At 34.0% G+C, this 125,015-nt stretch overlaps 9 protein-coding genes, 1 non-coding gene and 2 pseudogenes across 10 annotated transcripts; 6 read left to right on the top strand and 6 right to left on the bottom strand.

Moving 5' to 3' along the window:
* The first annotated feature begins 5,241 nt into the window (after positions 1–5,241).
* LOC145570176 (tyrosine-sulfated glycopeptide receptor 1 pseudogene) lies at positions 5,242–9,096 on the top strand (annotated as a pseudogene).
* A 13,412-nt stretch (positions 9,097–22,508) lies between these two features.
* LOC145570175 (mitochondrial import receptor subunit TOM40-1-like) lies at positions 22,509–28,853 on the top strand. Its single transcript, XM_081629193.1, has 11 exons — positions 22,509–22,807; positions 23,331–23,412; positions 23,535–23,634; positions 23,743–23,838; positions 23,947–23,997; positions 24,712–24,777; positions 25,004–25,105; positions 26,323–26,391; positions 26,477–26,560; positions 27,805–27,900; positions 28,386–28,853. The coding sequence occupies exons 1-11, from the start codon at positions 22,675–22,677 to the stop codon at positions 28,440–28,442; spliced, it is 936 nt and encodes a 311-aa protein (XP_081485319.1). The 5' UTR covers positions 22,509–22,674; the 3' UTR covers positions 28,443–28,853.
* Positions 28,854–29,877: 1,024 nt separating this feature from the next.
* On the bottom strand, positions 29,878–38,232 carry LOC145571815 (exocyst complex component EXO84B-like). Its single transcript, XM_081630850.1, has 7 exons — positions 37,837–38,232; positions 36,134–36,231; positions 34,221–35,271; positions 32,166–32,654; positions 30,951–31,139; positions 30,513–30,649; positions 29,878–30,294 (listed from the first exon to the last, which is right to left on the bottom strand). The coding sequence occupies exons 1-7, from the start codon at positions 37,987–37,989 to the stop codon at positions 30,132–30,134; spliced, it is 2,280 nt and encodes a 759-aa protein (XP_081486976.1). The 5' UTR covers positions 37,990–38,232; the 3' UTR covers positions 29,878–30,131.
* Positions 38,233–38,991: 759 nt separating this feature from the next.
* Positions 38,992–43,174, bottom strand: LOC145571814 (pentatricopeptide repeat-containing protein At3g24000, mitochondrial-like). The gene is made up of 3 exons (XM_081630849.1): positions 43,027–43,174; positions 39,901–42,493; positions 38,992–39,811 (listed from the first exon to the last, which is right to left on the bottom strand). The coding sequence occupies exon 2, from the start codon at positions 42,385–42,387 to the stop codon at positions 40,387–40,389; it is 2,001 nt and encodes a 666-aa protein (XP_081486975.1). The 5' UTR covers positions 42,388–42,493; positions 43,027–43,174; the 3' UTR covers positions 38,992–39,811; positions 39,901–40,386.
* Positions 43,171–43,242, bottom strand: TRNAG-UCC (transfer RNA glycine (anticodon UCC)). The gene has a single exon. It is a non-coding gene; the product is annotated as a tRNA-Gly (tRNA).
* Positions 43,243–54,527: 11,285 nt separating this feature from the next.
* LOC145570749 (amino acid transporter AVT1A-like) lies at positions 54,528–57,534 on the top strand. The gene is made up of 12 exons (XM_081629895.1): positions 54,528–54,700; positions 55,198–55,487; positions 55,604–55,782; positions 55,886–55,909; positions 55,982–56,162; positions 56,262–56,481; positions 56,578–56,713; positions 56,805–56,824; positions 56,920–57,065; positions 57,147–57,190; positions 57,272–57,331; positions 57,442–57,534. Exons 1-12 carry the CDS (start codon positions 54,528–54,530, stop codon positions 57,532–57,534), a joined length of 1,566 nt encoding a protein of 521 aa, XP_081486021.1.
* An 836-nt stretch (positions 57,535–58,370) lies between these two features.
* Positions 58,371–64,087, bottom strand: LOC145570174 (calcium uniporter protein 1, mitochondrial-like). Its single transcript, XM_081629192.1, has 3 exons — positions 63,498–64,087; positions 58,800–59,251; positions 58,371–58,704 (listed from the first exon to the last, which is right to left on the bottom strand). Exons 1-2 carry the CDS (start codon positions 63,900–63,902, stop codon positions 58,802–58,804), a joined length of 855 nt encoding a protein of 284 aa, XP_081485318.1. The 5' UTR covers positions 63,903–64,087; the 3' UTR covers positions 58,371–58,704; positions 58,800–58,801.
* Positions 64,088–79,495: 15,408 nt separating this feature from the next.
* Positions 79,496–83,070, top strand: LOC145570173 (putative xyloglucan glycosyltransferase 5). The gene is made up of 5 exons (XM_081629191.1): positions 79,496–80,693; positions 80,836–81,144; positions 81,245–81,535; positions 81,700–81,813; positions 81,921–83,070. Exons 1-5 carry the CDS (start codon positions 79,959–79,961, stop codon positions 82,566–82,568), a joined length of 2,097 nt encoding a protein of 698 aa, XP_081485317.1. The 5' UTR covers positions 79,496–79,958; the 3' UTR covers positions 82,569–83,070.
* An 11,640-nt stretch (positions 83,071–94,710) lies between these two features.
* Positions 94,711–99,338, bottom strand: LOC145571813 (methylthioribose kinase-like). The gene is made up of 6 exons (XM_081630848.1): positions 99,018–99,338; positions 97,735–98,044; positions 97,014–97,188; positions 96,712–96,913; positions 95,189–95,403; positions 94,711–95,053 (listed from the first exon to the last, which is right to left on the bottom strand). The coding sequence occupies exons 1-6, from the start codon at positions 99,201–99,203 to the stop codon at positions 94,849–94,851; spliced, it is 1,293 nt and encodes a 430-aa protein (XP_081486974.1). The 5' UTR covers positions 99,204–99,338; the 3' UTR covers positions 94,711–94,848.
* Positions 99,339–110,880: 11,542 nt separating this feature from the next.
* LOC145570748 (uncharacterized) lies at positions 110,881–111,885 on the bottom strand. The gene is made up of 2 exons (XM_081629894.1): positions 111,368–111,885; positions 110,881–111,253 (listed from the first exon to the last, which is right to left on the bottom strand). The coding sequence occupies exons 1-2, from the start codon at positions 111,883–111,885 to the stop codon at positions 110,881–110,883; spliced, it is 891 nt and encodes a 296-aa protein (XP_081486020.1).
* A 3,960-nt stretch (positions 111,886–115,845) lies between these two features.
* LOC145571810 (uncharacterized) lies at positions 115,846–120,028 on the top strand. The gene is made up of 8 exons (XM_081630847.1): positions 115,846–116,019; positions 116,090–116,315; positions 116,633–116,695; positions 116,902–117,038; positions 117,142–117,179; positions 117,287–117,329; positions 118,770–118,934; positions 119,527–120,028. Exons 1-8 carry the CDS (start codon positions 115,893–115,895, stop codon positions 119,703–119,705), a joined length of 978 nt encoding a protein of 325 aa, XP_081486973.1. The 5' UTR covers positions 115,846–115,892; the 3' UTR covers positions 119,706–120,028.
* A 1,775-nt stretch (positions 120,029–121,803) lies between these two features.
* On the top strand, positions 121,804–122,958 carry LOC145571809 (uncharacterized; annotated as a pseudogene).
* The last annotated feature ends 2,057 nt before the right edge of the window (positions 122,959–125,015 follow it).

Below are 125,015 nucleotides of genomic sequence, written 5' to 3'. Positions count from 1 at the left end.
TATTAACTTTCTATACATTAAAAAAATATAACTTTAAAAGGAAAAAGTTATTAGACTCATTCCTGTACGTGCTCAATTATTACGTGGCCAAAATTTTCAACAGGCATATCAAATAAATGTCTAACAAAGTGGTGCCAAAAGAAAGACCAACTATCTAAACTAACTAATATAGGCCAGGAAAAAGTTTTGTAATTAAATAAATAAAAATAAAACACCACTAGAGGACTAAAATAAACTAAACACATTCTAATTTATGATAAGGATTTCAATAGTGAACCACAACCAAAGGTAGGGTTGGCCATAAAAGGCAAACTTATTAATTTTTTTATTTTAGATAATTCAAGTAAACAATGACCTACTTATTTGGTGACATTTCTTTTCAAACTAGTTTTCTATGTAAAAATTTAACGGTTTTTTCACCATATACCACTGAGTTTTAACTTAATTCACCATATACCACCCAAAACTTTCTAATTCACCATATACCATCGAGTTCCTGTGCAATACCACAAAATACCTTTTTTGATAACTACCGTTAGCCTGCCGTTAGCTTGTCGTTTGGGGTATTTTACTAATTCATCATGTACCCATGTTTATAAAGTTATTTCACCATATACCATTAAATTAAAAGATATTTCACTATATACCCAGAAATTACAACGGTTATTTTTTAAAAAAAATTAATCGTTGACTGTTATAACGGATAGTTTATGTATATAAACATAATACTTGAGGGATTGATGCAGCACTTCACCCTTCTAAAAGTATTTGCAAAGATGTCAACACACTCGAAATCATCATCGTCATCTTACGAATATGCATACATAAGAATGTCAAACAAAGCTTGTACATGTGGGAAGAAATTTGCAATAAGGAGCTATGATTCGGCAAAATATCCATAAAAGTTGTACTATAAGTGTGATATATGAGAGAAATTTCAATGTGTAGGGAATATTTCAAGCATCCCACACTTGAACCCCACTGTGATCATACACTTAATCATGGTGGAGTCCAAAGGGAAGAAAGCTAGAGTAAAAGAGTTGCCAACAAGTTTAGGAACTTATAAACCGTTCACAGGGTGAAGGTTATATCCCTTCACGATCCATGAGATCGCTAACTCCATAGTGGTCTGGAACCATGACTGGATATTCGGGGATGAAGGTACAAATCCAACCTAAAAGAGATTGAACCTGCCCTAATAATAGGCCTCTATTTTATTCTTCTCATATTCATGTGCGCTTTCTGACTAACATACAATCAATAGATTAACCTTAAACCTGTTTAATTTACGTTGGTTGAAGATTAATGCACAAACAAAACTATTATTGGCTATCACTTGAATTATAATCATATTAGCCTAAACAAGATTATTAATTATCTTATTAAGTATGATTACAAGTACAAATTCCCTTTAATCCTGCAAGAGAGAGCGTGATCAAGCAATAACAATAATAATATCAAGCAACATAATAATCACAATTATCATCATAATATTAGCAAGATCCAAGGCATGATACTAACAAGAATAATAATAAATCCTAACATGTCACTAAGCAATAAAGATCAAAGCTTTATCCCTAATATGATACTAACATGATATAAAGAAAGAATAGGAAGCATCATAGAAACATGCATGATATTAAAAATCTTAGTTATTACCCTAAATATGATACTAGGAATCATAAAGACATCCTAACATTATACTAGGAATCAAAATAATCAAAGCATGATTTCTATATCAAAATAATAACAATTAAATTACTTACTTGGATGCCTCGTATCTCTTTCTAATAACAAAATACACGCGTTAGTAACTTCAAGGAAAATAAATCAAACAATTAAATTAAAGAATTGAAATAAAGATTTGAAACCAAACCCTCGGAAATTATCAACCTTTCACGTCGAGGACGAAGGCAACTTCGAACTTGGCTAGGTGTGTCTAGAACTTGTGAATGTGGAATTTTGTATGAGGGAAGGTTTAGAAAAAGAATAGAGAGAGAGAATAGAATGATTGTTGTGAATGAATAAACACGAGGAGATACGACCCCTATTTATAGAAAAATAGTCCGGAATTTGATAAAAAATAAATCAAATCCTATTCGGAATAAAATACCTCCTGTCGCGAACGACAGGAGTTAGCGCCAGACGACAGGCATTAGCGCCAGGCGACAGGCTTGTCGTCTTGCGCTGAGTTAGAAATAAGACGCGCTTTGCACGTGGAATCCTCTTCTTAATATGATTAAGCAGCAAATTCCGAGTTCATCAAATTAAAATCGAGTTTATCATAAAACACTTATTTTATTCCAAATAAAACTCTTTAAAATAATAATTATCAATCCTAATTCCATTAGAATTTAAAAGTAACCTTCTAGATATTCCAGAAGATTAAAATCAATCCTAACAACTTTAGGAATAATAATTAATAGGCCCTACTCTAGATCATTGGTCCACATATAAAATTCATTTCGAACCCAATTTAGTATTTTGACCATAACTTCCTCATTATTCATCGGAATTGGGCTCATAATATATCGTTGGAAAGCTCTTTTCGGGCCCGATCCAACTACACTATTATTGGACCCTTATCATGGACCAAACTAAATTGGACTAGCTATTTTCATAAATAGAGAAACATAAAAAGAAATATTTTAATAAAAACAACCGCATCACTAGACTTTTCACACTTTCACTTCGTTCGATAATCAAATGACGTGAAAAGTATTCATCACTGGGTTTGGTTTTGGGGAGACACATTTGGGTGTCTACACAATGGTGCAAGGGTAATGCCGAGCAAAAGGTCCTTTCGAGTTATGAATTTCAAAGTAGGGGAAGTATAGACACACAATGTCATGGAAATGAGATCATGTTGAAGGAGCTCAAGAGAAGAGTAGTGCAGCAGCAAAAAATAGTAGATGCAAATTCTAGGTATATGGTGTAATATCTTTTAATTTAATGGTATCTGGTGAAATAACTTTATAAACATGGGTATATGGTGAATTAATAAAATACCCCAAACGGCAGACTAACAATAGTTATCAAAAAATGTATTTTGTGGTATTGCATAGGAACTCAGTGGTACATGGTGAATTAGAAAGTTTTTGGTGGTATATGGTGAATTAAGTTAAAACTCAGTGGTATATGGTGAAAATTCCGATAATTTAAAGGGATCGAAATAAATAATTTAACTAATTTGGGGAATTAACAAAGTACAAATGTTAAAACAAACTAATAGATGATAAATAAAATATCCATAATGGTTTTTCTTTGGGAAATTGCTTCGTGTAACCTTAAGATTTCGAAAAATACACCGTGTATCCCTAAAAACTTTCGTATGCACATTATACCCCCGATGTTTGAAAAAAAATACACCAAATACCCCTAAACTCGTAACAAATGTAAATTTTGTTAAATTGAGACCCCCTAAGCATCAAATTATATTAAATTATAACAATGTAATTCTACTATAATGCTAAAACATTTAATTATCAAACAAACTTAATTTATAAATCAAATTCTAACACCTAAAAGTTTAGAATTTAGAATTATAGATGGAGTTCAATTTTTAATGTAATTCATGCTTTTAGGCGAATTTACTACATAAATGTAAAGTACCAAAAGAGAGTTATGGTATGTTCTCTTCAGCTTATTTTTTCCTTCTCTCATAAAATATTCAATTCAGCTCCAATCAGTTCAGTTCAGCTTGGTAAATCAGAACAGGCCCTTAGTGTGTGGGCATGATTTTAGTTTGATAAGTCAATGATATGTGTTTTTGTTAGATGATAAGGATATTTGGTGCATTTTTCACAAACCTCAAGGGCACACGGTGCATTTGAAACTTTTCAGGGGTACGTGGTGTATTTTTCAAATCCTCGAGATATACAGAACAATTTTCCTTTTTTTTTTTTTTTTTTGTTGAGCTAAATCTTAGTATTTTTGCAATTCACAGGATCTATGTTATGAACACTATAAGTCAAACTGTATTGTATAATCAACTTAAATAATCTAATACAGACTATACAATACATGTATATTTCAACAAAAAGAACTTATTTCTATTAAAAAATCCTTGGGAAAAAACAAGCCTAACACTAATTATAAACATAATCAAGTACAAACTATTGTATAGCTTACATGACACAACCAATTTTACCTTTCAACCAATCACCAAAATTTAAAACCTATTTTATACTGATTCATCTATCAAACTCCTCAATTTTTTCTCAACATATGTGAAAGGAGTACTCAACATAATATTAAGCGTGTGAGAAAACATGGTGTATTATGATGATTAATTTGCATGATTATAAAGAAAGGGGTTGCTAGAAGCAATTATATTTATAATTGACTTCATAAATCTTTAAAGACTCTTCTAGTAAGAGTCAAACAAATATGGAAAATATGCGTAATTAAGAATAAAATATTTATATACCAAATAACTCCTGATTCTGTCGTAAATTCTCAATTTCATGAAATTAACACCCTCGTTATTCATCGATGATATGATTGATACCAAATAAAAATCCGGATAAAAAAAAAGGTGACTAGGGAAGGGGGAGAGCATACATATATATAGGAATATAGGATACTCTCAGGCTTTCACAAAACAATATGAGAGTCAATATTGGTTATGATGCCCACAAGCTACCAAAAACGTGTGTATGATGCTATTGAAGGTGGGGGTGAAAAAAAAAAAAAAAAAAAAAGGAAGTGGGGGGTCCAAAATGGGAAACAAACAAAGATGGTAGACTTCAAAAAGAATATTATTAACAAGAGCACTCTCTCCTCAAAGTATTATGTCATTGCCAATACCCCAAATATCATTTTCATCATCAATAATAATTATACTATATAGTGTGACATTTGTTATCATAACCATCATTATCATTATTATTATTATTATTATTATTATTATTATTATTACCATATACAAGTATTAAATAATTCCAAATTGATGCCCACTATCCATAATCTAATCAATTTTTATCACTACTAATTCTATATCATTACTCATCATATTAACTCTCTATTTCTCTCTCCTAAATCCTCCCTACTTTTATTTTATACACCCTAATCTTAACCCCAAAAAAAAAATTAAAATAAAATCCCATCTTTTTTAATCAAAGTCCACTCTCCTCCACATAGCCGCCCTAAAAGTAAACGCTTTCTTGTAACCTTTTTTCTTTTTGGCAAATACAAAAATATTAATCTTTTCAATTTTTTTTTTATTTAAAATGTAAAAATAAAAAGAAATCCACATCAAGATCAAATTATTTTAATTGATTTTATTTCCATATTATATTATAAAAATTTTATAATATGATTAAAATTCTCTGACCTTAGAGCAAAGAGTTGAAGATGGGTAAGCATACAAACATGGGAAGTGGAAGCCCACATGACTGGACCAAGCACCCATCTTCACGTCCTCTTCTTCTTCTGGTTTTTCTGATCAATCACAGCTGAATTAAACCACACCAAAATAAACTGTCCCCTACAACCAACAATAACATTCATTAATCACACTTACAACAAACTTACATACATACTTACCAAAAATTTAATTTCATTCTTTAAGCCATGCTTGTTGAGTTTCTTCATCACCCTTCATTTTCTCAAACCAGTACTTGTTCTTGTTACCATCTTATCTTCATCTTACTGTTATATTCCTTCACATTCTCCCATCAGCAGCAGCAGCAGCTTTGTCATCGAAACGATCAACAAACACTGCTTAGATTCTCTCATTCGGTATCCTCTTCTTTTGGTCCACTTAATTGGAGTTCTGTCTCTGATTGCTGCTCCTCCTGGGAAGGAATACGTTGCGATGATAAGGGCCGGGTTGTATGGCTGTCGTTACCTAGGAGAGGATTGACAGGCAATATATCGGTTTCGTTTGAGAGCCTTACAAGTCTTTCTTACCTTAATGTTTCTCATAATTCTCTTTCTGGGTTCCTCCCTAGAGGGATTTTTAGTTCGTTGAATAGACTTGAGATCATTGATGTTAGCTCGAATCGTTTTGATGGCAACTTGTCAGCATCTTTTTTGCTGAATGGTAGTTTCCCTTCTGCCATTCAAGTTGTTGATATTTCAAGTAATCAATTTCATGGAAAGATTGAGCCTGCTTGGTTTTTTTCGAGATCGAATTTGACCAGTTTTAATGCCAGCAATAATGGATTATCTGGTCAGATTCCTTCTTCCGTATGTACCACTTCTCCTATGATTATAACCCTTGATTTCTCCAACAACCATTTTGATGGAGATATTCCTAGTGGACTAGGCAGATGCACCAGACTCCAAGTTTTCCGAGCCGGTTTTAATTCTCTGACCGGATTACTTCCTGATGACATTTACAACTTGCAGTCGCTGCTTGAATTGTCCGTGCCTGCGAATAGCATACGCGGAACCATCGGAGAAGGCATGCTTAACCTTACCAACCTCAAGGTCGTCGAGTTGTTCTCAAACCAATTTTCTGGAATGATCCCTCTGGATGTTGGGAAGCTCTCGAACTTGGAGGAATTGCACCTTCACATAAACAATTTTAGTGGTTCAATACCAGCATCCTTGATGAACTGCACAAAACTCGTAAAGCTTATCTTACGAGTCAATTCCCTGCAAGGTAACATCTCTACACTTGATTTTTCAAGCCTAGTCCAACTCCAAATACTTGACCTTGGTAACAATAAGTTCACCGGAAATTTGCCAGAGAGCTTATTCTCATGCAAATCACTGATGGCAGTCAGAGTAGCCACCAACCACTTAACAGGACCGATTTCACCTAATGTTGTGACTTTACCATCTTTAACTTTCCTTTCACTCTCTAACAATACCTTCACCAATGTGTCGAATGCAATCAAGATTTTTGGGGGTTGCAGGAGCCTCACCACCCTTATGCTGTCCAAAAACTTTTATAACGAAGTTATGCCTAGTGATAAGAGCTTCATAGGGGCAGACGAATTCAAAAACCTGCAAGTTCTCGCTTTTGGAGGATGTGAGCTGAAGGGGAAAATTCCAGAGTGGCTTGTACATATAAAGAGTCTGGAGGTTCTGGACTTGTCATTCAATAAAGTCACAGGCACAATTCCGGACTGGATTGGAACTCTGCCAAACTTTTTCTACCTGGATTTGTCAAACAATCTTCTAACAGGAGGATATCCAAAGCAACTCAACAGACTGCCAGCACTGTTATCAGAGAAGGTAGCTGAAAAGTTGAATCGAAGTTACCTTGAGCTCCCAGTCTTTGTCGCCCCCAATAATGCAAGTACACAGCAATACAACCAGCTTGCAAACCTGCCTCCAGCAATATACCTCAAGGGCAACAAAATCAGTGGTAAAATACCAGTTGAAATAAGTCAGCTACAGAATCTTCATGTACTGGATCTCAGTGAAAACCAATTCATAGGCAGCATCCCACCAGAGTTTTCAAATCTTACAAACCTGGAACAGCTAGACCTCTCTCAGAAAAATTTGACTGGAGAAATCCCAGCATCATTGCAAAGCCTGAATTTCTTATCAAAGTTCAATGTCTCCAACAACAACCTAGAGGGCTCAATACCGACAGGAGGTCAGTTTGACACTTTCACAGAATCTAGCTTTCTAGGGAATCCAGGGTTATGTGGTCGAGTCTTGCAGCATCATCCTTGTTCAGACCCATCAATCCCAGGAACTGCACGTCAGTCTCTTCGTGGCAAAGGCCTAAACAAGAAACTGTTGTTGGGGGTTGCCCTTGGTGTCTGCTTAGGATTTTCATGCATGTTCATGATTCTAGTATATTGGATAATGTCCAAGAGAAGGATCCTTCCAGGGGGTGACAATGACAAGTTTGAAACAGAAATGAATTCTGGTTACTCCAGTTCCCGAGACGTAGGCAAAGATACCAGTCTAGTAATGGTCTTCCCAAGCTATACCACTGAGATCAAGGATCTGACAATACTGGACATACTGAAAGCCACTAACAATTTCAACCAGGAAAACATCATTGGCTGTGGAGGATTCGGTTTGGTTTATAAAGCAACCTTAAACAATGGAGCTAAGCTTGCTATCAAAAAGCTTTCAGGAGATATGTGTCTCATTGAACGAGAATTCAAAGCAGAGGTGGAAGCTCTATCAATGGCCCAACACGAAAACCTGGTTTCTCTGCTAGGATATTGTGTCCATGATGGTCTTCGGCTACTGATGTACTCCTACATGCAAAACGGAAGCCTTGACTACTGGTTGCATGAGAACCCTAATGGCCCATCCCAACTTGATTGGCCATTGCGGTTGAAAATAGCTCTTGGAGCAGGTAAGGGGCTGGCTTACATGCACCAAATCTGTGAACCACACATTGTGCACCGTGATATAAAGTCAAGTAACATTCTCCTTGATGAGAACTTTGAAGCACATGTTGCTGATTTTGGATTATCCAGGCTCATTCTCCCTTATGCAACTCATGTTACAACCGAGCTCGTTGGAACCCTTGGGTACATTCCACCAGAGTATGGACAGGCTTGGGTAGCCACATTAAGAGGCGACATATACAGTTTTGGTGTTGTAATGCTTGAACTGCTCACGGGGAAGAGGCCTGTAGAGGTATCCAAATCAAAGGCATCAAGAGAAATAGTTGTATGGGTGCAACAATTGAAAAATGAAGGAAAACATGAAGAAATATATGATTCTGTCCTGAGAGGCAAAGGATATGAGCAAGAAATGCTACAGGTGCTTGAAGTGGCCTGTAAGTGTGTTAACCAGAACCCTCAGGTACGGCCAACTATCAACGAAGTTGTCGATCAGCTCAAGAATGTAAGGTCCTATCCACAGACACCCAGGTCTGAGCAAGATTGTCCAGTAGAAATGAGGTGACAATTCTCAGTGCATTGCAGCGGACCATCTGGTTTTATATTACTTTAAAATTTTATGCAAGATTTTTGCTACGCTTGATAGGGAAGCATACTGGCTGATTGTGCCAGAAGCCAGAAATCTCTTTGTACAAACTACAAAGTCTATTTCTTGTGAGTAAAAATTGTATACAATCAGAAACTCTCAAACACATTGTTCAAATGCAGAGATGCACATTATGTAGAAAAATAAATCACAGAGTTTTGCAAGTATCCTCTAGAAAAGTTTTACATGTCGTATATACATATACATTTAATAATTCACAATATAAGCTACTCCAGGACAATATAAGCCACTTCACAATATAAGCCACTCCAGGACAAATATCTCTTCACAGGCAAACAAAATGCAAGTATTCCCATATCTAAGGCTAAGACAGTTTTGAGCAGATTATAAGGATGCATAACTAAATGTTTCATGTTTGAGTACAGTCGTCGTACTGATTACTGGACCAAAGGGGAGGATCTTAAACAATCAATAGGGCCTCCTACCTTTCACCTCTATAAACAACTAATATATCTTCCATCAACTATAAAATTAGCACAAACAAAATTTAGAGTCTATGAAGCTCTAATAGTTTCAGCAATAAGTTTCAGCAATTGAAAGCAGCAAAGCCAATAATCTATCCTACATGAAATTATCCCGAAAGAATCAAGCTGACCATGAATAGATTCAAAGTGAGGTCAGAGACAGAGACTAACAGAAAGCTATTTAGACTTTGACTCTCCAAACTTGAAGTTGTAAGTTCAATATTTTAACCCAAAGTCAAAGATACTGGATACCTCATACAAAAACTTACAACCATCAAGTGTCCTACCATGCAAGACCCATCAAAGCGGATAACTAGAACTTTGTTGAAAAGTCAAAAAATTTCCATTTGAGAAGAGCTAAAAGAGTACTTGAAGTGTAAATTCAGGAAAAAGGTGAGATACCATGGAACTTCAGATTAAGATTGAAAGAGATGCTACACCAAAAGAATAGAATTTCAGATATTTAGGGCCAATCATTCAAGGTAACGACAAGACTGATAAAGGCATTGCTTGCAATGTCCATGTTGATTTGATTAAATAATGGTCTTAGGAACTATGTCAGCTAAGAATATTCCATTAAAATTTAAGGGGAAATCATATTGTGTAGAAACGAGGTCAGCTATCCTTCAAAGTGTTAGTCAATTAAGTGGCCTAAAGCCCGTAATATTATGCTAGGTAAATGAGAATGCTCAGTTGGGTGTTCAACCATACAAGAAGACATAATATTAACAAGTACAGAGATAAGGTGGGAGCAATGCTCTTTAAAAAGATCTGAGAAGCATTTAAATGCCTAGGTTAAGAGGTGTGAGTATTAAGAAAGAAGTATCAGGAAAGATTAAGCCTAAGAAAACTTTGAACAAAACTTTTAACTTGTAACGCACAATACAGCCTCTTAAAAACTTGTCAAATCCTTATTAGAATTCGGTTGTTGGTTAGGATTCAAACAGTTCACCATAAATATGAGAATCCCTCTTATCTCTTTCCCGTCTTACTTTGTACTTATGTGTATGTTACTCTAGTAAACATAGTTACTGTTCTCATTCGTATATTTGTATCCGATGTTTTATGTTCATTATCACATGATTTAAAGGTCTGGTTTCACAATGATATTCTTTTCACAAAATGTACCATGAGAAAAATAGTTTGCATATATTCTTTATCACATGATTTAAAGGTATGATTGCACACATTTTACAATTATAAGGCCAATATAATCTGAAAGAATTGCAATTCTAAGGTACTATAACAGTATAACCTACTAAGTGTTAAAACTAGTAAGTACAAGTACGAGCCCTAAATTTGAAGAACAAATTAATTATATTCAATCAAATTTACGGAATTTCAAAATCAAGCTTTAAATTCCAAGGAAAACAAAAAAAACAGCAAAAATTTAGATCAAAAACTAGCAAATTAAACCCTATCAAACTTATTTGACTATCAAATAGAATGCGTCAAAACTCAGAAGATTAAACTAACAAATAAATTGAAAATTTGAAGTAAAATTCTCGAAAACCAGCAGCAGAAAGCGATGTTAAAAGTGATGAAGTGCAATCATAGATTGAATGCAGCCATAATTAAGCATGAATGAAGCAGAAATAGTATGAATTTGAAATGCGTTTGAAAGAGAGACAACATACTGGCATTCAGAAGAAAAGGCGCGAGCATCGACCGACATGAGAAAGAGTTGCAAATTTGCAATTATCTGGGCCTCTGATGAAGAGTTGGAAATGGATCGCCAATTAGGCAATTACCCAAAGGGTATTAAAAACGAAAAAACCGCAATAAAAATAAAACTGTCCACATTTTGTGTGAATGGACAATCATACCCTTATTATTTCACCACTATCTTCCCTCTTGATACTAATCACTAACACCTTGACACCACCCCCACCCTAACCGGCGACCCACCCCATCCCCCTCAAGACAACCCACCACCTTTTCTCAGCGCAGGAAGGTGGTGGTTTTTTATATTTCCAGCAATTTTGGTAATCGGAGCCCAAACCCTAACCGAGCTCGGTAATCGGTTTTGGGCTCCGGTTACCCCGGTTGCCGGAAATAAATAAATAAAAAAAACCACCACCTTCCCGCGCGGCGAGGGAAGGTGGTGGGTTGTCATTGAGGGGGATGTGGTGGTTCGTCGGTTAGGGTGGAGGTGGTCATCACCTGTCGGAAGCTGTAGGGAATATTTCAAGCATTACCCCAAACTTGAACCCCACTGTGATCATACACTTAAACATGGTGGCGTCCAAAGGGAAGGAAGCTAGAGCAAAAGAGTCGCCGACAAGTTTTAGGAACTTGTAAACCGTTCACGGGGTGAAGGTTACACCCCTTAACGATCTAGGTGATCGTTAACTCCAATAGGTCTGGAACCATGACTGGTGTTCGGGGATGAAAGTACAAATCCAACCTAAAAGAGATTGAACTTGCCCTAAAAATAGGCCTCTTCTTTATTCTTCTTGTATTCATGTGCGCTTTCTGACTAACATGCAATCAATAGATTAACCCTAAACCTGTTTATCTATGTTGGTTGAATTTAATGCACAAGCAAAACTATTATTGGCGATCACTTGAATTATAACCAAATTAACCTAAACAAGATTATTAAGTATCTTATTAAGCGTAATTACAAGTACAAATTCCTATAAACCTACAAGAGAAGGCGTGATCAAGCAATAACAATAATAATAAATATCAAGCAACATAATAACAATAAAAATAATAATCATCATAATAATAATCATTATAACAATCATAATAACAATCATAATTATCATAATCATGTTAAAGCATAATATTAATAGCAAGATCCTAGGCATGATACTAACAAGATTAATAACAAACCCTAGCATGTCACTAAACAATAAAAATCAAAACTTTAACCCTAACATGATACTAACATGCTATTAGGAAAGAAAATAGGAAGCATCCTAGAAATCATAATTGATATAAGCAAATCACCCTAAATATCATACTAAGGAAAGCATCCTAACATGATACTAGGAACCAAAATAACAATCTTAACATGATTTCTATATCATAAGACCAATTAAACAATTAAAGTACTTACTTGGATGCCTCGTATCTCTTTCTAATAACAAAATACACATGTTAGTAACTTCAAGGAAAATAATAAACAAAACAATTAAACTAAATAATTGAAATAGAGATTTGGGACCAAACCCTCAAAAATTATAACCTTTCACGTCTAGGGTGAAGGCAACTTCGAACTTGGCTAGGTGTGTCTAGAGCTAATATATGAGGAATTTTGTAAGAGAGAAGGTTTAGAAAAAGAATAGAGAGAAGGAAAGCTTCTAGCTTTAGAGAGAGAAAGAGAGAGATAATGATTGTTGATTGTAGATCAGAGTTGATTGAAAAAAAGGGAGATATGACCTCTATTTATAATAAAATAGTCCAGAATTGATAATACGAATCAGAGTTCGAAAAGGAATAAAACACGCCTCTGTCGCCATCATCAGGATCTGTCGCCAGGCGACAAACCTGTCGTCTGGCGCTGCAAGATAATTTTTGCAGATTTTGTTTTTATCATATCTTTTGATTCAGAAGTCCAAATAAGTCATATAATATGTCGTTGGAAACCTCTTGAATTCTACTTTCCAACCCAATTGGAATCAGATTAAAATCTTTTGTAGATAAAAAGATATGACCGAAATAGTGGGACGGTATCAGTTTTGAATAGAGTTTCGTATTTCTTTCATATCTTTTTCGTTATAGCTCGGAATTAATATTATAATATATCATTGGAAAGATAATTTCAAGATCTATCCAACCATATAAGATTTGGATAAAGATTATGAGGCACAAAAATAATATCTGACTCTCTTTGAACATATTTAAATTCGAATAGAATTAGGACTTAAAAAAGGAAAATTTTTAAAAAAGGAAAGTTTTTATTTAATTTCAAATTCTATGATTTTATTTTTTCAAAAAGGATAATTAAGATCTTTTAGAAACTTATAGAAGCTTCTAATTAATCCTAATCAGTTTAGGAATGGGCTTAAACCTTTGGACCCTCCACATGATCATTGGGTCGTAGGTAAAATCCGGTTTGGGCCCAATTTAGTATTTTGGCCATAACTTCCTCATTATTCATCAAAATTGGGCTTATAATATATCGTTGGAAAGGTCTTTTCAAGCCTCATCTAACTACACCATTATTGGACCCTTATCATGGACCAAACTAAACTAGACTGGACGTTTTCATAAATAGAGTAAGAAAAGAAATATTTTCAAAAACAGAAAGAAGAGATATTTTAATAAAAATACTCTCATCACTAGACTTTTCACACTTTCACCTCGTTCAACAATCAAATGACACTACTAAAATTCGGCCGAATTGCGACCGTTTTTCTACGACCGTCATGAAAACGGTAAAAAAAAATGACATTTGCGACCGTTTTTACAGCGGTCGCGCATTTGCGACCGTTTTTACAGCGGTCGCAAATTTGCGACCATTTTTGGGTTATAAAACTGTCGCAAAGGTACTTTAATATATTTTAAAAATAAAATGCATGTGAAAATTTATTCAAAATTAAATTAATTCGGTTACGACCGTTAGTAGCGGTCGCAAAATACGTTAATTACGACCGTTTGAGAAACGGTCGCAAAATTATGACCGCCATACCGGTCGCAAAATGCGTTAATTACGACCGTTTGAGAAACGGTCGCAAAATTACGACCGTCATTCCGGTCGCAGAAGTGCTTTTTTTAATTAAAAAAAAGGGTACAAAAGGAGATCACCCAAACCTTAGTATTAGAAGCAGTCGTCTGCATCTACTCTATATCCTCTCTCTCTCCTCACGCATCCTCTTCTCCTCTCTCTTTTCTCACACCCTTCTTTCTCTCTCTTCTCTTTCCTCTTTCCACCTCCCAGTGAACGACCCTCATCTTTTTCTCTTTCTCTCGCATCTCCTCCCTTCACCAACCCGAAATAGAGCAGCCACCGTCACAAACAAAGCCCACCATTAAAAGCAACACACGAAGTTCGGTGTTTATGGTCAAATTCGACCTTAAAAATTCCACATCTGGAGTTTTCTTGGTCGAATTTGACCATATTAACCTAAAGAGGAAGATATATTATGAAAGGTATGTTTATTTTTCTGAAAATTTTGTTTATTTTCGAATTTTGTGGTTGAATTTTGTTTTCCGTTCGAATTTCCATGTTTGTTTGATTTTGTTATCGATTTTTGTTTGCGTTTCTGTTCGAATTCCTTTGATTTTGGTTTTATTTCAAGATTTTGTTAATTGTGTTCGAATTTGTTCTTTATTTGTTCGAATTTCATAGATTTTTGGTTTGATTTTGAGCTCGAACTTGTCAAATTTAGGTTCGAATTTGTGGGTTTAATTGTCGAATTTAGGTTCGATTTATGAAGGTTTAATTTTTTTTTGTTTGATTTTTTTGTCGAATTTTTTGTTCTAATTTGTGGGTTTAATTGTTGTGGGTTTATTTTTTTTGGGTATTATTATTGGGTTGAATTTTTGGGCGATTTTTTTATTTAATTTTTGTTCGTTTTTTGGTTTAATTTTTGTGCATTTTATTTGTGGGTTAAATTGTTTTGATAAATTTGTTCGAATTATGTCGTTTTTTGATTTTTGTTCGAAATTGTTTGATTGTTTGATGTTGTTTTATTTCGTTTTTGTTTGCTTTTTGTTCGAGTTTATGTAGGTGATTTTTTTTTTTACTGTTTTTCTAGGTTAAGGGTGGGTGGGTGGTGGTGGGTATTGGTGGTTGAAGGTGGGCGAAGGTGATGGTGGGTAGAGGGCGGCGGAGGCGGCCAGTGGTTGTTTAGGGTGGGCAATGGTGGTGGTTTGGGTGGGATCTGGGTTAAGGGTGGGTAGGTGGGTCTTTTTCTTTTTTTTTTTGTTTTTTTTAATACTTTTAGCGACCGCTTATGACGATCGCTAATTTCAGTATTTGCGACCGTTTCATAAGGCAGTCGCAATTTTTAATATTTGCGACCGTTATTTTAACGGTCATTGAAAATAGTTAAAACGGTCCTTAAAAATCTACGACCGTTAAACGGTTGTAATTTTTTTTTTGCGACCAAGATAATAACGACCGCCATGTTACGACCGTTGACGGTCACAATTAGGTTTTGCGACCGTTTTCACTATTTTTTGCGACTGTTTGCGGCGGTCGCAATTTGGCCAATTTTTAGTAGTGTGACGTGAAAGGTATTCATCACTGGGTTTGGTTTTGGGGAGACACATTTGGGTGTCTACAGAAGGGGAGGTGGGTCGTCGGGGAGGATAAGGGATAATATCATTCCATGAGGTTAAGAGTTACAACATCTTTCTATGTGTTTTTTAGTTAACATTGTCATGGATTATTGAGCGGTAATGTAGCACGATGTCATGGGTTATTGAATGGTGACGTGGCAAAAGTGACACATAAACGTTTTTAAAATTGTTTTTTAATACGGAGTATATATATATATATATATATATATATATATATATATATATATATATATATATATATATATATATATATATATATATATATATATATGTGAGTGGGGTTTTAAATTTGGTGATGGGACACTTGATAAAAAATGGTGATTCTAGGGAAGTGGGACACTTAAAAAACAAAGAGAGTAATACACTTGTATTTTCTCCTCCTACACTATTCCTTTCGTCCCTTATTACTTTAACCGTTCTCTTATATTTCATTTAAGGTCGTTCTTTTAAAAATAACTTTTTTTAAAAAAAAAATTTTAATGCAATAAAAAAAATACGAAAATGTTTTTTTAACATTACCAAAAAAAAAAAAAAAAACTTTTACTTTTTTTATACAACAAAATAATAAATGTTTAGATGGAAATTGTTATGTAATGGTAAAATCAATTTTTTGAACTATTTGGTAGTGTTAAAGTAAAAGTTTTTTTTTAACACTTTTACTTTTTTTTAACAACAAAAAGAATACTTTTTTTTTTGTAGTGTTAAAAAACTTATACTTTAACACCACAAAATAGCTTAAAAAATTGATTTTACCATCACATAACAATTTCCATATAAAAATTCATAAAATAGGGTTCATAGTGCCATATTTTGTCATATAATTGGTTAAAAAAATAAAATAAAAATAAAAATAAACCCTAAAACTAACCCAACTTCCCCCACCAACACCCCTTCCCCACTTCACCCGCATAGCTCGCCCTCGCCGCACCCCTGGCCCAGCCCGACCACCCGGCCACCAAAACTCGACCCCTCTCTTTCCCCAACCCTAAAGCGACCACTATTCATCCCCCCCCCCCCAAACACGACCACAACATTAGCCACTAATGGTCGAAATTGACCACTCAACCCCAATACCGGCCAAATTTACTGGTAGTGGGCAATTTTGATGGTTGTTTTTCAGAGAAGGTGATACATTGTCGTAAACCTGTCAAAAATAAATTCCTAACAAAACCAACTAACAATGTAGTAGGGTAAGTAGGGTCAAATCCACAGATAAATGGCTATTCAATCTAGCTTTTAAGGTATGGAGAAACTAAACTATGTCACGAAATTGGGATAGAAATATAGTCTAATTGAAATAGGAAATAAAACAATAATTAATAAAAAGACCTAGGGTTATGATTCACCATGTTTAAAGTTATAAATCTATCAAATATCAATAACAATTCAACCAATCAATTATCTAGAGCAATTACTAAGCCTACGGTCGGGTCTTAACACTCTCAATTCAACATATATAGTTCGGTCGCTAACATAATCAAAATTGCTACTTGTAGGTAAGCCTCTAAAAGTAAGATCTTTCGATTCAAACTCTTATTAACAATAATTAATCAAACAATTGATCAGGTTGCAAGATTAACAATAAAACACTATCAATTAGAGAAATCAATAATCAAAATATTAAAATTATAAATCAAGATTCATCATATAAACATGGATTCCCAAACCCTAGTAATAAACTACTCTAGCATGAAATAAATAATAAAAACTAAATTTAATAAAGAAAACATAATTAAAGTAAAGAAATAAAATTACCTCTATAAATTAAAGTAACAAACTCAAGAACAAAACCATGGAGGAATCCATGGAATTGTCTATGAGAAACTAGGGCTAGAGAGATAACTCAAAAGAACGTAAAAATAATAAAAGATATAAAAAGCATGAGGGAAAAATAATATCCCTTGAGTAATTATATTATCCTAAAACTAAACTTAAGATAAATAAATAAAATAAAATCAGAAAAATAGTAATTACATAAGTCGTGATATGATTGGTTGATTGAAAGAGTTATAATCAATGTAGGATTCCTCATCGTTTGCGCGAACACCCCACCCATCGGGCGATGGGTGGCCGATGGTCGGAACGACGCTCAACCATCAGGCAATGGAAAATCTGCACCCCAAGCAGCAGCTCACGCTTGCTCGCACAGCACGGCCATCGCCCGATGGTTGGGTGATGGATTGGCAACTTCGCAGGGTCAACTTCAAAGGCTTGTATCTCAAGATCCAGGAAGCATATTGGGGTGTGATACCTATCAATGGAAATCTCGTTAAGTCTAGTTTCCAATGCAATTTGAATCGCTTCAATCCGATAATTAGAACTCAAGTTATGATCAAAATAGTGACCAAAGGTCTGTTTTGACACTTTGTAAAACATCGTTTAACTTCATTTCTAACTCAAATTCAATTCCAAAAAGTGCATAGCGATCATTGTTGTAACACCCCAATAATTCTCTCTTTAAACCTGTGAGGACCCTGAACAATATTCAAGACAAATAACTGGTGTGCTACCGCCACGTGTTCAAACGTTAAGGGTATTTCAGAAATTAGCAACGGAAAAAAACTAAAACAGTTTTAAATAAGTTTCAAAACCAATAGCCAAATTAAATCTTACAACTTGGAACCATTAAGACACTTATTCAAAACTCGAATCAATAGAGGTAGTGTGAAAGAAAAAATTGAGTTTAGATGACTTCAAAAGTAAATAACAATAAAAATAAGAAAAGCAACCAACACTCCACTCAAGATCCCACCACCTAGATACGGATGCTGCATGTGTAAGATTCTGTGGTTATTCTGCTCCCCAATATTACAAGTGTAAAAATTAGATCGTCACAGGGTCATTGAAAGGCGAAGGCCATGACCAAAGAAAGACACACAAAGCACGCAATCAGCAAAGCTGAGTACATACAAGCTGCGAAACATAATGAGAAAACCCTAGCATGCTACTAACAATCAATCATCACACACCATTAATTTGTAGACTCGACACATGACTCAACTATCAATTTACTAAGACTTCACTAGTTAAAAGTAGTTAACTCATCATTATTATTCATTGGATTAAGCAATAGACAAGGTTGTCCAACCCATGCTCCATTTGGAACATCAATAAAAGAAAACCCCATGCCTCCTTTCGGAAACATCAATAAAACATCCAACGACCACGGGCGCGACTCCGTGACCGTAGCTAGTATGAGATCTCATCTAACTCCTAGTTTTGAAAGGTATTTAAAACAAGAGACTCGTAGATCAGACGACCTCGAGAAAAGTGCATGGCTAATACCCCGTGTACCCCAACCCCTGATTGTCATTACTCTAGATGTGCACCAATCCAGAGTTTCATTGCTCATCCATCTTGCACTTTACGTGATTTACAAATTTAGACTTGGTGATTACTCGTATGCAAGCAATACAATCAATCCAATATCCATTCAATCAAGTACACCAAATTTCCAATTCAATTCTTGATTAATTAGTTACAAGCAGTGTTCATTATTGGTTCCTTTAACTACCTCGGTGTATAAACACCTTGAGTGCATAAGGCACCCCCAAAACCTTAACCTCGTCTCATAAGACTTGAATTCTTCCTTTACTCATTCTATTTCAATAATCATGAATGAGTAATAAATAAGTCATTCCACATATTCACATACCTTTGCCTCTAAGCGCATCTTGAAAAGTTAATGCATAAATAATATTTGCAAAGTAAAATAGTGCACATCATATGGAAATCACAATGTATAACCAAACAATCATTCGCAGTCTTCTCTATACATGATACTAAGTTCGCGATACATCCCTAAACATGCTTCTAAAGGCAAGGTTTCGTAACTTGTACGTACCTTGAATATACGAGTTGGTATGCCACTTTACTCACTAGAAATCATCTTCTATAAACTCCTCTCCTAAACCAAACAACGAGAATTAAATTAATACCCAAGCAAATAAATTTACAGCAATACTATCTTACTTAAAAACCTTCAAAATCCAATTAAACAACACTTTAAAACCTTCCCTTTAGTTAAAATTAAAGGCTTATATATAGTTCTTTAAATTTTCTTCATAAAAACCTTAAAATATACTCTTATACATGAAATTACAGCAAGTTTAAAGTTTAATAAAAATCTGAAAATTATTTAAAAACCCCTAATAATCTCCCTTTTTAATGGGTGATTAAACCCTCTTTATAAAACATCAAAAGTAGTACTTAAAAACTATTTCCAGCACTTTAGATTAATTAAAAACCCTTCAAAACTTTATCAACCCATCACTTTTATACTCAATTAAAAGTCTCCTAGGAAATAATCACTTCCTAAAAAAAACAACCAACAATTAATATTACTAACCCAAGTAATTTTCAACAATATAAAATGATGAAAAACCTCTTAAAACTTCAATAAAAACATATATTTATGCTTAATTAACTTTATATATAATTAATTTTATTAATCAAACTCAAGGATAAAATTTTAAGCATAAAAAAACTTCGTTAAAAATCAAAAACTGCCCGAAAATCATATTTAGGGGCTGAATGTGCTCGAAAATCACATGGAAAACACTACTTTTTAATCAAAATCGGATGAGTTCAGAACCTGATCGGGATTAAAACGGGATTAATATTAACGAGCGGAAATCTAAAAATTAAAACACGAATTTACGTGTTCAAAATAATCTGGAATTAAGTTAAACTAATCATTAGTTATAATCACCAAAATTTCAAAATATCATTACTATAAAAGCCCTAAATCAATTGTTCATAAAAACCCTAAAATCATGATTTTCAATAATTAAAAACCCTAGGTTATAAAATTTACAAAATCTGAAAATTATGACATTTATAAAATCTGAAATTATAAAGTTTAATCATCAAAATACAATTTGATACTAATTAAATTAATTTCAAACAATAAAATCAAAACCCATAAAACAATAATTATAATTACACAAATTAATAAAATAAAGGAGAAAATAAGACTAACCTTTTTGTGTGGGAAATTTTTGGGGATTCATGGGGTATTTATAGGAGAGAATTGTAGGGTAGAATTAGGCCTAATGAAAATAATGGCCCAATTAAATAAACAAATGGGTTAGGCTTTGTTTTTATGATCATGGATTGTAGGATATAGGTTCATAAAATAATTTGAGCTAAAATGATTATTATTATTATTTTTGACCCAAATTAATAATTTGAAACTTTTAAAATTAACTTACGGAAAAATACAAATAAATATTATAAATAAAATAAAATTTCATTTATAAAATATTTAAAAATACGGGGGATTACAATTGTGGATGCTATTATCATTTCTCATGCATAAAATCCTCAGAGTCAACATCCACGAACATGAGATCTTCGATTAATAAGCCCAATTCATTGACTTCCATCCAAATATCATCCAAATCAACTCCAAACACTACGAAAGCGTCCAAATGACTATGAAATCACCTGAAACATTAAGAAAAACACAAACGGAGCGTAATAGAGCAAAAAACAAATAACTTATGCATTTACGACCTAAAAAGCGACTAAAATACCTAAAAAGCAACTATAAACTTAGCATAAACGTGCCTATAAATCCTATGTAAATGTGATTCATCAGAAGGGCAACTATTTTGAGTGGGGAAACAGGTGGTGATTGGTTTCAAGGTGGGGGGGGGGGGGAGGGAGGGAAGTGGGTTTTAATAGGAGGGGGGTGTGCCAAAGGTGAGACAGGCGGCGGCGGGCCGGCGGTCACCCAAGTTAGGTGGGGAATGGGTGGCGGTGATGGTGGGGTGGTTGGGTTGGTTTTACGGTCTTTATTTTTTTCTTAATTTTATTTAACCAATAACATGGTAACACGTGACACTGTGGTATATGCCTATATGGACCCCATTTCACGGAATTTTACATGAAAACGGTTAAATTGTGGTAAAATCAATTTTTAAAATATTTTATAGTGCTAATTTAAAAGATTTATTTTTTAAATGTTAAAAAAACATTTTCGTGCCTATTTATTCACATCACTATTTGTGTGTGGTTGACCACATTGTGTGACCACTTGTAAAAGAACAAAGGAACCTCTAAAACACGGATCGAATAACCCCTATAACACTGATCGAGTAACCTATATAACACTAACGAAGTAATCACCTAACACTGACCGGGTAACCCTTATAAGCTATAACACTAACAAAGTAGTTGAGTAATCCGACACTGTTTTGTGGTAGCGGTTAGCGTTTTGACCAGTCAAAACACTACTAGAAAAAATTTAAGAGTGTTTGGCAAGGTAGAAATTCTAGTAGCGGTTGGCGATAGAGGTAGCGTTTTGGTAGCTTTTCTCAAACGTTAAAATAAGTAGCGTTTAGAAGTAGCGGGTAGCGTATGACAATTTTTTTTTACTTTTAAAACAATTTTTATATGAATTTTGGTATATTTTGTTATTGCAAACGCTACTTTTGCCAAACACTCATACTATCAACCGTTACTTTGACAGATAACCTCTACCCACTACTAATTGACCGCTACTCATTACCTTAACAACTATCCGCTACTTAACCGCTAAAAGCTACCCGCTACCGCTACTTTTGCCAAATAGGACCTATGACTGGCCACACAATATGACCAACCACATATCATAATTTGTATTTTATTTATGGAGTTAAAATCAAAATTTCCTTGCTTTCATGGGAAAAAAAAATATAAAAAAAAAAAACCGTTAAATTTTATACAGTATATGCAAAAATGGTAATTCGACCCACAAAATGAATAACCCGAATCATTGGATCAACCCGAACCCTGAAAAATGAGACCCAAAACCCTCCTAAAGCCCTTCTTCGTCTCCATAACCCTTTTTCTTTCTTCCCAATCTTCTCTCTCTCTTTCTCTCTTTTCCCTAAACCCTCTTCTACGACCCATGTTTTGATCTCTATTTCATAGAGAAGAGAGAGAAGTTTTTGATTGCTAATTTGTTGATTCAACAATAATTTTGAATTAATCAGGAATAATATTGTGAAGATTTGATTTCATTATAATAGAAATGGCAGGAGTTCCTCCAACAGGTCCAGCAATGGCGGCCAATCCTACTGAACTTCCTAAGACTGAAGAAGTTGTTGATTATGGCAATCTCCCTTGTCCTCTGCCTTATGAAGAAATTCATCGTGAATCTTTGAGTTTGTATTCTCGACTTACCCATTTCAATGCGCCCTAGTTTTGTTTTTTAATTTCATTATTAGGTTAATTTTACTGGGTAATTATGTTTTTCGTTTTTTTGATGATGTATTATTTCTGGGTTTTTCTGGGATTTTTCTGGGTGTTTTAGAATACATTAACTAATGAAGTATTGTATTATGAATGTTAAAAGTCAGGATTTTGAATCTTGTTTTGACATTGCTGTTCAATTTTAGTAGGAGTGTGGTTGTTTGTTTGATTTCACTGTATGTTGTGCTCATTGGAATTTGATACTTGTTCTTCAGCTGAATTGGGTGTTTATTATATGATTATCTTCTAATTTTGAATGCGGGTTGAATCTTATTGCTGATCTCCCATATTGGCGAATCGAGTTAATGATGATTGATTGAGACAGTGTAGTTGCTTAATGTTCAATGTGTTTAGAGATTCAGTGTTGTAATTGATATGCGGTGAAGGAGCTAGTTGGCTAACAGTCATAAATTTGTGTTCTTTGGTTGTTTACAGTGTCTCTGAAGCCAGAAGTCTTTGAAGGGATGCGCTTTGACTTTACTAAAGCCCTTAGCCCAAAATTTTTCCTTAGTCACTGGTACTTCAAGCTACTTTTCTGTTATGCTTACTTTTATCAATGCCCCTCTGCTAGTGCTGATAGGTTTCTTAGGTTGTTGCAACTCCGGCGGTCTAATGTCTTGCTTGTTACTTTTTTTGCAGTGTGACGATGGGGCCGATAGAAGTTCCCTCTCAAAACCCAGAGCCTATTAAAATCCCGACTGCCAACTACGAGTTTGGTGCTAACTTTCTAGACCCAAAGGTTAGCTAAAATCAATCATAAAGGTTTAAGAGGATGGAAAATATGATTTAGCACCAATGTCTTCTTTTATGCCTTGCAATAACTTGTTTAATTGATGGTTTCTTACAGTTGATGCTTATTGGAAGGGTTTCACACGACGGTAGACTAAATGCAAGGCTTAAGTGTGATTTGACAGATAATTTAACTTTGAAGGGAAATGCTATGGTAATTTTCCATATTATGTTATTCTAGTATATGGTTCCCATAAACCTTCATATGGACAGCTGATAAGTTATTGAGATTGATGAATAAGGTTTGGTAATCTTTTTCCAGCTGTCAAGTGAGCCTCACCAGTCTCAAGGGATGGGTACTTTTGATTACAAGGTAAGGCCTATATACTTTCCAAATTTATTTTACTACGTAGTAATAAATATATCAACCTAGCCTCTATAGGAAAAAGGTTTGCCCTACAATATACCATCTGGATCTTCTTTGGAAAAGCAATTTGATACTATGAAGTCTATTTGTGCATGCTATTTTTCAGAGAGATTGTCTGTCTGGGGTATTTACAACCAGGATATGAGGTTCATATTAGGATTGCTCTTATTTTGCATCGATTTCAGTGTGATTGGAAACGAAAATGTCTTGACAAATATGAAGTTTGTTGTTAGCCTCAGATACCTAGTGTTCTGAGTTGCATATTGTTTTAGTGTCTCTATGACTATTCCACACATTTTACAATAAAATGCTTGTGCAAAAAACCAGCTCTTTTAGGCAAGTATCTTTTGTTAACAGTGTATTTGTGCTTGATTGCATTTCCATGAAGCCCTCATATTGATCCACAATTTTCTTTTTCCTCCTACGTTACACATAATAGGTCATTTGTCTTCTGTGGCAGTAACTTCCTCCATTTGAATCATATTCTGTCCTATATTCATGTGAAATTGAAGCTAAATGTGCAGGATATTGATTCTTCTCTCCTTTTGGTTTTCAATTCTTATTGCTAACTTTGAGCTAAGCAATTTGAGGAAGTTTCTATCATTTATGCCATGAGTAATGCCCATTTCTTTGTTTTCTGGACACGATTTTCAATGGCAGGGAAATGATTACAGGGCTCAGCTTCAACTAGGCAGTGGTACACTTATTGGGGCAAATTACATACAGGTAAATAGGTTGAGCTGTAATAAATATATTTGCAATATTCTTTGTCCTCTGTACTGAATTGATATCATGTTTCAATATTGGATTTATCTGTTGTATCAAAGTGTTTGCTGCTTGAGTCGTGCATTTACCTTCACTTTGCTTAACATTTTTTTTCCTCTTTTTAAATTATTTATATGGGCAAAGTGGTATTTTGATAATTTCTTTTCCTTTGACTGGTGGGATGCAGAGTGTGACCCCAAATATCTCTCTAGGTGGTGAAATTTTCTGGACTGGTCAGCATAGAAAATCTGGTGTTGGTTATGCTGCTCGATACAATAATGACAAGACGGTAATTTGACTTTGATTTTCATAAATTTTTACATGTTCAGTTTTGTATCCTGGTCTTAAAACTTTTGGGTCTATGTTATGATTTTATGTTTTGGTACTCCACCTTGCCTTCATACCTCTTCAGTTATGTTCAAATCCACATAGATTTCTCATAACTTAAGTCGGGATTCAGGAAGTATGTTACTCTCATATTCAGGAGTCTGCATATGATGAATTTTTCCATAAACTTGTATTGTCTAAGAGGTCCAACTTCCAAGTTTACGTAATCTGCTGTTCCGTTTGAATTTTTTTTTTTTTGGTTAAATTGGCAAGCGTGTTTACTAAGATAGAGCTAGAACTTCCAAGGTTGAAGGGCTATAAAAACTCACCTAAAAATTTACTTCTTCACTGATATGCCCCTCCCCCCCTTTCCCCTCAAAATTGTTGCTTATAGTCTTACAATTGAAGGAGCTTCCAAATATAACGTTAACCGTAGATTGTCCAAACCTAGAGATGAGCATAAGATTTTGCATCAGATACTACATTTTTTTTTTTATTTTATTTATTTTTTTTTTTTGTAAGAAAAATTGCTTATGACAAATCATGTTACTAGGAGTTTGCATTTCCACTTCAGTTATCATGACATATACTCCAATCCTCAAAACTTGGATGTTTCTGTAGCCGTATTACACATGACACTTCATTTTGGACCAAATAGCATGAATTTTCTATTTTTGATTATCGTTTTAGGTGTAAACATAGTCAAGTTTTGACACTTGCATTTTACCCATGTCTGATGGGTACTCTTAATGTTAGGTTAACATAGGTAACAAACATGTAATTGTGAACGCTCTTTAATACGTAGTAATAATAATTGATTGGAAAAAAATTGCACTAAATAGTAGGATAGCCAGGGCCTCAGCCCTGGGGGGGGGGGGGGGGAGGGGGGGAAGGATTGTGGGGCAGTTTCAGGTTTTCCATCTATTAATGGACCTTTTGTTGGTGCACACATTTTAATACAACATATTAAAATTAAGGTGGCTGTAAAAAATTGGGTGTAAAATTTGCCTGATGAGTCTGCAGTATAAGAAGAGAGTTTGCTTGTTTATGTTCTCGGTGGGCCTTTTCTGTTCCTATCTTTATTCCTGTCAATTTGCAGACACAGTATACCTATCACCTTCATTAAGAATCGACTGTACATGATGTATTAGAGCTAATGTTTTTTTTGCTACCATTCAGGTTGCTACTGGACAAGTGGCTAGCACAGGAATGGTTGCGCTTAGTTATGTCCAGAAGGTATCCGAAAAGGTAAGAAATTTGGTCCAGCTGTTGTATCATCTTTAGAGAGACTTATAACAAGTTTTTGAAGCCTGACGTCATTTGTATGATACAGCTTTCTTTCGCAACTGAATTTTCATACAACCATATGTCAAAGGATGTTACAGCTACAGTAGGTTATGATGCAGTGCTACGCCAGGTAATATTTTAATCTCAGTGTCTTGATCTAGTGCTTCTCCAATAGCATTATCTGAACAAAAATGCGTTACATACGTTTTCATCAACACATAAAGTTCTCGTTTCTTTCCTGTCATTGGACTTTGTCATTGATCTAATTATAGATTGTTTTGTTTCATTAATGAAATTAGTGGGAATCTGTATAAACATTTATAGTTAACTATCATCAAACTTCTGTCGTACAGAGTAGAAGCTAGAGCCTTGTGGTTTTAGTTGTTGTCACTGTTCTTTTGGTGTCTTTGTTCTTGTGACCACTAATTGAATGTCATTTCATTATAGAAGAGCTACACATTGTATTGATGAAGCAGCTAATCACTGTGTAAGATCAGAGTAGGATCGAATCACCATTAACATTCTTCATGCATGCCATAGTTTAATTTAATACATTGATTCTTGTTTATAGATATCGGAAATAGTACGTAGTGATAAGTTTTATTATCTCCTCTAATACCCTTATTAAATGAGGTATTGAAGGATTTTTTGTTGATACATATTAGTATAAATCAAGATAGAAGATTGCCATCAGGTATGGCTAAGGAGAAAAGATGTGTCTTAGGAGATACTGGCAGACTATAATACAAAAACAGAAGGTAAAAAAACAAATGGCACAGAATAAATAGATATTCCCTTAATAATAAGCATCAAGAATTCGAGAAGCAGTCAAGCCATCAAGCTGACTGTGAATATAATAGAGGATTTTGACTCATTTTATCTTTGACTAAAAGTATGATGTGTGTAAACACTTATATGGATTAGTGACAAAATCAATGGGAAGCTTCTTTAGACAAAAAAAATTCTGAGTGAGAAATTTGAAGACAAGTGTACTCTTCCTTCGCTATAACTAAATTTATGGATGTAAGCTAAAATAAAATGTGTTTGCATTGCCCCTTTATTAGGTGTGTGTTTTAGAAAGGTTTCATAGAAAAGATTTCAAATTAGCTATTTAGTGCCATTAGCGTATAATAGCAAAAATCAAACAACTAGCTGAACTGTAAATTATAATGGCAAAAAACTCTTTGATCGCACTGTAAATGCTTTTGTATGTTCGAATCCTCTCAGCTCATTGTCCTAGGTTTGATCCTTGTTAAAGACATTTGAGATTATGATAATAATAACTACAAGGAATGTAATTTATCTTGTTGATCCGTGTTAATTCTGAACTGGAAGGTATAACTTACTACACATTTTGCTATATTTCCTCTGCAGGCACGTGTTAGAGGGAAGATAGACTCCAACGGTTGTGTTACTGGTTTTCTTGAGGAGAGACTCAATCTGGGTCTAACCTTTTTACTTTCTGCAGAGGTGAGATCTTAAATTTAAATGCCAGATTATCACATGTTAGGTCTGCATCCTTGGTAAATCTGTTTTTGGTTGAAACCTCCTCTTTGATGTCCTTCAGAATGGTTTGGAAAACTTAGTGTCATTGTTATCTGTGTGGTCTTGAATTACAAGGAAATACTGCCACTTTCTTTTCTACTTTTTCTTACATAAACACTACTTACAAGTTACAATACTCTGTTGCCTACTTATTTCTTACACTACCCACACACTCTTCTATTCTCCTAATTATGTGTATCTACACCATAGATGAGAAAAAAGGAACGGTTTTAGCATGTGACTACATATTTGTATGAAGCACTAGATTTTCTGTGATCGGGTGCTTTCTATTGAAGTGCATTTGGATTTACAACTCCATTTCATCTATTTAGTCGCACTAGAATTCATGAGATGCATTTTTTAGCTTGACCCTCTTGCAAGGTTTTTGACTGTGACCTACTTTCTTGCAGCTCGATCACAAGAAGAAAGATTACAAATTTGGTTTTGGTTTTACTGTTGGGGAGTAAAACATGGAGGTCCAATTCCAACTTTCAAAGTTTACTACTAGGAGCAATATCCGGTATTGGAGGATGGATTTTTTTGTTCTGTTTTCTTGGTCGAAATCAGTTCTGTACTCTTATATTCAAAGATACTGATTCATAGGGCATTATATTCGTCTCATTTTACACCTTTTGGGGTCGAGAATACTGTTTCATAAGTACTCTTCTAGTTTTTCCAGTAGAGTTGTCTTAGAATTCCATATAGTCAAAGATTCTCTCTCCCATGGCCTTCATCATCATTGCAAACAATTGAAGTTCCAGTGATGTTGGCTAATAAACCACTTGCGGAGTCGAGACTAGCTTTTTCATCAACCTGTACAATTTCATAATTTATTCTTTCTTTCCCTTTTAAAGAAATGCAGATGCATTTATTATTAACATTGTGCTCATCCCTTACCCCAAGTTTCTTCCACCAAAACCTGGTTGGTAGCGTTTTTTCAACAGCATTTGTAAAATTACAATAAATCAGATTAAGGTAATAAATTAACAATTTAGGGAGTATTTTTTGAATAACTTTTAAATCATAGTCGGACTAGGATTGGTACATTAACCTTTGACAGTTTTAACACAATTTGGCACTATGTATTTGGTATGGGTTTGGACTAGCCTAATCCCTAATAGGCTAATACCATAGTTGGCTAAAAAAAATAAAAACAGGGTTGGATATAATGTTACGTATAACGGTTTATAACCCTACCTCATATCAAAGATGAATCAAATGCTACCACGCCTACCAGTAAGCAGTAACACAATGACACAAGTCATCTAATGTCATCCAAAAGCCAAGTTTGGTTGGACTGGTTTTCAAGGCTAAAGAGGTAATGAAAATTATAATACCTAGCTACAGATTGGCCTGCCAGAGCGTATATGCACGGCCCTGTGTTGGCTGGGATCAAAATGACTACCCCCCCACTCCCTAATCTGTAGTGTCTTTCGGATTTCTTGCATATAATCCTAGAATAGGAGCTGTTACATATAAAGACAAGTTCTTTAAAAGAAAATTAGTGTCAAAGTTCAATTCATATGCCCAGTTATTACTCTAAACCTAAAGAGTAGACAATTTGCACTTTTTGACTAATTAGTGAATTAAGATATGATACCAGCCTTGTGCTAACCACCTAGTGAAGCAAGATTGAGCTTTCAAATATAAATAGATGAAAGAGTTTTAAAATAATGGAACAAATGGGATGAATATCTACAAAAGACGATTGGATGATTGTAAAAAGATTTGCCGAGGATGAGAACAATTGGCTGACTATTATGGCAAATTGCGTGGATTGTGTTCGTTTTTGGAGTCAGCCTTACAAGGTGCCAAGGTGTCGTGCAACTTGAATAAGTACACTAAAGATTATAAACATATTGTTGGAAACAGACGAAGTGTACCTTTCAATCAAAAAATGCATTCAAAGAATAGGACTAGATTTATAATCAAATTGCATGTAATTACATGTTTCCAGAAGACAGAATTTCTAACCTGAAGGCTACTGTGGGTATTGATCTACAAAATTACGAGTCATCATGCCAAAATAATAAGAAGGTCGAAAAAATGAGAAGGGGGGACACAAGATTTTCAACCATACTATGAACAAATATTTGCTGGTAAAGTTTGGAAGCTCCCATTTCAAGTCTAATGTACAAATGAGCAACATTCTGCTGCTAAGAACTCCCATGAGATCTGAACGATGAAACAGACTGAGCAGAGACAGAAGCAGTTGGGCTATTCAGATCGCGTTCTCCATTGATTTCTCGTGGCTTCCCACTCAGTAGCTCAATTGCATCTTGACAGATGTCATTAAACCAATTGTCTTCAGGCAGTACACTGAACATAATAATTAAGAGGAATAGAAATAAATCAATGATACTGAATATGTCTTAACAAATAAAGCAATTGGGACTCAAGAGGTAGATGCACAAGCTAGTGGTTTAGAAAGTAAAATTCTATCTGCCTATTTCTTTTAGCATGAGGGACAGGAGACATAGGTAGGTAAAGAGACTGAAAACACCAAAACATAAAAAAGTCATCACAAAGAACTTTACCTATATGGATCTCTGCCAGTTGCTTGAAAGGCTGCTATAGCTTTGGATATTATCTCATTGATAACACGGACTAAATTACGTGACAAGTAACGACCTTGGGAAGCAAAGCAGATGACAAATTTCATATCCAAGTAGAGCTGCAATGTTCAAAGAGAAAAATGTCACATTTATCTTCTGAAAACAAAGGGAATAAAAGTTGCAGAAGGCATCAGACAACTAAATTAAAAACTCTACAAAGAAAATAAAACAAGCGAGAAGCAACTCTCCTTGTCCCAGAACAAACATCATATTACAGTTTTAGCAAGATCTTTCAAAAGGCAGCAAAAGGATACCAAGCCTACTGTGGTAATATTTCAGGATATAATTCGATTTGAGATATTAGAAAAACGAGAACACAAGATCTTAAAGGGAAGAAGCTTCAGAATTGAGCTTCTGTACCTGTTGAAGGGCAAGAGGGCCTAAAGGCTTAGGACCATCCTCAATATCATCCCAGAAGCTCTGGTCTTGAGAAAACCATAAGATGACAGTCTCAGTTAGTTTCATCATCAGCAAAGTAGCAAATCTTTCTTTGCCCGCAAACATCTCTGCTGCAATACTAGCCATAGTATTGAGTTTGAAGAAAAGTTCCTATAAAACATTTAAATCAGGGTAAGTAAAATTAATACATCTCTTGTTTAAAATTTTCCACGGAAAAGCTAATTAAATGCAAACGAACTTTGCCAAATCATTCTTTAAAGTTCCTTTTGGCTTGTGGCCCCAAAGCAATAAAATAGCAAGCGATATCACAATCATTCAAAACCATTCGTACAACTCAACAGATAAAACCTAGACTCCTGTACTAGATTAGAAGCTAAAGGGCAACATCAATTGACAACTTACAAGATGCAAATGCAGATAATCATATTCATCTGGAAATGTAGAATGTATGTTCAAACAAACAACATCAACTTCCTAAAAAGCTGCTTCTGAATGAATCATATTAGATGCATCGAGAGAAACAGGTGCCAAGATGGAAGACTCTGGACTACTTTACAAATAAGAAAATGTTCCACATTATATGCATACAAATTTTGCAATGAAAAGGTTTTGTGTAAAAAGTGACGAGCTACTGATATTAATACTTTTTAGTAATATATTTGGGGCAGATAAAATATATTGAACCTTGTAGGTCAATCGGCATATTCAGGTACAGGAGGTATATACATCACGATTGCATTTGTACAATTGTAGCACCAAAACACGCAGATAATTGAATCCAGTCATGTTCTCTACTTTCGTTATCACCAATAAATGTTGACCACACCAGGTTATCGGCAATCTTATTCCACAAACACAATTATCACTAGTATAATAAGAGGAATCCTAAGAGAAGGGGTGGGAGAGGTTATGTTGCTTTAGCGAAACTAATACAAAATATGAATAAAAGAATCTTTAAGCATTTCATAACATGTAGCAACCAAAATGCTTATGACATGTGGCCACTAAAATACTGGTCAAAAACCTAAGAACACAGTCCCCAATCACTAACAGACGAATGGAGAAATGAGAAGATAAAGTGGCACATTGAATTGGCGTTGTGTCTGTAACATCAGATATTATGAAACATAAACAGGAGCCACAAGACAGCTGCAATTGAAAGAAAAAAAAAATTACCCGGAATATTGGAGATGGAAACCATTCTATATCTTCTGCACTTCCATCCATACTTAAGTACATATCAGCAGTAAGATTGCTGTCACCCTCTTCTGTAAAAATAAGATCCAGAGCATGGAACTGACAGAAACTATTTTTTAGCCTATCAACTAAACTTACAAGTCTTCTCTTCCATTCTCTGAGCTCAGGATGGCGATTTTGCTTATCATAATCAGATTGATTATTTTGAGAAAATTTCATGGCAGCACGAGGAAGTAGCTCATCAGCTAATAGTGATGCATTTGCAAGTAATGCAATTTGCTGGGCTTCATTCTCAGCCATTCTAACAATTTTACTTCCAGATCCTTCAAAATTTGCTTCTTCTTCTAGGGAGTTTGGCAATGCTTTTATGAGCATATGTACATACGAGTTAAATACCTGATAAACACCTTCTAATGTTTTACTTCCCAACTGCATGCTCTGAAGTGGTCCCACATCCTCAAAGAAGTCCTGCAAGTTGTAGCAATCAGAGTTGTCAGAAGCTAAATTACTTGTTGTAAACAGCAGAAACATCTTAGATAGAGACAAGAGAAGGATTCAGCAAGATTACAACACAATACAGATCCAGTCCATGGTAACAGTAAAAACAATACAAACTTTAAAGCAGATGTTGAGAAGACACATTGGTTAAACCTTTCATAGAGAAGGAACCACAATACACATCTTTTAATTTCTAGTTTTCAGGGCACTGGGATTCAGGTAAATCAAATTCTTTCATAATCAATTTTAGTACCAAGCTTAAGGAAAAGATTGAGAAACAATTATCGCCTCTATCTGTAATTTTTTTGGATTATCCCATAAGGATAAAAAAGTTAGGTGTAGACAAGTTTCCACTTTACAAGTCATTCTAGATACAATTTTCACATATAATCCCGAGAGTTCACGTCAACACAAAGGTTTGACACCTCAATCTTAATTCACTGCTACCACAATCTGAACCACATGCAAACATTTACTCCAGTTAAAGAAGACTTTCTCTTTTTTTTTTCTTAGCTAGAGAAATAAGTTAGATGACTCGCTGGATGGTAGATAACACAAACTACGTAGTAAAATTTCAAGCATCCAGTCTTAATAACTAATACAGTATGCTTCAATTCATTATATCTTGTCAATTCAAACAACTACCGAACAACATGGAAAACAGGATATAAGACCTCCATTATCATCCAGAAAAAGTTAATATGTAACGGAAACACTTTTTCACTGATGGAGAGTGGTATGGTAAGCAAATACCAAAGACCCCAAGGAGGTGGAGAGAGTAAATACTAGAAGTCTGGCACGGAAGTTCTTTGCATAATAATTCCTCCATTTCTTATAAGTTCACACTACATTTAGGTAAACATTTTAAGGAGCTGTGTCAAAAGATGCTACAATACAATAATTCCCTTTACCCACAAAACTATACACCAATCTAAAGTTGTTTAAGGGTAAAATAGGAATTATACAATTTGAAACTTACTAAAAAGAGAAACATGTCAACTAAAAAGAACTTTCCCAAAAAGGAATACATGTCAACTACACAAAAACGAAGCAAGTATAAATTAATGTTGTTCAAGATTGAATCATCAACATCATCCTTTTCTTTCTGCTTTTAATATTCTAAGTTAAATCTAGACAACAATTACGGCCTCCAATATTCCTAAAAGGAAAACCGACAAATTCTTGTAATTAAAATTAATATTCCCCCTTTTCCTATTAATAGGAATATTTACTTTTCTACATACATTTCCGTGTTTCTACATAGAGTTACACAAAATGACCCCTAATAGAATGTTGCCACTCTTAAACATGAACACTGAAGTTAAGATATGATCCTAATGTCACAAACTTTTTGTCAAGATCACTCCCTAAAGTTCCTTCAATCATACATTGACGAATGAAAAATCAAGGGGCGCTAAATTCCACATGAGAGGCTCCAACAAACACAGCCGGCTATTGCTGAGGTAGTGAAATAGAAGAACTATAATATTCATTAGGCTAATTTCAAATAAAATTAAAGAACCAGAAATCACTCACCTGGACCATCGAGATGAACCGATGAGCACTACTTGTAAGCTTGTACTGGTATCCTGCCATGTTAGCTGTGCTCAAAGGCCTTCCAGACTGACGTGCAACGGTTGGTGGATATGTCAAAATCCAATCATCAGCCGCAGCTAAGGCAGCAGTACTCTCCTCTATCCTTTTAAAATTAGCATCCACTGCTTGTTCAACACTAGGCCTGAAGAGTTTCACCAGTGTTGGACATAGTGAAAGACCACGGCCTTCCAATAGTGAACAATGGCCTAAAGCTATCTGAACACACTCAGCAGCTGCTCTTAGACCTCCTGCAGCTGCTGATGAAGCTAATGCATGCCTTTTCACAAGGTGAGCAAATGCTTCTATTTGCTGGGTAGCCCATGTTACCAACTCAGAAGTGTAGGCAGGTTCGCTGCCAAAGATGGTCAAAGAATCACTGGCTGCCTGAGCAATGGCAGAAAAGACCAGCTGGGAAAGAGCAGCTGTGTAGGCTCCTCCATACGAGCTACTTGAGGGACGTATACTTTGCATGTTATACTGGTATCGTTGTAAATGTGCACTGAGAAGTAATGTATGAGCACGAGGACCATCGCCAAGTTTTTTAAGAGCCGATACAGAAGCACGTAGCTCAGTACCACGAGTAGTAGGTTGGCAAGCAGCTTCAACTAGCTGATCAGCAAATTTCTGCCTACGTTCTTTAATAGCATATTCAAGGGAAGTGATCACGTCTGGGCTGAGTGTTTTAGTTTCCTTGGCTTCAGAGGCAACACGCTCTCCTTCATTGAGGGCCGTCAAAGCTTCATTGACTCTTCTTTCAGCTAATAATACGTCAAGGTGATCAGGGAATTCAACCAGCCATTTTTCCAAATCTGAAGGTTCCCTTTCTTCACTGCTACTGATACCATTCATTACATGTCCTTCAGAACTAGATAATGCTGATGATTCCATGTGGACTCCTTCAGCTAGCCCATGTATAAGAGTTGCTTGAGTGGTTAGAAGGTTTCTGATAGAAAGAAGCTCCCCTTCTAGATCTGAAATTTCTTTTGATGTACTGCATTATAAACCCTGACCGTTAAATTTACCAGGACAAACTGGAGAATTAAATTTACAGAACTTCTCTCATCAGATATTACAAGCCACAAGGGTTAAAGCTGTGCTAGTATGCATGTCATGCTAAAAAATAATGCCAGAAGATTTTTCAGGAAGCTCTCCATCCAAGAAAAACAGCAATTTATATAAAGAAAACATAGAAAAGAGATAATTAATAGAGAAAGAGGCCTTCCTTGCTTGTGTCTCAGAACCTATGTTGCACTAACTACACATTGTGAGATTCCTTGAACTAAATAAAATCTTTAAAAATAAAAAAATAAGCCTCAGGACAATCACAATTAGTCCAACAGCAACAGCCAACAATTTTTTGTCGTGATAGGAATTGTAGCATTCAGAAACCAGTTCCCTGTACCAAAGAATTATCTAATGAAGAAAGAGGGTGATACAGAAAATTTAAGACCACCAAAATGAAAAACACATCAGCATGCTCTTCCCACTTTTCTGTTCCTCTTTCTTCTCCTTCATTTGGGAAGGAGTGCAGGGTGAACATGTTCGTCCACCAAAAGTACAACCCAGAAGAGCTTGTGGATGGTTAGGGGTCAAAAATGGTTATACAAGCACAGAACCATAGACACACTATCAAATTCTGGTTTCTAAAATTCAATTGTAAAAGTGAAAATATTCTAGCAGTTGTACAAATGGAAAGTCAACTGTCAACTTCATTGGTAATTAGACAACTAATTTTTAAAATCACATCGCTCAGATGATTGAAATGAGACAAGCTAACAGACAATGCCAGAGAATGGTGTAAAATAAAAGTTAAAGCAGACAGCAGTTCAATATTCAGTAGATAGAGTCTTCACCGAATAAAAGCTGTATAGTTTGCATAAACGCTTCTTCGCATTTCCTCAGCAGATGCCTTTTTTAGATCCATCAGATATGAGCACAAGTGCTTTATTTCCTGTATTAAAAGCACAGAATAAGGTCTGTCACATCATGATGATATTATGTTGTAGTGACTAGAAAGGCAACATGCTAACACAAACTTCAAGTCTAATAACTAACAGTATAGTCTAAGTGTCTAAACAATCTACTTTTCATATAACATTTCCAATGACCTATGATTATGTAACTTATATTATACTGGTAAGTGCTACCAATCAAAAGCCAATTTTAGAAAATTTCTTTCTTCACAATGGAAAATTTACTTCTAGCTAAAAGAAACCCAGCAAAGAGATCCTTAAAAACATAGCCTAGCTCCATCTCGAGAAGTTCATAAAAGGAAAAGTTTGACTCGTTCTTAATGGGGTTCGAGAACAAATTTTCTTTCATATTTCTAACTTAACTTGACACGCTTTCCTTTGAATAAGCCCCAAGAATATTTAGCAACGTTACCTTATTTGCATCTCTTTCTCTCTCTCTCTCACACACACACACACACAAACACACAGAGGTCCCTAGTTTTATTTTTCTCCTAGTCTTAGGAGCCTTACAAATTGTCTCTCAGTGTTGCACTTATAAAAGAACAAAGGAAGTGTTTCAATTGGAGTGTGGAGGATACAAACCCCTCCCTTGCTCTCTTTTTCTATTGCTGTCAGTAACTTATCAATGACCAAACCTAGCTGTTGAAGTTGTTTAACTTTAGTGATCAAAGCCCCAATAACTAACTCATTCTTTATGGGGGTACAAGAACAATTTTTTATCATATTCCTCAGTTAACTTGATGAGGAATGACATCCTACAAGAATGAAACTAATGATAAATTTGGGTGAGATAACATGCCACCTAGTAAGGTTTTACCAAGAAACTACAGTACACTCACAAATTTGACATCATCCTTAGTAACCAGCTTACTGTTTCATGGAATCGAAATGATTGTTTGTATCAATCCCCAAAATAGACAATTAGCACCTTCATATATATCCTAAAATGAATTACACATCCCATCAGTTTACTTCCATCCCCAAATGTCTTTCTACATACAGCAAAAAGACCATAACCATACATGCCGAAATAAGAAAGGAATCCTCACCTAGCTGTCTATTAAAATTTCAAATATAAAACTACCTTGGGTTATTGTACAGTCCTTAAAATTTATCATGATTGTCCCTCAAATTTATACACCCTCCCTTTCCCTTAAGAGGAATCGTCACCTTTGCTGTGTATTAGAATTCCTAAATTAGAACTACCTTGGTTTCTTGTACAGCCCTTTAGAATCATCTCATCATGTTTGTCCCTCAAATGCAGACACGCCCTCCCCTTCCCTTCCAATAACCTCAGCAATAACCCTACTAAAATCGGCAATTCGGCACGCCTCCTATATTTAGCCTATCCATCAATCATCATTCTATAATTTGTTCATTCTTCATTATCAACTAAAAATTAATTGAAAATAAATTAAAATTCCTCTCTTTCTCTAATTTCAAATAATCAACAATCAATAAAAACAAGAAAAGCACAATTTCTGACAAACTCGAAATTTTAATTTTAATTTCAACAGAAATAACACAAATTAAGAAAAAAATTAAAGAATTGAAAAACAAATTAAGCTCAAACATCAAATTACCTTCTCGTTAAGAGAGCATTTGGACTGAACATACGACTGAGGATCAAACCTATCATTTCGAAACGCGTTTAAACTCTCTTCAAGTTTGGGCAAATTCTCTTTCGCCGGAGCACCGGAGTGGCCTCGAGACCTCGGAACCTTCACTGCCGCCATTGAAATTGAAGCTTCCTTCAGATCGGATCCCCCGAATTAAGGTGAAATTCGTCGGAAATTAGGGTTTTGAGTAGATGATGATGATCGGATTGAAAGAGAGAGAAAAAGTAGTAGAGAAATGGAGGAAAGAGGAGAGAGAAAGTAGCAGAGAAATGGAGGAGAGAGAACCGGCGGCGATTTTCTCTCTCTAAAAGGAGGTGGTGGAGTTAGTTGGTTTGGTGGAGAAAGACAGGTCAGTCAGGCAGGAAGAGTATGATTTCATTCATTTATTCATCAATTATTTCAGACATTCTTTTATTTTTTATCTGATTTTTTAAAAAATAAATCTATTTATTGTTACTCCGTATTATTTTGAATTAAGAAATACGGATTATAAGATTGTGCAATTAGTTATGAACATTTTTTGAAATTATTTTTGTGTTGAATGGTTTTGTATTTATGGTTTATAAAATAATAGTCATGTTTAATCTCGTTTTTTGACATAAATGAATAAAATTTATCGATATATAAACTTTATTGAGGTGCTTGTAATAGTTAACTTGAGGTATGGGAAATGGGAATTTGAAGATTAAGAAAAGTCCTCTCAAATTATGTTCGATGAGGAATTGTGGATCATACTCAAGGCTCCTACATGAAATTCAAAAGAGTAAAAGAAAATTAACTTTCCCTCTTCAAGTCTTCAATTTTCGACATCCAAGAATGTGGAAAGGGTTTCTTGTGGGAGGTAAATTGACGATCATAAATGCATGTAAGGGGACAATGGGAGGGAGAAGGATTTGAATTATTTTTTCCCCCTATCCTTTTGATTTTCTTGTGTCATTTAGGTGTTCTAATATGAAGAAGGAAAAACATGAATTTGCAACAATCACATGAGATATAAAGTAATAAACCAACATCATTCACCTTTATTAAACTGGTGAATCTATGCACAATTGCACACCAAGTATCATCTAAACAAGGCATTATACGTAGTATTAAATCATCATGATAGATTTTTTGGTCCAAATATTACAAATTACAAATAGGAGAGAGGATTTGAACATGTGACCTATCGTACACAAATGACAAGTTTATCGGTTTATAGACAATATATATGAACATGCCACAAAGACAACTAGTACTCCATAAATCATAATAGGCTGTCTAAGTGACATTATTATAAGTGCAAAACCTATAGAGTATAGACAATAGATTTGGCATCTACATAGGATATTATTCTATCATGCTCCACATGTCAGGCAATGGGCTCAACATTCTTCTATATCATAAAACAGTAACTTCACAACTCAAATCTCTCAGATAACAAAGTAGAGCATGATCTGAGCCTTGCTGTACAGGTGCTGGGAAACAAACTATTCATCAGCTCATAAAACAGATCAGCAACTTTGGAACAGCATAAGTTGAGACAGATTATTCATTGGGAAACAAAGCTGTTGGCAGGAAGACCGAAAACAATCAGAAAATTTAAAGAAGATTCAAGCATAATTCATCAAGGCAATACCAACATAGTTTCTTTATTCTTTTTTCACTCTTCCCCCATCAACAATAGAAGGAATAATAAGGATAAAGGAAGCAGATAGATGAATGCATGACGGCATGAGAAGTTCCAAAATGACAAGTGCTGAGGAAGCTTGACCTTATTCTCTAGTTCAGAGTGACTCTATCCCTTAATCATCTTAAAGAAAGCACTTATGCAGCTATTGTTTAATAAAACAAGAGCAAGCCTTCAGGTGTTTCCTAACAGCTGCAACTATTGACAAAATTACGTGATCCCTTGATTTCTTGAACAAACATACAGAACATGAAAACGACCAGGACAGACCTGAAGCACAAAAAATAAAAACATGAATATCAAAGATGTCCGAGGATGATTGCTGGTACATAATATAAAGAAGATAGATTCGAATATACCTGGCACGTACAGTTTCAGCTTTCTGCAAAGAACAGCTATATCTCCAATAAAACAAAAGCGTCTTAAGAAGGTCTTCAAAAAAATCAAGCAGTCATTTTTTAGCAGATTCTTGCACCCAATGACATAATTTCAGCTTCTTCATAAAAATCGTAAAGCTAGAATCTGTGTTACTAAAGTTCTTTACAGTATACATTGGCTCAGTTACAACACTGCAAGTTCCAACTGGCAGAGACTTTACCGAGATTACAATTTTAACCCTATCTTCGCTTTCTCCCATGTGTTCAGTGAGAATGCCCTTTCATCTGTTTAAGACTTCACATTGTAACTGTAGAAAACCAAAGGAGTGTCTTTAATTGGTAGCCCTATGCACGGTATTTTACCCACAGGCCACAGCAATCCTGAAATTGGCGAGTACATGATTCTTAGCAATCTAAAAATCTGAAATAGTCCCTAAGAAATTCAGTACTGTTGTGTGAGCTTCAGTACTACCAGTAATCCCCACAAGAACAAGAACCATTTCGAAAATGATGGAAACGATTAGTATCCCTCACAATAATTTCTCTTTCAATTACAGTTGATGCGAACTTAAATGCTAAATGACAATCAGCACAAACTCGTATGTTCTTTTTAATTCGGATGGTGGATTTAGGTGGTGTATTCAGACAAGCAAATGCCAAGGCAATCTTTTCACTGTGGTGCTGCAATTTTGCTTCTCTTTCATGCTCCTCCACAAACAAGAGAACCTGACTTGTGTCTGGTACATATCCAATTCCTTTGATCTTTGCACTTATGCTCTCCCACATGTCATAAATCTCTTTGCTCTGAGGATGAGTATCATCATCAGCAACAAACACATGGACTACATTCTCAATCTCCACCCAGCTACAAGCAGGTTCCTTCCTTACCCTACTATCCTTCATCATTTTTCTCACCTTAGCAACATCGTTTCTTCTACCAGCCAAAGCATACATATTGGCAAGTATCACATAAGGGCCAGAATCATAAGGGTCAAGCTCAAAAGTTTGTTCAGCTGCATAAACACCTAGCTCCATGTTCTTATGCATCCTACATGCACCCAGAAGACATTTCCATATCTCTGCAACAGGTTTAATAGGCATATCCCTAATAAATCTCAGTGCCTGATCAAGTTTGCCTGCACGGCCTAGTAAATCAACAATTGTGACATAATGCTCAATTTTCGGCTCTAAACCATATGTTTTCATCATCTCAAAGTAATACTGTCCTTGTTCCACAAATCCAGCATGGCTACAAGAAGTGAGCAAGCAAAGAAATGTTATTGCATTTGGTCGCATTCCAGCCTTTAGCATAATGTTAAATTGCTCCAATGACTTGTGCCCCAGACCATGTTGGGCATATCCAGTTAGGATTGAGTTCCATGAAACAACATCTCGCTCCACCAATCTAGTGAAGACCTTTTCCGCATCTTCAATGCTCCCACACTTTGCATACATATGAAGAAGAGTGTGCCCAACAAAATCAGTAAGCTTCACCCCACATTTTATCACATGAGCATGTATCCACTTACCTTGCTCCAAAACTCCAGTGCTGGCACATGCATTGAGTACAGTAGAATATGTGAAATCACTAGGATCAAAATCTTCCCTTTTCATTCTTTGGAACAAATTAAGAGCTTCTTCTCCTCTGTCCTTTCTAGCATGGCCAGCAATTAAAGCATTCCAAGAGACCTCATTTTTGCTCACAAGTCCATCAAATATCAATTGTGCTTCATCCATAAGGCCACACCTTGCATACATATCCACCAGAGAAGTTCCAACATAGACATTTGAATCACAACCATATTTGACACAAAGGGTGTGTATATGCATGCCATGCTTAGCACTAGATATTGCCCCAGAGGCCTTTAGGAGGATAGAAAATGTAAAATTGTTTGGTTTCAAGCCAAGATGAAGCATCTTGGGAATCAAAGAAAGGCCTGCCTCGGGCCTACCATTTTGCGTATAAGCAACCATCATAGTAGTCCAAGTGAAAGTGTCCTTAGCTGGCATCTCATCAAAACATTTTCTAGCCTCCCCTAAATTGCCACACTTAGAATACATGTTGATAATGTTATTAAGGATAAACATATCATCCTTAAACTCAGAAGCAAGGACATGGGCATGAATAATTCTGCCTTCTCTTAGGTCACCCAACTCCACACATTTCTTCAGCAATCTGTTATAGAACAGGGGGTCGGGTTTAAGACAACCTCGTTCAACAAGCTCAAGTGCTTGTCGGCTTGTCCTAACATCACTACTCTTAAGGAGAAGGTCTCTATGATGGGTTCTTTGAAACACATCAGCATGTCTTCCTTCTTCACATCCCAAAACATTGGACTCAGTTGACAGGCACACGGCCTGAGCTCCAAAGGAACCCGAAAATTGCTCATGGCACTCCCTCACGGGAACAAATCCTCTTAGATCGTTATACGATAATCTCCCCAAACAAAATGGTGCACATCTTCTCATGTATCAAAAGGACGGTAATATTAAAGGAAAGAAAAACCAGTAAACAGCTAGATACTACACACTACATCATACAGACACCAAGCTAGCTCTGACATCCTCATTCACCCTGCAAGCATAATTGATGCAGGAAATCAGGGATTAAAAAATCCAGTGTTACTACTACAAAACCCAAAACCCTAAACCTCCACAAACTGCGATTCGAAACATTCAAATTGTTAAGTGCAACCGGCGCAATATAGGACCATTTTAACAAAATTATGTGCGATTTTACGCAGCATTTGCATTTTGCACAACATTTTCTAAGCTAAAACTATCACTGGGAAAATTGAGCAATTCCAAACCAATTTTTCAGCAAGTATAATCAATCAAATTGAGCAAAATCGAAGTTTTAAGAGTGAACAGCAACAACCCCAGAAAATTTTCCAGATATATGAACAAATTAGCTATAAATACATTAAATAAGCACCAAATGAACTAGATTTCAGACACCCACAACTGAAAAGATAAATTGAAAGAACAATAATTTCAGTGAAATCCAATATTGGTAAATTAAAAGTTTTAAGTATGGAAAGCAAGGATATATAAAGAACCTAAATTTATTTTAAAAAAAAAAAAAAATAACAAAAAAAAAGAACTTACTTTTCATGATTAGCTGCTGAGTGTCCCCTTGCTGAGCAATTAGGCAAATCATTTGGATCTAAAGCAGATAGAACTCAGAGAAGTATAGAACAAGGATGGTTTATTTGGATCATAATTTAAAAAAATAAAAAATAAAAAAAAAAATGCGTTTGCCGGGAGTCGAACCCGGGTCTATTGCTTGGAAGGCAATTATCCTAACCGTTGGACTACAAACGCATATTGATAAATTATTACCACTTTCAGTATATATACCCATTGTTAATAGACTACAATGCCTCCAACAACGCTTGTATGGACCTTATTTTCACTTATTTCAATTTAATAACTTCAGTTTAAGAAAAATAAATTTACATACTAAGGATTACTCAAGTTCAATTTACAACTAAAATAAATTTTAATAAAGTCTAATAAGTTTAGCTAAGTGAATATTAGGTGAATACAACACACTATAAGTTATTAACCTTGGGGAACTATCCATATACTAATATACGACTATACGAGTATTCCAATACTAAGGCAGTAGTTTCTATTCATTTAAACCGATGATCTAACAAGATAAATCTAATTATTAAGTAGGGTACGGTAGACCAATGATAACAGGGGCAAGAACAAGATAATATGATCTTTAATGGACAAGATCAGCCGAGTAGGGTTAATATAGGTGGAAATATTTGCCCAATTTAAAAGAAGATTTAATGGCTCACCTATTATAAATTCACAACATGCATTGGTCTAACCCGCTTTTAGACCTTAATGACACTAATGGTAGAGATGTCAGTGGAGCGGGTCAAGTAGGAGATTCGCCACTAGGGTAGGGATGGGTCTTGGTTTGATGGGTGGTGGGGCGGGGATGGGATAAAAATCATACTCGCCATGGGTGATGGGGCGGGGGTGGATTTTACATTGTACCCGCCCAATCCCCGCCCCGCTCCACCTATCCCACTTTGTACCCGTCTCATCCCTACCTCACACTCACAGTTATATATTTTTAAAAACAAAATATATACTTTTATACTATTTTATAAAAAAATTATGCAAAATAAAATAGTAGATATAATAATTTGTAATACACTAATATATTATATAACTGAAAAAAGTGTGTAATATTAAAAATACCCCCCCTACTTAAAAAACTATTTTTTTTATAATCTATATTAATTATGTTGGATTGTGTATTGGGAGACGGGAATTAAGCGGGTCTTAGGTGGGGATTAAGTGGGGATGGATATCCAAATGGGAGGTGGGGCGGAGATGGTTTTGGAATTGTACCCGCTGGAACGGGGATGGGGATGGATTTTGGACCCGCCGCGGGGATGGGCATGAAAATTTTAGGCGGGGATGGGATGGAAAAGCCAACATTCGCCCCGCCGCTTTGACATCCCTAACTGATGTTGATTTATAATTCTACTTATTTACAAATAACACCCACATTAATCATTTTGATGACCCTCTAAATATCAAAACAATATACTCCCTCTGTCCCTTATTGATAGTCCCTTATTGACAATTTTAACGGGAATTAATAAACATAAATAAGAAGTAGTAAAGTGTAACACCCCAATAATTCTCTCTTTAAACCTGTAAATACCTTTAATAAAATCCAAGAGAATTACTGATGTGCTACCGCCACGTGTTCAAACGTTAAGGCTAATTCAGAATTTAGCAGCGGAAAAACTAACTCAGTTAAAAATAAGTTTCAAAACCAACGATCAAAACCAATTAAGTCTTACAACTTAGAACCATTAAGGCCCTTATTCAAAACCCAAAATAATAAAAGTGATAGGTAAATGAAACCGAGTCTAAATAAATTCAAAAGTAAGAAATAAAGTAAACTGTGAATGGTAACCAACACTCCACTCAAGATCCCACCACCTTGATGTAATTTCTAAACATGTAAAAACCTGTGGTTAATCTGCTCCCCAATATTACAAGTGTAAAAATTGGATCGTCACAGGGTCATTGAAAGGCAAAGGCCATGACCAAAGAAAGACTCACAAAAGCACGCAATCAGCAAAACTGAGTACATACAAGCTACGAAATATAATAAGAATTCCCTAGCATACTACTAATATTCAATCATCAAATACAACTTAATTATAGACTCGAACACATGACTCAATTGTTTACATTATTAAGACCTCACTAATTAATAATAGATAAATCATTTCATTTTATTCATTGGATTAAGCAATAGACAAGGTTGTCCATCCCATGCTCCATTTGGAACATCAATAAAAGAAAAACCCCATGCCTCCTTTCGAAAACATCAATAAAACATCCAACGACCACGGGCGCGACTTCGTGACCGTAGCTAATATGCGATCTCATCTAACTCCTAGTTTTTGAAAAGTATTTGAAATAAAAGACTCGTAGATCAGACGGCCTCTAGAAAAGTGCACGGCTAATACCCCGTGTACCCCAACCCCTGATTGTCAATATTCTAGATGTGCACAAATCCAAAGTTTTATTGCTCATCCATCTTGCACTTTACGTGATTTACAAGTTTAGAATTGGTGATAACTCATATGCAAAACAATATAATCAATCAAATATCACTTCATTCCAAGCAATCCAAATTTCCAATTCAATTCTTGATTTATTAGTGGCAAACAATATTTAGTATTGAATCCTTTAATTACCTCGGTGTATAAACATCTTAAGTGCATAGGGCACTTCAAATCTTAAACCTCGTCTTAAAAGACTTTAATAAACTCCCTCTACTCAAATCATAATCAATTCATGAAAGAGTATTAAAAATTAACCTCATGGAACCATTATCAAAATTAATTCCACTTATATACAACCAAGAATCCATAACCTTTAATTAATCATAACATATCCAATTGATAAGACAATCACTTATACATTACCCACAACCGTAGTCATATACTTATATCTCAAACATGCCTCATACACAATATACGGAAATCACAATGTATAACCAAACAATTTAGCCCAGTCTTCTCTATACATGATACTAGGTTCTCGATACATCCCTAAACATGCATCTAACGACAAGGTTTCGTAACTCGTACGTACCTTGTATAAACGAGTTGGTTAGCCACTTAACCAACTAGAAATCACCTTCTATAAAGTCCTCTCCTAAACCAAACAATAACATCTCAATCAATACCCAATCAATCAAATTTATAGCAATATTAACTTACTTTAAAACCTTCAAAATCCAAATCAAACAACACTTTAAAACCTTCCCTTTAATTAAAATCAAAAGCTTATATATAATTCTTTAAATTTTCTTCAAAATACCTTAAAATACACTCTTATACATGAAATTACAGCAAGTTTAAAGTTTAATAAAAATCTGAAAATTTATTTTATACATGAAACCTCAAAATTATAGTAATCTTTGAAATTACTTACATTATATGTTAAGTTAGTAGGCTTTAAACCCAAAAATTCACCAATTCAATGCATTTAGAGGCTTCAAAAACAATATCCTAAAATCTGAAAATTTGATTAAGTAATAGAATGTATAAATACAACAATTTAAACTTGAAATATATAATTGGAATTCAATTAATTTCATAAGAACTTAGTCAAACCTTCAAACTTCACAATTTAAACCCTAAAATATACACAATTAAAATCTGAAAATTTATAACATAAATAAAATATGAAATTATAAGTTTAAGCTATCAAAAACATGAATTTGATACTAAAAATATAATCTTTATACCACAAAATCAAAACCCAAAACTAATACATTAAAATTCATACAAGGTAAATAAAACAAAGGGGGAAGGAGAAGATATAGCCACGGTGGCTGGGCTGGTGGTCCGCCGGCGAGCAGGGGGCGGCAGCACCGGAATCCGGCGGGCAGGGGTGGCAGTTCGAGCAGGGAAGCAGTGAGTGAAAACTCACGTAAAGAGGAAAAAGAAAGAAAGAAAAAGAAAAGAAAGAAAAAGGAAAAAGAAAAGAAAAATAAAGGAAAAAGAAAAATAACGGAAAAATAAAGAAATAAAATAAAGAGAAGAGAATTTACTAACCTTTTTGTGTGGGGAAAATTTTGGGGATGTATGGGATATTTATAGGAGAGAGAGAGTTGTAGGGTAAGTAGGAATATTGGGCCTTATTAAAATAATGGGTCAATTAAGAAATAAAAATGAACTAGGCTTTGTTTGTTTGGACATATATTGTAGAATTGACAATTAAAAAAAAATCCTTTTGTAACAAAATCGTTTATCAACCTAAAATAATTTGAAACCTAAAGAATAAATTCCAGAAAAAAATACAAATAAATATTATAAATAAAATAAAATTTCATTTATAAAATATTTAAAAATACGGAGGATTACATAAAGTACATTGAAAAGGTAAATTTACATTGGGTATGCAAAAAAAGTGGAGAGAGGAAGTAATAAAAAGTATATGGAAAAGCAAAATTTACATGAAAAAGTTAAATTTAAGAAAAATTGACATTTATTACCAGCGAAAGAATCTTGTGTCACATTTGCTACCTGTTTAATTTTTATTTTATTTTGCTACCACCTAAAATCACATAATTAAAATTTCACTACCACTTAACGGAATCCGTTAAGGTTATTCAAAAAAAAAATTAAAATTAAAAAAAATAAAATAAAGTAACCCAGCCACCCTTCCATCTCACTGCTACCCCCTCCCCCTCCCATCCCCCCTGCCGGTGCCCACAGCTTCGGCCGGCGCCAGCGCAAACCCAACCCCATCCTTTTCCCTCACCCTACGCAGCCAACCTCCCCTCCCTTTATTTTCCCCTTCTTGCTACCTAGACCCCCACCCCAAATCGGAAACCACCTTTTTTCCCCTCCCCCACCGGAATCGACCCCCTTCCCCGTTCTCTCCACCGAAATCGACCCCCTACCCTTTTCGGCCATCCCTAACCTTAAACCACCACCTCAAAACCACCATAAGCGAAACCCTAAAATTCGTTTAGGGTGGTTTGGGGCTAGTGGTTTAGGATTAGAGATGGCCGAAAGGGTTTGGGAAAGGGAGGGGGGTCGATTTCGGTGGAGGGAACAAGGAGGGGCCGAATTCCTGTGGGGGGAAGGGAAAGGGGGTGGTTTCCAATTCGGGGTGGGGGTCGGGGCAGCAAGAAAGGGAAAAGGGAGGGGGGTTGGCTGCGCAGGTGGAGGAAAGGGAGGGGGTGGGGTCGCGCCGGCAGGGGGGAGGGGGTGGCAGTTGAGGGGAGGGGTGGCAGTGAGGTGGAAAGGTGGCTGCAAGGTGGTTGAACGGTGGCTAAACCCAACTAACGTAAACAGTTACGGCATAAGTTATTTGGTAGTGAAATATATATTTTAGGGATTTGGGTGGTAGCAAAATAAAATTAAAAAATTAAACGGAAATTTTAGAAAATAACACCTGAAAAAAGACAGAATTTTGATTTTAACACCACAAAATTTCAAAGTTTTATTATAACACCTCAAAAAAAAATTAAATTTTGGTTTCAACACCAGTTAACAGATTCTGTGACGGAAAATTTCAGTGGGTCCCAGAAGTTAGTTTACCCTCCAAATTTCCTCATATTCTATACGATTATCTCTCATGCCATTGAATGCTCAACTACTATTCCTTCATTGAATTCGAATCCTTAATTCATCAACAACCAAAATTCTGAGACAATTCAAACCCTAAGTTCAATTGTGTGGTTGAGAAATTGAATTGCGAAAGGGAGGTGTCAGTATTGAAGCGAAAACCTCAGCGCGAAGTCGTCAGCCATTTCCAACCAAAAAAAGCTTGGATCTTTCGTGGATTCTGACAAGAACATCAGCAAGATTCCAAAACAGGTACTTTTCGAACCCTTTTTTAGTAGTTTTCAACAAGTATTGAAGTTAAGTATGCCATTTTGTTGAGGATTGTAGGGTATTTTGGGGAAAAAAAATAGGAACCCTAAAAAAAAGTAAAATTGGGTATGAATTACTGTGCAAACATGTAATTAAAGTTGTTTGTGATTATTTTATGGTTCAATTAGTGTAATTGATAAGCTTTTTGGTTTAATTATTGAGTTGATTATTATGCCTTGTTGACTGGTTTGTACATATGTTGGGTTAAGCTTCTTGATTATACCATTTATTTGACTGTGTAATTGTGTTGATAAATGTTGCTTGTGTTGACTTGCATTGTACCTATTTATTGGATAGATAAATGGCCAACAACCAAGATGGATTAATTGATATACTATTCAAAGTGGGGGGTGCTTTTGTTCCCAAAAGAGTGTCTAAAACAAAACATTTGCTTTGCTGGTGTGGTGGGTTATGTTATTGGAGAAGAGATGTGGTAGTGGACAAGTTAGATGTGCCTTTTTTAAGGGAAGGTGCAGTGCATGGGTTTGTTAAGTATAATGTCCATGTCCCACCAAATTTCAGATTGTGGTATAAACAAAGAGGGAGGACCTTTAACACAGGTAGAAGGGAGTTAGAAGGGACTTTAGATGTTGGATGGCTAGATGCAGAGCTAAGCTCATTATTTTTGGTTCAGCAAGGGAGCAATATGCAAGGGTCTGGGATTATGGTAAGGCTGTACTGAAATACAACCCAGGGTCTGGTTGTAACATAGTTATAGATGGATTTGACAGGCCTGAGCCTCCCTTGTTTTTGAGGATGTTTGTTTGTTTAAGGCCTTTGAAGGATGGATTCTTGAGGGGTTGTAGGCCAATTATTGGGGTGGATGGATGTCACTTGAAAGGAGCTTACCCAGGACAGATTTTGGTAGCAGTATCTAAAGATGGGAACAACAGCATTTACCCTATAGCTTGGGCAACTTGTGAGGCAGAAAACAAGGAGACATGGGTGTGGTTCTTGGATTCATTGATGAGCATGCTTGGGAGTTCAGATGGTGCAGGTTTCACCTTCATGTCAGACAGGCAGAAGGTACAGTTGTTTTCCTCTGTTTTGTGATTAATTTGTAATGCATTTCACTTTATTTGAATATTGATTGGTGTATTTGGATGCTTTAACACAGGGACTGGTTGAAGCTTTTGCTCAAGTAGTGCCAAATGCAGAAACAAGGTTCTGTGTTAGGCATATTTGGGAAAATTTCAAGCTGAAGTTCACTGGGTCAGTGTTCAAGGAACTTTTTTAGAGTGCTGCAAGGGCAACAACACAGGTAATGGATCACACTCTTGCCTCTGTCATTTATCTATTCATATTTTTGGTTTATTGACTATATTCTTACCCTTATGTCCATAGCTTGACTATGAAACATCAATGAATGAAATTAAGGAGCTTGATGGGGATGCTTATGCTTACTTGTCCAATATCCCCACTAAACACTGGTGCAGACATGCATTCAGTGGTAACTGCAGGTCCAACATGTTACTAAACAACATGTGTGAGACCTTCAATGCAGTTATCAAAGATGCTAGAGACAAACCAATCCTCACCCAAATGGAATGGATGAGGAGGTACATGATGAGGAGAAACAATGAGAAGTGGGAGGACTCTAAGGATTTCAAAAGCAACTTGACTCCATATGTGCATAAGTTGTTTCAAAGAATGAGTTATGTGGCTAGGAATTGCATTATCCAAGCTGCAAGAGATGACACTTATGAAGTGCAGCTCAAGGATGACCAAGTTCTAGTTGACTTAAGAAACTTCACATGTTCTTGCAATCACTGGCAGTTGACAGGCCTGCCATGTGTGCATGCCTTTGCCTGTATTATGGATCAAAGAAGTGATGCTGAGCAATATGTGAGCCCCTATTACAGTTTGGAAACCTACAGAGCAGCATATGAGCCTGTGATTCAACCAATGCCAGGCCCAAAGCACTGGGAAAGGGTTAACATGAGAGAGCCTCAACCACCAGCCTTTAAGGTGCAACCTGGAAGGCCCAAATCCAAGAAAAGGAAGTTGGAGCCTGGTGAGGGAAGTTCTGCAGCAGGAGGGCAAAAAGAAGGAAAGAAGAGGAAGAATCAATGCAAGAATTGTGGTGGATTAGGCCACTATGACAAGACTTGCAAGCAACCTAGTGTTCCTGAACCTAGTGAGCAAAGGTCTGCAGGGAGACCCCCTTTAGATTCACCATGGGTAGTTGAGCAGAGGAAGAAGAGTGAGATCAGGGCTGCTAAAAAGGTATCCTTTTGAAATTGTGCAATTTTTTATTTATTTATTTTTTTTTTAAGTTGCATGAAGCTGATTATTTTTTGTTGCTTATGGTTCCCATAGAGTGCAGTTGGGGCTGCTGAACCAATGACCAAGAACAAAGGTTCAAGTAGTCAACCAACCAAACAAAGGTCAAGCCAACATACCACCCCTTCTTCAAGTCAACCTGAATCAAGAGGAAAAGAAACAGTGAGGCAAACTGGGGTTCAGACCAGAAGATCCAAGCTGCAAACTTTCAAGGATGTAAATTTGACTCAATGAACAAAGTGTTGTAACCAGTTTCACATCTCCACTTTTTGGTTGTTGTTTTGAACATTTTCATGCAGTAGACAAAATTTAACAATTTGGTTATGTATTTTGAACAGGTACTGTTGGTATAAGCTTTGTAAGCTTATTTTGTTCAATTACAACTATGGTTTTATGTTTGGAAAAGGCTTTTTTTTGTAAGCAATACTACTAATTTGGTTTAAATGCTTCACATATATGGGTACATAGTTGCATATATAATCATTCCTCCAAAAGTTATTCAGTACATTAGATTGCAAATGTGGTTCAATGCCACTACTAAACCATTACAATAAGAGTGCTATTATTATTATTGCATTACAGTAAATTACATTTTAAGCATTATAAACCCCCCAATAGAAAGCATCACCATCATCACAAGACTAATCCCAACTACAACACAAAGAACAGAGTGCTCTGATCTTCCATTCCTTCCATTCATCTCTCTATTCATTTTCTTCCTGTCTGAGTTTAATGCCTTGCATTTCATCTTCAGGTTGTCCACTTCATTGAGCAAACACCTCATCTGTCCACCAAGGTCATCAACTTCCCTTTTGTAGTCAGAAATTTCTCCCTTCAGCAGCTTCTTGTTCAACAATAAATTGTTGATGACATCTGTTTGCCAGGCTGTCCCATCAGGTTCATCAACCCATTCAAAAGCTTTGCAGCCCCTGCTCTCAGTTACAGGATCATAAAACTTGCATGTTCTGAACTTCCTTCCTGGGTTCTCCCTTGTCCAACTCGTGAGCCTCGCCAAGGGTACACCACACTTGCACTTCCTCTCTCTTGATGGAGAGGAACTTATGAAAGACATCTGCATCAATACGCAGTCCACAATAACCAAAAACCATTCAAAGTAGCTTCAAAGTATGAAAAAACAGACAAATGCACCAAAGAAATCAAAACCCCCAATTCAATTTTGCGATGAACCCTAAATTAATTTTGACCCAAATATTATGACAATTAACACACTTACTCTATGAAATAAGTACGAATTACATTATTAATTACACAAGCGAAATCAATTGGGGGTTAATCCAACAACATGGACTGATTCTCATAAAATTTAACACTTATTCATAAAATTAGGGTTTTCTGCAGTCATATTGACGAAATTACCTTAATTCAATTCTTGCTTCCCTGAAGAATGATGCTTATAGCTGCAAGTTTTGCCAATTTGATTGTTGATTCGCAATATTTGAGCCCTAATTTTGTGAACAAATTTCATCAATTGGATGCGTTTGTAGCAAATCGCAAATATATAGAAGACTTTGAAAAAAATAGCCGTTAACGTGGGGCCACCTAACAGTATCTCTAACGTCTTAACCATTTAGGTGGTGAAACCAAAATTTATTTTTTTTTTGAGGTGTTATAATAAAACTTTGAAATTTTGTGGTGTTAAAAACAAAATTCTGTCTTTTTTCAGGTGTTATTTTCTAAAATTTCCAAATTAAACAGGTAGCAAATGTCAATTTTTCCTTAAATTTACACAAATATTGTTGCAAATTGGAGAGAATTTTGTGTAAAATTAATATTAATGGTACTTGAAAAAAGCAAATGAAACTATCATTTTGGGACTTAAATTTGGCCATAAGGGACTATCAATAAGGGACGGAGGGAGTATGTCTTTTGTTCTTTTGGTAAGGTAAGATATACACAACAATAAGAATAAGTCGAGAATGAACTGTGACACATCTATGATTAGTATTCTAAATTTGACGAAAATAAGAAAAAAAAATTTGTTCATGATAGATGACGCAATATTGATGAATAAAAACACAAGGGTTTGAGTCAGATATTTGGAAATCAACATTAAGGATTAATAATTAATATGTATACATTTTCTTCATATTTTGGTTCATTTTCTTGTATTTGACTTACGTAGTAGAATAAAAGACTTTATAATTATACAAATTATAGATAAGTTTAATTAGTGTACCTTTTACCAAGCTACTACAACAATGGCTACCCACTAATATATAAAAGGCGGAGTTAAGCTGGGAATTAGCTGTTTCTCCAAATTTCATTTTGAGCTAACCATCAAGATTAATATTTAGCCAATCAAAATCACGGCTTAAGCAAAAAACCACACATTTTGTTAAAAAAAAGATAAAAATTGTTATAAAAGATAGTAGTCACATACTCAAATTAATATCGTAAATTTGACGTAGACAATCAAATATGAGTATGATAATGAAAATGAGTATTTTTCGCATATGCTCTAGTTTCAAATGCTCGTGTGTTATCGGATGTGTTACTAATGAGATTTTGTGTCCAATATTTAATTTTCTACTCCGTACTTCTTATATAGGTAGGTTTATTGTTAGAGTACAAATAGAAGAGTACTTTTATTGAGAGATAAAATAAAAGCCCTCAAAGCTGACTCTCACGAGTCATGAGGAGCAATATACTTACGCACCTAGAATTTGATTTATACACTCATGAATTATTGTGGTAGTCATGAATTCTTGAAATTCTTTGATTTAATACCAAAAATTATACGGGATATTGTTTATGTTCGTTGTGTAAAATATTTATACACTTGGGTGCACCTAGTATTTTGTATTCACTTTTAAAAGTTTATTTTCCGAATTAGAAATAAAAATTCTTATATGGTTAATCCGGATTTGGAAATCAGTTTTGGGTGGTTAGGTCTAGTTCCCTCTCATTTATTGTTATGGGGGATCAAATATGAGTCACCCTACAATGTATAATCACAATCAACACTACACCAACATTCAATTGGTAGATGGAAAATGATATACTTCGTTAAAAACAAAATATGAAACAGGTTTATACTTATCCAATGCAAATATTTTCTGTAAAAAAAAAAAAAAAAAAATGCATACATCTAAACCTCGTTAAACCCTACCGTCATACGTCAGCAAAATTAAAGGTAGAGCCACAACAAACGTAAGAGGTCAAATAGAATATTTCACAATGCATAATTATATTTATTTTATTGATCTTGAATGTTTCTTTTTGTTGAAACAATCCTACATTCTTGTACCCCATTAACAATATTAGTTGACAATATATACATTTTTTCCGTTTTTGCAGATTGTGTGCTAGACTTCTAGTCCAATTAAGTAATCAAAATAAATTTACATCATTTTGGAAATAATGAGTGAATTTATTTTCAAAGTAGATGATAACGAAGAATTTGATAATAATGATGAAATGAGTGATTTAAATGATGATCATGATTTTTCCTCGAGCATCAACGATGGAGATAATACAAACTATTATGCAGGAGGTGATCATTCTTATTTGGATCAATGGCCTCGGAGTTATAGGTACATTGTGCAATTTTTTCTCAATGTGTTTTTGGATTTTACATATTTATTATATATAAATGTTGTTCATTTTTTACTTTTTTTTTTTTTTTTTGTACAACAGCAAAAATGTCGTTCATTATTGATGATTGTATCATGTGTTGAGATTTTACATATTGGAACTTGGAACAATATAATTGTAGAAAATGTTATGATGATATCTAGTTATAAGCTGATTAAATATGATTACAAGGTGTGTACATTATGCAAATCGATACCATACATGTAGTTTTTCCGTCTTAGAGATGAACAAAAGTATCCAATATCAAGTTATTTTTCCTCGAAAATGTCCCCTGGTTGTGCAAACCTTGAAATGTCCCTGTGTGTTAGGGTTGAATTTATCCTGATATTGATACTTGAATAAATGTAATTTATCAAAAGGATGGTAAATTTCTAAGGCTTGTTGATTGTAATTCTCTTATATTTGGCAAATCTGTTGTTTTGTTGATATGATGCAGAGAAACCACAGACTCGCTCTCCATTGCTGCATCGCCTAATGGCCTTAGCATTCTTAGACAAGCACAAGACATAACTCAAAGTATAACACAAAGCATAACCAATATAAGTCAAAGCCAACAAGATCTTGGTGTTAAGGCGCCTTTTCTTACCCCTAATGATACGTCGAAAGAGCAGTTTGACAAATACTCCAGTACCTTAACATGGTCATCCGTAGGCAAATCATCCTTCTTTCATCCTTCTGGGGAGCAGATTACTTACGGCTGCAATGTCACACAAACTGTCTTCAATGGTAATTACCAAAAAATTTGTTCCTTTCATCTGTTTGATTGAACTTGGTCAAATGAAGAGATGTGTTCATATATTTATCAGGGTTCAGTGTATTTGTTGGCATTGGACTTCTGTCAGTGCCATCAACGATACAAGAAGGAGGTTGGGCGAGTGTAGGATTATTACTTCTGTATGCAGGACTTAGCTATTTCACAGGTTATCTCTTGAGGAGATGCATGGAGATCAACAAAGAAATCATCACTTTTCCTGACCTTGGAGCAGCAGCATTTGGAAACTTTGGCCGTGTATTTGTATCAGTGAGTTTCACAATCATCTATCTAGATGTTTCTGTTTTAAAATCTATTATGTTTCTCATGCTCTTCTGATCTGACTAACTTTTTTTATGAATGCAATTTGCAGATCATCTTCTATATCGAGTTATATGTAAGTATGAATTTTGCATTCTTACAAGGTTTTCTGGGATGTTCTGCTTAACTGATTATTTTGTGGATGCAGTTCAGTTGTGTAGAATTCATAATGTTGGAAGCAGCTAATCTTGCTAAATTATTCCCAAATGTTTCCTTGCATTGGGGTGATCTTTACCTTGACCCGGTTCACTCTCTTGGAATAATTTCTGCTCTTATTGTTCTCCCAATTTGCTATCTCAGGGATTTTCGAAAAATTTCCTTTGTTTCTGGTACACTGACATAAAAAAATCTTTAACAAAATTTTATTTCTCTTGAAAAAATCAAAGTATATTCTCATCCATAAGAAATGTACTATCAACATTTTGCAGTTGGTGGCGTCTTTGGAGTAGTATGCATAGCACTTTCATTGCTTTTAGTTGGTACTACAGAAGATATTGGATTTCATCAAACTGGGCCTTTAGTGAAGTGGAATGGCATTCCTTATGCTTTTGGTGTGTTCGGGTTTTGCTACTCTGGGCATTCTGTCCTTCCAAACCTGTATCATTCAATGACAGACAAGAAGAAATTTCAAAAGGCACTGACAATAATGTATGGTTGGTTTGTATATATATTCTGAATGTGTTGGTACTTTCTGCACTTCACTTCTTAATAAGTCTAAATTATTTCTATGATTTTCCAATGCAGTTTTGCATTGTCTATCTCAGTATATCTTCTTGTGGCTGTATCGGGGTTTCTCATGTTTGGCGAGGACACTGACTCTCAAGTCACCCTTAACCTACCAGCAAACTCTGCTGCCACCACAATTGCCCTGTGGACTACTGTATGATTCGACTTATGATCACATTAATGTGTAGAAATGCTTGATAATATTTGTTTTTCTCACAACTTATTACTTGTTTTCCTTTTTTCAGGTTCTGAGCCCCTTCTTCAAATATCCTTTCGAGTTTTGACTAGCTTATAAATTTATGAATTGTGATGTTCCTCTCTTGAGAAATGTAAAATTGTTTTCCCTTAACAATTGCGTACGTATCCTTTGTTGCTAAATCCATTGGCCAGGAGTCTAGAAGAGTTGCTGCCACCAAATTTATCCAACAGTTGCTGGTGCATAATTCCTCTGAGAACTACTCTTGTTGTTTCAAGTGTTTGTGTCGCATTCCTGGTTCCCTTTTTCGGTATGTTATTGGAAAGCCATAATGATTTTAGCAACTAACCAACACATATAAATATACCTTTACTAACAACATGAATTTCAGGTTATGTGATGGCCTTTACTGGATCACTACTGTGCTTACTAACGGTAGGGTGATGATTATACCTTTAAAAATTACTTAATATCTTAATAAATTTCCGATCTTATACTATTTGATTGTAAATGCAGTCTATTGTAGTTCCAGCTCTCGGCTACATAAAAGTTGCCAGGAACCTATCATCTATACAGGTATATAACTACTATTTCTGATGTACAAAATGTTTTCTGATTATCTGATACAAGTACAATTTACGTAAAAAAAGAGTGAAAATCTTGACTATAATTTTTGTGTTTTCCAGATTATTATGTGTTATGCAGTCGTGGTGATGGGACTCGCCGTGGCAGTACTTGGAACATATTCTTCAATCTACAACATTATCAACAGCTATTGATAGACCAATGAATATTCACCTGAGATTCCCATAATTTAACCAGAACAAATGTAATTATCAAGTGTGTATATTTTTCCAATTAATTCTGTCAACGAAATGAATGACTTAGGACTAGAATTCAAGGAGAGTTTTTTTCGTCAACAGCCACGACAGGGCTGCAAGGCTGAAGCACCCTGTTGCAAAGGAAAACAATATCCATGTAAAGTTCGCAACTACAACTTTCATTCCAAATTTGGAGACTAGCATCTCAGGGCCTTTTTTTGGTGGTTGTATTAGAGAGCGAGTTTTGAACATTGCTCCCTTTGTTGAACATCTTTGAATCTCCTGAGTACGAATTTTGGAAGTAGTATCGGTAGCCTACAGGCTGCTGTAGTGATGAACGAGAAGTTGAATAACTTCAAATGTTTTTTTTTTTTTTAAATGAAGGCAAAAAATGTGTTCTTTCACTCTCAAGATCTATGAAGTGGCACTTTGATACTTTCTAATTTCAACAGACATTACAATTTGTATCAAGAGTTGATTTTATTTTTTTTTATTTTTTTTATTTTTTTTATTTTTTAATGAGCAAATAAACAGAATCCTTTGATTTATCGAATCAAATTGGGAATCATTAGTTCATTACATCTTTGAAATTCCAGATTAGATAGTAGTAGAATTCACAATACTATCAATAGCCTGAAAATTGGGACAAAACTGAAACGGAAAAGGTAGAATTTCATTGTCTTTCAGAATTTAGCTGTTTTAGATAACAAAAGTTACTCATGGGTATTTGGGATAAACCAGATCATACCACACAAATCGTTGGTGCGATTGGTCATATGAAAAACAGCCAGGCATCATATCAAAATGGAGCTTTCATTGAAGATAAATCTGTTAATGTTAGCAAGTGTACACCACTACAGGAAAGATACTAGACTCCTCTATCAATAGGAACAACGGGGTGAGCCATTACAAATTTTTTGAGGCTCAGTCCTTTGCCTAAGGGAAAAAAAAGGACAGAAGAGCAAAAGCTTTCTTGCTGATGGCGCAATATGATTAGCCGCTATCAAGGATGATAGACAGGTCAAATAAGAATTGCAATATTAGTTACGGGCTTCTTTACTTGGCAAAAAAGTATCTTGGCATCAATATGTCCACAATCCTCTTCTGCCGTAGAAGATATTGATCAATCTGAGAATTCAGCAAAAAATTAATTGATGAGACAGACAAAATCAGGTTTTGAAAGTACTTCTGGCTACATAGACAGGTTAAGAGAAACTGAATACCTTTACAGTACTAACTTCTCGTTGATCTGCTTTTTGTCGAGAGGATTTTTGCACTTATCTCTCAGCTCTATAAATCTGTCAATATCAAATTGGTACTTCTTGAACAGTTTCCGCTGCCTTGAAAGGAAGAGTGTCTTCATCAGGTCTTGGTACGTGGGATCTTTTGAGGTGATCATAAAGTAGCCATAACCGATCACTAAGCCGGTTGCTGTTGTAAAGAATGCGATTGGCTCCATCACATCCCACGAGAATTCCCAGAAAGTAAGACGAAAGAAAAGCCCAACCTGCAATATAGCAACACCAAGGCCTGACCACAGCATTAAACGAACCTGCCTGTGAGCCTTCCTGTCAATCTCTTCCTTCCTTTCTTGCAACCTCTGCAGCTCCTCCCTCCTAGGATCATCTTCCGGAGTTAAGGCAAGTGGGACCGATCTCCTAACTAGTTCAACCACCTGGGTTCAAGAAAAAAGAGCGGGGAGGGGGGGGGGGGGGGGGGGCAGGGATGCAGTAAAAGCAAGCAGATGAGAATCAAATTTGCTGCTTGACAAATTAGTCTTTTTCTTGTAGACCACAAATCATATATCTATAAAACTATAACACTGCCAAAACATCAGAGTGGATTAGTACTTTAAAAGCACCAAACAACACTGTTTATGGAATACAAAGGAAATAATTGAAATAAGTAACACCCACAAACCTAAGAATTATAGTATAGCAACTATCAATACGGTTACATTGGAAGGGTGAGACAAAGTTGAAATACAAAAATGCATCTTCTTAAATCTCAAGACTCCATCTCATCTCCCAATTAAGTTCTACACAGGAATGAATACTCAGAGGGAATATTATAAAAGCAGAAGGGACAGGATTAACAAATTCGTTTGTAATTTTAGGTCCATCAAATGCAAAGGAGAATCTGTGATCAAGGAAAAGTGAGAGTTGTTTGTTAAAGAAAACTGTATGAAACAACAAGAACACTAGTATCATAGCTTCTGCTGATCAGCCTATAAAATTTGTTGAAAGCATCATCTCTAAAGCACTAATATGACATGGTAAATTAAAAATAATCTTGACATTGGTGAATTAATAATAATCTTTGGGGCCCTATTTTCTAAGCCATATAATCCAGAATTCCAGATATCCCAATCCTAATTTAGAATATATTTCCATCAATTACTTTAAGTTTCAAACCATATGGGTCCAACTTCCAGCTCAGATAATTAATTATATGAACACAGATGGCATATTTGATTTCCCATAACCACTCTGAAATACGCAAAAGTTTGCAGCTTAGAAGTTAGAACCTTAGGCCCCTAGGTACAGATAATTCGAAGAGAACAGCTTCAATGTTATTAAGCTTCACATTCTTGTAACGTAACAAGAGTGCATTTTGGTCCTAATTTACTCACTGATGGGACTCAATGGACATAGAAATAAAATCCCCAAAAACACAAGCTAAAGGTACAAAATTGCCATCAGTGATTATTAGGGGCCTTAAGGATTTTGCGAGTTTACAGAATAGTATGAGCTTAATTGTTAATAACCCTTTTAGCACGGCGAAAGAAACAATATGGGTAGTAGAAATACTATTTAGCAAAGATAGTAGGCTAGTTAAGTAAATGCCAAGAGAGAGGGCATATGATAATTTTACATTTTCAGGGAGAGAGGTAGAGAACAAGCCTCTAAAATGCTAGTATCATCTTGTTATAATCTGTAATTCTCAATTATACACAAAAACAACCATCTTCTTCCTTTTAGTTCAGTCCAAGCCATGTCAGAATTTAGCAGTACGAGCCATTCAGACATACATCCCTTTTAGTGACAATGCCTCGTATTAGAATATTCATAAACTGATCTCTCTTTGAGTCAAGTGAAATTTTGTTAACATGGAGTCATGGATACATCCAAGTTCAAGAAACTACATAAAAATTACATATACTTTACTGGAGTATAGCGTCATAAAATTGCCTATGTAGCAATATATGCCCCTTTAGCAACTTCACTTAAGATGTGATTCTAAACGAGAAAATTATTTTATAAGAGGAAAACAAAGGGATTTGTATGTATATAGTCTCAGCCTTTTTGCACACCATTGATGTTTTTACGCAGTCATAAACGGACAAAATAAATCATATAAACGCGTAGGTGAGAAGAAATTCTTAGGAGTGAGAAAAATTTCTAGAAGGGAAGAGTATGGAATCTCTAAGGCAGGCAACTCCTGCTGACACTGCTTGGCATCCTGGTTGTGTTTCACTTTCAGCTTCTGGTGTCAACCAAAGGTAAGGCAGTGATAAAGAAGGCTGTTTACATCTTGGTATACAATACCGGACAATAGGAGGATCAGATCCATCAAGAAAGAAATGACATTTAGGGAAAGCTGTCAAATCTTGGTATATAAATCTCTCCCTACCTATATAAATAACAAAAATCTCATGATCACAAACATTAAATAAAATAGGATTTGAAAAGGCAAAAGATAAACCAAATGCTTTATTTGATTCACTATATCTAAGAATATATACCTCTCTAGCTCCACATCCTACCCTTTACTAAAGTGAACACATTGACTGAAATATACGAATTAAAAAGACAGGAAGAATTTGTATGCACTCATCATTGTCAGATATCCCCTCAAATAAGCAAACAACTCCAATACCCGAAGTGCTGCATTTTCTTTATGACCCTATCACTATATTAAACATTTCAAAAAGAAAACCCTGTATAAATTACGAAGCAAAGATTATTTAATGAATATTTGTTAGGAAGAAGCTAAACATACTAACCACGAAATAAAAATCTAAATTACACAGCTGAATCAGATTCCTCTTCAGAAGGATCCAAACCAAAAGTTTTCACGTGTTGCTGCTCAAAAGTGATGACTTAAAGTCACCTTTATAACTTCTGCCGCCACCCCCCCCCCCCCCCCCAAAAAAAAAAAAAAAAGAAAAAAAGCCCACCTACCTTATTTAACAGCTCTAAGTTATAACACCTAAGAATGACCTAGTAAAATCCAAGATTCTTAATTAGAAATGGGAATCCGATACCTCTTCAAAAAGATTTTAAGAAAGAGTATACCCATCTGATTTAGCTCAAAAGTGCTTCAGTAAAGTCAACTTTAGACTCCCTTTTTCATTCCCCCTTTAATTAGCGGTAGCATATAAAACCTTAACAAGATCATGTGAAAAGGCTGCATTCCATATTCCTTTATACCGCTCTGACTTATCTCCATAATATTCGAAAGGATGAAGACCCAGTATACAGCATAAAAGAAAATCGCCTCAAATTATTAAAATGCTACACAAGAATCGGGACTAATCATCAAAAAAAATTACAAAACAACTTCATAAGGATTCTACTCAAACAGTATCTAGATATTCACCTAGATTTTCAGTCTTACTTGAAACCCTCCCACGGGCTTGCTACTTAGCACATAGATAGAGAAGCTCTAAATTCATTTCCTCATGCCTAAGATATATTCATATGTACACCTCGCTATGACCACTTTCAAGTTGACAAAGTTTTAAGCACGGAGTACATATTAGGCTTTAGATTGCTTATTGGTCCCAAAATATTTCGTAATACAGGGATAACATCAATTGTGGCCTACTGGCTCCTATGTCCTAAGGTTCAGTATGTCAAGTTGGAAAATTTTCAATCAAGATGAGGTACGCTCTAAACTCAACTTAAGTCTTTCAAAAGGTTCTGAGAAAGAGGTTCGAAAAAGCATTGCTCCTGAAAACCTTTTCATCCTGTGGTAAGCAATACAGACTAATAACTGGATCTTTGAAATGGTGACTTCAGATACACAAAGATGAATACTGCATTTTACAACACACTCTAACCTCCTTTCCTAGGGTGCAATTGTGTAATCCTGCAGGCTATGTGTGAAAGAAGATGCCAACATAGGTAGGCTACAAAAAGAACCCCTAATATGAGGCATATGAATGGGCTAAATTAGCATTATCAAGCAGGGTTACTTTTATTCAAGCTTGGGAGTTGAAATTTTTTTAGACAGAATTGGCTATGTCAATTCGATAGGGAAATATATTGAAATTTCTAAACATGAAAGCACCCTCACGACCTCGCAGTATATTAGATTGCGCAGCCGATCATATATTTGGCATGCCTTGCATCCTCAATTGAGTTGTATTGGTTCCTTATATTTCATTACCATCATTTGGACATTCTTTTCTCTTCTTTTCCCCAACTTAGCTTGCCATCATGTACTCACATGACTTTGGTATCAATCAAATTCTCAATTGCCAACATCTTCACCATTTTTGTACCTAAGCAATGGTAATTTCAACTCTAGAAATCAAAGACAAGACTCTTATTATGCCAACCCTTTAATTCACACCCATAATTAACCCTCAGACCTCTAACCAAATCTTCCGAAATCGACAACAATCTTCCGTATGCTTCAAATCATCACAAACTCAATCATACCTATCCAATTTCTCCATATCCATTCAAAATTAATATTTACACATAATTCCAAAAAACAAGATTCCTCTCCACACACAAAACAAATAAACAATACAACATCACAAATCAACACACCAATACACTCATTTCTTCAATATATAATCATCAACCACAAACAATCACTCAAATTTCCAGCAAAATTCCAAATAAACACAAATTAAAGAACAAATCAAAATTTCAAAACAATATAGAAATCGATTTCAAAATTTATACCTTATCAGGATGAAGATAAACTTTATCACGAAAGAGCAGGACAACACCAGCTTCATCAAGAACTTTCGCGAAAGCAGCAGCTTCATCAACAGATCTCGTAACTCCCATACTTTCACAAGTTTTCAAAAGCTCTGAATATCCAATCACTTCTTTACCATTTTCTCCAAGCTTTGTTTTCAACGCTTCAACATTCACTAATCTCATCAATTTCTTCACTTCTCCCAACGAAACCGCCGCTTCTCTCTCTGCTCCGCCACTCGCCGTCGCCATAAACCGCTTTTCTTCTCGATTATCGTCTCTCGACGCCGGAAAAACCGCCGGAAAACGCGCCGGAGAGTACAGCGTTTGATGACTCCGATGAGTCGCCGCCATTGTTAAACTTGTTCGAAAATACGACCTCCACATTGTAATCACTTTCTCTCTCCTCTTCTCTTTTACTTTCTCTCTCCTATGTTTAGGTTATCTTCAATCTGCCATTGAAGGTAGCTTGGTATTGGTAATGGTGGTTGGATGATTATTATTGAAGTTGATGAGGAAGATGTGGAGAAGTTGGGAGAATGTATGTTTTAATGAGTGGGGTTATATTTTTTTTTGATTATTTCTTTATAAGGAAAGTAAAGCTTTTTATTTTTTTTTATTTTTTTTATTTTTTTTTTTGACAAATTTTTTTATTATTATTATATTTTTATGATTGATTGATTTGTTTATTAATTTAATTTAGCTAAATTTTATGGAAATTTAGTTTAGTTTGGAAAGTTAAGAGTAAAATAAGGCAAGGTCTCCGGGTTGAAAAAGACTAAAGGGAAAAAATATGCAGTATATATATTTTTTTTATGGTTTTATGTAAAGAAAATGCATCTATGCCAAATCTTGGGACATAACAAATTTACAAAAGAAATAACTATGTGAAGTTATGGAAAATTACAGTTTTTTAAAAAATTAAAAGATGTGTTTTCTTCCCCTGAATTTATTAAATCTAATCTTATATTATACGAAATATATGTATATGTACACCTGATTGGACATACATGGTCAACTCTCATTAGCCGTAAAGTTTTTTTACCAGATTAGACATGGTAAACTCCGATTAGCCATAAAAAAATAGTGAATGGAAACACACCCCTTATGATGCGAATCAAAAGCGTCAAGTTTGGAATTTAATTGCTTTATTTTAATTTTTGCTCGAGTCGTCCATTAATCGTGAGATTGAGTTTCGTCAATCCAAAAGTTACGCATGGTTAATGGAATTAGTGTTTGTTTTCATAATTAGTTTAAGGAAAATCTAATTATTATCTTTTAATAAGATATAATTAAGGTTTTCACTTTCCTAGGGTTAATTTTTATCTTTTAGAGTTCTAGTTAATATGGGATGTATGTCCTATAAATATGCTTTTGATTTTCATAAATAAACTTAGAGTGTTATGATTATTTAAATTGATTAAATCATTGATTTAATTGTGAGCTTGCGATTGCTTTAGTTTTTGCGATTAAACTAACAATTTTGATCTAGATTTCAAAATTGAACCCTCAAGTCTTGCGATTGATTTGAATCTATCCCAAACCCTATAATCCACCACGATAATCCACATCACCTTAATAAAAAAGATTTGGGTTATATTGGTTCAAAGTTGGATTAATGAAATTCTTTTTTATAAAACAATTATATATTTTTTTTATAAAACAACTATATTTTCATTATAAAACAACTATATATTCATTAGCATTATATATAAGCGTGCATGAAGAAAATTTCATTTGATTATATTGTTGTGTTTCCTTTATGAACTTTATTGAAAATATATATATATATATATATATATATATATATATATATATATATATATATATATCACTACAAGGTCCACAACACAACCAACTTTGAAAACAAGAAAAAGAAATGGAAGTTTCTATAGTCAAAGAACTCAGCCCAACTAGTGTACAAAATAACAAAAGTCAAAGGAAGGAATGAAGGATAGCAGAATAGCACATGAAGAAGTGGCCTAGTGGGTGAGAGGGTCATTAGTCTGAAAACTAAGTACTCTGGTTACTCGTAATCATTATTGTTTAAAGGAGTGGTGGGCCAATAATTTTGTTAATTAAGTTGTTTAATGATCAAATGCTTGGTTTTCAATCTTTTCATATAGATTGCCTTTTGAATCGATGTACAGATTGTAAACGTGTTTCGTCAATCGTCTGTTGTTAATTAAATATAATTGAATATTGTAGATGAATAATAAGAGTAATATATTTTGGAAGCTATGATTATAAATGAGTTGAATTTGGACACCATAATAGTGAATTTGTAGATAGTTCAAAAATAACTCGATCATATAGTTTATAATTGTATTTTATATGGATTATGTAATAAATGAAATCTTCATCAATAATGTGTCAAACTAAGCTTTTAATATTTTACTCTTAAACATTTCCTTAATAATAAAGATGAGCACAATTTGGCTATGTCGATGACTCAATGTACCTCATGTTCAAATGGATCATGTAAAAAAATGAGCCTATAGAAAATTAGAAATTGTGTCAATTATTTTAAAACAGCACAAGTGCCAATGTAATGGGCACCGTAGTAATTACTAGGAAATTGGTTTCAAAAAGTGGGTTAACTTATGGGCCAGACTATCATGTTCATGTCAAGCTCGTGTCAAATTTTGAAAATAATGTTGATGCATGGTTCATGGGCCACTAACATAGCTATGATGAACTTTAGGCAGGCATTTATCGGGTTGGGTCATTTTTATAAAAGCCCGACCCATGTTCACCTCTAAATAAAATACATTACGGAGTGTTTTGCTCAAGATAAAAAATTCACTTTGAAGAGTTCAAAGTAAAAGACTTTTAAAATTTACTAGAGACATAAGATCAAGATCAAGCTAGTTCAATTGTATTTAACACAAACCATGGGGATGTCATGGCTTAACCCAACCCCATAATTTTGCCTTGAAAAAACTCAGGAGATGTTAAGAGTAGCAATTTGGATCCATGTGTTGGGCTTGAATTTGGTTCAACATAGTACTGGTGTTTTTATTTATTTATTTTTTATTTTTTTTTTTGAAACAACATAGTTTTGGTTTCTCCTAAATAAATTCAATATGTAATTAACATTTCTAAATAATATGAAGTTCAATTAGTGAATTCGAGGTGTTCAAATTTCCCTTATTAATTCAAGTCGTATTGGATCGGATAAAAGTTTGTCAACTGCTTGTATATTAATGCCACCTTTGAATAAAAATGTGAAATTCATGGCTATTTATTTAGATTTCTATGAGTAATATTTTATGATTTTATCAACTAATTATAAAATGCAAGCATATTAGATTACCAACAACAATTTCTTGTGTCAAAAAAACAACAATTTCCACTTTTTTTTTTTTCTTCTGTTTAAAGCTAATGTTTTACTACTCGTACTTGACTTGTTTAAACGCCCTTCACAGGCCCAATTCATGTTGCCCCCAATCCACCAAAAGAACTGACCCAAATGAGATCAGACCTTTACACAACAGATCAAGCGTAAGATTTTATGGACATAAAAACATTCAGGAAATTCAATGCTTGTGACTTAATGAAGCCCAATTACAACTTTCCTAAACAGAGCCCAACTTTCCTTCCATTTTGGACTTTATCTCACTACTTTCACCGGATTATTCAAAGTATAAAAGCATGAATTTTGTACTTTGTAACTTTTAGCCATGATCCTTCAAACACCCAATACTCAAATTTACGTGATTCACATAAAGTTTTTACCTCACTAATTTTTCCAATAACTATCGAAGATTGTTTCCATGGAGTATATATTGTCTTTTACTTGAAAAATTAAAATCGCGACAAGAAAAGTTCCAGTGATAATTGATAGAAAATAGATTCTTTCTTTCTTTCAAAAAAAAAAAAAGAAAAAAAAGAAAAAAATGATAAAAAATAGATAAGGACACCATACCCATTGGGAAGTATGGCCATTGCTTAGTTCCAAAATACGTAGTAATTGTAATGTACTAATGTAGACGTTAGACAAATTTGACGTTAGGACTTGAAAGCAGTGCCAATACTATCCAATTTTTTGCTCTAATTCATTTCCAACTAATATTCATATGTACTTGCTTCTAAACATACTCTATAATTCTTATCCTACAAAAAATCTTATCCAATGATGCTGTTAATTGAAGGTATACCTATCTGTCCTCCCATGCTCGGATGCTCCCCCAAACACACCCAAATATGTTTGATCAATTGGGCTGAGCCGGCGGGGCCAATTCGATCCTTCAAGTTAGATGGACTATTTGAGGTCCAAATTCAATAAAAATAAGGCCTAACGATAAAGGAAAAGGGGTTGTTATTTCCATCTAATGCAATTTCCATGTAATGCCCCCTTCATCCATCATCCGTTCTTTTAAGTTTGCCCTGATCGATATATAATTAAATTTCATTTATACAAATTATGGTTGGATTCGTTGCATGTGAGGCCGCTCCTTTGTCATGTGCTTACTTCTATCATGATGAGGCAAATACAACAGGATTTATCTAAACATAAAAGTGGGACAAACATAACGGGACAGAGAAAGTATGAATCATAACCCGAACTCAATGGAGATAGCTCGATAGCGAAGGTTCAACCGAATTGGTGATGGATGGGGCTATCTATGCGACTATATTGCTATAAAAATTGCCACTTGCCAGGGCAAATGTAACTGTATATGCACAGCAACATGCTACATGTTGCAATATATTGCCGCATATGTTTTTTCTTTGATTTTGACACATCTAATTTTTCATAGACCCCATTGTACGTACAATCTTTTAGTGCCATTAGTCTACTGATTTGTAAAATCAACCCCTAGTTTTTTCTTGTTACACTAACTGCTAAATACAATCATGCCAAATATAGGAAACTGTCTTATATATTTCTATTACAATGTAATAATGCATATATGTAATGTATAGTCCAAAATAAAATAATTTGATTTTGTGCATGCTTGCTAATTTTGTCTTCCTCACAAATAGGGACCTTCTATTTCCCAATTTTAGGTTGAAATGACAAAATTCAATCAAGTTCCGTCACCTGTCACTCTGTATTTTTATTTTTTTTCATGTAATTAAATATGAGGAAAATATACATGATACAAATTTTCATGCATTAATCACTTGATAAATATTCTTATACCATAATTTAAATACAAAAAAATTTAAGTGAATCGAATTTATAGTCTGAAACTGAAAAGGACACCCAATCTCGATCACAACTATAAAGTGTAATGCATGCAATCCTCAACATCCTCGTCCTCCCCATTCAAGATTTTAGCTCAAAAATCTAAGTATGTTATTTATTTACTCTGTAATTAGGAATATTAAAGTGAGTAATTAAGGAAATCTAAAGATCCAAATTAAGTAATGACCACTAGCAAAAATGGCCTTGTTATTGGGATACACTATTCCAATTCCCAGCAAGGTATGTAATTGATGTCAGGGAATCAGGTGTTAAAAAGAATGATGCACAAACATCAAAACATGTACTGATAACTGATGTGCTGAGAAAAGTCAACGCCTTTGTTGAGTAGCTAACTAATCAATTTTTAACCATGATCGAAGATCCAATCCACGTACATACCTATACAAATTTAATAACCAATCTCTTTTTTTTTTTTTTTTTTTTTTTTTTTTTTTTAATTTAATTGATTTGGAAGTTTAGTACTTGTACTAGTTCTACTTTCTATGACAAGTAAAAGTTGTGTTTTGGTTGGAGTGAAAGAAGCATTTCTCTCACCATATGTACGTCTATTGGGGATTTTAAAAATCTAAACATCAATGTTAGACATTATTTATGCAGAGTAAGTGAGTAACACATTCGTACCACAAATTAAGTTTCTATATACATATCTATCATGAGTTACGAGTTTCTTTATGGCATGTATCGAGATAAAAGAGTGTGAATCTGACTTTTATAGTGACGAAAAAAGTGTGATTGAAATTTTCGGAAAATTATTTGTTCTTTCAAACTGTTTGATTTGATAATTTCTACTCCGTATCTATTAAAAAATATAGAATGGTTGCTAATAATATAAAATCAATTGCAAACTTTTAATTGAATGATGTTTCAAGGTTAAACAAGGTAGCTTAATTAGATATATAACTTTTGTGACGTACTACTTGATTGACTTGTCAGAACTATATGATCAATTCAGTTTTTTGATTTGATAGGAATTAAAAACCAACAAAATTTGTTTTGCATTAAGAAAGGGCCGCTTGAACTAATACATTAACATTTGTTTTGATATTTGGTTATAATATAAATCAACTAGATTTTTATTTAGACCTACGGAAATTTGTTTTGATTTAAGAAAGGACAGTTTAAACTAACGCACTATCATCAAATGTTATGTATAGCATAAAATAAACTAGATTAAAAATATCAGCTCGGACATTTTATAAGAATCAAAATGTATTCTTCGTGATACTTAAAAATAGAAAATCATGAAACGGTGGAAGTGCCCCCAGATGGACTATGGAGAGGGTGATGCCTAAGTGCAATTAACTCTAAAACATGCAAAAGACAAACTCTTACACAATTTTATAGTTCATGTATTATAAGAGAGTCCATACCAGCAAATCATTTGATGAGATTTTTCAAATTATGATACTGAGAGAATCAATTTTTTCTTTAATTTTTATATATTTATTCATATTTATTTATATATTCAATTTTATTTTATTTTTATTATTTTGAGGGAAGGGAACTACAGTATTTAAGAAGGGCATGTGTGTATATATTTAACAAAAAGCTCTTAATTAATTAAGTCTGACTAAACCATAAATTAATTCTTTGTAGTATGTTGTACTTCGTATAAGCTAAAAAAAAAAGAGCAAACAAAATGTGGATCCAACTGTAAAACCAAAAAGAGAGCAAAGAGTTCACTATAATCATGGGTGTCACTCTTTATTCTTTTCACTTTTTCTACAAAACTCTTTTGTTGCCAATTTTTTATATTTTAAATTTTTTAGCATTAACTTATTTGACTAGTTTAGCAAGCCCACCTTTACTAATTAATGTTTGTAATTATAATTTTCATTGATTAGCTTATGTAATTAACCTTGTCGCCTTGCATTAGTTGCATTGCATGTATTATATGATCGACTACAATTGAATATTGTTAGGGGAGTAGTATAAAGATGCAGACACACTAACAATGTACTTCGATCATTGACTTGGGTTTAAGGGAGTTGATTGCATAAATTGAAAAAGATGTTCTAACTAAAGGTCTGTTCTCTTCAACTTATTTTCAGTTCAGTTTAATTCAGCTCCAATAAGTTCAGTTCAGTCCAATTCAGTTCAATTCATTTCTTAATTTCCTTATCTCATAAAATATTCAGTTCATTTCAGTTTAGTTTTTTTCAGTTTAGTTCAGTTGAGTTCAGTTCAGTTATCAGAATATGCCCTAAATATTTTGATTTTCGAGTAGTAACTTCTTCTATTGCGTGAGAAGTGACTACCGCTTTTAGAACTAAATTTACTTTTACTAGGTTTTGTCAACCAAACAACACCTTAATCTTTCACTTTTGAGAAAGTTTTCTTTTTCCTATTCATTTATGCCAAACCAAAAACGCATTTAAAATTTTTTTGAAAAAGGAAAAGACACAAAATTTAGAAAGAGCTTGTTTTACTCATTTAAATTAAGATATGTAAGTTTGATCTGACCTGAATATATTTGGTTCGATTTGATGTACTCATCATTACCAGTTAAACCTCATTACACAGTGTTCATTACAATAAATGTGCTATATGTATGTATCTGTATACATGTAAAACGTGACTACTTTTTAGGATATTATTTGGTGTATAATTTGTATATTATACAAGTGTATGTGGCAATATGGCAAACACACGAATAAATGATGGACAAAATGAGGCAAAAGAAGAATGGCCTAGTATACTGATGATCAAGTTCAACCTCCATGTTTAACGTAACTCTAGGTTGTCACACATATTCATTCTAACATCATGCATGCAAAAACATCCTATTAAGGTCATTTTCGCAATTATCTTTATACAATCGAGTTAAATGCTACTTCCTCTGTTTTTTTATACTTGCAACATATCTTTTATCACGCTTTTTAAGGAGGTGATTAAACTAGATAAACAAATGAATTAAGCTATGAAATTTAAACTGTAGCAACTTATCTCTTTCTTCTTATAGGTGGTAAAATTTTGTAAATTAATTTATCAATTTACCTAGTCTAATATCTTCCTTAAAATACGTGCCAAAGGGGTGTGTTGCAACTAAATAAAAACAGAGGAAGTATATGTGACCACGTACTCCGCCCATTTAATTCTTTTTAAGACCAACTTCCTTTTATTTACCTTCACTAGAGGAGTATAATACATCTGTTTTATATTATTTGTAACGATTTAACATAAAGTAGAGAGGAAAAATGTCTAATCGTTGTAAATAATATAAAACGGATGTAGTTTAATATAACGAGTCACAAAAAAATAGGTATGCAAGCTACATGCAAAGCTATAAACGTAATTCAATTCTCTATACGATTTTACGTATCAGCTAAAATAGTTGAGTCATGCAGAGGCGGACCTTTGTTAGGGCTGACAAGGGCCAGTCCCCCCTAAGTATTTATGAGTTGTTCTCTACTTCTGTATAAGTATTTTGATGTCTATTACTTGTATATAAAAAGTTATGGCATAGCTAGTGGTTAAGTATTTTTATTATTGAACAAAAGATTAGGGGATCAAACCTTGATTGATCTCCCTAACTTTTTGGCCCAAGATCCGCCACTGGAGTCATGCCCATATAGATAGTGTAAGATGTAATCACTACATACGGAGTACTTCTAAACAATTAATTACGGATTTACGAGGTAAATAATAAAATATAGAAGTATAAATAATAGGGAAAGAGAAAAGTGAATAGATGAAGAAGGATGGATCCACCCACATGGAATTGAATGAATAGGGAGAAAAGATATGAATGAAAGGTTTTTAGTTAGCAAAGCCCCCACCACACTCACTACTCACATTCACATAAGATAGAGAGAGCAACTAACTACCGTTTGCTGGGGTTGCCGCCTTCTTATCAAATTTCAGAACGTGATATTGTGGTGTCGGTGGGAAACTCCTTCATTTAATTTTCCAATCCCCAATACTTTATATTATAATTTTACAATATAGTTTTTATATACAAATATATAACTAACGTTACTCCTAGAATATGACCATATCAACGTGTCTAATATCATAAAATATAGCGAGTATTATTGGTTATAGTATGGTCTGTTTTTGTGATTTGATTTTGTGGTCTATACTCCTAACAATTTGCTTCGTTGGCTAACCCAAATCTCTATCATATTCATATTCATATGGGTTGTTGGTGGGTCCACTTTGTTACCAGATCCTCATTGCTCGGGGAGACGGCTAGTGTATGTGATTGTTTGGTATACAACACTATACTATTATAAGATACTTTGTTCTACACCATAATTTTATTTACATTTATTAGTAGGTTTTCAATTTGTACTTTGCATTTTCTTAATTTTCTACTCTTCTATCTATCTATAAATAAATGTAGCAAACATGTCATTTCATACGGACATAGCATGTTATTCAATTCCGTATAGTGGTTTGAGTTGGATCAACATTATTTTGTTTCTCATATATTTGTTGAGTTAAAGTTTCAGTTTGGCTTGAAACCTGTTTGGTGATAATATTACAAATAGCTAGTTGCCCATTATAAGCTAGAATTTGATGAGTTTAAGTAGATTATTGTACGTGTTAGATGCTTTGACTTGGTGATTATTTTGTTATATGAATATGTGAAATCACATATAATTAAGTAATAAAACAAGTTCTCTTCTCCCCCCATCCAACCCCAAGAAAAAAAAAAATAATAATAAAACAAGTTATAGCTTAGACTAATACGAACATAAGGTTTAAGACAAGTTTGAAAGGTTAAGCACAACGAACTCGATCAGCTTTTTTTTTTTAACTAAATTAAACAACCAAAGCATCAAATTATATAAAGTCAACTCTATAATTTGGTCAAATAAATCATTTTTGGTCAAGATTCTCTCAACAAACAAAGGCCTTAGTTTTAGGCCATTGTAAATAATCCTTTTAGTGAATATTTTTTACAAAATTGAAGTATAATTTGTCTGTATTATTATCATTGTTCAACGACAACAAAAAAAAATAGTGAAAAAAAATAAAATAAAAAAATTAGCCACACTAACCCTTTGCCTTTTAAAGTCTTGTTTAGTTCACCTTATTTTACTTATTTCAGAAAAAATAAGTTTAGATCAGATCAGATTAGAAAAAATAAGTTCAGGTCATATTATCGTTTTATGTGCAATTTTTTATCACTAAATATCTTTAATTTCGTAATGAAAAAAATTATAAAAATCACATATTAATAAAATACACATTATTACAAATCTAACAAGTCCTCACTTGATATACAAAGCATATTTTCCATATAGATTATTGTATATTTAAGGTTAAAGTTTGGTCAAATCTGACATTCAGATCAGATTAGATAAGATAATACCAGACCAGATCAGATCAAATCAGATCAGACCAGACCACATAAGTTCAGATAAGCTAAAATAAAGTAAACCAAACAAACCCTAACTCGAGCCGGGTTGATCGGTAAGAGATTCCGATATGAGAAAAGAATTTTTTATTTACCTACAAAACATAAAGGTATGATATCCATCTTATATACCCGAGGTAAAAGTACGTTCAAGTGTAGGATGAATTGAACACTGCTTAAACTTTATTCCAGAGTTATAAAAAAAATAAAATACACAATCCGTGTTCTACACATTGGCAAACTCACCTAATGTTGAAAGTCAAAAAGTTGACACTAGACATATATATTCCCACGAGGTAATAACCCAAATCGCAAGAGATTGTGCTATAAATCATGATGACGTTTGTGAACAAGCAATCAGTTAAAGAGGTTGGCAAGTCATCAAGCTGGTTTATAGGTTTATCCAAGTGTTTAAACAATCTTAAACAATATATTTAGATAAATTAAAGTTGGATACACTTTGATGTGGTTTTCTAAAGTAGTGTTTAATTAAAGAAAAAGTACCCCTTCACAAACAAAAATTAAAGTTGTTTAAAAATTCAATTAAAGAAAAACTTTTAAAAAACTAAAGTAGTTAGCTTGCTAATATGGCATTATAGAATTCTTCTTCTATTCCAATTTCTCTTTTTGAATTGAATGAATTGTCTAGATTATAGTGGTACACTTTGACAATTTTTTATGCCTTTACATAATGAAAAATTGATCATACGGAATTCTATTAAATTGATTTTAATTAATATGCATGCATTTTTAAAGTAGAAACTTTTCTAAATAAGAATATATATAATTATTTTAAAATATATATTTGGTTAAATGTGTATCAGAAACTATATGTGAAAATACTTTGACATGGGGATTGGCTGCCTAATTAACTTTGCTCCGCTTTCAAATGATTTATCCTGCTAAATCAAGTTGGATTGAACCGGGGAAGATTTCGGTTTATTAAAGTATATTTTTCACTTTTTGTTAGACTTTGGAGTACATAAATGTTTCTTATTCTACTAAAATTTGGAGTATTGTAAATGAAACATGTATATTTAGTTCTCTCCTATTGTCCTCTTTACCAAATATAAGTTAAATACAATAAAAATTAATGTAAATTAGTAAAAATTACAGAGTGGTATGTAGCTTCAAATAATAAGTTAAATGTAATATAACAACATAAGTAAAAGCAAATAATGTTTCTGATCAATAAAAATAATTTAAGTTAACAAAAACAATTTAACTTCAATAATATAATTTCTATTCAATAAAAATAATTTCACGGAGTAGTTTAAGATAGGTAAAATGAATATGACCTAGTCACTATGTAATATTCTTTTTCAATAGTATACTCTGTGTAACCTTTTTTTATCCTTAATTTGTCTAATATATATCCAATTTTCCAATATTAGCTAGCTACGGTGACAAGGAATCGAATGTTAATTCATTGGTATCTAAATCCGACCCGAAAAGTTTTGGATTATCGGTTATCCAATTTCTAAAATAGTGTACAGTATAATATAATAATGTCTTCTTTCGAAAAATAAAATAAAAAAAATAACAAAAAAAAAAAACCTAATAATGTCTTATTTTGACTTTTTTTTTTTTTTTTTTTAAGAAAATGCAGATAATGCCCAAATTTTTGGATAGGATCCGATATCCATTCATTATCTGATATTTGAAATTTGGATTGGATATCCGTTATCAGATATTTAAAATATTTCGAATATTAAATACTAGCTTAGGCCCCGTGCCGTAAGTCTAAAGTTTTTTAAAAATTAATTATATCTAACAAATAAAATTTGACAAAACATACCTATTAGATTATTTATATATATAGAAATTATATTGTCATAATAATCTATATTATTAAAAAGTCGTTTAAAAGTAATTTCATATATGAATCAATTTTATTTTTTTTTTAGCAAAATCTAATAATAATCCGTTTAAAAGATATTTAAATAAGAGTTAGAATAATATTTTAGGTAAATGTGCATGTAAGAGAATTAAGAACACCAAATAAATAGAAATATATTTATTATGAAGATATAAAAGATTTGGAATATTATTATTATTATACTTGTATTATACAAATATATTCTAAAAAAAATTGTTTAAAAAGGATGGGTGAGTTTTGGAGGGAAAAAACAGCACTAAGACGTGACACGTGTTAAGTCTGATGTCTGTTTTAATATTAAGTTATTGATTTGAAAATTCAAAAATTGATATTCGAATATATATGTATCCGATATCAATATTTTCTAATAAGATATCCGATCTGAAATTAGTATCAGATTAAATATTGTAAGATACGAAACAAGATGAATACACGATTTCATATCACGAGTAAAAGCAAATATTTGTAATTAACAAAATAAATTAGAGTTAACGAAAATAATTAATTTTCAATATAATAATTCCAGTTCAACTAAATTATTTTTACGGAATAGTTTAATTCTGGTAAAGAGAACATGACCTAGGTTACTCTGTACTTCCTCCGTATTTTAATAAGTATTAAACTTTAATCAAACACGCATGCCGAGACAAAACTTTGACTATTAATTTATCTAATTATATGTTTGTAAATTATAAGAAAATTAATACTTCCTCAGTCCCCTTTTGTTTGCACCATAGACCCAACTTTTGTGAGACTTTTTTTGGTTAAATGGTGCACACAATAAGCGATGAAGGGAGTACCATGAAAGTATACACTATAATGAATCCAATAATGTATTTTACAATAACACTCCGTGATAAATTAATTAAGTCAAAATCATTATATAAATAGTAAAAAGAAAAAAAATCAAAGTGTAACACTTATTAAAACAAGAAAGGAGTAATAATTTCCTTTTTAATATATATATACTCCGTATATCCTTTCCAATTTCCCCAAGCGTATATAATGTAGAGAGGTACGTATGAAAGTGTATACAGTCTGTGTACACATGCATGCATGTGAAAAAGACACCCCAAAATTTGGACAATTTCAAGGCCCAGTTGTATCAGTATTGTCTCTGCTGTCTTCCAAATCCTCTATAATCTACCTTCTTTTTGTCCTTTCACAATCTTCTACCTTAATCATTTTCGATAATTAATTTTTTACTGCGACTTTTTTGTATTATTCACAAATATGATTATACAAAGTACTAGGTTTAGACATTAAAGTAGGTAGGAGTATTAAATAATATATTGTATATATAGGTAATTAAAGCACAACTTCAGTACTCCATATCTAGTAAAATCGTTTGTTAAGATTATATACAAGTTTTTAAAATGTACGAGTAACAATTTAAATGAGATAAAAGTAGTATAGTAAGTTGTAACACTATAATGAGAAATGTTTGATGGCCAATTACTACAAAATAAATGTCAAGATGAATTTCATTATTTAACCTTTTTTCAACCATTGCTTTTATTTGCTAACATCACCCATTTGACAAAATAACTTACAAATTACTCATCCATACCAAGAAATTAAAAAAAGTGCTAAGAGTAACAAATAATTGAACGAATTATAGCAATTAGCAATAGTGTATTGGTACTCTAAATAACGGATCACTTTTATTTATTAATAAGAAATGTACGAATTATTAGATAATACAAAATGAATAACGGGATGAATTAATTTTTTTCCTTCTATCTCCAACTACTTTTGCTAACATCACGTCATCACCCATTCGACCATTAACTTATGAAACACTCATCTGATCATCCTTACCGCCCTATCGAGTAAAAAATGGTACAAATAATTAAAATTTTAGATCAAATATGTAAACACAATAACAGTGTAAACGAGAAATTTACGAGTGATTAGATAATACAAAATAGGCAACGAGGAGGGTTAAGATTTTCCTCACACCAACTACTTTTGCTAGCATCACCCATTTGACCAAATGTATTTTCAATAAATCAATCATCCCTATCAAAAATCGGATGATTTACGAAATTATAGCTAATTTGAAACTTATTCACATTTTTGCATCGGTATAAAACTTATTTACAAGATTGTTGTCCACGTAGGCTTGGGTCACATTTTAATAAATAAATAAATAAAATAAACAAAAAAAAACAAACCCACGACACATTCCGGCAGCCACCCCCTCTATGTTTCCAGTGACGCCCTTCTCTCCGCTCCCCATTTCCAACGACGCCATCACCTCCCCTCCCCGTTTCCGGCGACGCCATCGCCCCCTCCCCGTTTCCGGCAACACCATCTTCTCCCCTCCCCGTTTTCGTCGACCCTCTCCTTTCCCCTCCCCATTTTCGGCCACCCTTCCCCATCCCCTCTATGATTCCGGGCATCCCTCCCTTCCCTTGATCGATTCCAGCCACCAATTCTAGAAATGGGGGGTTTGTTTCGTGGTGGTGGGAAGGGAGGGGAGGGTTTTGAGGGTTAGGGTTTATGTGGGTGGGTGGCGGTCGCGAAAAAAAGGAAAGCAATGAGGGCGGGAAGGGGCTGGGTCATCGTCGGCAGTAGGAAGGGGGAGTTTCTGGGTTATTGTCGCCGCCACTGGGGAGGGGGAAGAGTTAGGTTGTCGACGCTGGGGGGGAAGGGGGTGGTTAGCTAGTTTCTTAATTTTTTTTTCTTAAAAATTATATAAATTCACCAAAATCTATTTCCAAGCATATGTGGACAGCAATTATGTAAATAAGTTTTAAACCAATGCAAAAATGTAATTAAGTTTCAAATGAGCTATAAATTTGTAAATAATTCTCAAAAACCCAGGTAAAGTAAAAACTTCATTAATTTATGAAACTACAAAGGAAATCCAGAAATTCACAAATTCCCTTCTTACATTACCTAGCTTATTTTGTACTTTACCATATCATCCATTCAAATACAAAGAATATAAAATTGTTTGTTACCTCTAGTATAAATACTACAGCAATATTTATTGTTATCTCTTCTTTTCTCTCTCCTCTTTCTTCACCCATTTACAGAAAACCAAAACCTTCCTTCTCTTCTTCAATGGTTAAATAAAAAAAAAATCTCTTTTTTTTTTTGGGAATTTGTTTCTGGTAAGAATAAGTTTGTAAAGTTTATTAAATACTCCTTTTTACTTTTTAAGGATAATCCATAATTAATTTCTTAATTACCCCACTAAGAGCAACTCCAATGACAAGCTAATTTGAAAATTAGCTTGCCATGCCACATAAGCTTTTAAGCTAATTATTATTTTAGCTACATTTTGCTCCAATGGCTAGCTATTAGCTTAGTAGTAGGTGCTGGATAGAAAATACATGAAAATAGCTTAATTGGTGCAATGAACATTTTATTTTGGAAAGTTTAATTCTGCAAAGCTAATTTGCTTAGCCAAACTAATTGAATTTTCTAGCTCCAATGGTCAAGCTAGTAGCTAGGGAATTATTGAAATTGCAAGCAAGTCCCTAGCTACAACCATTGGAGTTGCTCTAATACGCTAGAAGAGAATCAGTGCTTCAAAGAACTTTCCTTCTATTTTAGTAATTTTCATGTTAGGGGCCCTTCATCTTCTCTCTTATACCCCCTTCTTCAAGCTTTTTATTCCAGTAGCTCTGTTTTTCTCTCTCTATCTCTCTGTTTTCTCTCTCCTATCTTCCCTCTCTCTAAAAACTTCTGGTTTTTTTTTTTTGGTTTTGCTTCATTTTCTCTCTCTAAATTCAATTGGCTGTTCTGCCTCTTTTTGTGTCTGCAACATTATATTGCTTCTGTTTGTTGTGGATCTACTAGTGTAATCTTCTGGGTATTTGTGCAAATTTAAAGATATACTTACTTGCACATAATACATACATTAATGGCTGAAATTGGTGTTAATTTGTGAGAATTTCCTGATTTTAAGATCTGGGTTTTTTCTGAATTGTAGGAAACATCAAAACTTTTAGCCAAAAATCCAAAAAAATTATGGTTCCTGGTATTGATATGAGTAAATGGTGGGGCAAAGATGGAGGAGAGAGAAAGGGAACTCCAGTAATAGTAAAAATGGAGAATCCAAATTACTCATTACTTGAAATAGAAAGCCCAGATACAGCATTTAGGGCAGTTGAAAAAGATAGAGGTAAAAATGCAAAACAAATGACATGGGTTTTACTTCTTAGGGCTCATAAAGCTGCTGGTTGTGTTGCTTGGGTTGGAAATGGTGTTTTATCATTATTAAGTACAATTAAAAAGAGGTTGATTTTAGGTGAAGGTGTAAAAATGGAGAATGATAAATCTAGTAAAGGGAAATTATTGTACAGGATAATTCTGGGTTTTCTGATTACTGCACTTGCATTCTTGGCATTTGAGATGTTTGCACATTTCAATGGCTGGCAGTATTACCTTCAAACAAGTAATTTGAGTATGATCATACCTCGAACCGTCGAGATTCAAGGTTTGTTTCATCAGGTTTATGTGGGTTGGGTCGATTTTCGAGTCGAGTATATTGCTCCTTTGATCCAGTTTTTGTCCAACTTCTGTGTACTTTTGTTCATGATTCAGTCTGTTGATAGACTGGTGCTGTGTTTTGGGTGTTTTTGGATTAAGATAAAAGGGATTAAGCCTAAGGTTGAAGGTGAACCTAAGCCAATTGATGCTGAGAATCCTGGCTCTTTTTATCCTATGGTTCTTGTTCAGATTCCAATGTGCAATGAAAAAGAGGTATATATCATAATCATGCTATCATATATTATAAATTTATAATCCCAATTTATATATTTATAGAATTGTAGTATGATCATAGAATTGGTTATGTTATGAATGATTGGTTATAATTGTTATTGTTCTGTTTTGTTTTGATTAGGTATATGAGCAGTCAATTTCAGCAGTGTGTCAACTAGATTGGCCAAAAGACAAAATTCTTATTCAAGTTTTAGATGATTCTGATGATGAAAGTATACAATGGTTGATCAAGAGTGAATGTTCTAAATGGAGTCAAAAGGGTGTTAACATTATATACCGACATCGGTTGGTTCGAACTGGTTACAAAGCTGGTAATCTGAAGTCTGCTATGAACTGTGATTATGTTAGAGATTATGAATTTGTTGCCATCTTTGATGCTGATTTTCAGCCTAAACCCGATTTCCTGCAACAAACTGTCCCACATTTCGAGGTAGTTTGTATGAAAATTGCTTAATTAACATGTGATTGTTAGTAAATTAGTAAAAATAAACTTAAATTTTGCTTGTGTTGGTGTTTTTGATGTATTGCAGGGTAAACCAGAAGTTGGTTTGGTTCAAGCGAGGTGGACCTTTGTAAACAAAGATGAGAACCTACTAACACGCCTTCAGTATATTAACCTTTGCTTTCACTTTGAAGTGGAGCAACAGGTTAATGGTGTGTACCTTAGTTTCTTTGGGTTTAATGGAACTGCCGGAGTTTGGAGGATCAAAGCATTGGAGGACTCCGGTGGTTGGCTCGAAAGAACGACTGTTGAGGACATGGACATTGCTGTCCGTGCTCATCTCAATGGGTGGAAGTTTGTCTACCTTAACGACGTCAGGGTATGTTTTGCTCAATGTTTTATTTGATCAGATCATATTGGTGTGAAATGTATTGTACTGAATTAGATCAATTTGATAGTGAAACATTATTGCCAAAATATCAGATAGAGTTTGGAATTATGCAGATTTTGATCAACTTTTCCTATAATTTGTGTCATTTTCAGGTCCTATGTGAACTTCCGGAGTCTTATGAAGCCTACAGAAAACAACAACACCGTTGGCATTCAGGTCCAATGCAGCTCTTTCGATTATGTTTGCCAGCTATCATAAGCTCGAAGGTAGCTTTTCTTGTTACAATTGCATAATTAACACCCTAAATTATATTTGGTTCTTGCTCAAAATGATCTTAATTGTTCTGATTATTGTAATTCGATCACATTTGCAGTTGTCATCATTGAAAAAAGCGAACCTTATCCTACTGTTTTTCCTTCTAAGAAAACTAATCCTGCCATTCTATTCCTTCACATTGTTCTGTATCATTCTTCCCTTGACCATGTTTGTCCCTGAAGCCGAGCTACCACTTTGGGTTATCTGTTATATACCTGTTTTCATGTCACTGCTTAATATACTTCCTTCACCGAGTTCATTCCCCTTCATCGTTCCATACCTTTTGTTCGAGAACACAATGTCAGTAACCAAGTTCAATGCCATGATTTCCGGGTTATTCCAATTGGGTAGTTCATATGAATGGATCGTCACCAAGAAAGCAGGCCGGTCCTCAGAGCCAGACTTAGTAGCCATGGAAGAACGGGAAACAAAGGCAATGAACCAACCCCAACTGTTTCGAGGTGCTTCAGACAGCGGCCTGTCTGAACTGACCAAACTGAAAGAACATCAGGATGCTACCCCTAATCCTGCTAAGAAGAAAACGAACAAAATCTACAAGAAAGAGCTTACATTGGCCTTCTTACTACTTACTGCTGCTCTTAGGAGTCTGTTATCTGCACAAGGGGTGCATTTCTACTTCCTCTTATTCCAAGGAGTTACTTTCCTACTCGTGGGCTTAGATTTGATCGGCGAGCAAATGAGCTGAAACACATAACATACGCGTTCATCTAATTTTCGCGATCAAATGCATCTGCATAGATGCAAAAGCTACTGCTAACGAGTACAGCCATGATTCAGACGAATAAAATTCCTCTGAGAATCATATCTCCTATAGAAATTTTTTTCGTTTTTTCGACATAGAATTTACTCTTTTGTTAATTTAATTTATCACTTATAGTGCTGTGAATTTGTTTTCTTGGAGGGGTTAAAAATTGGTGAGATAGATTTATGGGGTCATCAAAAACCCATATAAATTACCAAAATCATTATTCTTTTGCTTTTGGATCATAAAAAAGATACTCAAGTTTGTAATTTTATTTGTTCTTGGTTAGTTTGGTACCAAAATATTCTACATAAAAAAAATTGTATTTAAGAAATACTGTAGAATTTGATTATTTTTAAGTGATGCATAAATTATTCATATCATATCATGTTATAAAAATAAACTTGTATATTTTGCATTGAATCAAAGTGCCTAAATTTATGGATCCTTGGTTTTCTCTTTCTTCTAATCATGTGTTATGTGTTGTTACTAATAATTAGTGTTCTAATTATTGACTAATTAATCCATAGTTTATTATATGATGCGAAATGATTAGTCTACTGTGTCGGCAGGCTAGTGAGAATATGTTAGTGTTGTTACTTTTATGTCCGCATATTATATTATGATCTTGTTATATTATATTATGATCTTGTTGCCTTACGCTTAGGACCGCTTTGTGAAAATGTCTTTTGAGTTGTGACATTAAACTCCTTTCAAAGTTTTAGTAAAGTACTCATACGGGATTAAGTATCTTGTATCATTTAAGGAAAAAATTGACAGAATTAATCCCGGCTATTGCCTCTGTTGTATGTCATAATATTGTGCTTGACTATGATAGACTTAAATTATGAGATTTTCACTTTATAAGACGGTTTATAACTAACAATGTTTTTTCTTTTGAAACCCTCTTTTAAAGTGAGAATTCTCAATACATACCTAACAATAAATAAGGGGCAAGGTGGTGGGTCTATTTTGAATTACCTAAATTTATCATGATTCATAATATACGTAGTATAAAAATACTTTAATTTTAAACGAAAAAAACAGCATTGTTATATTGGAATTGCTATGAAAAAAAAAACCCTCTTCTTATTTGAGATTATAGTTGACGCATAATTGAGAATATTGTAAAAAGGTTGACCAAAAAATTGAATCAATTTTCCAGCTAATTTTGGAGAGCGACAATTAAACTTCTTATCCTTACAATTACTAAATTAAGTTCTTTTTTAACTACTAAAGTTCAGATTTTCTACATTTCCAAAAGTTGTAAAAAATGAAGAATACCATAATCTTTTATGACTCTAAAATTGTCTTTATGTTAAGAAAAAAACAAGGAAAACCTAACATATAAGCTCTTATATTAGTTGTACTGTTTGTATTTAGTACTTTGATTTGATTATAAAAGTCGTCTTTTTCTTCTTTGATAATTTGGTACATCAATGAAGTTGAAAAATAATAATAAAAAAAAAAGATCTTATTACAACAATGTGTTATATTTATATGTACGTACATATCAATCTATCATATGGATACAAGGTGACATAATTGACTATGGAACATATATTTTGTTTTGGTGCAAATTATAAGAAATCAAATAATTTTTGGTATTTGCTTTTGAATAGTATTTGAGATCATATCTAACTGGCTAATTTTATTTATTTATTTATTAATTATTGAATCAAATTACTCCATAAATCAAGCTGATTGACAACTACTACAACACTGCTTCTACAACTAAGCAATATTAATTCTTAATTTTTTCTTATTGTATTTATTTATTTATTTATTTTCAAAAAGAAGAAGTGATAGTAGTGAAGTCATTCTTTTTAAGTTGAAAATTAAATTGGAATATTAAATTTAAGGCATGGGGTGGGACATTGATGCCTTGATGGCAATACCCCAACTAGCGGCAATTCTTAGGTAATTGTTATCCATTGGATCTTTGGTTCATTTCCATAGCATATTCTTCTTCATACTCTACCAAATTTGTACAAATTTATGCTTACATATTGAGCAAGGTATCTTCAAATTATAATTTTGTGTCTTGTAAAATGCTTTTCCTCTCTTTGAAGTCTTTTAGAACACTGAAACATCGGAAGCTATAGGTGGGATAAAAAAGGCGCGATAGATAGAGCTGATTATGGATCAAGTCATTACTAAATACTTTAGCCATGATTATGGATCAAGTCGTTACTAAATACTTTAGCCAATTTCAGTTAGGGTGACTGAGTTATACGACATTTTTGGGTTACAAGCTTTTACTTTGAATAGAAAACCTAACCTAAGCCACTATGGACTAAATGAACCTTATATAAAAAAGGTTTATTAATGCAATTTTGCACGCAAGTCCCTATTACGAGTAGAAGGCTTAATAATCAAATAACAACATGAAAGAGAATATATAGAGGAGGACCTTCCACCGGGGCCATTTGGGGCCCACCCCCGATAAATTATTGTAATTAATTAGTTAATGAACTTAAATAACCTTATTTTACTTATCAAATATTAGAACATAGTGAGTAGTTTGAGTAAGAGGTAAAAAATTTAAATCCCGGTCCCTCTAATATTTTTAGCCAAGATCCGCCACTGAATATAGAAATTAAAGATATTATATCTCATTTACACTATCATAGTACTGTATTAGACTATTAGCATAGAATTTATCTAATCAAATTTAATATGTACGTAGTACGGTTAATTCTTATATATTATGGGTGTCATATGATTCCTAGTTAATGAATTAACTTTCAAATTTCCAAATAGTTAAATGCTAATGGAGCCTTCTTACATGCATTGCCAAGTCATTTATGCATAATGCGGCAGTATCAGCAAAGTTGACTTATTTAATGCTAAGAGTCATTTTTAGCTTTGTGACTTGTAAAGTATATATCAGCATTAATACACCTAGTAATATATACTTAGGAGAATAGGAGATAATTGTAATATACGTTACTATTTTATGGAATTCTTATTTGGGGATGAGCATATTGGGTTTAAAATGAACCAATATTCTTAAATCTCTAAAAGATGCTCGATATATTGATCAAAACTTTTTTGTGAAGTTATTCAACGAGTATGGAGAAAAATACCAAGTTCATATTGTTAGCAAGCTTATAATTAAGCTCATTTTTGACTTTTAAGTTAAAGAGAGTGAAGTTCAACAACATTAATATTGACAATACACAATAAAAGTTGTATATATAACACTTTTTACTATGGTCTTGTTTGACTATTAGATAATCAGATGATCAGGTATAAAACGCGCCTATATATGCTTAAAAAAAACTCTAAAAAGATAGTTGGTCAATCAAAACTCTTTGTAAACAACCGGCTTTGAAATAATTTTATGAGAAAGTATTGTGGGATGAATTAGGTTCCACTGTGAGACAATATAAGTTATTGAGCGTTTCAAAAGAAGTTATCAACATCTCGACTTTTGAAATTTAGATGTTAGTTTTTTGGTATTTCATATAGTTATTGGAAGTTTCATATGAATTATTAGAATACGAAGTATTTGTTTTTGAAATTCCATGCATTGGATAGGTAGACTCACGGTGAAACAAATCCAATTAATACTCTGTGAACAAGTATATACTCCTTATCAAGCTTTCAAAAGTAATGTTTTAAGTGGCTTTAAAATATTTTATGAACACATTTACTTTATTTAATCTAAATGTTGCTGTGTTACAACAAATTTTTATAAAAAATACTGTACTTGAGGCCTGTTCACTTCAGCTTAATTTCAGTTCAGCTCCAATTAGTTCAGTACAGCTCCTGATTTCCTTCTCTCATAAAATATTTATTTTAGCTCTATTCAATTATGTTCAGCCCAATTTAATAAATATGAACAAGTCCTTAGTATTTAATTTTCATGTGCCTGTAAATAAATAAAATAAAATAAAAGTGAAAATTAATTGTTCTCAACATGGTGTGTCAAAGTCTAAATCCCAAATAAAGGAAAAGATTATGCAATGTAAAGCTACACTTAGTGATCAAATTTGAACAAAAATGACATAATTCTTGACATCTAATTATTCCAATATTCCACCAATATAACAACCAGCAATCAACTTGTTAAAAATTGACGTGAATGAATAATTTCCATTATATTGCATGTACTTTGACGTGACTATCACATGTAGTTGCAGTTTCAAGATTCTACAGGTACACTATCTTGTCACATTCATATAAACTGATTTTAAGTTTTAAACTATTTGTATTTGTATATGATAATATTATCGTATCCAAAAATATATATGAATCACAAGAATAAATCTTGCTTCTACTCATTTACAAGAATTAATGGGGGGAGTTATGAATCATGTGAATTTAGATATACAATAAATCAACTTACATTTTCATTTGTACATACAACAAATTGGAAAGCCGCGACATCTCACCTATTCAATCCACTGTTAAATTAGTCCATTGGAGAAAAGAAAGGGTACATATATACTATTTAATACGATGAAGAATAAATTGATTAATGTTTTAATTTGTTCTATCTCTTTACGTTATTCTTATTACTTGTATTACGGAGTACATACTACTTAATTTTGTTAAAATTAGAACAAATTAGAATGATTCAGACAAGATCTTATGAAATAGAGTATCATATTTTTGACTTTATTGCCATACACTACATATTTAAAACTTGTAAAAATTATAATTAATTAGATGATTAACAAAAGATCGATGAATTATTTTAATTATTTATTTATTTATTTATTATTATTATTATTATTTTTTTTTGCGTAAGTAAGAAGAAAGCGCCCTACCGAATTAAAACTTCTCCTAAGTCAACCCGATCCGGGCACGCAGGAAAAGGTCCCTTGAAAGTGGGGGCCGAAAGAAGGGTAATGGAATTTCTATTCTCAAAGATGTCTCTAGTGGAGATTGATCCTAGTCACCCCAGTCCCACACCAATACACCATCATAATTGTGAGATAACAATCTTTCTACTAGACCATCGTAATTATGAGATACAGAAGCAATTTTTCCATTAAATATAAAAAATTAGTCAGTATTTTAATTAACACAGTATAATGTGTAGAAATAACATTAAAATACAAATGGAGTATACTGTATACATTACATATGTACAACTACAACGTTGATTTTTCGATATTCGGAGATTTCATTGACTCATCATCAAGACTTCTATCAAGCACTAAAGCCTTTGCTTGTAAAGCCTTTTTACGCCAAAGAGTTTGTTTGTACTCACCTGCGTGCTGTTGACTATTATGGAGTGTACGTTTTTATTTCTGTTACTAGTACTCGTATTAAGAACATGCAACAATTCCCTAAATTTCATTACTATCATAACTTTGATTAGTCAATTATTAACTTTTACCTTTTATTATATCAATTAATCTATTACATACTAATAGTATAGAGAACACTTATCAATGATGTATTAAAATTCCCCCTTACCTTCTTAAAAAAAAATGCATTGTTACTCAAGGAAAAAAAAATATTGTATTTAAATTATGACATTTTTTTATATAAAATATGAGTCTCTAAAATATTAAGCAGTCTATTGTAACTATTTATGTAATTTAAATATTTTCTCTTGCATGCTTTTATTTTTAATATATACTTAATAATTTTCAATACTCGAGTCATTATATTTATAAATTATTTTAATATTATTGAAAATATTTAACAAACGTGCATTACACAGAGTTTAACCGAATTTGAATTTGCATAAGATAAAATTAAATTACCCAAAGTAAAAAATAAATAAATAAATTTACTTGTACATAATAAGAAGAACCGAGATATAGCAAATTGACTTTACCAAAAACCTTTATAAACATATAATAGTACCAATTTGTTCTAACAAACACGCATTAGAAAACAAATCACTTACAAAGATCGACAATTACCTACGAACAATCGATTAAGACTTTTGTTGTTAATGATGATATAATATCACACCGTCACGCGGCTCATACCATTAATAAAACTCGAAACGATGACCAAATTTTATAATTATGAAATAAGACGAGGTGCATAATTTAGCAATCTTCAAAAAATCAAAAAATAGTGGAAAAAGCTAGGAACAAGTAAGCACGTACACATGTGTTATGTGTTATATAAGATTCTTTTTACCGACACTACTTATAAATTGAAATTGAAAATGAAATAATATGTCAATGAACAAAGTTGGAGGCTTTGGTTTTGTGGATTCTTTTCTCGTCTAACACACTCATTGAGTATCCTTCCAAAATTCTCTTTCCTACATGGAAAGACAACCGCATTATTTGTCATCAAATACTCATTAAAAAAAATTGCCAAGAAATGAGCACTTACTAACCACTATGTTGTGTTTTAAATGGCGAGGTGTGTTTGGCATGCATGGTTATAACTTATTATTAATTAAACTCCCTTTTACACCTTCCTTAATTAATTATATGTTTTTTAAAAGTAAGAAAACCGTAGCGACTTATATATCAGTATGAAATTTTAGGTCAGCTCAACTTATCTGATATGGTAAGATACTTTAAAGAGGGAGGAGCGATAAAGGTACATAGTTCCTTAATTATATGTGTTAATTTGCTAAAGAGGAATAAAAAGGTTTGAGGACTAGCTAGGGATAAAAGTTGTGTGATATAATTTTTTCTGGAGAGTTATGTCGTATTAATTTTGGTTCATTTACGTACACTTAACATCAATCTCATATTTACGTACTATCTTTGTTTAGAATACGTTAGATCGAGTTCCCTTATATATTAATGTGACAATTAATTTGAGATGGACAACATATACGTATGAACGATGTATATATCTACCTAGTAGTTATAAATAATCAATAAGTTGCGTGCCCTTTAACTTGATCAAGTATGTACATGTCTATTACCTTGTTACAAGTACACATTAAGAAAGAAAAAAACATAACAATAATTTGAGGAGAAATTTTAAAGTCTTAAAAGACCATCTTTTGCCGTAGTCTCAGACAATGATCACGTAGTTGCATGACTTGCATCATGCATGTACATAGGAGCATAGGAGATCTTTCATTCAGATCTCACCCACCAGCAATAATCAATCTCTCTTATGTATAGTATGTTCTATACACTTAATTAAAACCCTCATTATTCAAAATATAACTAACATGGTGTTTCATAAATTCTTCCAAAATCTCATTATTATGTCTAACATATAAATTATAAATATCTATCCCTCACAAAGTCGTAATATAAATGGCATACAGTGTATCATTTCTATTACTATTATTTATTAATTAATTATATGCTTGTTTGGTTCACGTATAAATTGAATTTTAATCTTTTTAAATGTGCATTGATATGCTAACTTCATCCTTTTTCGATCACAATATAATATTTGATGAAATTGACTGTCATCCTATCTTCATTCAAAATTATTCTATGGATGAATTCTAACGATTCTAATTAATTCAAACCTTGGATTAAAAAAAAAAATATTGGTTAATTAAATGTCCAAGTCAAAGGGTATAAATCACCGGCATAGACGAGCACATGCATGATCATGGTCTTAAAAATGTCTTCTTTCTGTCATTACAACTTATATTATAATTAATTAATTGGCATTGTCAAACATTAACTTAACAAACTTTAAAGTCTAACTATGCATGGCCCTAGCTAATAGCTTGTCTTTCAATTGTAGCCCGACCCATAATATATAATTAATAAGGTGATGAGGAAATTTGTTAATTATTATTATTCCTTATCCACCCAAATTAGAACTGTTACAATGGAATAGTAAAAATTAAAAAATAAAACTATAATTTTTCTATGTTTTTAATATACTTTTAGTCTTTTAACGCGTTATATACAATTTTAAAGACATGCAAAATTTTGAGTTTTTTTGTTTTATAATATGTCCTTTGGTCGTACTAATAAAATAAACTTCTCACGTTATTTATTATTTTAAATTGAGTTGATTGTCCCATGATAAACACAAAGTTAATACTACTAAAATTATACAATCAAGTAGTAGATTCTTGCAAACATAAATCAAAATAAAATGTTAAGTCAAGACTAGTTTGAGTTTTGAGTTATAATTATTTAGGGTCATACACTCATACTACTCTATATTATAATTATAAACCAAGTAAATTATTCCATTTTTTTGGAAAGGCCGAGATTTAATCGAATGAAAGGAAATATTTTGAGGAAAAAAAAAAAAAATCTCAAAAGAAAATGATGTATGAGTAATTAATATTTTGTTATCTCCAATCTCATGAAAACCCAACATGTCTAAAATGTACTTTTATATAGCGACATAATTGTACAATTATGTGTTCCTATAGTAAGCCCATGCAATTTGTGTAAACATCCAATTGATTAAACACTCCATCTACTTTTCTTCTCAAATGTCGTTTTGTGACTGCCTTATACTGTTACAATTGACTACCCTTCTGTTTTCTTTCACCTCTTCCTTCCAACATTGCGTGATTACCGTTTTTTTTGGGTCCGTTTTGTAACTTGTAACCTATCGTAAACAAACCTCCTGTTAGTAGACCAATTCAACTAAAAGCTTAAGTTGATGGTTGAGGCCCACATATGTTTTATACTCTATCACTCCCCCTCACATAATTGTCCCACATTGAAGAGTGTCGAAAGTGTTGTGGAAAGTGTATCCCACATTGAAGAAATAAGAAAGTTGTGTCCACTTTATAAGGCTCAGGGGCTACTCCCCTTATTGGCATATGATTTTGAGGTGAAACCCCCTTGGTCGTATAAAGTGGACAGTTGTGTCGGATGTGGCATAGGCCCGTTTATCTTGTTGAGCCCAAGAACAACCCACATGTGAGCATTCTCTTGTCCCACACTAAAATACTAAAAAGGGGGAGTGTAGTGATAATGGAATCTCTTTGGTCTTGTAAAGTGGTGGACTTGCACTCTCCCATGACGAGTACGGCTCAGACCTGTATTTGATACTAATTAAGAACTTTATTGGTTGATTTTTTTATTTTTTGGGTGTTTTACTCGATTCACCCTTTGGGCTAATTCGAATTTGGGGATCAGTTCTGAGTGGTTAGGTTTCAGTCCTCTCTCAATTGTTGTTGCGGGGGATCGAACACGGATCCTCCCTACCAAGTGTAGTGATCATCACCATTACGCCAACAACGAACCAATTGGTACTTTATTGGTTGATTATGGTTGTATCTTATTAGTTGTATAGTAGAAGTATTCAATATAACTTTTTTAAGGTTGATAGCCGTAAGATGATCCGGTTATATGCTTCTACACGAGTGAATGGTCAATTAGTCATAGGCAGAGGTGAAAATAGTTAAAAGAGTCGGAGTACTTGAATAGTTACCAACTAGACAAAACTTGCTTTTATCTATCTATTACTTGGAAAGATGGCATTAGACCGGACTGGCTCAAGGTATGGCATGACATCGGCAATGATGTAGACACTAGACACCACAAGAAAATTTATTGTGTGTGTTAGGCCTTGGCCCACTATTTTTAGAAGAAGCACGATAAGGCAAGACAAAATATGCTAAATTAGTAAAACTTGACTTAGGCACGCAAGCACGACATGACTTGATTGGCACGGTGGTACATGATCTTTTTTGAAAATTTTAACATGGCATGACACGTAATTCATTGGCTAATCCCAAAGCACGGACTTGAGCCCTTTGCCACAAGACCAAACACATACATCCTATATCTTTAATTACTCATACTGTAGGTCCTATTCAATAGAATTATTCAAAAAACAAAGTACTATTTCAATAGAAACATATCAAAGGGCAATTAAAACCAATACATTATATGTTTACATTTATACCATATTCATCTTTGTTTTGGCTTCTTGTAAACTAAGCATATCTCATCACAATCATTTTCAACAATGTCAAAATCAAAAATTAAATTGTGATATAGCATAGTAATGAACTTGTAAGGAAGTGGCAAGATCAAAAGTTCAGATGATTACAATTTGAATGAATTAAACAATAATGAATCATGTTAAAAATAGTACAATGGTTTAATTTAATTTAATTTAAACTATTTTCACCTTATACCATGCATGCTCCTTAATATAAATATATCACAATGCAATAACCCCCAGACTTTTACCTTCTTAACAGCTAAACTAATAACTAACTAGTTGCTTTGAGCCTTTGACTGCTTTTATGTAGCTTCTACAATCATAATTATTGTTGATAGAGTATATAACGTATTTCAAGGTCTTAGCCATTAATAACTTAAAATTTCAAGCGTAATAGAGTATTAAACAAATTCAATTTCTAAACGAATTCAACCATTAGCTTAAACTTTTCGTTGAGATGGTCCTTTAACATGTAATTGCTTTATTAGCTACATACAACGTAACGAACAAAAATGTCCTTTCACGGACATATCTTTCAAAATCAAGTTTAGAAATGGCCTGGTAGTATATATGTGTCTTTTCTTTTTGATATCAAACTGTTTATAATCTATAAAATCCAAACCCAATCTATAATTTTGTTCACATCTTCTTTTAAGAACAATAAATTAAAGTCCATGTATCATAATATGTTTCCACTACCAAATTCTTTCACTTTCTCTATCTTTCTTCTTATACATTTATATAATTTATTCAAATACAAAGGTTTTTCTCAATGATTATGTTTGTCATCCACGTTCTTTCCTCAACAACATAAAGTGCCTTTCCATTCAACACAATTGTGAATGTCCTACCAAAATGTATTGCAATTTAGTTGTATTTTTATTTCTTTAATCTAACCTACGTACTAATGTTAGAATATTTATTTTATTTTATTTTTTTGAATTCTAAAATCTATCTTTTATTAAGGGTTACCTTTTAGACCTGAAAATGCATATTAAGAGTAGATAATAGGAAATGTAATACTCGGTATTACTTTTTTGGTTAATAATAGGGAGGGAGAGAACAATGCAAAAAGATTCACGTTAATACACCTAAAGAAAGAAGAAAAATTGGCTAGAAGATATTTGTTGTGGTAACTTATACTAATCAAGATGGTTTGAAGCCAATGATTTTCTATTTCTATTTTAGTGGCGAAACAATATTTTATATTATTATTTTTTTTGGTATTTAGAGAGCTACAAAGACGGGTGATAAAAATCAATCCTATAATTTCCTAAAATTAGAAAGGAAGTTCTAACCAATGAGCTAGTTTTCACTCTCGTGAAACAATTATTTCTAAATTAATGGAATACTTTATTACAAGTTACGAGTACAAGACAATTATTTGATGATTGATGATTGATGATAGAGTATTTTTAACATGTTTCATAGCATAAGGATATCATCATGCGAGCTTTATAATACATTACGGAGTAATAAAAAAAATGAAAGAAATTTTTTTAAAGTACTCCCTCCGTCCCATTATATAGTTCTTGTTTGTGTTTTTTCACGGTATTTAAGAAATAAGAGGAGAAAGTGGATGAATTACATTAATAAAAGTAAAAAGTACAATTATGGACAAAAGTTAGAGAAAGAAAGTAGAAAAAGAACAAGGTATGTGCAAAATTCAAGGATAAAATAAGAAGTACAATGAATAGAGTTAAAAAAGTGAGGGGATAATGATCTTTACATATTATCCAAAAATAAAAATAGAAATAACATTTTAGTTGCCCAAAATATGAAAACGGAACTATATTTTGGGACGGAGGGAATGGTTCATGGAATTCAGTGCAAGAAGCCAATCAAGCTATGAGTAGAGACAGAGCCCAATTTGGCAAATCTTGATAGGTTGAAGCGGGCCTATCTTAGGTACTTTTGGAGATTCATATCTAACATAAGATTACAAAACAAAACTACAGTATTACTTTATAAGTAACGACATTTTTTTCTCAAATCGTTTGATGAATTTAATAGTATATAGAAGACTGTCCTAACTCCTAACCTCTTTATGACTAAGTCAATTAGAAAAATTGATAAGAACTCTCAAAACAATTATAAAGGTTCACAAAAATTGTTTATAGGCAAAATTCTATACGAAGTATTTTTACTATAATGGTGACTTGTAATTACGTTTAAGGATAAATTATGAGGCGTTCAAGTTTCAACTATACATGCATCTTTGCCAAAATATGCTAAATCAAAAGGGAAACCATGAAACTAGGAGAAAAAAATATAAACTTATTCACTCATGAATAGTACTGTTTCCTTCACTCGATGTATTAATATGATCAACAGAGTTGTAGTCTTGTAGACTATCAACCTCAAAGAAGCTCGTCGATTATTCCTAGAATTACATCTATGAACTTGTGCGTGATGCAACATCAACAAATTGTGAACCAACCTCCTGTATAGCTGTGACTACTTCATCGATAGAAGCAAAATTCCTGCGTTTCTTCATGAGCATTTTTCCAAAGTTGAGCGCCTTCCTCTCACAGTCAGCTCGTTTGGAAGCATCAGTTATTGATTCAAAGTCCTCAACATGCGCTACACCAACGATTCTCCTGTATAATGCAAAAATTGAAAGATGATCATTATATGTTCATCCATCCAGATCACAAATGAGATTGATTTAAAGGTAACCCTGTCTTAAAGAAGCACTAACAGGCTAACAAAAACTAGCAATGGGTTTAACTCACCTTATCATTTTGGCAGAGCCAAATCCTAGAGAATCATGGAACAAATCTTGCATATATTTTGTTTGCACGAGTTTCTGAACATCAGGATTGTTATAAATATGTGGAAGATATGCCTCACCAGGTCCAACCTTGTTTTCATCCCAAAGAGCGATAAATTTTTGGTGGAATAGATTCCAAGTGTCACCGAGAGTTTTGAGGATCCATTTCTTGTAAGCCTATGAAACACATTGGAGATTAAAAAAAAAGGTTATGAGCATATTGAAATTCTGAAAAACAATTATCCAACAGAAATATATTTATGTAGTTGGATTTTCTGATTCCACAATGAAGCAAAAATCAAAGCATAGGAATACATGAAAAAGTGCAATTTATTCTCAGTGAATTAAAGCATAACGCTTAGGCGTTGTACTTTTGAAATGGATCAAAGCTGTAAGATCTAATTGATATCAGCCGGAATACACACTACTTATATAAGATTAAAGTTAATTTGCCCGTGTGGACAATCTTCCCGCAAAAGTCCATCAGTAAAGTGAGCCAATCAATCCAAAGGGCTTGTCTTCCATCAAATAACAAACTTTACTCCCTGCTCAGTCCGACCAGGCCAAGGGGAAAATACAACGTGTGTGAAGGGTGCCAAGCAATCTTGCAAGCTTCATGACGAAAGCAAGCAAAAAGGAAATAAAGATTGGGAAAATAAAATTAAATTTAGTCATAAAGTAGCGTTCAGAAGGTTTACAAAACTAACGTCTTTAAAAAAATTAAAAAAAAAAAAAAAGGTTTACATACTAAAGCGTTCAGAAGGAGTGTGATGAATTCATTTTCAGCTTGCCAGCTAATCTTTCCTTTCAATTTCTTACTTTTCCTCCATCATTGATCTCTAAACACTACTGTAAAGCTAATGGTTCAATTCAGTATTAACAGTCTAGAAAGCAATAATAATATTATGATGCTACATTTTAGTCAACCTAGATGTTTCTGCACATTTGTAAATTCCAACACAACTCAGTGAATCAGTCAGAAAGAATATATCCAATATCCATCTATTGAAAGGATGATGATGAAGAAAATAAACTGTGAAACATAATACTTGCAGATATGTTAGAAGTTTTCAGATAAATGAGAGTTCTAAACTCGGCATCTACCAAATTATGCTTTAAGCATACGTATGTTAAAGATCCACTATTTCTCAGCTCAATATCTATTTCTCTACAACACACTAGGAAAGGTAAAAATGTGCTTGTTGTCAACTAAGAGATGCTCCAGAGGACTACAACTCTGCAAGGCTTATCTTATCATACTTCAGAGTAGGCTACATTTCTCCATCTCCCCAATACCAGTTCCCACCACTGCAACTCAGACTTTGCGGTCTTTGCCAAAAGTATAATCCTTATATTGCCTGACAAGCTAATGTAAAATTATCCTCAGAGTTTCAGTAAGTCAATCCTCTAAGGATCATAGGCAATAATACATCCCACAGCAACAAGTAGACAAGGTGAAACAATGAGTAGATTGATAGAGCTAACCTTTCGGTCATTCTCTTCATTTGCATGTCCATCTTGAGCAAAGAAGGCCAAGATAAGGTTTCCCAGATAAGCTCCTATGTCAAATCCCATCGGCCCATAGAAGGCAAATTCCGGATCAATCACCTGAGTTGAATCCTGAGTGACCATGACAGAACCAGTGTGGAGATCTCCGTGAATAAGGGCCTGTGCTCTTTCACAGAACCTGTAACAAGGAGCAATAATTAACTCATGCTTCCAAAATGGATCATACCATAAAAGAACCTTTTTTGAAGAGCATTATTCTGTTCAGACAGAAAATTTACTTGGATTTCAACTGAGCAACTTCAAGCTTCAAATCATTGTCCTGACGAACAGCCTCGGCATCACGATCAAGGTGAGGAGAAGTCCAACGGTTATACTCAGATACTTTGTACGGATCAGAGAATACAACCTGCTCAGTAAGCCGGCACAACTCCACATTTCCACAGAATTCAGCAACTGCAAAAACCATAATTATACTGAGGAAGGATGCATTTCGATAGACATAAGACCAACAGAAGATAAATGTCAAAATATACACAATGATGGATGAGACTTGATCTATCCTTGGAAACATGTACTAACTCAGGACTCAAATAGCATACAAAACCACAGTAGAATCTTCAATACCAACCTGGCTAACTCAAAATCTTTAATTCATATCAACACCCTTGTCAGATCCTCAACACAGACGCTTAACACTTCAATTTGGATCAAATACATGAAATTTTTTCATAAATATAATGTAGTGACATTTGACATATACAATTACCCAACTCTGAGTAGCATAGAGTTTGACAATATTGTAGAGCAATTAATTGAAGTAAGAGTAAGAGGCAGCCATAAAGAAACAAAATTGACTTATAATACTAGGTTTATACAGAAACAGGAGTGGTATAAGAAATCATTAAATTTTGTTCCAAATAAAATGAATCAGCAAATGGCATTGTCGAATGAAAACCACAAGGAACAATAAAACAGAACAGCGAAATGAAAAGCATGTACCTCTTTTTTTATGCTCTGTAGTGGTAGTATAAAGAAGAGAGGTATAGAACAAAGTCCTTGACATATATTCTGCCATGTGTTCTGAAAGCAATGGATATTCAACTCCAGCAATCAAACCCTTTCTAAGGATGATGTGTGGAGGCTTCAAATAACGCATGCCAATCAAAGACATTGGACGATCAAAGTGATAAACCTCTGGAACATGAGCAGGACATAATCGACCATGTTCTTTCAAAGTCACCGCCTCAAAATAAGCACGTTCTTTTGTCATTGGCCATGATTCGCCAATGCAGCGTATGTAAGGAAGTGCCTACAACCCCACATATTAGTATTGGATTCCCAAGTTTATCACGAGAGATAAGATTATCATACAGCCAACAACAATACACCTAATCTAAAATAGCAATGTACAGAATCAACAAAAATAGTTGAGTTCATCGCGAGGGTACAAAAATTAGTCCATTCTCGGGATAAAATTAGTAATTCCCTAGTTTATCACGAGAGACAAACTAATCACACAGCCAACAACAATACCGCTATTATAAAATAGCAATGTACAGAATCAGCAAAAATAGTTGAGTTCATCGCGAGGGTACAAAAATTAGTCCATTCTCAGGATAAAATGATCTTTCTACAGATTCACAGTGCTAATATCTTATTCATTGCCTGCTTATTTTGCTCACAGTTTCTTATTATAAAAGTAATTTTTCAAGCATTAGGTTGAACCCTTTAGCATACTACAACAAAACTCATTTTCTCCACCCATTATATTAGGAATGGAACACTAACAAATTCCCACATTTCTACTAAAAAAGTAAAAATAAACACCCCCTTACTCCGAAAAATATACTTCGTCTAACATTCTCCTTAACCCTCATTAGAAAGATTTGCCACAATTACACCAAAATTCAGTGTATGATCCTATCACCTTTTCCGAACATTTCAAAATAGTATACATACACAACTATTTCCGAATTCCGAAGAGAGAGTAAGTGCTTGATAAACATTATTCAATTGTCCCAACAATGTATTGAGACAAATCACACCTTGCATTACTTACTATTGTAATTGACTAATTTCACATTTCAACAACACATGATTTCACAACTTCTATCTATGCAATGAAATTCATGTAATCATCAAATGTTGTAAAATTACAGAACAATACTAAATAATGCTAACAAAAAACATTCACCCATTACAACAAACAATTATTCCAAAAATAAAGTTCAAAACTTTATAGTCTATAGTAAACAAAAGTAATATAAATTAATCATTTTTACCTGTTTGATGACAACAGAACCAGAAGGGGAGACAACGATGTAGACAAAATTAAGGTTACCATCTCCAACTTCTTTGATCTGAAAGTTGTCGGAATCTCCAAGTATTGAAGACAGAGAAGGGGTTGCTTTAATATACTCAACCAATGATGTTTCATTAAGTGGTCGGAACCCATCAACCGCCGACATATTTCCCGGCGCCGGAGAAGTATTTGAGGAAAGAGAAAACAGTTGACTAAAAAGACTCTTTTTTGTGTGTTTGTTTGACAAGAGTTTAAAAGAGGGGAAAATGAGGCATTAATGGTGTTGGAAGAGTTTATAGAAAGTGAGAATAAAGTGAGGTTATTTGGGGAAGTCTAAGATAGGAATACTTTTCAATAGTTGTAGAAAAATTGAATCTAGTCTTGGTTATGGGATATGTGGAAGGTTTGTTAATAATCGAGTTGTTTAGATCGGATTAATAATTTTCGGTTAATATTGGTTTATCTTAATTTATCTTATTTGGTTGGTTTTTAGAAAACTTGAACTTATTTTAATTTGTTAAATTTTAAACTTATATTTTATCTTATTTGAATTTATTCAATGGTGTCATACTTGAAATTTGTTAAATTTTAAACTTATATTTTATCTTATTTGAATTTATTCAATGGTGTCATACTTGAATTTTTTTTTTTTTTTTTTGAAAGATTGTCATGCTTGGTCATTTGGGATTTTGATTTATAATCAATTAATTTATCATTTCAATTTGATTTAGTTTGTATATTTTATTAATTGATTTTTAGTTAAGAACTTGTATGAACATATCAAAGTCATTTTTTTAATTATTATAATTTGAACTTGGGGTAGCCTTGCTCTTAAACAAAATAGGATCTTACCCAAGTTTGGATGCTTTAAGGCTATTTCAAGCACGATTGTTACACCAAGCTTTTGGTGTTCCATATCAAGATTAGGGCATTTGGTGTTCTAAAGATGACAAATAGGGCATTTGGTGTTCCATATCAAGATTAGTTCTTGTCAATTTGATTCAATTCATACTATTGTACTAGGATAATGAGCGACAACTAACGAGTCACTCCATTTAGGTTTAAGTGAATTAAATTGGATTGGATAAGCACATGTATTAATTTATTACAAATATACAACATATACAGATCAGTTATGGACAAACTCATACTCCCTCCGTCCCTTATTTACATACAACATTTGTTTTTTTTTTTTTTTTTTTTTGGCATGAGCTATTAAGTTTTACTAGGTTTCTAAACCTACTAAAAAAGCCTAGAATGATTTTCATGCTTACTTTATAAAAATAGGCTCATATACAGTGATCAAGATGTCTGTACCAACTTCCTCATGACGCAAATTAGCCAAATAAACCTGCATATTATGTACATTCATGCTGACATATATAATAAAAGAATATAACAAGCCCCTTACCCATACTACAGTTTTTCCCCCTGAGAAACAGCCTGCATTATCATGACAAAGCTAGTTTACATTTTCCTGAAATTCCAATCAAAATAAATTCTCAAATAACCCATCAACATCAACATCACCACACCCCATTCCATCTCTGTGTTATCAACCCTACTTTAAACCTTCAATTCATCAAAGGCTGTGCACCAAGGTTTAAGAATTCAATCCTTAAATTTGCACTTGCTCAAAACCTTAACATTTAAAGCAAAATATTACTGTTTTAGACATTAATAGCATCAGGGACTAAATAAAGGTTTTTAATATTATATGATATGACTATCAAAGTTGGTGAGATAAAAAAAATAAAACAATATTACTTCATCTGAGAATTGCACCTATTTAGCCATTTGGCCCCAACATAATCAAAGGCATTGAGTATTCTAAACACCTTGTTATCGTTTCATAACAACACTTTATTTTAGATAAGGAAAACTACAGTAATAAGCTAGGAACCTAGGTCTTTAATGAGGCCACTACACAAAATTAAGAGGCCCTTTCTGGCTCCATCATCGCTAGGCGAATAATAACCCTCATGAGAACACAATCATGTTTCATGCATAGGGTAAAAGTTTTATCCACCAAAGTAGTTATAGTTGACTATGTGCTGGTTTAATTGATACATCGACCATTTTTTGTTGCCTATTTGCTACATATGAGGACATCCATAAAAGTTCAAAGATTATGAGCTGCTTCTTTCCATACTGCAGATCCATTATCTATAATATCAAAATTAGGCGAGCAAGGAAATCAACATCATGCACGAGACCCATCAGAAAAGCCTACAACTAATCACCATGGTAAAATTGGCAACGGAATCAGACAATATTGTACAGACGAGCATGTAAACGTTAAGCACACAAGAGCAATAAGATCAAAACTGGAACAAGATCATGAGCCACGTGCATAATACACTACGACGTCTACGAGTATCACTTTGAATAATAGAGCATTAGTGACGACAACGGGAGTGCTTTTGTAGCACAATATAGGAACCTCTAAGACTCCTGACTACTCAATCAACTACATATTTCCCTCGCAGAATTTAACGGCAACCACTAATCCTATATTGTAACATCCAGAATCCTTCTAAAAAGAAAATGAGGGTGGAAACCTGGACTAGAGCAACTTGGTCATTTTGCAGTGGCTTCAAAGCTAAAGAGCTGCGCAGCAGCATTCCCATACAAGCACCCCCTAATAGTCTAATAGTTAAATCGACCTTTCAGACTATTCAACGCAACATACCACTTCAAGTCTTGGGGAGTTCATGTTGTCAAGTTTGGATTTCCCACATACCCCAGTTCACGAGTTCAAGTAACATAGCAAGTATCATTTTCATTTCTAAAACTTCGATTAAACACTTATAACCTCAAAAGTCACATGTATTTAACAAAGGGGAATTCCATGTTAATCTTTATGATTGACAAACTTTGTCAATCTAAGGTCATTTATGGTATTTCAACCTATAAAGTTGAGGATATGATTGTCAAATTGCCCTGTTGAGTTGGATTACTACCCTTGACTAAGCATCCACGTATGAATAGGCTTGCATAGTTGGACTTCACGGACTATACCACACGTTCAATGCCGTTAGTTAACAAACTTTCAATGCCATAACTTGATTTCATTAATGGGCACACACATGGCATAATTTGGTTTGGGAAAAGTGAGGCATAATTTGATTTGGTAAAAATGAGTTGAGGCATCTGATTTTCAAAAACCTTGGATTTTTAGTACTCTAGTATTGCTAATTTTTTTTTTTTTATTTATTTTTTTTTTTTTTTTTTTGAAGCCACTCTACTGTTGCTAATTACAAAGGAGTGTTTTATGTTAATTTTTTTTTTTATTTTCTATTATATAATTGCTGTATTTTTTTTCTTTATGCCACGTTTTAGTATTATTAGTTTTACTTTTTTTTTCTTTTTATACTTTTCTTATAAATTGTTATATAATATTTTAAATAAAAAAATATTATCAAGTTGCTCACGAGCTTATCGAGTCGAGTTATAACTTGCTTGACTCGTGCTCGTTAAGGTTTCGAGTCGAGTCGAGTTCGAGTCAAGCCAAATCGAGTCGAGTCACCCTAAATGCAAACATGTGCTTCCAATTATTAGTGTAATACCCCTAATTTTTGGAAAATATTTTCTTAATTAGTAATTTATTTAATTATTTGAAATAATTAAATATTTGTAATTTATTATCTTGGTCGGTTCATACTTTATTAATTAACGTTGTATGCCGTTTTTAAATTTATCTTCCGGATTTTAATAATACTTAACAACCTTAGCTTAATTATTATTTTATGAATTACAACTAATCTTAGTTTTGATATTATCTATTATTTTATTATCCGGATTTTAACTTGATTTAATCCAATTATTTTATTTATTTAAGAATGATTTTCGTTTTATTATTATTATTATTATTATTATTATTATTATTATTATTATTATTATTATTATTATTATTATACCCATTTAGCCTAATTTTAGTAGTGTGTTTGTTTTAATAACTGTTTGAATAAACGTATGAATATTTAAGTTAATGACTTGCGTGACAAGTTAAAATATATGATTTTATGATTTAAAGGTTTGATCTCTAAAAGTGCTGATTGAATTAAATATAAATTGGTTTAATTTATAAATCACTTGATTTAATTAATTTGCAGCTTATTATGAGCCTGAGTATTTGGTATTTTAATTGTTCCTCTACCCGGGACTGGTTAAGTAAGACAATGAGCTTTGTATGATCTGGTCTTTTCTCGAGTATAGTATAACTTGTCTGGAAAGCCTTTATTGATGAACATTACTACCCTTGGAAAGTTTGATTTTAGAAAGTCTAATTTTGAAAGTGACTTGTGACTAATTAAATTTAACTGATTATTTCGAAAGCATGTTTGCCTAATATAAATATTTACATGCCTTGCACTTATATGTACTTAACGTTTTTGCTAATCTGTTTTCCTTTTTGTTTTGGTTTGCCCTGTTTACCATTTTGGTAAGCAGTCTTGATTTCAGGTGTGGAGTTGTTCGTGCGCATACTAGAGTCGGGATTGGGATCACATAGTTAGGAATTAATTTTATTTATGTATGGAGTTTTTATTGGATTATTTTGAAATAGTTATTATGGTTATTCATATTATTAATAATAGCTATTTTTCCGCTGCAATTTGAGTAATTAATTAAGCTTTACGTTTTCACGTGGCGGTAATAGGCCCAAGTCTATCTCTACAGTATTTGTATATGTATAAATATAGTATTTACGTAGAGGGAGATTTGGGCGTGTTACAATGTAATTAGTTTTTTTTAATTGTTTCAATTATCTTGATTCCGCCATAAAGACCCAAAGAAGATTGTATAGGGACTTTTATTATGAGACGGAGGAAGTACTAATTATAGTAGAGTACTTTTTTAAGGTCTTGTAGCACAATACTTTTCAATTAATATTACACTCGGTCCACAATATAGTATTTGTAATTTTGGACATACCATGTAATTCAATCATATACAATCACCTACTTACTTTTAGGCCTTGTTGCACATTAAAGTTCAATAAAATATAAAACTCAGTACACAATTTATGATTTGTAATGCATATACCAAGTAAGTTCAATCATCTATAATCATCTACTACTTATAAGGCCTTATTGCACATGACTTTTTAGTAAAATATTAAACTTGATCAACAATTTATGGTTTGTAATGCATATACCGTTAAGTTCAGTCATCTATAATTATCTAGTTCTTTTTTGGTCTTGTTGCACATTAGTGTTCGATAAAATATTAAACTTAGTCCACAATATAGTATTTGTAATGCATATTTCATGTAAGTTTAATCATCTACTTCTTTTTAGGTCTTGTAGCATAGTACTTTTTAATAAAATATTAAATTCGGTCCATAATATAGTATTGTAATTTGGACATATCATGTAATCCAATCATAAACAATCACCAACTTTTTTTAGGTCTTGTTGCACATTACTTTTCAATAAAATATTAAACTCGGTAGACAATTTATGATTTGTAATAAATATACCATGTAAGTTCAATCATCTACAATCACCTACTTTTTTTTCAACAAAATATTAAACTCAGTCCACAATATAGTATTTGTAAATTTGCACATATCACGTAAGTTCAATCATATACAATCACCTACTTCTTTTTAGGTCTTGTTGTACATTTATTTTCAATAAAATATTAAACTCGGTCTATAATTTTGATTTGTAATGCATAAATTGTTTAAGTTCAATCATCTACAATTATCTACATTTGGTCTTCTTAAAAATTACTTTTCAATAAAATATTAAACTCGGTCCACAATATTGTATTTGTAATGCATATACCATGTAAGTCCAATCATCTACTTCTTTTTTGGTCTTGTTGCACATTACTTTTCAATAAAATAATAAACTTGGTCCACAATTTATGATTTGTAATGCATATACCGTTTAAGTTCATTCATCTATAATTATCTAGTTCTTTTTTGGTTTTGTTGCACATTACTTTTCAATAAATATTAAACTCGGTCCACAATATAGTATTTGTAATATAATGACACACTAATCGAAATAATTTTTGGCACACTAGATGGGACATTTATGTTATTTTTTTGCCAATTTCGAGCTTAATTTGAACTCATAAAGAATCAAAATGACTCCCAAAATTTTACTCGGGCAATTTTTGTCAAAATCGTGAGAAAAGTATTATTTTTATTAATTAAAATAAATTATATTTGGTGAATTTGTGAAACTACATGGCATTTAGTAAATTTTTAAACAACTTAGTGACATTTGGTGAAATAACCGTTTTATAAATCATTATTTTTTTTGTACATTATTTAGTACACCAACTATCTCATTTACAACTACACAATGGAAAATCCTAAAATGTTGCGGGCAAATAGTAACATTTATTTAAAAATGGATTGTGTAATTTTATTTAATATAGATTACCTCTGTTTTTTTAAATGCCATCACTTTGATTTTTGCACTATATACATATCATGGTTGATTAAAAATTTTTTCACCTCTATAAACAAAAAAAAATGTTATTATATAATATACATTAGATTAGTCATAATGTTTAGTTTCATTGTTATAATTTTTACTAATAGATAATTAAAGATATTAATGGTCAAAGTTGCGTTTCGGCAAATATACCGACCAGATTGATGCAAAAAAAGGAAAAAAAAAATAGGAGTATTTAATACTTGTATACTACAGTACTAATACTACAAACACTTCCAGTAGCTTTTCTTTTACATTTAGTTAATATGAGTCAAACAACTATATTTGACTGGTCTATATAAACCTCCACCTACCAACATTTATTGCAAACATAAATTAAATCTTCCACCGTCAAGTAGCACCTAACGAACAACGTGACCGCCATTTAAAAAGAATATGCCAACATGTATCAGGCTTCTTCTGACTCGGCTGCTGAGTAGATGTCCACTTCCTCCAACTTCTGACATGGCAACCAAGATTGACAAAGTTTGTCAATCATAAAGATCAACTGGGCAGCCCCCTTTAACAAAAGTCCCTTTACCAGTTTCAGCATTACATTAGCTTTATAAAGGAAAATTTCATATGAATCCACTTATATACCCGATCAAAATCAATTCGACATTAATTCAACAAAAGAAAGATAACAGCATAACACCCTTTTTTGGCCATCATACACTATTTACAAAATTGATCAGGTATATTATAATAATAATAACTTGATAGGTTTTATATGTGACTACAATTCAAAACGAAATAATATGTTTAGATTTGAGACAAGATTTGCTGAATTCCAATAAATTTAGATGAGCATTAGATCTATATGCTTTGTTTTTTTTTTTTTTTTTTTTTTTTTGAACTAAGAATAAATCTAGATAGAAGTGAATGAAATTGAATAAAGAATTATAACTAAAAAATTAGACTGAACTAAAATTATTGTAATCCAACAAAGCTAAAACTACAAACCAACAAGAAAATGAAATATACTACGTAAAATGATCTATCATTATAAAGAATGAATTATTTTTACAGAGTGAAATTATAATATAAGCTGTAATAGTAGTAGTATGACACTATATAAGCTTTTCTGTGGTACTTAGCCGAATTATTTTTACAAAAAATGATCTACCATACAAGAATTAGTTTTGTTGCACAAAATCACATATCACCAAAAAATCAGTCAAAGTCCATCTCACCTTGACCTTCACCTGCACATGCATCAATTACTTGAGCTTTCTCTTCAACTCGACGATGATGATCCGTCCGACGACAAATCGGAAATCGGATCCGAGTTGTCAGACTTTACCCAGTTATGTAATTTGTTATGTAATTTGTTAATTCATAAATAATTTTATATAATTTGTTAAATATACTTTCTCTCTTTCTTTGATTGCACCGTACCATTTGGACATTTTCACTATTCACACTTTTCTTTTAACCTTCTTTTGTGATTTATCTGTTAGAAAAAAAATTTAATTAAATATCATATTTTTATAATTTATTTAAATAAATAACTAATAATCATCAATAAATAATAACCAATTAATAATCCATAAGTATATATTTTAATAACTATATACTTAATGACACACTGCAAAATTCGTGTTGATTCATGGTCTGATATAGTACCATTCCTTTTTTTTTTTTTGTCATTTTCGTATGGAAAATATTTATGTAAAATATAAATGCATATATACACAATTAGTAAAAGAAAAGTCTAATATAATAAAATAATGAAAAAAATAACCACGATAAGTCGAACTTTAGGTGATCTTCTAATATTAAATCAACTTTAATAAATTAAAAAAAACAAGTCTAACATTGATGTCTATATTTCATAAATAATTGGAAATTTTGTCTACAACTACCTTAAAGATAGGGTCATTTGTGAATAATTACCTTTTTTTTATTTGTTTAGAACTACCCGGAAGTTACAAAATGTTTGGGTAATTAATTAGTTATTTATTAATTAGTTGTAATCCTAAAGACGTTACTAGGCTCATTTGTGAAAAAGTTATTATGCTCCACTTTTTCACAAAATATCTTTAGGATTACCCACATGTTTAGGCCCTGTAATTAGTTACAAAAGTGAAAAAGGGGTTAATTAGTTGTTCATAAATGACCTTATTTTCTAGGCCTTGTTCTTTTAAGCTTCTGGGTAGAGCAGAAGAGTTTTCATTAGAGCACAGTAAAGCCGAGCAGGGTAGATTTTATTATTATTACTATTATTATTATTATTAGTATTATTACTACTACTACTACTATTATTATTATTATTATTATCGCATTATTATTATATCATTAAATATTATTATTAAATATTAATCATTATAATAATAATTATTATTATTAAATATTATTTTATTATTAAAAATTAATAATTATTATTATCTTTAAATATTATTTTTTATTATAAAAAATCAATTATTAATATTATTGTTATTACTATTACTATTATTATTATTATTAAATATTAATTGTTATTATTATTATAATTATTATTTTTTTTTTTTTTTTTTGGTGAAAGAGAGGGGCAAGCCCTAAAAAGACTAACAAAGACACAGCTCACAGAGCCACATACTAAAAAGAAAAAAGGAAGCAGAAACAAAAAACGAAAAACAAACTAAAGCAAATAAACTAAGCTACAACCCCAATTAACCCCTTGAAACAGGGACCAAACGACGCCAAGCCACCCCCCGGAGGTCCTCCAATAAAACAGCACGAAGGTCCTTCGGGACCGCCCTCATCACCACCATTGGTAGAGTCAAAGAGACCCCATGGTTAGCTAGCCGGTCCGCCGCTCTGTTAGCTTCTCGGTAACAATGCACGAACCTCACTTCCCAACTCTCTCGACTGACTAATGCAACACACTTCTTGATAATATGAATATAAGGAGAGGTAGAAGGATAATCTTCTACCAAGAGCTTGAGTACCACCTCTGAATCAACAGCCACAAGGACCTTTCGAAACCCCTCATTCCAAGCTAAAGCTAGACCACGCATGACAGCCAATAATTCAGCTTTTGTAGAAGAACAAACACCACACTTCATAGCAAACATAACATGAACCGCTCCATCATGGCCTCTAATTATCCCACCAGCTCCTGCAAGACCTGGATTCCCTTTTGCTGCTCCGTCCGTGTTCAACTTTATCTATCCTATGCTTGGGAGTTCCCATCTAACAAAGATTTCTTTCCTCTTCTGCTTCTTGTTGCTATCATCAATAACATCTTTGTCCATAGCTCTATTAATTTCGCCTAACCTAGCAGCAATAAAAGTATTCTGATCAATCTTAATGTTAGGTTCAGAGTTAAAGCTCTTCTCGTTCCTCCATCTCCACAGCCACCACACCGTTGTTGCGAAAATAGTCGGCCAATCTTCTTCTAGCTAATTATGATCATCACCCAAATTATCCAACAACCAGTCCTTATATAGTTTACCCCAGGCGAATATGCCTTCTCCTTTTCCAAAATTTCTCCAAACAACTCTTGCCGCTGGGCACCTTCGAAGAATGTGATCTGATTTTTCTTCAACATATCCACAAGCATAGCATCTTGGATCATCAGTCAATTTCCTGATAAATCGATTAGAGTTACTCATGATCCTATCTTGAATGGCTAACCAAAGAAAAAATCGAGCACGTTGAGGAGCTCGAACACCCCAAATACTCTGCCATCCTTTCACTTGTTTTATCTCGGGCACAGAATAATTCTTTGCTACATTGATAGCTGATCTGATCGAGAACTTCCCAGACGGGTTGCCATTCCAGAACACTTGATCAATTGCCTCATCATCCTCAAATACTTCATGAGAAGTGATCTCTCAAACAATGTCAGGGGTTAAAAAATCAGCAAACAGATTGAATTTCCAGCCTGTATTAGCATCCCAAAGTTCTCTTACTGCCATATCTTGAGCACTGATAGGAGGCTTTGGATCTGCTAACTCAATAAGGGGAGTTTTCGACACCCAACGATGCATCCAAAAAAGGGTGGATTCTCCATTTCCAATTGCCATACTTACCCCCTTTTAAACTGTATCCATATTTTCTACAATACCACGCCATGCATTAGATGCATCCGCCTTAGTTTTGAACATGTTCACATCATACTGTCCATCACAGTACTTGGCCCTCAATACTCTAGACCACAGACTATTTGGTTCAGCTAGAATCCTCCAACCCAATTTGGTTAGGAAAGCTGCATTAGACTGCCTCATTGATCTAAAACCCAAGCCTCCATCGCCTTTTGGTTTAGCAATATTTTCCCACTCCACCATATGCACCTTACTCTTATCATCAGTGTCTCCCCAAAGAAATTTCCTCGCCTTTCTATCAACATCATCACATGTTGATCTAGGTAATTTTGTTGATTGCATAGCATACGAAGGAACCAAGAGTAAAGAAGATTGAATTAAGGTCGCCCTTCCAGCCATCGAAAGCAATTTTGACTTCCAACTAGCAAGTTTGTTGTTGACCCTGTCTACCAAATATTGATACTCTCTTTTGGAAGATCGACCATTAATTGTGGGGACTCCTAAATACTTACCAAGGTCTTCTGTCGCCTCCATATTTAAAGTGCTACAAATTGAATCACGGAAATCCAAGTTGGTATTTGGGGAGAAATAGATTCTAGATTTTTCAACACTCACTTTACTCCCCAAAGCATTGCAAAATCGATCAAGGCAGTCTTTCATAACAAGGGCTTGTTCCACCGACGCTTCACAAAAAAGAATTAAGTCATCTGCAAAAGCCAAATTCGAAATTGAAGGGTCGTTCCTGCTAGCACGCACCGGTTTCCAACCCCCCAATCTGCATTCTCTATCAATCAAGTTAGCAAGTCTCTCCATACAAATAACATATAAATATGGAGAAAGAGGATCTCCCTGTCGGATACCTCTACTAGGCTTGAAATGATCAAGAGGTTCACCATTCCATAAAATCTGAAGGGAAGCCGAGGTGATACAATTCATCACAATGTCAACCATACTCTGAGGCATTCGAAGTTGTAACAAGGAATCCTGAATGAAAGACCAACGAAGCCTATCATACGCTTTCTCAAAATCAATTTTCACTGCCATATATCCCACACGACCTTGCTTTCTCCTCATCGTATGAAGCATTTCTTGTACTATAATCACATTATCCGTGATTTGACGCCGAGGAACAAAGCTACATTGGGTAGGGGAAATCAAACTCGGGAGCACCGGCTTTAGTCTATTCACTATCACTTTCGTAACAATTTTATAAAGGAAAAATTGGCTGCAACAACACCAATTATGACGAAGGTGCGTGTAGCAGCACAACCTTTTGAGGGTGCACTCAACATCACAAACTATGAAATTGGGTCCTGCTTAAGAACTTCTTCCATCCTTTCTTTTAATTTAGCTTCTAATTTCAGTAAATATTTTGGCCCTCCATAGCAAGCTTCACTTGAATGCCTTCTAAACGAGCCCAAAGCTCATATTTCTTTCGAAATATGTTGTGGAAGATCTCCTTGTTCCAGCCATCCAACATACTCGCAAATTCCTTTAAGAAGGGAATCAATGGTTGCGCATTATTCCACTTTTTACGCACAAAATCATCGAAGCTATCATGATTAATCCAGGCCGCTTGAAACCTAAAAGGTTTACAAGCAGTAGGAATTTTTGCAAACCCATTTGTGCTAACCAAAATCGGACAGTGATCTGATTTTATTCGAGGGAGATTACGCACAGCAACCTCATCAAACTTAAGGCGCCATTCTTCATTCACAAAGCCACGATCCAACCTGGCAGATTTATAAGTACAAGGAGAGTTACCCCTAGCCTAAGTGTGTTCGGGACCCGAGCATCCCAAATCAATCCACCCATTATTTTCAACCTAACTAGCAAATTCATCACACCTTCGCTGCATATCAGACCCACCGTTACCACATCTCTCGGCCATCGAAACTGTATCATTGAAGTCACCAGCTATCAACCACGGACCCTTATATCTCTTGCTAATATCTTCTAATTCTTTCCATAGCCTCTTTCTGGTTTGAGTATCCGGGCTAGCATAAATAGCAGAAAACATCAAAGGATGTTCCCCCCTCTTTTTCACCTCCACCGTCAAGTGTTGAGTATTACTGTCATAATGCGATACTTCAACCTCCTCTTGTCTCCAAAAAATCCAAATACCCCCACTAAAGCCTTGTGCTTCCACTCTAAGTTGACCTGAAAAGTTTATTTTATCACAAATCTCTTGAGCTTTATTCCCTCTTAAATGTGTTTCAACTAGAACTAAAACCGAGGGTTTATTAATTCTGACAATTTCTGTAATAAAACCCACTTTTTGACTCACAACTTGCACATTCCATATTAATAACTTAATGGACATATTAAATAATGGGAAAACAGGGTAGCAGTCATACTCATTCATTGGAATGTTAGGCAGAAGTCTCACGAACTCCTCCCTCAAGGCACCCATCAGGCCTCTTATCCTCATTGGCAGTTGAAAATTTTCCATCATGCAAGGGGGGACATGCTCCGGTGGGAGATATGTGCTCACTTGCATCTCTACTTGATTGGCTGAAGGATGAACCTTCACCAACGTTGGTCCCTCCGCCGGATAATCGACGAATATCTCGTACTCCCTGGGAATGCATACTTCGAGAGTGATTGAAACCATTGCTGGATTCACTTCGTCCATGAATTTCTGGAGTTGAATCGGAATTCCGAGCCAAGACCGAGGGGGTAGAAGTCGCTATAGAAAAATTTTCTTTTCCTATGTGATATACACCTCTTTGCTTTTTCTTAAAAATTTCCTTATTCAAAACGCTCCTAGAAGAACTATTAAGGGAAGTGGATATATTCAAAGGAGATTTCCTCTGATTATTTCCCACTAGACTCCCCTGCTTACCCCCAAATTTCCCAAGATCTTCCTTTCTTTTATCATATCTAGAATTTCCAAAAGATAAATTATCTTTTTCCTTAGGACTTATCTTATTTTCTTGTATTCCAGGACTTCCCAAATCAACCACTTGATCACTTCCACACTCTCCATCTGACCCACCAGAGATCAGAACCTTTTGAGAATTACCCTGTAGATTCTTTCCACTATCATTACCAAGACTCATGGCATCTCCCATTAAAATATCATCTTCCCCTTCACTGTTCCCATCAGTTCTGTTAGCAGTCTTATTTCTTTCAAGAACTTCCTCTTGATCTGTGATATCCTCAACTTCTAACACACTGTCTTGCTCAAGGATATTAAATCTCGATCCACTATTCACGTTCACCCTACTATTCTCCTTACTCTTGTTGGCAATCTTAGAAACTTTGTTATGTTTTGTCCCTTGGTTACTCTTAACAGTTTTTTCTACTTCCTCCTATTTACGATTGCTCATAACTTTATTCCTAGGGACATATTTCCTATTATTCCTTTGTATGAGCATCCAAGATCCATACATATCCTTCTCCTCAGGCTTCTGATTTTGATGAACTCCACTTTCTCCATTTTGGTGAACTTCCTCTGGCTTTTCTCTGAGAACTAGCTTCCCATTCTCAGCTTGTGTCATGTTACAAGCATCCTCTTTGTGGCCTAACTTCCCACATTTAAAGCAAATCTGTTGCAAACCTTCATATTGAATTTTCCACACTCTACCATTCAATCGAAACTTGGACAACAGAGGTTTTGTTAAGTCTACTTCAACACTAAGTCTCACATATTGGCCACGATCCATCGAAGCAGTATTTCTATCAAATTTCACTACCTTACCAATCAGGGATCCAATTTTATATAGGAAGTGTTTGTCAAAGTATTCCACCGAGAGATTAGGAATTCGCACCCACGTTGTTAGGGTTTTAATTGGCTCTTCGTCTGGGACAAAATTAGGGATCCACTTACGAATTGTAAGGTAATTTTCACCAATCATCCATGGTCCTTGGGTCAAAACGAACTCATAATCCTCCATGTTGTTAAAACGCACTACATAGTAAGCACATCCTACATCAGTCAGAGCAATGTTACCTTTAGGGGACCATTTTTGTTTCAAACGCCTCACAAAGACCTCATAACTCATTTTCTTGTCAAACAGCTTAATGATAAGCGCGTTTCTCCATGGAGCTCGAAGTCTCAACTTTTCCTCTTTAGTCAAAATGATCCTAGGGCATAACTCATCATCTGAATCACACTCCGATTGCAAGTCGTCATCCGAGACATCATCTTCAAAAACCACTTCATCTTCATACAAAGGGTTCATGCCATTATCCATTCCTTTTGCTTCTTGACTGTAGGAAACAGAGTTATTCCTCTGTTTATCCAAATCAGTTCCCTCATTCAAAGTCTCCATTACCACATCCTCCTGATCCAGTAAGGGAGAATCTTGATTACCATTAGCCATCGCATTTGCATTCCGTTTCATTTTCTTATTCGATCTACGGATTTGATCATCCTCTTCCGGGGATAAACCATTTTCCTGATGTTCTTTGTCGCTGCTATTAGAAAGCATTTTCTAGGTTTTACATAATTATAAAATATTAATTATTTATTATTATTACTAAATATTAATTATTATTATAATAATTCAACATTAAGTATTATTTTTAGGAAAATGATAAATATAGCCCTTAAGGCTATGTATAAGAAGCTTAAAAGGGAAATAATGAGGATAAATTAACATTAATTACACCGATCTGCGCGTGATTTTGTCATGAACTCCCAACTTAATTCCATTTTAGAAAATACATTTAATGATTATACATTTTAGAAGATGAAACCTAAGAAGGCGGTTGGCCCTGATGGGGTACCGATAGAGGTGTGGAGGTGTTTGGGTAAGATTGGTATTGATTGGTTAACAAACCTTTTCAACAAGATATGGACGGCTACAAGGATCCCACAAGATTGGAGGAAGAGCACCTTGGTCCCGGTTTATAAAAACAAAGGAGACGCTCAAGATTGTTCTAACTATCGAGGAATTAAGCTTATGAGCCATACTATGAAGTTGTGGGAAAGGGTGATTGAACAAAGGTTGAGGGCATGCACAAGCATTTCAGATAACCAATTTGGTTTTATGCCTGGGAGATCTACTATGGAGGCAATCCATTTGATAAGACAAATGATGGAGTTTTATAGGGTAAAGAAGAAAGATCTTCATATGGTCTTTATTGATTTAGAGAAGGCATATGACAAGGTGCCAAGAGAGATACTTTGGTGGGCAATGTTGAAGAAAGGTATCCCACGAAGGTATGTAGACCTAGTTAAGGATATGTATCGGGATGTGTCAACAAATGTGAGGACATGCGGAGGGTTGACAAAAGATTTCCCTATTACAATCGGATTGCATCAAGGGTCTGCATTAAGCCCTTTTCTTTTTGCAACGGTTCTAGACGAATTAACTAGACCAATTCAAGATGAGGTTCCATGGTGTATGCTGTTCGCAGATGATATCGTTTTGGTGGATGAGACTAAGGATGGGGTTAATGTCAAGTTGGAGCAATGGAGGCAAAGGTTGGAATCTAGAGGGTTTAAGCTAAGTCGGAGTAAGACTGAATATTTGGTATGTCGTTTTGGCACTCAGAGGGGGACAAGCAATGAAGTGGTGAGTTTGGATGGAAAGGATTTGACCATGAGTGAATGTTTTAAGTACCTAGGGTCGATCATCCAGAAGAATGGTGACATTGATCAAGACGTGACCCACAGGATTAAGTCAGGGTGGCTTAAATGGAGAGCGGCCACGGGAGTGCTATGCGACCGCAGCATTCCCTTAAAGTTGAAGGGAAAATTCTACAGGACTGCCATAAGACCAGTGTTGCTCTATGGTACAGAATGTTGGGCTTCTAAGAAAGAGCATATTAAAAAGATGGAGGTTACGGAAATGCGCATGTTAAGGTGGATGTGTGGAAACACTTTAAGAGATAGAATCAGAAATGAGGTTATTCGCAAGAAAGTAGGTGTGGCGGGCATTGTAGATAAATTAAGGGAAAATCGTCTGCGTTGGTTTGGACATGTAAGACGGAGACCCGAGGGTGCACCGGTGCGAAGAGTGGAAGAGTGGGACCATGGAGGGATTAAACGAGGAAGAGGGAGACCAAAGATGACTTGGTTGGAAGGAGTGAGGAAGGATATGAAGTGCATGGATTTACGTGAGGATGAAGTTTTGGATCGTAAGGGATGGAGGAGAAAGATTTATGTTGATGACTACACGAAATAATCAAATTTGGTTCATGTTAGCCGACCCCACTTTTGGGATTAAGGCTTTGATTGATTGATTGATTGATTGATTGATTTAATGATTATACATATCCCTAAGAGCCATATATCATTATCCTTATTTTTAAGCAAAGTAGAGCAGATTTTTCAGAATAAGCCTTATGGTAGTTCTAGAGGGAAAGGTATCATCCTAATCTTAAACCTCCTTAAACCCCACCAAAATTAAACCCCCAAAAATGGCAGCAACTCTTTCACCTTCTTCCTCAACCTGCAACTGCCACTTCCTCAACCCAGCACTTTTCAATGGCTCCTCTTCAAATTCCCGCCAATTCATCAACTACCCACTTCAGTTCTTCCCTAAAGGTATCATCTTAAGTCTCTACTCTTCAATTGAATGTCTGGGTAATTTGCTTATTTTGCTGTGATTAATCAGGTCGGAAGTTTCCGTTGTTCGAAGAACACAAATTTGAAGCAAACATTAAGGCAGTTAATGGGGTGAAGGCATTCAATACGACATCTTGGGATGAAAAACCCTCTGAAATACTGCCTGATGGTAAAAGGGTGTATTTGGACGAACAAGATATTGTCACATTTCTTGACCCTCCTAAAGAACTCATTCCGTTAGACCCTTCTTCTTACAATCCTGCTTCATATCTCTGGTAATTTCCTAAATTGTATCTTATATTATGTAATTTTATTTGCTAATTCACTTAATTTATTCCCTTTTTTGTTTGTTGTAATTGTGATTATGTGAGGTATCATTTGCATTATTTGGTTGTTTTTCTTTTTGAATGATCAGTTTAAGTATATAGTTTGACAAGATTAATTACGTTAATTGGATGATATGCTATGATTGAAGTGTATTAGTGTAGTGCAGTAGGGAATGACTAATTTTGTTTAAAAACTATGGTTTGATGATGGGTTTTAATAGGCATATAGTAAGTCTTTTATGTTTTTAATGTTTCTTTATTACTAGGAAGAAGATTTCGGAAATCCCGGAAGAAAGACGGCATCGTTTACTATACCTCCTGAATTCTAGGTTTGACTCGATTGCCTTGTTTCGGTCTCTAATTTTGTTGCCACTTTTTATTTTGTTGGTCTCTAATTTGATTTGTGTTTGTGGAAGCATTTTGAGGAGCTATACTTGAACAACTCTTGCATAGTTGCATTGTGATTATATCTTGCTTCATATGTCGTTTCCCTTATGTCTTCTGCTCTTGTTGACGATTGTATGGAATAATGCAGGCTTATATTGGCTGCTTGGGGGGTTGCTGGAGGGCGCTACAATGATGCAAAGTTAGCTAAGATGAGCTCTTCTAATTTGTTGTCTGGTGAAAATGATGCATTGTCACTTGAATTCTGGAATTGCCGTAAAAGTGGAGGTTTCTATCTGGCTTTAGCTTTTTTTAATGTGCTGAGTGGTATCTTGATTCTTATTGTGACTTGGGAGAAATTCTTGACTGCTTTTCAAACAATAAATTATAGGTCCAATGCCTCTTGGTTTAATCAAATATTTGCAGACGGTGAGTTCTCTAATCGGTCTACGCACTTTCTATCTCCCTTTCTTGTTTGGAGCTTTGTACATTGTTGAATTTTGATTCCAGAATTATGCATCGTTCTGTTATGCTAGGCATTATTTCGTAAAGATGGAAACATATATGGAAGACTTATTGGTAAGAATTTCTTACCTTGATTATGGAAGATCATTCTCATTCTGCTTGCAAAATCTTCAGTATTACAAAGGAGTAATTTGCTTTCTAAATCTAAGTGAAAGCAGTCCAACATATTGGCTTGAGCTGCTCTTTAATTGAGAATGTTTCGAATCCCTAACTAAAGAAAAAAAAAAAAAACACTGAAGTAATAATTTCTAGCTGGCTTATTTCTATCAGCCCATTCCTTGTATTCTATTTAATTTGCGGACTAGGGACATAGTATGGGAAAATGGAAATAGCCACTTCCCCTGTTTTAGATTTCAATTACAGTTTTATGATCAAACATGACTAATATCTACTGTTTGACTTCTGTCTACATATCAGTAATTCCAACTCAATTAACCAAAACTTTCCTATAAAACTTGAAGTCGGAAAGGCATAAGCTACGACAATAAAAAAAAATGATATGTGCTAAACCATGTTAGGTCCCGTTCACTTTACCTTATTTTTGCTGAATTGAAATTATTTCTGCTGAACTTAAATTATTTTTACTGAACTGAAATTAATTAAGCTGAACTGAAATTAATTTCATTGAAATGAAATTACATTTACTGATTTTCTATTATAATTCTTCTTTATAGTTACTAAATTTTATTGAACTGAATTTAATTTTACTGAACTGAAATTATTGTTACTGAACTGAAATTATTTTTACTGACTTGAACTTATTGTTACTGAACTGAAATTATTTTTACTTCAGATTATTATTTTAAGGTGAAATGAACAGGGCCTTATATGGTTGTGGTATCTGCATTATCTACCTAAATTTAGGAAGAAGTAAGATTTCTGTATTGACCAGTCCAAGAGGCTAAGACAAGTTCTATTGCTATTTAGCAACGACTATCCCGGACAAATTTAACTTCATCTAGGGATAAATGTTAACATAGATGAAGCCAGTACTTTTGCCACTAGCATTTATGCCGGACAAATCTTTTTGTATGTTACAACTGTCTACAGATAGGTAACTTTAAGATTCAATGATTGTAAAACTAGAGTAAGACTTGAGATGTGCTTCTTCAATCTCACATCATTGCCTTCGCACCTGGGCCCATATTTGCATCTACCACCACCGATTCATAATTTGATTGGTTTATTGTGCTCCTGTTTCCAGTCAATTCCATAGTTTTCAGTGAATCCCTAAGGCCCTGTAGTCAGTAATCGTATGATTCTTAGCCATTGCTAATGTAACTTTAGTTGTCCATTGCACTCTGGGAGAGGTTATATACACCGGGTGTACCGTACAGTATTTGTTTTCATTTTGATGATTTTTATTCATTTTATCATCAATTGTTGAACAAAAACTAACCTTAGGTTAGTTGGGTGTACGGTACTCCCGGGTTATATAGCAAATGAATATGCTGTTTTTTTAAAATAATTTAAGTGCTATAAGTGCAAATGCAGGTGTGTCGCTACTGGCTCGAATGGCAACATCTTCCAGTCCACTGTATTTTACTGTAAAAGAAGTTACTGAAGTAATGCCTACTGAACAGCCATGTGATTTAGCTTATGAGTTTGGGGATGGATTGTTGAATCTCCATGATTATCCAGAAGGTTTCCCAATGCCAGGTGAGATTACAAATTCTCAGGCAAACATGCATTGATATTCCACTAATTTTCAACTTCAATTTGGATTTTAGTGCTACGTTGTTTTCTATTTGTGTGTGAATATCAACATACTTTTTATAGTTGGATATCTATTTGTTTGTATTGCATTTTCTATTCTACCGTCTCTCTATTCTTTCATTGCTAAGCTTTGCGAGTTAACTGCATGACTAGCATGAGTTAATTATTTTCACTCTAAGCAAACTTGTATTAACCTATTTTCTCTATTCTTCTTATATATGGGTCCAACTTTGTTTCCTAATGGTGGTGTTTCAAGATTTTGTAATAGTGCCGCCAGTAAGGCAATAACGACAGAAGCTTTGAGCCTTTGACTGTTAAATTTCAATTTCAAAGGGACTAAACAGTTTACTATTTCAAACAGATTAAATTGTTGACTACTCTTCTGCTGTGTATTATAATGGACTATTTCGGACCGCTCATTAGATTGAATGCACTTCTGTTATATAATCTCTTTTACTGTTCAATGCATGGTTTCTCTTCCGAGTATTGCATGTTGAAAAATCAATGCTAAGTTTGAGGTTCTTTCTATTTGCAGCCAAACATCCATGGCCCTTCAATGATCAGGTTGTCATATATGTCCGTCATCTTGGACCTGGGGTTATGGTTGGACAGGTATGGCAGGAGGGCCTAGCATTGGAACAAATACCCAAGAAGCTTTGTGGTGAAATCTTAATGGTGAAAGATTATTCTGTGTCTAATGGAGATGGTAGCTAGATGTCAGCAATTCCGGATAGTCTGATGGCAAAAGATTGTTGCTGCTTCCAGATAAAATGCACCTGTAGAAACTGCAGCTTTTTATCTGTTTCTTCGTACCCTTGAGCATGCTGACCATCTCAGAGTCGTATGAAGGTTGTTGTGATAAATGTGGGTTGAATGAAGAGTGTCAATATCAAGTTTATACTGTAAGATACAAAGGAAACCTACTTACACAGTTACACCCTTGCAAAAGACATCAATTTTGTTGCATTTTTTACCTTGTAAGTGTTGTAAGACTTGTAACCCAATGTAGCCTTCCAACCTTCATATATGGCCTATCTCCAGTGATTCATCATTGATTGATATGCAATTCTGTCAGTTTTATATCATCTACAAATGTTCATGCTTACTATTTCTAGTTGCTTGGATCTTTCATTTTGTGTTGGAAGCTTGATTGAGCCAGGTTGCATTTGAAGCATCAATCTTGTAACTTTATTGGAAAAAACACTTTGGGATAGACAAAATTAAGGGCTCTTCTTCCTTAAAACATTCAGCCCAAATTATGGACATTCCACTACCTCTCAATGATATGATGGGCACCCCCGTTTCACGGGAGCTCATTACGTATGGAAACTTCTCAGTTAAGTTAGGTAATTGGCTCACTCATAGTTTCAAACTTGAAGACAACAATTGGCTCTATAGATGTATTTAGAAAATAGACATCCTTAATAAACTCCAAAATTTTCCTTTGGCAAATATTTCATAACAGATTAGGTGTTCGAGACACTCTTTACAAAAGAACATAATCTCGTTCAACATTTGCCTTTTATGCAATCAGCAAAATGAAACAATTGATCATCTTTCTCAGTTGCACTAGAACCAAATAAGTTTAGAACCTCCTCTTTATTAAAAAAAATTGTTAGATTGCTCAACCTCGTTTCTAAAATTAACCAAAACTTTAAGAAAACACCCAAACACTTTAAGGAAGTTTATCCTTCTCATTTGGAGTAATTAGAAAGAATGGAATGCTATTACCTTCTGTAATGAAACCTTTGACATCTTTAGGATTTACTACCGAGTGCAATTTGCGTTCAGTGAGTGGCACCAAAAAAAAGTCTCATAAATACATTTTCCTCCATGGGATCTCCCATTCCGAGATCTCATAATCATTCTTCTCATACTCAATAATCCCTACCATCCATTCTTATACCATATAAGGTGCCTCCTAATAATTTCAAACTCATCATCAGGAATACCAGCACACTCATCAAGACATCTATGTTCAACCTGGTAACACCAAAATAATTATAGCGGAAGCTATGACTCTTGATAAAGGTATTCAACTAGCTCTTCAATGTGGCACATTGGCGGCACCTATTAGTCATCAACTCAATAAAAGACATTTGGGCATTACCTTAGCACATTGAACATACTACCAAGATACTCATTCTCTCTTTTCTCGGTTTCGCGATTAGAGTATCCAGCACATCTATCGAGAGACAAATCACGCAGCGGATTGGATAGCTAATGTGGCCATTTAGTATCCAGTACTCCGTACTTTTGTAGTATGAATGTATGCTTGTAATACCTCTAGTTTGTTTTCAATTCTTTCTTCTGATACATTAGGAATCCCCCTTGTGAGTAGGGTGTCCAATGTTTTTTTCTTCTTCTTACCTTTTCAAAAAATAAAAAAATAAATGAATAACACAAAGTCTTATACGTGGTTGGCCACACGGTGTGGCCAACCACTATAGGGGTTACTTCGCTAGTGTAAAGGGGTTACTTGATTAGTGTTGAAGGGGTTACTTCGTCATTGTTATAGAGTTACTCGGTCAGTGTTATTGGGATTACTCGATCAATATTACAAGGGATATTTAATCGATGTTATAGGGGTTACTTTAAGTGGTCACACGATTTGGCCGACCGCATACAAGATGGGCTGAATAAATAAAATCCAAATATAAATTATTAACATGCATTAAGCAATTTTATGTTTTTATTTACGTACCATTTTTACAAAGAATATGTAAAAAAAAAAAAGAAAAAAAGGGTAGACATATCCAAGCTGCATAAAAATCCAGCAAAAAATTTGGAGGGTTTAGGGCATCGTCTTCTTCAAACCCCCATTTTATTTTGTGAACTTTCAGTCTTTCACCAACTTTGTCACTCCGCTAGAAATACCAGTACCCATTTCTTCTAATCAATGTTACAACCCCTCTAATTTCCATACTTCCGACCAATTTTCTCTCTCCTCAATCGCAAATTAGGGATTAGGGTTCTTCAGATCTTACAATTTGATATCATAAAATGAGTTTATTTTTGAGATTAAGGCAACAAATCCCAACTGGGTTAATTCGAAAACCCTACATTTCATCCCTAATTTCTTCAAAAACCCTTAATTCTACTTGGGTTTATCGCACTTATGCTCAACCTGCATTACAAGAAGAGGAATTTGAAGAAGTTGAAATTGATCCCAGAAAACTCCCAGCAGATTATGACCCATCAAAATTTGATCCAACATCCCACCGTAGCCCGCCGAGTGATCGTGTTTTTAGGCTAGTTGATGAGGTTTCATCTCTCACATTGGTAGAAGCAGCTGAATTAGGGACAATTTTGATGAAGAAAATGGGAATGAAAGAAGATGAAGTTCCTGTTATTGGGGTGTTGAATCCTGGGGCTGCTGCCGGGTTAGCTCAAATGGCGGCAAATTCGCCTGCTGGGGATGCTCAGGAGGAGAAGAAGGAAGAGAAGTCTGTGTTTGAATTGAAATTAGAATCATTTGAAGCGGCTTCGAAGATTAAGGTCATTAAGGAGATTAGGGCATTTACTGAATTTGGATTGAAGGAAGCTAAGGACTTAGTGGAGAAGACGCCATCGATTTTTAAGAAGGGTGTGCCTAAGGAGGAAGCTGAGCAGATTATTGAGAAGATGAAAGCTGTTGGAGCTAAAGTGATCATGGAATGAGGATGAATTAGTTGATTGCAATGACAGAAGGTAGTCTTTTTGAATTAGATAATTTTTTCGACTTTGATCGAGTTAATGGAGGTACTGCTGTACTGCTATTTTTGTTTACTGCATCTTGGTTGTTTGAATGAAATCTATAAATTTGGCCAGGAAAAATTTGCCTAATGTACAATGTAGTTGTTTAATATTGAAGCCTGATGTTTTTGCCTTGTTTGGTATGTTATAAACAGAGGTTCTGCAAAGTTTATGTTTCTTTGATAGCCTTTCAATAATGATCAGGTTTATAGCTTCTTAAGCTTTCATAGTATGCTCAAGTTGCAAATATTCTGATTATGTAAATCATTCAAGTGATGATTGATGTTCATTGTGTTTTCAAAAGCTCTTTGTAAGTGAGTTTTTCATCGTATTTTTAGTGTCATGTTTGTAGCCTTTGTGTGATGTTGAAAATATTGTGAAAATGTTGCTTAATACTGAGCAAAGACTGATGTTATATACTATGGAAGAATAAGAAAAGGATATAAGCTCACCTTTGTTTGGCATCCATTTGTGCCATTGAAGAGAGCTTTGCTGTTCTAGTAGGGTGAAATATGAATGTTACAATTTGGTGATTTATAAACAGATGATTCTTTCGATTTGTCAAATATGTTGAATTTTTGACAGCCCCTTACGCACCAACATTTGGTTTCTTGTCATTAGCATGTAGGTGTTTTATCTGGAGGGCATATCAAACTATCTTATAAAGTTGTTATGACTGAAACTGTAGCATATTAAGGACCTACCTATTTATATCATAGCTCAGGAGCTCAGGACGTGTTTTCTCTACTGGTCAGGGACTACCTGACTAGTGCCCTTACAAGTTTTAATAGGCTGCAGATTGTGGGATATGTTTCTATGTTTTATCTCCTGCAATTGGGGTTTTGGAGTCGTCATGTTTGGGGGCATTCTAGAGCATAATATATTAATATGTAGTACATGCCTTGTGCCTTAGACCTTTTCAATGGGGCAGGACCCTAGTAATGACCCTATTCCGTCTCATATGCAACAGGATCAGGCCCAGTTTATCTATTTCAGGGTTGGGATCTTAAAGGGTCAGGTCAGGGCGGGGCAGAAGGGGGTCATGTTATTGATGAAACCAAATGAAATTGTAATTTTTGGGTCTTCTTTATCCTTTTTACTCATAAATCATAATGCACATCTGAAACCAGTAGTGCCATTATTTTCTTAATAAACTTCATTGATCCTCTTGTACTCACATAGGAAACCAATTGGCATCTGTATGGAAGTTGAAGCCTTTCCCTCGCTGACATCTCAATGTTTCTGCCTCTTCTCCAATTTCTTCAAAGTACAGTGAAAAAGTACATCTTGTAGGTGTTTTTCTCCTATGGATTGCTCAAGTCTACAACTCTACATACAGCTAATTACTCTCTGCTTACTCTTAGATAAACTAGTTGTGACATTTTGATGTGTCTACTTCTTGCAATTCTCCCCTTTCTCCCTCTATGATATTATATGATCCCGTTTGCAGGTTATTGTGCAAGTAACTCGCCTAATAGCCACCTCAGTTATCTGTTTTGGTATATATGACTCTTGATTACTGTACATTATAACTGTCCTGTACTTTTGCTCCAAAGCAAATGATCACCCTTGTTCTTGGCCACCTTGATTGCCTGCATTCTGAGGCAGGTTTCCCATCTTTGCTGTTGACTCTATGTTGCCCTGAATACTCATGATTACTACAAAGCATATACTACTATGTCGTACCAGATTTTTGCTTCAAAGCAAATGAATAGCAATCTTCTCTGCCGCCCCTGGCTGGTGTCCTCCTGAAGTCCTGATGTAGTGATACTTTAGTGATACCAAAGTATAAACATATCAGCAAATTAATTTCCTGAGCTAAATGTATTTCAGCACAATTTGGTTAAGAAATATGGAGGTCCACACTTCATAATTAACCTCAATAAAAATGTACGTAGGACTGTAGTATATGTATCTTAATAACCCTCATTAAAATTTTCAGCTGTGAAATTCATGACTCATTGTTGATAACATTTTTGAAAATAATTTGCATAGCAATCATGTAAAGCGTTCATTTGCCTAGGCATTTCAGCAGCCGCAAAACCTAAGAAAATTGATGCTTGAGGCTCAATTAGGGCCTGTTCTGATTTACTGAACTAAACTGAATAGAGCTAAAATGAATATTTTACGAGAGAAGGAAATTAGGAATTGAACAGAACTGATTGGAGCTGAACTGAAATGATTGCAGCTGAACTAAACTGAATTGAAATTGAACTGAAGAGAACATGCTCTTAGTCCTCTCCTATTATGATGCTCTTATACCAAAACCAGAACAATATAATCGTAAAA

The sequence above is a fragment of the Chenopodium album genome, chromosome 12, assembly GCF_948465745.1.
Source record: "Chenopodium album chromosome 12, dcCheAlbu1.1, whole genome shotgun sequence".
In the NCBI taxonomy this organism is placed as follows: domain Eukaryota; kingdom Viridiplantae; phylum Streptophyta; class Magnoliopsida; order Caryophyllales; family Amaranthaceae; genus Chenopodium; species Chenopodium album.
This window is presented reverse-complemented; position numbering and strand designations above follow the sequence as displayed.

Bases quoted from the DNA above. Each gene is read 5' to 3' on its own strand.
- LOC145570175 (XM_081629193.1), top strand. From the start codon at position 22,675: ATGGCAGGAGTTCCTCCAACAGGTCCAGCAATGGCGGCCAATCCTACT. The intron at 24,778-25,003 runs GTAAATAGGTTG...GGTGGGATGCAG, and splicing joins TTGGGGCAAATTACATACAG to AGTGTGACCCCAAATATCTC. The intron at 27,901-28,385 runs GTGAGATCTTAA...ACTTTCTTGCAG, and splicing joins CCTTTTTACTTTCTGCAGAG to CTCGATCACAAGAAGAAAGA.
- LOC145570749 (XM_081629895.1), top strand. From the start codon at position 54,528: ATGAGTGAATTTATTTTCAAAGTAGATGATAACGAAGAATTTGATAAT. The intron at 56,825-56,919 runs ATATCCTTTCGA...ACAATTGCGTAC, and splicing joins GTTCTGAGCCCCTTCTTCAA to GTATCCTTTGTTGCTAAATC. The intron at 57,066-57,146 runs GTATGTTATTGG...CATGAATTTCAG, and splicing joins ATTCCTGGTTCCCTTTTTCG to GTTATGTGATGGCCTTTACT.
- LOC145571813 (XM_081630848.1), bottom strand. From the start codon at position 99,203: ATGTCGGCGGTTGATGGGTTCCGACCACTTAATGAAACATCATTGGTT. The intron at 97,189-97,734 runs GTACATGCTTTT...TGGTTTTTGCAG, and splicing joins TACAGAGCATAAAAAAAGAG to TTGCTGAATTCTGTGGAAAT. The intron at 95,404-96,711 runs GTTAGCTCTATC...TGTGTTTCATAG, and splicing joins ATGAAGAGAATGACCGAAAG to GCTTACAAGAAATGGATCCT.
- LOC145570174 (XM_081629192.1), bottom strand. From the start codon at position 63,902: ATGTGGAGGTCGTATTTTCGAACAAGTTTAACAATGGCGGCGACTCAT. The intron at 59,252-63,497 runs GTATAAATTTTG...TCTTGAACCCAG, and splicing joins TTTATCTTCATCCTGATAAG to GTGGTTGAACTAGTTAGGAG.
- LOC145571814 (XM_081630849.1), bottom strand. From the start codon at position 42,387: ATGAGAAGATGTGCACCATTTTGTTTGGGGAGATTATCGTATAACGAT.
- LOC145571815 (XM_081630850.1), bottom strand. From the start codon at position 37,989: ATGGCGGCAGTGAAGGTTCCGAGGTCTCGAGGCCACTCCGGTGCTCCG. The intron at 36,232-37,836 runs GTAATTTGATGT...CTTTTAATACAG, and splicing joins AATGCTCTCTTAACGAGAAG to GAAATAAAGCACTTGTGCTC. The intron at 32,655-34,220 runs GTGAGTGATTTC...TACAACTTGCAG, and splicing joins GGTTCATCTCGATGGTCCAG to GACTTCTTTGAGGATGTGGG.
- LOC145570748 (XM_081629894.1), bottom strand. From the start codon at position 111,885: ATGAATGAGTATGACTGCTACCCTGTTTTCCCATTATTTAATATGTCC. The intron at 111,254-111,367 runs GTGTGATGAATT...TAAATCTGCCAG, and splicing joins GGGTCTGATATGCAGCGAAG to GTTGGATCGTGGCTTTGTGA.
- LOC145570173 (XM_081629191.1), top strand. From the start codon at position 79,959: ATGGTTCCTGGTATTGATATGAGTAAATGGTGGGGCAAAGATGGAGGA. The intron at 81,536-81,699 runs GTATGTTTTGCT...TGTCATTTTCAG, and splicing joins TCTACCTTAACGACGTCAGG to GTCCTATGTGAACTTCCGGA. The intron at 81,814-81,920 runs GTAGCTTTTCTT...TCACATTTGCAG, and splicing joins CAGCTATCATAAGCTCGAAG to TTGTCATCATTGAAAAAAGC.
- LOC145571810 (XM_081630847.1), top strand. From the start codon at position 115,893: ATGGCAGCAACTCTTTCACCTTCTTCCTCAACCTGCAACTGCCACTTC. The intron at 117,330-118,769 runs GTAAGAATTTCT...GTGCAAATGCAG, and splicing joins CATATATGGAAGACTTATTG to GTGTGTCGCTACTGGCTCGA. The intron at 118,935-119,526 runs GTGAGATTACAA...TTCTATTTGCAG, and splicing joins AGAAGGTTTCCCAATGCCAG to CCAAACATCCATGGCCCTTC.